A 135,442-nucleotide genomic window follows, 5' to 3' on the forward strand; every position below is an offset into this window, starting at 1 on the left:
CAGCCAGCATGCTGCTGCGGGAAGGGGAGAGCCTCCGCAGGCGCTACATCGACCGGGCCAAGCGCATCGACACCATCTCCCGAGCTGTCTTCCCCTTCACCTTCCTGGTCTTCAATATCTTCTACTGGGTCATCTACAAAGTGCTGCGCTCGGAGGACATCCACTCGGTGCCCTGAAACCCAGAAAAGCATGACTGCCTCTCAGTCTGACCCCCGCAGCGTGCCTAGGCACCGCGAGCTCAGCCAGAACCACGTTTCCCTCTGTCCTGGAGCAGCGGCACAGCTGGGCTGGGCCTCGGAGCTTGGACATGTGGCAGCCCCCAAGTCCCTTTGGATGCCGGGGCACTGAGGGGGGGATCAGCAACCCCAGGTCCCCACGGTCAACTGGAGAGAAGGACTCCTCCTGCCTCCTGCATGGTGTCACCCCCAGGTACCCAGGCATGCTGTGCTGCCAGGGCACAGGGGAGCCCCTGGTACTTTGGGGTGCTGGACAGCTGGTGGCCATGGAACACCACCTTCCAGCCAAACACCCTCCATGTCAGGCTGCTGCTTCTTCAGGCTGCATCACCGAGCTGTGGGCCATGAGCAGCCAGGTGAGAGGCTGCAGCCCTCTCTCCTCCTGTGGCCTGGAGCTCGGTTGCAGGAAACAGCAGGCAGCACCCCTGCCTGCACCTGGACTGTGTGGGGTGCTGGCTATGGCCCCATAGTCCCCAGCCCAGCAACAGACAGGGCCCCTCTGGCCCCCAGCCAGCTCCAATCCACAGCATAGCAGCAGGTTGCGGATGCTTTCCTCCCTGCAGAGCCCAGAGCTGCCTATAATGCCTGTGGCCGCAGGCAGGACTGTGGCAGGGACACTGGGCAGGAGGCTCCGTTTCCTCTGAGGAAACACCAGCCCTCAGGCAGGCAGCAGGCAAGCCCAGTCTCGCTGATGGTGAAGGGGCACAGACGGCCATTGCAGCAGCAGACGGGTGCCATGTGGCACTGCGGAGCCAGCACTGCACTACCTGCAGTGTAGGGCCCACAGCCCAACCTTCGAGGGAGATTTTTGGGGATCAAAGTAGTGGGGGCAGCTTGGCTGATCCCTTTGGAGGAGTAGAGTGAGTGGTGGCATCCCCAGACTGCTGCGTTCCCACTGCACCACAGTGCCAGCAGAGAGCTGGAGGTGAAAACCGCCCCATTCCCCAGCTTTCTCCCCACCCCAGCGCCCAGGCACGGCGTCCTCTGAGCAGGTTCACCCCTGCTGCTCCTCCACTGGAGAGGAGAGCATTCGAAACCTCAAGAGGACAAGCTCAGCAAGGCTTCTAGCCCTCCAGACCTGGATATCCTCCGTGCTTAGTAGGAAATAAAAGCAGTAGGTGATGTTTATGTAGGACCTACAGAGAGAAACGTGTTGATGCTCTCCTTTCCCCCTGCTCACAGCCTGGTGGAGTCCATCCCCCCATGGCCGCAGGTGCAGGAGAGGGCCCAGGGTCTTTCAGGCAGGGCAGGATGGAAACGGGATTCACCCCTTTCTTTGGAGGCTGTGGTGCCACCATGGCATGGCGAGGGCTCCGGTGACCTGCCTGTCACGGCAGAAGGGACCCTGTAGGGCACGGGGATGTGGGCAGGAGGCCAGCACAGCCCACTGAAGCCAGACCTGGGCAGAAACCCCCGCCATGGCCCCTGGTCCTGTTCCTTGGGCAGGAATCACCCTCTCCCTTGCACAACTTACCAAGAGCAAAGCCCCACACCGCCCTGCCCAGCCCCCTGAACCCTGCAGAGTGCTCAGCTGCATGCACCCATTTCAGACAGGACAAGTGGAGAAGAACTGGCCCCAGGCCATGCCTGGGACCCACCAGGACGGGCCAAGCCAGCTCCATCCCACCACCACCGCCGTGCATGCCTTCCCCACTGTGAGGGTCCCTGCAGAGCCCCACCGTGTGTCCAGGCCAGGCTTTCGAGACTTGTTTTTGGGGAGGCCCCATTTGGAGGCGGAGGGAAGGGCGCACCTTGTCTCCTCGGCTCGCCCGGCACCTGCCCCCCCCCAAGGCAGTGCCGGACAGGGAGGTGTCAGCGCCCAGGCAGCACCTGCAGGTGCCGGGCAGCCAAGCCACCCTCTAGCAGCGGTGGGTTTTAAAACAGCATCAATCTTCCTACGCAAATAAAGCCTTTCTGGGATTTTTCAGTGGTGTGCTGGGGGTTTGTCTCTGCCAAGGACCCTGCGGCCAGCTCCAGGTGGGGCCCCCCATATGTGGGAGGGACATGGGGATGAGGGCACGAGAGCCCTGTGGGGACAGGAGCCCTGACCTGCAATTACACCCAGATATCATTACCTACGCGGGTGATTTTTCTGACATAATTGGTGGTGACTGTCAGGTTTTATCTCCCATGTGGGAGATGCCAGCAGGGCTGGGCAGGAGACTCCACAAGCTCCCAGCCCCAAACCCCATCACTCTCCTCCCCCTGCCAGCTCTGCGGGGTGCTCCCCGTGGTCACCCCAGCTCCTATCCACCCCATCCAGGCTTGGCCAGGGGACAGGACCCAAGATGGGGCAGATGCAGGGCGGGGGGGGTGCTCCGGCTCTGCAGTGGAGCTCAGACACCCGAACATGGGTGAGCATCCCGACGGGCGAGCCTCCCTGCGTGGTCCCTTTGCGCTGGTTTGTTGGGCGGGCGCCAGCCTTACAGAGCTGCCAGCTGTCCCAGGGGGCTTACACCAGCCCTGCAGTGCCATCCGGGGCTGGCGCTTTTGTCCCCAGCTGGCGCAGGGGCAGGCAGAGCCCGCAGCTGAGGGCCGAGTGCCCAAGCAAACATCAATCTCCCTCTGTCCTCCCAGCCAAGTTTCATAGACCGGCTCTGTTGGTACCTCGCAGCCCCGTCGCCCGCCCAGCCCCATCGGGGTCTTCTGTGGCAGGGAGGAGAGAAAGCGAGGTGTACCCATGCCGTCTCGGTGCAGTGGTTGTTGTTTAGATGGGACAAACCAAACCCGCTGGAGGTCTTGCTCCTGCCCCCACCCCAAACCTAGAAAGGACACGGCCAAGGAGAGAGCAGGGAGCCATTTCATGCCAGCATGGTGGGCCCCATTTCTTCACTTGCTGCTCTCCTTTCCCTCCCTTGCAGAACGTCAGGTCTGGGCACCCAGTGTCTGTTTGGAGATAAATGCTGCGGTCAGCTCTAAGCCACCTGGCTCTGGGAACTTGTGCATCCCGGAAAAAACAAAAATGGTAAAAACCCAACACATCCTTCCTAAGCTAAAGCCCCTGGGTCCCACGCGCTGGTCGCAGCAAGGTGGGGGGGCCTTGCTGCTGGCACCGCACTAGCAAAGGCATGAGGGAAGTGCAGCCCCACAGCCCCTTGCAGTTTGGGTGTCCCCAGGAGCAGTTTTGGGGCCAGGAGCAGCACTCAGCCCCCGCCCCTGGTCCTCCCAGCAGCCAAGTTTGGACTGGGAGCCACTGGGACACCCCCACAGCTGCAGGGCTGTCACTGCCCTCCAGCACACAGCTCCAGTGGGTCCCTCACATCTTGGAGACAGCGGCAGCACAGAGGTTGGGGGTGCTGAGCCCTGTGCCCTCCCACAGATTGCAGCATGGCCAAGGGCCAGCCCAGGAGGCTCCATCCCCCAGCAAAGCCCACAGCCTTCAGACGGAGTCAGCTTTCTATTTCCTGCCCAAGGCTCTGCATTGGGAGATGCATCCTAGCCACCATGGGAAGCAGCTGTGAGCATGGGACCAAACAGCCATGGCCAAGTTAATTGCTGGTTTAAATGGAAATTAATGGAGTTACACCGGCATAACAGGACTCCCAGACAGTAAAATGAGCATCATCAGCGCTGGCAGCTTCCAGACAGCCTGCCAACAGCATGCCCAGGCCCACGTTGGGGCAGCACGGCCCCTCACCAGCCCCAAGGTCTCCCTGGGTGGGACTGAGGAAACGTGCCCTCGGCCGGGCACTGCGATGGCATGCCAGCCAGGCCGCTGCTCCACCAACAACAGAGGGCCTGATCCTGCTGGAGCTGAGATCTGCCGCTGCGCATGGTGGCATCGCGACGCCAAACCTTCCCTTTCTCCCCCCCTCCCTCACCAGGGCCTCCTACCTGCACCCACAGCCTGGAGCTGCCTTGGGGCAACAAATGCCAGAGGCTTAGCAAATACCCCTGTCTGGATGGACCAATGCTTGCAGCACAGCATGTGCTGTTTGGGACACCAGGCTTGGAGCCAGGTGAGTTCAACACAGCGAGAGCAGGCAACAGCTCTGCCGGGGCTCTGAGCACTCAGCGCCCTTCGCATGTTGCCCAGGCACGGATTTTTTTTTAAAGAAATTATCAAGCTCCAAAGTCAGCCAGCCAGTGTTGAGCAGGCCAGGGCTGCTCCTTACAGATGGGGAAACTGAGGCACGAGGAAAGCACCAGGAGCTGGACTGACAGTGTGCCCTGCTGGGATCCGGCCACGCCACAGTGCACAGGGCCCTAGCAGGACTGCAGAACCGCTGTGGCCGGCCCCGTGGGGGCAGGATCCTTCCACACAGGGAAGGTCCAGGTGCAGGGTGCTCAGGCAGCATGGCTGTGCTGGCATCCCAGCCCTCAGTACAGCTCTGCCAGCATTGCCCCCCCGGACAGAGGAGCCCCAGGAGCCAAGGGGCACTTTGGCCCCCAGCACGCCCCTGCCAACTAAGCTGCAGCATCACACCACAGCCCATCACCTCTGCCTGCTCAGAGGGGCTTTGCCGGTGCCCTGCCAAACCCCACATGCCCATGGCCACATCCACCCCCCAGCACTGCTTTGGGATCAGCCTGCACCACTCAGGAAGCCAGCCAGCACATGCACGCCACAAGGCACCCCACATGCTCCCCAGCCCAAGGGGTGTGGGTGTGCCAGGTACTCCTGGGGCAGGCAGGACACCTGGAAAGGGGCAGCGAGGGAGGGCTGGAGCCCAGACACAAGGAGGGATCAGCCTTGCAGCACTCCCAAGCCCTGGGAACATGGGATAACTGCCCGGCTCCGGGCTGTGGTTTTGCACAAGAAAAAACAAAGCGATGAGGTTTTCCAGCCCCCAAAGTGGCTTGTTTTGTCCGACTCTGAGAAGCCTCTGCGCTTCAGCCCCTCAAGGGGCAGGGGGAGGACCCCAGCACTGAAACAAGGAGCAATTATCAAACCATGGGCTCTGAAGAGCTTTTGTTCACTGGATGTGCCAGAGCAGGGATCGGAGGACACCTAGCGAGATGCCTCAATGGCCCCGTACACCAGCGGCACCCAGAACCCAATGCCTTGGTGGCCCCAGCCCTACAGCGGTCCCGCTGCGGCCCGGCATCCTGGTCACCTCCTCCTGCTGTGGTGGGGCCCATGATGAGAGCTCCAGTGGGGCTGCAGGGGCTGGTCCAGCCCTGGGGGAGATGCACAGGGAGAAGAATCAGCTCCTCCTTTCCCATTTCCCACTGTTGCCTTGGCAGTGAGAGCCTCCATGCCTCCCTGACAGGCCAGACATGCTGCCAAAGCTGATACCTCCAGCAGGGTGAGGCCCAGCAGTGCTCACAGCTGCGTGACTCCTGCAAAAACAGGGGTTAAATCTGGGGCTCATCTCAGAGACGTTGACTGGGAGGCAGGTGCCCCTTACAGCCCTCTGGGACCTGCTGACACCAGCATTGCCAGAGGTTCTCATCTCAACCCCCAATCAAGCTGATTTTACTGGTGCAAATGGGGCAATGCCCAGTGACTATGACTTATTCACATGGCTGAACTTGTCTGAAGAGAGACCACAATCTCTGAGTGCAAAGATCTGGATGGGCACAGGCACCCCAGGCAGAGACATGCTGGATCCACCCCCTCAGGGAACCCCACAAGCAGGCAGAGCGGCAGCGAACAGCCTGCCCATACCCTACACTCTGTATTGGCCTCTTGCCAGCGCTGGATCCAGCTCCAGGCTTCACTCTGATCCTTGGATCCCTGCAAGAGAGCCAGTCTCTGCAGAGACCCAGTTCCCCTTCCTTACCTCCTAACCTACAGTACCATAAAGCACCCTGTGCTCACGGTAGAGACCCTGCCAGCTCCTCAGCACAGCTGAGGCACCTGAGAGCCCTGTCCTCCAAACACCCCATGCAGCCAGGACAGGCAGGCCCCAAGATGCTGTCTGAAGAAACGCTGTAACGCCAAACTCCTCTTCCTCCATTGATGTCAGACAAGCTGTCATGGTCAAGGCGTGGTAGTGCTCAAGGTAAGCGAGGCAAAGCGAGGAAGATGAACGCAGCGGTGTGTCTCAGAGGTGTGAGGGAACCCAGGTGGGTTAAGAGGGTAGTGGTGACAGAGGAAAGAGTTCAGGGGGAAGAAGGCACTCCGAGGAGGAAGGTGCCATCAGAGGGTTCATTCAGGAGCTGCTCACGGGAGTGTCTGAGGCAGAGCTGAAGAGTGGAGCCAAAACCAAGCCCCGGGCCCGTGGGGAACAAATCCCCTTCCACAGGACCCTGTGCTCACACGGTCAGCGTTGACACTACGGAGCACGCACAAGCCCACCGCCCCTATGCTCACGGCAGCCCCAAGCCCCCCCCCCGCCCCGGGCAGCTCCGGCGCACCCGAGCCCAGGCACGGTGCCGCGCTGCGGCAGGACCGGGCCCAGCAGCAGGGAAGAGGAACGTGCGTAGGCTCCCATCCCGGGCGCAGCCCTCCTAGCACCTCACGGAGGGCCTCGGCGCAGCAGCCGGGGAAGGCCGGCCTGGCACACGCGTCCCCCGGCGGGCACGGAGCAAGCGACCTCGGAGGAGCCGCAGCCCGGCCGGGCCTCGGCCTCGCCCCCGCCACCCCCCCCCGCTCACGTGACCACCACTCCCACGTGACCGCCCGGAGAGAGGGCGGGCCGCCGTGCGCCCCGCTACTCGCGATTGGCGGAGGGGTGGAGGGCGCCGCGCGGCGATTAGCCGGTGGGACAGCCCATCGTCGCGGCGGCTCGCGTGCGGACATGGCGGCGGCGCGGGGGGCGCTGCGCTGGGTCCTGGCGGCGGCGGCGGCGCTGGCGGCGGCGCTGGCGCTGGACAACGGGCTGGCGCGGACGCCGCCGATGGGCTGGCTGCACTGGGAGCGCTTCCTCTGCGGCACCGACTGCGCCGCCGACCCGCGCCGCTGCGTCAGGTATTGCCGGCGGCGGGAGTGGGGTGGGGGGGGTACCGGCCCCGGGGCAGGCCGGCTGCCGGCACTGGGGGTGTCTGGGCCGGGGACAGCCGGCCCGGCGCGGTGCTCTGCGGCCCGGTCCCGTGGCAGTCGGTGTGCCTTCCCCATGCCAGCGCAGAGAGCCAGGCTCGCCCCCGTGCCGGGGCCGGGGCATTCCCTGCGCTCCCCTGCCGTTTTCGTGCTCACGGCCGGGCCAGCCCCGTGGCGGAAGGGCGGCACGGTTGCCGTGCCGGTGCTAGAAATCGGGCTGCCACGTTCTCCGCTTTCTTTCCTGGTCGTGCCTTCTCCCCCTGCCCAGCGAGCGGCTTTTCGTGGAGATGGCCGACGTGATGGTTGCCGAGGGCTGGAGGGACGCAGGCTATGAGTTCGTCTGCATTGACGACTGCTGGATGGCCCCGACGCGGGATGAACGCGGCAGGCTCCAGGCTGACCCAAAACGGTTCCCCAGCGGAATCCGCAGGCTGGCCGACTATGTGAGTGCCACCCGCCGTGGCGTAGGGCAGTGACGGCAGTCGGGGACCTGACCTGCAGCCATGCTGGGAGCAGGGGAGGAGAAGGAAGGCTGGGGGGGGAACAGCTGCGTAGCTGCTGAGCTAAGGCCCTGCCTGCCGGAGTGGGGTTTTGCATCCCTTGCCGGCCCAGCTCCGTTCCCTGCTGCCTCACAGCTTCCCCATGCCCAGTTCTCTTTTCTGTCTGTAAGCACAGGTCCACTCCAAGGGGCTGAAGCTGGGAATCTACAGCGATGTTGGGAACAAGACGTGTGCTGGCTTCCCTGGCAGTTACAACCACTACGACCTGGACGCCCAAACATTTGCCTCCTGGGGCGTGGACCTGCTGAAGTTCGACGGCTGCAACTCTGGCACACTGGAGCTGCTGGCAGAAGGTAGGTGTGGATTCAAGGCAGCACTGTGCCACGGGGTGGAATATTCTGCAGGCAGCAGCAATGCTAGGCCCAGGGTGGGCTCCAGGGAGTTGCTTTTCCCTGAGCATACTCATTTAAGGGATTTGCTTACAAAAGCAAGTACGGGACTCTGTGCCCAAGGGCAAGGTAGTAAGTGTTGCTGGCCCAAGTGTCTTTCACCTGTTCAGCCTCCTGGAGCTTTCACTGGTGTGCACAGCTTGAAAAAGCAGCTTTCTCACACCAGAGACCTCATCATGCCGAGCACAGAAACACCGACTGTGTACTCTGGGGGCTCTCTGTGCAGACTGCTGCCTCAGCTCTTAATGCAGCAGAGGCTTTGCCTTTCAGCAGTGCCTTTACTGGAGAGCTCAAAGCGTTTCACACACTTGACCCTTAATCCCTTTCGTGAGGCCGTGTCAACGTGCATCAGCTTGAGGCTAGAACAGCTTGTGTCAGCTGTAAAAAGGGAAGTTATCAGGGCTTTTAACAGGAAAAAAATGAAGGGAATTCTGGCATGAAAGTCCTACTGGGGTTTTCATTTTAAAGCACGCCAGTGTAAATCCCATTTCAGAAGTTATTTGTGCACAGGCTGGCAAGTCAGCAGCTGAAAGCTCAGTAGCTCGCTGTGCCGAGAGGGCTTGGCTACAGTCTGTCTGCAAGCACAAGCAAATCCCAGTGCCACAGGAGCAGATTTGTGGGAAGGAACGATGCAACTCAGAAGGTGGTTTTTCTCTTGACTGGGCTCTCACTGCTGGCACAGTCAGCACCACGGTGTTTGGCAGCAGGAGTCTTGCACACAGTCTTAGCTCTGCCTGACAGGGAGAACCTGCCCAAATGACAATCCCATCGAAGCCAGTTGGTGGGGCATATGCCTGCTGCTGCAGCCAGGAGCACAGCTGAACACCATAAGCAACAGCTGAGCTGAAAGCTCTTGTTGGATCATATGTGTAACCCAGATACAATCCAGTTGTATTGAAGCAGTTCCAGGGGAGGGAGCAAACTTTTTGTTCCTTCTCTGCTGATTAAAAGGGACTTAACCGGGCTGTCTGGGGACAAGGACAGGAAAAAACTAGTGCTTTTGCATTCCTGCCCCATCCATATGGTGCAAAGGCCTCATAAGAACATAATCCTGCAACATTACCCAGTGAAGCTGTATCCAGCAGCTTGATAGATACCAACTTGTATTTCCCAGGTGTCTAGAGGAAAAAATGCCATACAGCAAAATTGCAGCCTATTCCCATGGCTTTGTGTACAAAGAGATCAGCAGTCTTGGAGCAATAAGCCTGCCTGTGACCTGTATCAAAGCTGTGAAGAAGCTCAGCTGTCCTTGGGAGGTAGAAGACTGGCTGCAGACTATAAGCTCCCCTGTCTTCCCTGTGGTGTTTCAGCCTCAATAATGTGTTCAGCCTTGACTTCACAAGAGTTGAACCTGCGACATTGGATTAGTTCCTCTGTTTGACCAGGGAGATTGTGTAACCTCTGTCTGTCCTCTTCCTTTAGGTTACAGGCGCATGTCTCTGGCCCTGAACAAGACTGGAAGGAGCATCGTGTACTCTTGTGAGTGGCCTTTCTACTTGAGGCCCCTGCAGCAGGTAAGGAGTTTTTTTCAAGGCTTATCCTGGGGCTGAAAGTGGGAAGAACAGAGAAGCATTAAGACTGCAAAACAGCCTCCCAAGAAACTTGCCACTCTCTGGTCTGAATGAGAACAAGGCTATAAGGTGGGGGAAAACCACTTTTTCCTTTGGAGCCCTGAAGTATACCTGAGGCGAGTCATTACTCTGCTGAAAAGAATTCAGTAGGATCCTGCAGCATGACGGCACAGCCCAGCTGGAGCATGCCAAAGAATACAGCAGCATCCATCTGCTTTCTGTCTCCAAGGAACCAAGCAACAAAACATTGGCAATGCAGACACACAGCTAGTGGATAGTTCGGTGTTATTTCTCTTGGACACAGAGTGCCGCAGACTCAGCCTTACAGTCACCTCTAGGGACCAGGAGAGAGACTTTAGGACAGCCTATTTAATAGGAATTCTCCACATTGTTTACTGACAGATTTCTGCCAGCCAGGGTGCATGACTGACATGTTGCCCTCCACCCATAGCTGGCTTCCCCTGTTCCACCATGACAGGATGGTGCTGTTCCCTCCCACTGGGAGTTAAATGCATTAGTCACCGAAGGGTGTAAACCCAAGAAATGGCAGTAATTACTGGGATGTCACAGTTTAATCCCACCGGCCCCATCACACCTTCAGTAAAATAGCACGCAAAGGAATTTTCTAACAGAGCTAGGTGGCCACAACTATTCCCCCAAGGGAAGCAATAGTATTGTCTGGAGAATGGCAGACTGGAGTTACTGCGCACAAGGCATCCTAGGGAACCAACATGCACTAGATCATCCAGATAGCTGGTGATGGAAGGTGTTACCATAGTTCTCCCCCAAATTATCCCTGATCCAGTCTAGCCTTGTGTACGGTCTTGTTCTTATACAGCCAGGCTCTGTAGTTAATCACACTCATTGTTTTGGCAGCCCAATTACACGGAGATCAAACAGTACTGCAATCACTGGAGGAACTTTTTTGATGTCTATGATTCCTGGAGCAGCATCAAGAGTATCTTGGACTGGACAGCACTTCACCAGGACAGCATTGTGAAGATAGCTGGGCCAGGGGGCTGGAATGATCCTGACATGGCAAGTAGAGCAAGGCCCACCTCCCTTGCAGCACCAGCAACAAATCCTTTCCTTGGCTGTAGGCTGAGAAGGATGGGAAGGGAGAGAACTGGGGGAGAAATGTTGAGGGGAAGGGCTCTGACAGGGACCTAGGATCAGGAACTTGATGAGACGGTCCCTCACTGGAAAGGGAAAGAGAACTACAGCTACAGACAGTACCAAGGAAGCGCTGTCTCTGTGTACTGCAACCTCTACCAGCAGTGCCAGTTCCAAACACAGGTGTGGCAGCAGCAGACAGTCTCCGAAGTGCTGATCTCCCACCACAGGGAAAACCCCTGGATGCCAGGCTGGGTGCCAGCATTGCAAGGAAGGAATAGCTGCATCCAAAAGCAGATTCTTAAACGCTGCCTAGCCGGTTAAGGATCCTTCTTTACTGCCACCAGTGGTTCATCCTAAATTGCCGCACTAGGCATGCCTTGCCTTTCCCAACCAGCTGGTCCTGCTCCTGGCACTCAGGCTATCTAACCAGTCCCCACATAGGGCTCCCACCCTCAGCATCCTGTTATTTACCAGTGCTCAGGTTGGTGACCCAGTTTCTTCTCAGCAGACAGCATTACCAGGCATTTTTGTTTTCTTGTCACAGCTGGTGATTGGAAACTTTGGGCTGAGCTGGGACCAGGCGGTGACTCAGATGGCAATGTGGGCTATTATGGCAGCTCCCCTCTTCATGTCCAACGATCTGCGGCGCATTAGTCCTGAGGCTAAGTGGCTGCTCCAGAACAAAGAGACAATCGCCATCAACCAGGATCCGCTGGGCAAGCAGGGATACCAAATCACCAAGGTATGGCAGGACTGGGCTGGGGGTGCGGTGTGGGGCACAGGCAACCAGCCTCCTCAGAAAGGGGACATATGGGGTACAGAGGAGTGCTCAGGTTTGGGAACAGGAGCCCAGTGAGCCCACTTGTTCCTGAAGTCTACTTAGGCATTAAGACCATCAGTTCTACCTCCCCTAATGTAAGCCACAGGTTTATTTTCTCCTTGGCAGGACAAGAACTTTGAGCTGTGGGAGCGGCCCCTGGCTGGCCAAGCCTATGCCGTGGCAGTGCTGAACCAGCAGGAGATCGGGGGACCCCAGAACTTCACCTTCTCCCTCACCTTCCTTGGCAATGGGCTAGCCTGCAACCCAGCATGCTCCGTCCGGCAGATCCTGCCAGCCAGCAGGGACTGGGGGGTTTACAGCTGGGTCTCCTCCCTGAGTGTGGAGGTGAACCCAACAGGCACTGTGCTGCTGAAAGTAGTGGCACTATAGGAGGCACAATGACAGTCTTTTTGTAAGCCTCAGACTCTGTCTAAACATCTTGTCCCGAGAAGCCTGTCTCCTTCCTCCAAACGGGGTGCCTTTGTTCTCTCCTCAGGCATTTACTACTCGAAGTGCTTCTACGGGGACTTTGAACCTTCAGCCTAATGTGACAAATAACCATCACTCCATCACCAAGAGATAACAGAGAAAGGGGTGCTGCTTCTCTTCCATTTACCCTTTCTCTGGCATCTCAGTGAACTCCTCCAAGGAGCTAGAAGGGCCCCAGCAGGGCAGCAACTCCTGTTAACGCCCACTACCAACCAAAGAAATGCAAAGGCTACATGCAGCATCTGACAGCTCTCCTTGAGCATTTCAGGGACAACAGGGAAACATGCCTTGGCTGGCTGCCTTGCTCTTGCTTTGCCAGGCTGGGGCATACAGTCCAAGACCAAGAAAAGCTGCTCCTACCCCTGCTGAAGAAACCCAACAAATGTCCTCATAGCATGGATGTCTGCTTCCACCTTCTGAACAACTCAGGGACTGGCCTAAATCACTGCACTTCTTAGCAACTGTTTTCTTGACAGCTGCCTGCTTAGTACAAATGTGATTAAGTATCATGGCTTAGGATTCAGCTTTTGAGGGTTTCTCCTTAACCCAAGAGTCTTCCTCCCACCAGTGGCTATCACTTCCCTTTAGATGACAATTCCCTCTCCACCCTTCATGGGGCCACTGGAGTCCGCTTCCTCAGCGAGCTGCCTTCCAGAAATACCTGTGTGCTTTCCACTGCTGGCAGTAGCCTGTAGGTTGAATAACACCGGTCCCTCCAATACAGGGGATGGATACTTGTACATGATGGTTGCGTGATTATTGCATAAGTGATGAAGTATGTTCTCTTCTGACTACTACACAATCAGGATATCCTGATTTGTTCTTATTTCCATGATTGAGCACTGATTAAAACGTCCCTTAAAAAGGCTAAGCTTTTTCTTAGTTCCACTGTGCAGCAGTACAGCATAGTATCTGAAATTAAATCAGGTTTTAGAAAACAGGCCAATTTGTTCCAGTCACTAAGGTCCTGTGAAATTTGTCATGACTACTACAAACAGCGCTCAGTAAAGCTGACACAATGCAGCCATACAGTCCATCTTGCAGGCCAAGGCCAAACCACTGCTGCTAACAGCTTGAGCAGCAGGAGTTTGAAAATGCCAATCACATCAGCCAGTACTGAATAAGCAAAGATACAAATTCTGTTACTGTTCAGTAACTGAGCGCTCTCAGTCCCTATGAAGATGTGCAGAGGCATTTCTCCATCTTCCAGCTCTATTTCCACTACATGAAAGTTACTTTTGAGAGAGCAAGATCCACGTTGCATTCTCAGCACCTGCTGACAGTGGACTTCCTTCTCACAGGCAGCATACTGCTACCTCAAGTGGATGATCCTGTCAAAGCCCAGGGTAGGCTGTCCTGTAACATACCATGCTCTCAGTAGTTGTCCATCAGTCACCGCTCATTTGAAACTTCAGTGCTGTGCTTAGGCTCTTTCTTCTAAGGAAAATTCCAAGAAAGGTGCCAACAGCAGTCGGACACAGGGGGCAGGCAGCTGAGGCCTGTCACACCATCACTTTCAGTGTGACACCATGCAGCTGGAGGAACCATGGGCATGAAGCTGTCCCTCTCCCGTCTCTGAGCTACTGTAACACAGCCACTGCACACAGGTCATAGCTGAGCCGCAGCACATAACCCGCATCTAACATTGTGTGTGATGTTTTATCAGATGAGCCCCTGGTACTGCACCCACTAGCTGCTCCAGGGCCTTTGTTCATGTGCTGCCTCTTAGGGCAGTGCAACGGCTCCCTGTTTGTCAAGAGTGGCCTACAGCCACGTGCAGGGGCTGTTGGGCGGAGTTTGGATTACTCTGGTCCCTACTGTGTTGAAACTATTGCTGGGTGCAAGGAATCTTACCCGCCTCTCCTCTCAGGCAAGGGCTTGGGAGAGGGAAAAAGGCCTAATTGGACACCTCTGCTTTTTTTTTTTTTTCCAATCACTACTTCATCTACCAACAATTAAAATTCACCATAGCATTTCTGAAACGGAACCGCTCTAATGGAGTCATGAACTGTTTTAAATGAAACAAGCTCCAGAAGTTTAGAGGAGGCCCTTTTGCACACAGCCTTCTACCATGGAAGCTCATAAATAAGACTGGAGAAAAGTAGCAACGCAACACTCAGGCAGAGAAGCCACTGGTGCAAAAATCCATCAGAGCCTCAGGCTCTACATATACTAAACCACCTCTTGGTAACACAGTAAGGAGATCCCAGCCATTGGCAAGGTTTTTTCAAAAGCCTTCAGACTACAAACTGTTTACTTACTAAGCAGCTTTGCAAGCAACACCTTCCTCCTGGGTTGATGTACTTGCAAGTCCCACCCCACCAACAAAAGATACACAAAAACAAGCAACAGATCACTTCCAAATACTTTAATATGGTCCATAACAACAAGTAGGATGGAGCTTAGAACTGGATCACCTGGCCCTGTAAGAAGGAAGAGACAGAGCGAGTTTATTCACCACTGAATGTTGCCACCCTTTCTCAGCCACTCACGGTACACAAACCTACCTTTCTCTTCTTGTCTCCTCCCAGTTCAAAGTGCTTGCACCTCTTAATCGCCAGCATCCTCTTGGACCTGCAGTTGGGCTCCACACACTCCAGCCTCAGCACAATCTTCTTGGTGGTCTTAGCCTGGGAGGAACGGAGCAGAGTGTATCAATGAACAAAACATCCACAAGTGGACAAATTGTCACTCTCAGGAAAAGCTTGCTATCTGCACTCCTGAAGATTCAGCAGCTTGTTCTCAGTGTAAAGAAAAGAGTATCAACAGAGTTAGGCTCTCTCCATTAAAAACAAGAGGGCACCTTAAGGACCAGTACACGAGTATAGTGGATCTGTACCTTGACAATAAAGGATGCTGGCAAAAACATTCAGTGGGGCAGGGCTGGTCCCCTGCAAAGATCAGCTACACTGGAAGAAAGTCTGTGCCAGTGAACGCACGAAGGAAGAGGCACTTGTTCAGTGTGGGAGAACAGACTGACAGGGCTCAGAAGTTCAGCAGAAAGCCAGGCAGAAGAAACACCTGAAAGCAGCACAAGTGACAAACTTTCTCTGGAAGGAGCAGCAACATATTCAATGCACACCTGCAGCTACTGAGAAGTTAGATGAAACTCAAAAGACTACAGAGGGAAGAATCCAAAGCTGTGAGGCTACTGTAGCAGCTGGACAGAGTTGTAACCACCAGTTACAGCTTCGGACAATCATCCATATAACGCTGATTGGGAAGAAACAGAAGAGGGGATGGAAGCGTACAGGTGGAGTGCCAACCTGTGAGAGCACTATAGCGCCTTTGGGTACCCTGCTTGCAGAAGCATTTTCTGCAAGGTCTTCCCACTTCCTGGCCGAAAGTCAACTTGAGAAACTGCTGCCTCATTTTTTTCTCCTTGCTGGAAAGCTTCCTGAACATCTCCAGCAGAACACCAGCGCTTTCCAGCAACGAACCAAGCAGCTCTATAAGTGTAACTAAACAGTTCACACAAAAACTATAACAAATCAGCCCATCGAGTTTTGCTTCACTGCTGTAAATACCACAGATTTTGCTCCCTCCCACCCGACTCCTTGGCAGGAGGTACAGAGCAAAAAAATGCTGCAAGTTTGCAGTCCCAGGTACCAGGTACCCGCACTGAAGAGGAAGGATGACAGCAGCAGGTTTCTGCAGCTCATCTGTAACAGAATGCACTGCTGTCCTTCCACTACTCTCAGGAAAGGCCTAATGCAGCAGCTCTCATTTCCTGGCTCGACAATATGGATTTCCCTGGAGACAGTGGACTGCAAGGAAATGATGTCATGTTCTGCGGTACCCCCAGGAGTTGCACACGCTTCACTTCGATCATACCTTTGTCAGTGAAGGCAGCCTCACTACGCAGAGAGCCTCACAAACCCAGCAAAAAGTTTCAGTGATAAACTACTGCCACTTCAAGAACATAAGGAAAGCAAGCGGCAGGCTCCCTTTCCTTTCACCATACTCTTCGCCTTTGGCAAGCAGGGAGGAAAACACTCCTCTCATTAAAAGTATCACTGCCACTAAGACCCTGCTCCCCTACAGCATCAAGGCTCCCTGCAGAACCTGCTCTGCAAACACATCCTACGTCACTTCTCAAAAAAAAAAAGGAGCATCTACATGAGACCAGAGCACCAGGGAAGATGAGCAGATGAGGATGGGGAACTTACACTCCCCAGACAGCACTACCAGCACAGAGCTGCCGTTACACGGCTTGAGCACAGGACCACCACAAGGCTGCAGGAGACTGAAATGTCCCTCTTCAGCTGGGCATGTGGGTTGCCAAAAAAGTTCCAGGTCCTCCTTCCGGGAGCATCACTCACCTTCTTACGGAAGATAGGCTTTGTCTGGCCCCCATAGCCACTCTGCTTCCTATCGTAGCGTCTTTTTCCTATGGGAGGAAAAGGCTCCGTTTAGGCAACAGCTCAAGACATGCTACAAGCGCAAATGGCACTCTTACCAAACTCTGGCAGACTTCAGCCTGCAGCTGCACAACCGATCAGAAGCAATCCCCCCTTCTCCCACAGCCGCGTGCTTAGCCCACAGCCATCACCCTGGCGCAGAGCATGACCACCCGGGCACCATGCAACTTCCCCCGGGCCATGCCCCAGAGCCCCCGGAGGGCACCCATCCCTACCCTGGGCGTAGAGGGAGTCCTTCCCCTTCTTGTACTGGGTGACTTTGTGCGGCTGGTGCTTGCCACATTTCTTGCAGTAGGTCCGACGCGTTTTCGGGACGTTCACCTAGAGGAGCAGGGAAAAGTCAGTCAGCACGGCCAGGAGCCGCGCAGGGAACTGAACAGACGCCACGGCGCGCTCCGGGACCTCCCTCGCCCGGGCGCTGCCAAGCGCAGCCCGGCCGCCCTTCCCCTCCCCCCGGGGAGGCCCTGCCCCACCATCCCGGGCCTAGGGCCTCCCCACGCCGCCCCGACCCGGCCTAGCCAGCGGCGGAACATCCACCGCAGCGGCCGGCGCCTCGGGCGGCCGGCGCGAGCCGCTGCCGGGGCGGATGGCAGCAGATGGAACCAAACCCGCTGCCGCCAACACTCACCATCTTGTCGACCGCCTCCCGAAGAGAAGGGGCGCCCCGGAAGCGGAAGCAGGCGGGAGCGCGGGACCATAGAGAGCGGAAGGGTGCAGGGAGGGCCAGCGGCCCCGTCAGGCAGTGGGCGTGCCGCGCCCCCTCTCAGTGGGAGGAGAGCGGGGCGGCGGCCCCGGGCGGGGGGCGCGGGGCTGCGGAGGAGTGGGGGTGCGGGGGGGGTACGCGGCGGGGGAGTGCCAGGGGTGACTGGGGTAGGGGGTCTGTGGGACGAGCAGGGTGTGGGACGCGGGGAGCGGGGGCAGGCAGCCAGCGGGAACGTGGCGCTGCCCCCTGCCCGCCTCACGGCCCGGACGCCGGCCCCAGCCCCGGCCCTGCGCTGCGGTCCCCGCGTCCCGGCCCCGCACCCCTGGCCCGGTGTCCAGGCCCTCCGTCCTCTCCGTGCGGGGCAGGCCCTGGCTGCGGCCGGAGCCCCGGCGGCCCCACAGAGGTGGCCTGGCTGCCTCCAGGAGGAAACACAGCTGCTGCTTTTGAGTCAGAAACCAAAAAAAGGGGAACCGAAAGGGTGGGGTTGGCCTGCCCCGTCCTTCCGTGCCTCCCTGCCTCCCCGCCACCACAGCCACCCCGACCCGCCGGCCCGGGCCGCTCAGGCGGGCGTGGAGCAGCGGGCACGGCGGGACCCCGGCCAGCCGGCCGGAGCGGTGGCGGGAGGGCTCGGTGAGTGCGCCGGGGCGCGGAGGGCCCAGGGGAGCCCCATCCCGGTACCGCGTGGCGTGGCGTGTCGTGGGGAGAGGCACGGCAGGGAGCACGAGGGTGGCGGTGCCCTGGGCGCCAGCGCGGCCCCGTCGTCGTCGCAGCGTTGGGGGCACGGCAGTGGGAGGCAGGAGCCTCCACGCGGTGGTGCCCGCCTGTGGCCTCGCACCTCTGGTCACCTCCTCAGCAGTGCCGGGGGCTGTGGTGCCTGACGGGGGCCGGAGATCCATCCCTGGCGCAGGCCGCATGCTGCCAAGCAGCGGGTGAGCCGAGCTGGGAAGGCTCAGCCTTGTCCCGCAGCCTGGCCAGCTCTGAGCAGGCGGCATCTGACAGGGGGTGGGACAGCTGCCATGGGGCCACAGTGCTGGGGGCCATGGGGTGCAGCAGAGCAGGGCGGTGGGGTGGTGCGTGGGTGCCAGGGGCTGCAGGGGTGCACTGGGGCAGGGGGTCAGGGTGGTGTATGGGCACCAGGGACCCCAGGGCTGCAGCAGAGCACAGGAACAGGGTGGTTTGTGGGTGCCGGGGACCCCAGGGGTGCTCCAGAGCAGGGGGTTGGGGTGCTGACAGTGCCCTTGACCACTCCTTGCTCGTGCTTTTTGCAGTGGGTGCTGCTGGGGTGCAGCTCTGGGTTTGTTCCCAAGTCTCTCCCATGCAGGAGATTCCCTCCTCTGTCCTTCTTGGCCTTCATTTTTGTCACCCTCCAGGCTGCACCTGAAACACGGGGGCTGTGGAGTTTCTCATTCCCAGACATGCCATCACCCTTCCCATTTACCCTGAGCATGCTAGCCCCCTGCCAGCCCCCCATCAACCAGTGGCGGCACGCAGGCTCAGCTCCTTAGCAGGACACAGGCAGGGGTCAGGGAGCCTGCCTGCAGGGGGGTGGCCCCAGGGCTGCGGTGGGGCACAGCGTCCGGTGGCATGGGGCTAGCGGTGTGTGCAGGGCCAGGCCCGGTGGTGGTGTCAGAGCACGCTTGGCCGAGGTGTGACAGTGGCAGGAAGTCACATTAGCTGGGGGGGACGACACACAGGACATGCTTCCACCCACCCACTCGCCACCTCTGCTGTTACGGCATGGCAGCGATGGCTGGCTGCGGGGGTGAGTCCTGTGAGGCACCTACCACCCCAAAGGACAGGCAGGGACAGAAAGGGGCTGGTGGCAGTGCTGGGGAGAGGGAGGCTGTGCCATGCTGGGGACAAGGAGGCAAGTGCTGATGACAGGGAGGCTGTGCTGGGGACAGGGCTGCTGCGCCATACTGGGGCAGAACAGCCCTCTGAGATGCTCATCGTCCTTTCCTCTCTGGTGGCGCTGTCCCAGAGGACACAGTGAGGACGTGTCCCATCTGCCCGGCACTGCTGGCGGTGACGCAGCTTCTGCGACTCAAGGTAAAGCTTCTGGGGACCCAGCAGTGCAGTTGGAATGGGCTGGAGCCCAGGGCTGCTCTGCTCAGCCCCCGCGTCTGTGCCAGGGGGGGCACTGGGAGCCCTCCTGCTCTTGGGACACAGGACGAGCAGCCACATTTTATAGCTAGGGAAACTAAGGCATGAGGCTACAGGGGCATGCTGGGGTCGCTTTGGGCTCTCCCACCACCCCGCCAGCAGTCTGGGGTCAGTGGCCACCGCAGCTGCCTGCCCTGTGCCCAGCAGGGACCCCAGTTCCCTCCTCCCCAGGCCTGGATCAGGCAGCGGAGGCTGCTGTTTTTTCTAAAAGACTCTGATGGCTCATCTTTTAAGCTTTTTTTTTTTTTTTTTTTAAACCACCCAAACAAGCCAGAAAGGCCTGAGCTGTGAGGGCCACAAGGGGACAGAAGGGGGGACCCTGGGAGGGGGGAACCCTGCTTGTCCCCAGCCTCTCTGTATAGCCACTGCAGTGGGGCAGGGTCAGGATTGCAGCAGCAGGATCTGTGCTGGGAGGGTCTGGGCATTGCCAGTGGATGGGAGGATGCTCCTGTTCCAGGGCTGGGGCATGCCCTGGAGAGAGGCACAGTGGGTGGGACCAGCTCCTGGCATCTTTGGTCCCCAGCTGGCCACTGTTGCGAGTGAGCCAATGCTGCCTCTTCTGTGGGGGGAGTGGATGGGCTGCCCGGCCGGGTTGTGGGGGGCTCAACCCCTGACTCTGGCCCACCTCTGAGCCTCCCCCAGAGGAGACAGGCTGTAGGCAGCAGGGAGGGGAACACCTTCTCCCAGGTTGCTTTCCAAAGCTGTGTTTGTAGAAGAAAAAAGGGAATAAGGTGGAGGTGAAAGGGGAGCAGAGCATGTAGGTTTTCAGGGCAGGAGACGTGGAGGAGGGCTCCAGGGGATGACAGTTCAGCAGTGGCTCCACGTAGCTCATCAGCTGCCTGTTAGGTCCAGCCTGGAGTCAGGTGTTGGTTACAGCCTTCAGAGGAGAAGACCACAGCTCCAGCTGCGTGGCTCTGTGGGGTGCTGGAACTGTCTGGGTGTCACAGGGCCTGGGTGCAGCATGGAGGGGCACAGGGCGAGATGGATGGGCTGCTCCAAGAGATGGGCCAGGGCAGATTTCCAACCCCCTGAAGGCAGGGCAGCAGTGGGATGCGGGGCTCTCATCTGAGCCCTTTCCTCCCCAGACCATCCCAGGAGAGGCTCAGGAGCAGAGCTTCACTGAGGAGGGCTGGGGGAGTATTTAGCCCCTCTGGTTGCTGGCTGGAGGCAGCCCTTTGAGACTGGCCTCTGGCGAGCACTGCTCACAGGGGAGGAAAGGGGGTTGAGCATTATCCCTGCACTCCTGCAGGCTCCATGGACGCGGAGGGCAAGGATGATTTTAGGGCTACTGCTCTTGGCAGCATGGCACTGCAGCTATTGGGGGCCAGGACCTACCCACAATGTTTTAGGGACTGGCCTTCTGCGGCTGTCCCTTGCAGGCTGCCAAGTCAGCATGTCTCCGGCACAGAGTGCCTGTGTTGTGGCAGGAGGAAACAGCCCACACAAACACACACGCACGATGTTGGAGGGGAGGAGGGAGCCTGCTGGGTGTTGCTGCTCAGGCTATGCGCTCCTCCCCAGGGCTACGCTTCTCGCAGCCTCCCTGGCTCCCTCCCTCTCCAGCTGTCTGTGTCTGTCTGTCCGCCTGCAGACCCAGGGGTCCCCTCCAGCATCCAGCGGGAGCCAAAGCTGGCTGGGTGGTGGCTTGGTCTGCAGCCTGGCATTGGAGAGGGGACGTGAGAGGGAGAGGTCACATCGCAAATACCCGACTGACCGGCTGCAGACCTCTGCAGCTGATTCCCCTCGTGGGGGTCCCAGCACCCCTTGGCTGCCCCTCAGGTGTGGGGAGAGTGCACCTGAGCAAGGTCCAGCAGTGCCAGGTTTTTGGCTGAGCAAGCACTGTGTCAGTGTTGTCATGCCCACAGCAACCTGGTGAGCACAGCACGGAGGAGGCCGGCGGGGCCGACATGGCCAGCGTCATCCTGGAGAGCATCTTCTTGAAGCGCTCACAGCAGAAGAAGAAAACATCTCCCCTCAACTTCAAGAAGCGCCTGTTCCTGTTGACGGAGAGCAAGCTGTCCTACTACGAGTATGACTTTGAGCGGGGGGTGAGTCAGCGGCCCTAGGGGCTGTGCCATGGCAGTGCCCAAGGGTCACCAGTTGTCCCTCGCCAGCACCCAGCCCCGGGGGTGGTTGGATGGGAATGGTGGTTGGCTTGAGTCTCCCCGGGTCTGCCCCTTTGCAATCATTCGAACGAACCCCATCTCTTGCAGCGCCGGGGCAGTAAGAAGGGCTCAGTGGACATTGAGAAGATCACCTGTGTGGAGACGGTGGTGCCTGAAAACAACCCTCCCCCCGAGCGGCAGGTCCCGGTGAGAAAGGTCCTGGGGTCCCCATTTGTGTCCCCCTGTCCCCTCGATGGGGAATGAGGGAGAGTTACCCTGCCCTGAGGTGGTGGGAATAGGGGACAGGCCTGCTTGGCATGGGGGGCTCTGCATGCACAGCCCATACCATACCGGGGTCCGGCTTGATGCAGGGCTGGGGGAGCAGGGGGGTGCCAAAGGCTGTGGGTCCCAGGGGAGATGCCAGCAGCCAAGCAGCAGGATGCCAGCGTCCGCCTCTGCCTCTCTCTTCCAGAGAAAAGGAGACGATTACAACATGGAGCAGATCTCAATCATTGAAAGGTTCCCCTACCCCTTCCAGGTGAGTCCTCACTGCACCCCCTTTGCCAGTACGCTGTGCCTGGCTGCAGGGTGCTGGGGGGAGGACCCCAGAGGAACCTGGGGCCAAACACAACATCACTGCCCCAGTGCCAGCTGTCACTCAGCCATTTCGGGAGGCCCTGCTGCCGTCCGCAGTGTGGGGGGCAGGCAGGTGAGCCTCTGCAAGCCCCGAGGCATTGGGCAGCTCTATTTAAGGGGGCTGCTTAGATGGAAACCTGCTTCTGAGCTCTGTCCTGCCCCTTTCAGTCCCCTAGCTGATGCTGGAAGTATGCTGTCTGTTGGCTGCCTGCTCAGCCCCCAGCCCAGCTGCCTGCCCGAGCTGGCACCCAGTGTGGCCCCCTACACACCGAAAGTCAGAGAAGGAAGTGGAAAGTCTCGGGGGAGGGGGCTTATTTATAACTTCTCTGTCATGGTCCCGCGAGCACCGTGCAGGGCTAGCAAACACCAGCACGGCTTGTGCTCTGCACCGGCTGCTTGGGGTGGCCACAAGCCTCGGCTGCCCCTGTCCTCCCTGGAAGACCCCCAGCCAGGGCACTGAGGCATGTGGTCCTGCAGGTGGTATATGACGAAGGGCCCCTCTACGTCTTCTCCCCGACAGAGGAGTTGCGCAAACGCTGGATCCATCAGCTGAAGAGCGGTGAGTTTGGGGGCTCTGCGGCTCCCTCAGAAAGCAAACACAAACAATCGGCTGTGCATGCGGCACGACCTAGAGCACCGGGTTTCCGGGGGCTTGCTATCTCGTGGTTAGGTTATCCTATGTCTACGGATGAGCAAGCGCTGATCAGAAACTTCTCCCGTGATGAGCGCACTCATACGGCCATACCCCCACATGCATGCTCCCTAACATCCCTGAGCTGACACCAGCCACTCCTGCCCAGGGGAGGTGGACGCTCACCTCTGTCGCCCCCTGACTTCTGCAGCACTGCAGCCACCTTGGCTGAGGCTTCTTGCCCTCTCACAAGCCTGCTCCAAATTAGCTCAAGCAGGCTCAGAAGTTATTGAGGGCAAGAGGAAATAGCAGACATGGCCACGCAGCTGTACTGCCATGCAAGGCGAGGGTAGGGCCCCCAGTGCTTTAGGAAACATGACAAAAAGCCTGCTGGAAGTCAGCGAACATCTCTCCCAACCCATCCTGAGCCTCACTCAGTGCTGCTGAGCTAACATTCAGCTGTGTGCGTGCTACCTCCTGGAGCTGAGAGCGTGTTGCAGCAGCAGTGCACAGAGGGACTTGGGTGCTTGCTGTCGGCCACAATCTGCTGGAGCTGCCCATATGTGTCTCTTGGTGCATGTGTATCTTTCTGTGGCTTTGTGCTGGTGGGGCGAGATTAGCTGCTCAAATTGACACAGGGAAGTTTGACCGAGTAGGACGGAAGCAGAGTAGGCTGATAACGGGGAAGTCAGTTATTTCACGAGAGCCCTGCTGCTCTGCGCCGGCAGGCAGCCAGCCCTCTCTCCACTTCCCTGCTATGGGATGGGGGGTGCTGTGGCAGCTGAAGCCAGTGTAAAATCCACAGGGAAAAGGGGAGAGAAAATGCTGGCCTTTCACTGCTGGGATGCCCTCATCCTGCTCCACCAGAGAAGGGGCTCTCTGCACCCTGCAGAGCTGCTGTGGTGCGGTGGTGTTTAGGCACATCCAGTTGTCCCTCTAGGTTGGGGAGAAGTATGAGGAAGCCGGTTAGCACCTGCCTGGCAAGTGAGCGGTTTCCCAGCAAGGGAAGTCTCTGAGCAGGCAGGGGATGATGGCAGTGCCCTGCTTTCCCCATGGAAAAGCCAGGCACACCATGGGCCTCCCTCCTCATTTCTGAAGAAAAGGGTTCAAAAGAGCTGTGAACCATGGGCCTCAGCAGCCTGGGGGATGCTGGATGTTTTGGGGGGCTGGAAGGCCGGTCACAGCAGGACCTGGCCCTCCAAGCATGCTCATGTCCCTTTGCAGAGCTGCTGAAGAGCTTTGATCAGATGTGAGAGGAAAGGCCGGGCCCTCCCCAAGCTAGGGGTTTCGTGGCACAGGGTTTGCAATAGCCACAGCACCAAAACACAAGCGATGATCTGAGGGAAACCTGAGTAGCAGGGCCACATGTGACTGTGTATCAGTAGCACAGCAGAGGGTGAAATGATTTAATGGGGCTGATCATCTGCATTCAGGGAGCAGAGAGCTCTCTGCAGCAGGCTGGGGACACAGCCCTGTGTCACGCACATTTCCCCTCCTCTGCCACAGTGATCCGGTACAACAGCGACCTGGTACAGAAGTATCACCCCTGCTTCTGGATCGACGGCCAGTACCTGTGCTGCTCCCAGACAGCCAAGAATGCCATGGGCTGCCAGATCCTGGAGAGCAGGAACGGCAGTAAGACACTGGGGGCACCCTCCCCAGCCCTTGGGGACCACCGCAGCATGACGCTGGTGATCTTTTCTCACCTTAGTCCCTTTTCTGATCTGAAGGTTTAAAAGTTGGGCGGTCACATCGCAAGACAAAGAAGCCTCTTCCCCCTACTCCTGAGGAGGACCAGGTAGGGGCCAGCATCAGCATGTGGGTTTGCTCCAAGGTGTTTAAGGAAAGGTCTACCTGGGAAAAGCCGACATGTTCAATGACTAACAGGGCACTGCTGAGAGATGTACAGGCCAGGGCTCTGCTCTGGAAAGGGATGTCAAGATGGTGCCCTAAGGGAGGAGGAGCTTGAACCAGGGGATGGAGCTCAAAGGCCTGGAGGAAAGTCAAATGATCTTACCCCTGAGGTAACCCAGGGGGAGCTGGGAGGATAGAGAAGCCCTGATATAGGGTGGAGGAGTCACGGGTTAAGCCAAAAGGTAGAGAGAAAACACTTATCTTTTGTGAGGATGGGTCTCCAAGGAGGAAATGTTGCAATAAAAAGCGCTGGGGAGTGATTGGTCTCCTGGTCTAGATGCATGTGGGAGCTGAGATGAACGCTGCGCCAACCTGGCCTGAGCCCACTGCCCTACCAGGCCTGGGGAGGGTCTTGCCTGGGAAATGGTGTGTCTGCCAGCCTCACTGTGTCCCACGCTCTCCCTTGCTCTGGGGAAGATGGTGATGAAGCCCCTGCCTCCCGAGCCAGCCCCCAACACAGCAGGCGAGATGAAGAAGGTGGTGGCCCTCTACAACTACCTTCCGATGAACGCGCAGGACCTGCAACTGCAGAAGGGCGAGGAGTACTTCATCCTGGAGGAAAGCCACCTGCCCTGGTGGAAAGCCCGTGACAAGAACGGGTAAGAGCTCCTGCTGCCCACGGCACTCGACCCACAATGGTGCCTTCGCCTGATGCCAAGGCACTGGTGGGCAAACACACCTCTTCAGCATTGCAGGGGTTAGGACAGGCTGCCTGCCTGCCTGCAGACTCCTGCATGGGATGGCACATGAGGAGGGTGAGGGAGACTGAAGCAGGCTGTGGTATCAGCCCTCCCCAAGCATGAACCCAAATGGGTTTGTGCCAAGGTTTCTGAGCCCATTTCTACTCAGCCTTCTTGGGACGGGAACCTGCTTTCCCCTTGGCCTCCTCCATCAGTGTGTGACCAGCCCCTTTTCTCCTGCAGGAGGGAAGGATACATACCCAGCAACTATGTCACTGAAACCAGCAATTCCCTGGAGATCTTTGAGTGAGTAAGAGAAGATGCAGGGACATGGCAAGTTGTGCGTGGTCGGAGACTTTTTACATTCAGTTCTGTTAACCTATGCAGCCTGTGAGCCCAGCCTGGCTGGGTCGCTCTCCCTCTTGCACACCCTTTGAGAGCCTCTGGCCCTGTGACAGCCATCCCTGCCCTGCTCCCTGCACTGCCTATCCTGGCTGGGCCAGGGTCAGACCAGGCTGGGGACAGTGGCGGCTGCAGTGATCTCCCTGATGGCTGTGTCCCCGTTCCAGGTGGTACTCAAAGAATATCACTCGGAGCCAAGCGGAGCAACTGCTGAAACAGGAGGTAAGTGTTGACTCCTGAGGCTGTGTTCTTTCTACACACCAGCCCTCCATGGGCTGCTGTCACATTGTGTCCAGCATGGGACCAACCCTGGCTTGCGCTGGCAGGGGAGTGTCATGCCAACAGCCCCAGAAACCATCTCTACCCTCCTGGCAGGCACTTCAGTAGGTGGTCCGCCAGGCAGGGACTGGAAGTAGGACTCCTGACTTACCGCACCCTCTCCAGCCATGCTGTAATCTTCACTCACTTTAAGTCTTGCCTGTTACAGTCGTGCCTCCCCACAACCATCCTGTCCCCTTTTTGTTTTAGGGCAAGGAAGGGGGCTTCATTGTCCGAGACTCCACCAGCAAGACAGGGAAATACACTGTCTCCGTCTACGCCAAGTCCTCTGTGTAAGTGGATCTCAGAATAGCTTGTTCCTACCTCAGAGGGCCCCTCCAGGCACCCCTCACCCTCTGCCTGTCCTCCGCATGCCGCTGACCCCACATAATGTCTCTCCAGAGACCCCCAAGGCACGATCCGCCATTATGTTGTATGCTGCACGCCCCAGAATCAGTATTACCTGGCAGAAAAGCACCTGTTCAACACCATCCCGGAGCTCATCACATACCATCAGCACAACTCTGCCGGTCAGTGTTTGGGAGACAGAGTGAGGCCAGCAGTGTTTTTACTGACATGACAATATCCTCGCCTTCCTGCACTGAAGGCAGGATGCTTGTGTTCCCTGTGGGAATGTGGCGGGTAAGTGTGGTGCGGCAATCTACCTTTTTGTGTTTCAGGGCTCATATCCAGACTGAAGTACCCTGTGTCTCAACATCAGAAAAGTGCTCCTTCCACAGCTGGCCTCGGCTATGGTAAGCTGGCCTGGGCTACCTCACAGTTCCCTGGTTGCAGGGCCCATCTCTACTGGCAGTAACTTTCCGGGGCTGGGACCCTGGCTGTCCCATGGCAGCAGGGCTTACAGCCTTCCTAGGAATCACTTCCCAACACTCACTGGCCCTCTGGTGACAGTACTGACCAAGAGAAACCACAAGCTACTTTGCTCCCCATCCCCTGGGGGAACAAGTCTCAGATTTCGTGGATTTTTGGGGATGTTTTTTTAGGCAGCACATGCTCATGAGCTCTTCTTGGGCTTGCCAGATCAGACGACTGGGAGAATCCTGTAGGGAGGTCACCTGCACTCACATTACGCTCGCACTCTTTGTCCTAGGGTCATGGGAGATTGACCCAAAGGATCTGACCTTCCTGAAGGAACTGGGGACTGGGCAGTTTGGTGTGGTGAAGTACGGGAAATGGAGAGGCCAGTACGACGTTGCTATCAAGATGATCAGGGAGGGTTCCATGTCAGAGGATGAGTTTATCGATGAAGCCAAAGTCATGATGTAAGTGGTGAGCAGCCTGCAGGTCAGTGCTGGATATGCCTCGCCAGAATGGCTGCATTCCTGGGTGGTGTGGAGGGGCAGTCTCAGGCACCCTCACACTCTGCAAAATGCATTTGAGAACCTACTGCCTTTGTGCTGATTCCCTGGTGAGCTTTTCCACCGTCATCTGGGCCAGAAGCACCTTCCCTTCCCAAACTCTCTTTATTCACAGATGCTTTTTTTGCTGCTTGGCCTTCAAGATGCTTAGAATTGCCCTTCTTGTCCCCAACACAGGAACCTGTCTCATGAGAAGCTGGTGCAGCTATATGGGGTCTGCACCAAGCAGCGTCCCATCTTCATCATCACAGAGTACATGGCCAACGGCTGCCTCCTGAACTTCCTGAGGGAAACTCGGCAGCGGTTCCAGCCTGCTGAGCTGCTGGAGATGTGCAAGGATGTCTGTGAAGCTATGGAGTACCTGGAATCCAAGCAGTTCCTGCACCGAGACCTGGTAGGGCTGTGGCTGAAGGACACATCTCCAGCTCAGCGACAGCCACAGCATGTCCTAGACAGGGTCCAGCTAGTTCATCAGCATGAGGAGAGGCAGCTCGACAGCCTTCTCTGCAGAACATCCCTTTAAGCTTCCCTGCCCACCTGAGCATGGGTGGGATGCTCTGAAGTCACTGCTCTGCAGTAAGTTAGCAGAGATTGCAGAAAGGGCAGGACTAGGTAGTTTTCCAGGGGATGGGAAATGCATTTGTGGCTAAGGCAGGGTTTGCGTTAGGCAGCATTGCTGACTCAGACATGAAAAGGGACCTCTCAACCCCCATGAAAAGCTGAGCCTGCAGTTTGTCAGGCCTTAGGCTGCCATTGCCAGCTTGCAGTCCTGCTAGGTGCCATACCTGATCTCCTGCTGGTGCTGCTGTGTTCAGGCAAAATCCCACCAGGGAAGTTGCTCCTCTGTAGATAAACAGGATGCCTGGAGGCCTCTCTTGCTATCTTTGCTGAGGACTTTGTAGGTTGCCCCAATCCAGGTGAACCTGCAGGACAAAGTGAGGCAAAATGTTAAGTGGGTGGGGGCGAGATGAAGTTCCAGATGGTACAGGGGAATGGGAGAGGCAGGAGCAGGTAGGCGTGACTGTCTCCCTCTCTCCATTCACAGGCTGCTCGCAACTGTTTGGTGAACGACCAAGGAATTGTGAAAGTATCAGATTTTGGCCTTTCCAGGTCTGGTAGATAGTCTGTGTCACCGTCCTGCCCAATCCCCCATCTCCTCCTTCAGTCTATTCTACACTTTAGTCTTTCTCCCCACCATCCTCCAGCTCTGCTTTTCCTCCATCTTCTCCTGTCTTTCTGCTTCATCTATCTGGCTTAACCTTCTGCCTCTCCACTTTCCACCATCCCTTTCTTATTTCCCCTGTCCCCCTCTCTTTGCTGCTTCTTTCCCCCACCTCTAGTCTCCTGGCTGCAGCTTTCTCTCCACATCTGTCCAAATTTGCTGTGCTTCTGTGTCACCGTATCCCTTTCCCAATCTTGACTAACATACGCTTGTTTGCAAAGGGACATTTCTGCCTGTTGAAGCCCATGCGGAGTGCAACCTCTGGTCACTCTGAGAGCTGTCGATTTCTTTTGGGCTTGGTTGGTTGCATGGAGGAATGGAGGAATGAAAGGTGAAATCCAAGACAGGCACCCTGATCCGGTTATCTGCTGCAGGTATGTTCTAGATGATGAGTATACAAGCTCCATGGGGTCAAAGTTTCCAGTGCGATGGTCTCCCCCTGAAGTGCTTCTGTACAGCAAGTTCAGCAGCAAGTCTGATGTCTGGGCTTTTGGTAAGAACATGGCATTAATGACTCGGGGGTCAGGAAGAGAGGGTGCCCCAACAGCGAGCTCCTCTGCTGGTTAGCTTCAGGCACAGGCGCTCCCATGCCACGAACTGTACCTGCTGTTTCCTGTAACAGGCGTTCTGATGTGGGAAGTTTACTCTCTGGGAAAGATGCCTTACGAGAGGTTTAACAACAGCGAGACGACAGAGCATGTCATCCAAGGCCTGCGCCTCTACCGGCCGCAGCAGGCCTCAGAGCGGGTCTATGCCATCATGTACAGCTGCTGGCATGAGGTGAGTTGCTCTTGCCCTTCGTGATCACCCCCAGCTGCCCTGGGGGGCCTGACACGGCTCTGCAGCTCCCCCGGGGTGCGGGGAGCAGTGGGGTGGCCGGCAGGCTCCAGCAGGGCCCCCCCTCTTGCATGGCAGAAGGCCGAGGAGCGCCCCACCTTCACGGCACTGCTGGGCAGCATCCGGGACATCACGGACGAGGAGCCCTGACCCCAGGCTGGGCCGGCCCGGCCCGGCCCGGCCCGCTGACCCCTGCCTGGTGCCGGTGGCTGCTACTACCGGGCTGGTGCTGCCGCACCACCCGCCGGGACTGACCTGCGCACCGGACGGTACCTCAGCACCGCTGTCACGGACACGGCACTGGCCGCACCCCCGGGGCAAGCAGGGGCCTGAGGGGCCGCCACGCCGCAGCCCCCGTCACCGGCAGCGTCCCTCACAGCCAAGGACAGAGGCGGGGCCCCTGACGGCCGCGGCCCAGGCCGGCCCCGGTGCCGACCCAGCCCCGCCGGGCTCCGCAGGCGGCGGCGGCGGGCCGGGCCTGTGCACAATAAACGGTTCCCGACGCCGACGCCTCCCTGGCTGTCGCCGCGCCCCGGCACCGCCGCGCCCCCCGCTCCGCCCCGCCGGCAGGGGGCGCGCGGCCAGCGGGCGAGCATGCGCAGTGCGCGCGGAAGGGGCGGGCGCTGGGCGGGAGGCGCGCATGCGCGGCGGCGGCGCGGCGCGGCACGTGAAGGTCGCGGCGCGGCGGTGCCGGTAATACTGGTAGCAGCGGTAGCGGGATGGACGCGCCGTCCGCCGCCGGGCTGGGCGGCGCCGACCCCCAGCTCCAGCGCTTCATCGAGGTGGAGACGCAGAAGCAGCGCTTCCAGCAGCTGGTGCACCAGATGACCGAGCTCTGCTGGGTACGGGCGGCCCGCGAGTGGCGGGCGGGGCCGCCGGCTCCGGTGACCGGGGCGGCGGGTCGCGGTGGTGGGACAGGCGGGCTGGAACGTCGCGTTGACCCTTGCCCCTGGGGGGAGGAGGGAGATGGGGACAAAATGGAGGCGCCGTGGGAGCAGTCGCAGCCCCGGTGAGCCCGGGGGAGGCTCTCGCGGGGGGGGGGGCGGGGGGGGGGCTCCGGGGGAACGGGCCGGGAAGAGCCCTGGACGGGGCGGGGCGGGAGCTGTATGCGCCCGAGAGGATGAGGTTCCCGTGGGGGGATGACACCGGTGTGCCCGAGGGTTGGAGAAGGCCAGGAGGCAGGGCCCCGGTGTGCCAGGGGGGTCGGGCCGCGGCGCCCCCGGGGCCAACGGGTCCCCCGCTGTGTGCAGGAGAAGTGCATGGACAAGCCGGGTCCGAAGCTGGACAGCCGGGCCGAGACGTGCTTCGTGAACTGCGTGGAGCGCTTCATCGATACCAGCCAGTTCATCCTGAACCGGCTGGAGCAGACACAGAAGTCCAAGTCGGCCTTCTCAGAGAGCCTGTCTGACTGAGCGGGACCCGTGCCCCGGGGGACACCGGCCAGCCCCCCACGAGGCCAGGCCCTCTGCCATGCCAGTTCCTGGTCACTCTGACACCCAAGTGAGCCAGGATGAGCTCTGGGGTTTAGGATTTAATTAAATGCCAGTCTCGGGGAAGTTGCAGCCAGATGAGAGCCCATGACAGAGGCAGAGTCGCTCCTCCTGGGGGTGACGTGCTGCCCCTGGCCCCACAGGCCAGCAGCCATCTTTGTGCTGGGACTGGGACTTCGGGGCTGCCAATGCTACGCAGGGAGTGTTTGGAATGCACCCGCTCAGCTGAATGGAGGGGTGTCGATGCTTGCGTCGGGGTGCTCCCAGCGCTGACACAAATCTCACTCAGCTCTAGGCGAGGTCAGCCTGCGAATGCTGCCTTAAACGGTGCTGCACAAAACGAACCCTCCTGGGTGGATGTGAACAAGCCCTGCAGGTGCCATCGCTGTGCAGTCCGGTACAGGTACCCTTAGCAAGAAGAGCTTGTTGGGCACGCTGTTCATCCCAGGCAGTCTCACTACTGGAACATATTTTCAGGCTTCCACAGGTAAATCATTCACGTGGCCAAGTGACAAATTTTCAGATTGCAGCACAACTCTGTCAATACTGACTTGCTCCATTAACTGCTTTCCCCTGGTCAATGTAATAAATATTAACTGGGTCAATTTTTAACATGAGGTTCTTCTTTGTTCAGGTGGATGACCACTGAGAATTGAAAATCTGGCCTTCTCGTCACTCCCCCTCCTTCCCAGTGATCCTGTTTATTGCAAAATTAGTAGGGAGGGGGCATAATTGTCTTCTGGCTAGAAGGTCTACTCTGAAGTCTGATTTGTTGCTCAGTTTGGTCCCATAAATCAAACTTGTTTCTGGGAGAGGCTGTGGCTTTTCCTCCTCTTCCCCAAAGGGTTAACAGTTCCTGCTGCCCTGTCAAGGCGTAGTTTCTTTAGAGAGACTAAATGCAGGAAATAAGTAACCAGCTACTTTATAATGTCATGCACCTTTACCTGTGGAGATCACTGGAGGGAGGCCTATGGCTGTGTATTCTGGACCTCTGCCCCCAGGACACAGAGGAGCTTCTAACTGGAAAAACAACAAATTACTGATCCGCCCTCTGGACAGGCAGCATAGCATTTCAGCAGTGTTTATGTACAGTGTGGCTCTGGGAAGCCTGGAGTGACCCACTGACAGTGGCTTGAGCTTTACACAGGAACCTGGTAAAGCAGTTCTGCACACATCCATTTGCTGTGGGTGGCTGGACAGGACCTGTGAGTTCCTAACATGGGTGGCTTGTAGCCAGCAGCCTTCCTGGGAACAAATTCAGGATGTATTAAACAGAGCTGTGCAGATAAGTGAGGACATAAGTCCTTACTATATAAGTGAGGACACAGCTGTTACCTTTCAGAAACTTACCTCAATAGCTAAGGACTCTTAGGTCACTCCTGTTCCCAGTGTAAGCAATTCCCTCTCCTGTCCCCATCTTGAGTTTCTCTCAAGCATCTGCACGGTTCTTTCTACCCCTGTAATCCTTCACGCCTTTCAGCGCTGGCCCAGCTCTCGGTACAAACGTATCACTGGCTACTCAGTAACTGAACAAATCGGTTTTTAATAGAATACAGTAAGCAGGTCCTTCATCAATCTGCACTGCAGATGTTGTGTGAAGAGGCTGGTCCCTCTGTAAGAGCCACAGCAGCATGTGGCAGCACCACTGAAGTTTTCCAGTTTTGGCTGTATTCTGTTCTTGGATGTGAATCTGTAAATAAATTCTAGCAGAGCGAGCAAAACAAGTACTTGACAGAGGAATTTTTGAATTAATATTCTGAGTATGTCATCTTTAAAGCCAGACATCCATCTTCTCTCTGTGTAATCTTAGCACCACGTTAGATTATTTTGTGACTGTTAATCTTCTAAGTATATTTTTTTAAAATGCTGCGAGGCCTCCTCAAACGCGTGGTCTTCGCATTCAGTAAGGGTTAGCACTGTGTTAGTGCTCTGGGCCTCTGCGCAGCTGAAGCCTGTGTCCTGACAAGGGCGGATCAATTCTTCAAGTAAAAGAACAGTGAAGAGGCACCGGATCCCAGGAACTGGGTAGTTCCCAGGGCTCCTGTCAGTAACCATAGGAGGCTGCTGTCCCTGTTGGCCTCCTGGCAGTTGCAGGTCACCCATCTCATGCAGGTAGTTGGTAACTGCCAACTCCTGCTAGTGCAGCAGTAGCTAGCAGCGGCTGAGGCAGCATGTTCAACCTTGCAGTGGAACTGCTCAGCAGTGGGAGCAGAAAGCTAGCAGTTCAGAGGCTTCCTCACACACTTTCACCTTCCTCCTCCTCTTCCTCCTCTGCACTCTCAGAGCCCTTGTCCTCTGAGGGCAGAAGAGGCTGGTGCTGACATGACTGATGTCTGTCTGCACTCCTCCATGTGTGCAGGTCTGCTCTGTCTTGCTGCAGGAAGAGGGGCAGGAGGTCAGGGGTGAAGGGCATGTCCCTGAAGGCGTGCAGGAGGAAGATGCCGGACACGATGGTGAGGAAGCCGCTGATGGTGCCGATGATGTTGTCTAGCACCATGTGTTGCCACTCCTTGAAGAGGATGGCAGAGCACATCATGACTGCTGTGGTGAACAGCACGTAGTAAACAGGTGTGACCACGGATGTGTTGAAGATGTCCAAGGCTTTGTTCAGATAGTTGATCTGGACGCTGATGCAAATCACCAGGCACACCAGGAGCACCCAGCCCAGTGGTTCTTTCAGGACTGGCTTCCCAGAAAACAGTTCTTTCAGGGCAATCCCCAAGCCTTTGACGCAGGACACGGAAAGCGAGCCAATGGCGGAGCAGACCAAAACATAAACCAGGACGTTGCTCTGTCCATAACGGGGTCCAGCCACAAAGATAAGCAGAAGGGAACTCACCAGGACACACACAGCAAATATAATGAATCCTTGGGGAAAGAAGAATTAAAGAGCTCTATCAGAGAACAGTAGCACCAGTGACAGATGTAACTGAACAGCAAGTAGTGATGGAAGACAGGCAGGTAACTGCCCCATCAGTCTGTCTTTTTAGCCTCCACCTGTAGGGACCAGGGTTGGGAAGCAGAGTTGGTCTCCAGCGTGAGCAAAGTTGCAGAGACAACAGCAGCTCTTTATGGTGCTGATGACGGCACCGCCCCACAATTCAGCCTGTCAGGGGATACAGCCACCCGTGGTGGAAGGGATAGGGGCACAGCCAGGCTCTACGGCGCTAGTGGAGGTGGGGGGCTTGTTGACCAGGAAGATGGGAGGCACAGCTCTGCAGGAGGCCCAGAAGGGAGGCAGGTGGCTCAGGAAGCCCTAGCTGAACTCTGCAGGCTGTGGTGGGATAAAGAGGAAGGCGCCACATCACAGGAATGTGAGGCCCTGCCAGAGCACTCCCTCTAATGAGCAGCAGCATCTACGTGTTACTTTGCTTTGCTCTTCTCCCTGCGCTTCCTTCCTCCATCTCCTATGGCTTATTTTGCCACTCATGCTATAGCCTAAATCATATCCTTGCAACCTGATTCATCCTCTAAATATCAGGACTACTTGATCTTGGCTGTAACTTGAATTGCTCGTTCATCTTTGCCTGAAGTTCCTCCTCTGTCTTCCCTCAGCCATATCACTGCCACCCTCATATACAGGAATTCCCCCTCCTATCCAAGCACTGCTACAGGCCAACCCCTTCTGCTGCCAGCTGCAGCTAATTCCCATGCTCTTCACTTTTTGCATCTATACCTCATAGACAGTACAAAAAAAGCACACTTGGTAACTGTTAATGACCCAAGTTCTCATCCTTGCTTCGGCACAGACCCAGTGACTTTGGAGCATCGCCCGGACTCCCTCTCTGCAAAGCGGGGTTCCTGTCTGCCTCTTTCTTCTGGGGTCAAGAGAACCTGACAGTCCTAAAAAGCTATTCTGAAGCTGACTTGTCCCCCTATCTTTTGAGCTAGTTAATAAGGTGTAATTCCTCTGAGCATGTGCATTAAATGCTGTTTGACTGTCGTCATTCTTTCATGCTTAGAAGCGTGGAGACCCCAGCCTTTTCCCACCACAGAAGGCAACCCACAAGCTATCCTGGACACAGGGGAATGTTTCCTCCACTGGCACGCAGAACAAGAAACAGCTTAATTACCCTTTAGTTCAGTCCTTCCCAATCTAGCCAAGTTGTATCCTACCTTCTGCTGCCATTTCCAAGACTGAAGTTGACAGGACCCCTTTTATTTAAGTACCTGGATCTTTCAATTTCTCTGCCATTGACTCCAGGCTGGAAACCTCTTCTTCCTGCGGAGCATGGATCACCATCACCGTGGAGCCCAGGATACTCAGGATGCAGCCAATCTTCCCATGAACATTCAGCTGCTCATTCAGGAAGGTGGAGGAGAGAACTGCACTGAAAGATAGTAAAAAAAACCCAAACCAATTAGGCCAAGAGATGGAGCAGCTGAGGGAAGAGACAGAGGAAAGCAGAGCAACTGCTTTCACCACTAAGGGGTGGTAGGTGAGGTAAGGGTGTTTCTGAGGCTGCTTACCTAACAAGGACACTTAGAGCGCCCAGTGGAGTTACCAGTGTTGCAGGGGCAAAGGCATAGGCAGCAAAATTTGCTGCTTCTCCAACTCCCACTGCAAGAGAAACTGTCAGGTGAGCATCAAAGAGTGCAGTCAGAAGAGAGCCTCAGTTTCCACCTAAGCATCCCCTGTTTCTCTGAGGTATGTCATGCAACCAGGGAAGAACAGCACCAGCAAGAACAAGCAGAAGCCCAATTTAGGTTCTCTTGGGAAGAGAAGGCTCGTGGTTACGCATGGTGATCCTTGGTCACACATGGCTATGCAGCTGAGCAGTAACCACAGAAAAATATTTCCATAATGTCCTCAAAGCTGAAAGGAGTTTTGACCCATTTCGTATTTCTAAGTCATGTTCTTCTCCTGGAACAGCTTTTACAGCTTTTTAAAGGATAAATCAAGTACAATTTGTTATTAATGTTGAAAAGTGTAAAACAGAGCTGCTGAAATCGCTGTAGCACTAAACCCACAGTGCTGGATGTGCCGTTATAACTACGTCATCTGGGCAGACCATTTCAGAAGCACTTAACCCAACACAGTCAGGCCAGCTCCTCAACTCCTGTTTAGCAGGGAAACCTGGAAATGCATGAGACTTTAGAATATTTTAGAGTTATAATTAGATCAACAACATCCTCAGACACTCAGATAAAAATCAAGCAGTCAAACAGCAATCCTGATAATAAAACACAAAAGCAACTGGAAGCAATGAGAACCACACTCTTAAGCGTGTCTTGCTACAGTTTCAGAGCAGGTACTTACTGCACAGCAGCCCTGTCCACCAAAGCCATTCTTGCAGGTACGCGTGACCTCCTTGCCCTAAGTCAGGAAGAAAGGGTAAGAAGAAACCTCAGATGAAGCTACACAAAAGGCTCATTGTCCTGCCAGAACAGAGAAGCAAGTGGGAGCAGCCTGATCTCTTAAGTGCAAGGCTGCCTTGGGTCTGCCTGCTTTGTCACATATTGGCCTGACCCAGACATGGGCAAGCACCGATTCTTTTACCCTAAAAGCAAAGATTTTATCCCCTGGTTCTCCCGCATTTGAAAGACAGCAATTTCAAGAACGCGTGAGCCGTTCTGGAAACGTGACTTTGTTGGCTACGGGCGACGGCTGGAAAAAGTCTACCTTTACACCAAAAAGCCTTTTCCCTGTGGAAGAAGTCTACTTTTACACCAAAAAGCCCCACAAGCAAGGAGGGGGGCGGCCGAAGCCCGGCGCCGGCCGGACTGCCCGGCTGGAGGCTTGGCGCGGCCTGCGGAGTCCGGGGAACGCGGCTGCGGGCGAGCAGCCGCAGCGACAGCCCGGGGCCGCCTGCCCACCAGCCGGAGGCGGAGGTGACGGGCACGGGCCGCTCGCGGGGGGGGGGGGGCACCGCGGCGTTTTGCGCTCCCCCACCCCCCCACCCCGGGCCGGGGGCGGCGGTACCTGCCCTGGCGCGGCCGCGGCGGCACAGCCGGAGCAGCCCCTTCTTCTTGAGGATGAAGCTGCCGCCGATGAAGGCGCTGGAGGCCAGGGCCAGGCCCAGCCCCACGTAGAAGCCGGCCGGACCGCCCGCGCCCCCCATGGCAGCGCCGCCGCCGGCCGCCGCTTCCGGTGCGCCCCCAGCACCCTTCCCCCGGCGCCGGGCGGAGAGGAGCGGAACGGAACGGAGCGGAGCCGGTGGAGGGGGAGGCCTATGCCGGCGCACCGGGCCTGGCTTCCGCCGCGGGCCGCTGAGCGGGGGCGGGGGAGGCTGTGGCGGCTGCCCGCGGGCGCCGGACAGGCCCTGCCGGGGGTGTCGTCCCGACAGCAGCGCAGCCCCGGAGAGACCCCGGCTCCCCCCGCCGCCGCCCCTGTGCGGGACGCCGGTGGGCGGGAGCCTGGCCCTGGGGGTGTTGGGCTGGGGTTACCCGGTAGGAGCCTGATTGGCGACGAGGTAATTGTATCTCGTTTTCCACGCTGAAGAAGAAAGGATGAGTAAGAGCAAGGACGATGCTCCGCATGAGCTGGAGAGCCAGTTCGTGCTGCGACTGCCGCCGGTAAGAGGCCGTTTGGTCTGGTGTAGCTGAAGTGGCTGCCATCACGTTTTACACGCAGCTCAGTCCAGTTTGCTTGGCGAGCGCCGGGCTTGGGAGAGGTATTAGCGAGGTGGGTGAAGTCTGTGGGAAATCTGCGCACCTGGCGAGGGACATGGAAGCAGGCTGGGTGCTTTTGGCCTTGGGCAGCCCATTCCCACTCATTCGAACAGATTTTCCACGGCTGCCTCTTGAGAGGCATTTCTGTGACACAGAGCAGGAGGCTTGGAAGACAAGTTAGAGGATTAGGGAGGAAATTTCTGTAAGGGTAGAGCTTTAGCAAGTGCTGGGTCTTCAGTTGCTGTGGCTGTCAGTGCACCTGATGCTATTTGTTATGCGATTTGTCAGCATAAAGCTGAGACTGTGTCCTGCTGAGACCATGAGAGCTTGGTGAGGGGAGCCATAACTTCCCCCAGAGCTGTGGTCCTCTGGCAGGGTATCTGTCGGAGGCCTCACACCACTGTCACAGCTGTATTGTGTCAGGGGTGTGAAGGGCACTGGGAATAGCAGAGCCACAGGATTAACACTGGAAGGAGGGTGCAATTTTCATTGCGGCTCTTGCAGTTGTTTTTCTGCATTGGGATGGCAGGGGTGTTTATAGCTGGGTAGGTTGGACAGAAGCTTTCGCTGATTCTCGGAGGAAGCACACCCAGTCCTGATGTAAGTCTGTCCAACCTTCCCAGGAATATGCCTCCACTGTGCGGCGAGCGGTACAGTCTGGGAATGTCAACTTGAAGGACAGGCTCACGATTGAGCTACATGGTGAGTGAGCAGGATCAGGGCATCTTAAAACTCCTCTGACTGTCCACAAGTGAAGCTGTGCAACTTGCATGTGTTTTCCCCTGAAATTTCTGCTGCCCATGAAGGTATTGCTCAGTTTAGCTGTTTAGCAACAGCACTAACCTCTCCTGTGGCTTTCCGCAGCGGATGGACGCCACGGGATTGTCCGTGTAGACCGGGTGCCGCTGGCAGCCAAGCTGGTGGATCTGCCCTGCATCATCGAGAGCTTAAAAACCATTGACAAGAAAACCTTCTATAAGACAGCAGATATTTGCCAGGTATGGGCTGTCCTTCTTGCCTGCCCCAACAGCTTAATTCCTTCTTCCCCTCTCCAGAAAAACCCTTGTACACTTTGACAGCTGGACACCCAGTATAACACGGCCAGTTTCTGTATTCTCACAATATTAGCAGTTCAGAATTCCCCACGCTGCTTGGTGTTTAGAAATCCCATTTCTGAAGCATGAAATGTGATTGTCCTTGTAACAGTTTAACTGGTGCTGTGTTTAGATATGAACTGAGCTGTGTGTGAAACATTTTGTTTCTTGTACCCCATGCCCATGAATCCTTTTGGCTCACAACATGCAGTGGGCAGTCATTGTTCATTTTCCAGGAAAGCTTTCACATCCTTTTGTCCCTGCCTTACGATAAGCACCCTTTGTGTTTATGCGGGGATTCCAGATGCTTGTTTGCACTGTGGATGGTGATCTCTACCCGCCTTTGGAAGAGCAAACTGTGAGCACTGACCCCAAGGCAAACAAGAAGAAGGACAAGGACAGAGAGAAGAAATTCATCTGGAATCATGGCAGTGAGTAGAGGCCGTGCCAAACCCCTCCATCCCACCACTCCAGTATCCCCACAGCTGTGCACAGCACTCACCACTGCCATGTCCTGGGGGTGCTGCTGCTCTGTTTTCAGAGCACTCTCTGTTCCTGAGGGGATCTTCTCCCTTTTGGCATGCAGCTCTCCCATTAAGCCATCTGCTTGACACATGCAATCTGTTTCCTCTGTCATAGTCACTCTTCCCCTGAAAAATGTACGAAAGAGACGATTCCGGAAGACAGCTAAGAAGAAGGTGAGTTGCTTCTCACACAGATGCAGATGCAATAACCAAGGGGTAGGAAGACAGGGGCATTAGAGCTATAACTGTCTATTAGTCCAGAAAACATGTAATTTCTTAACATTGCTTCACATGTTTCCTTGCCCGATATGAGGGTGAAGAGGTGGTGGTAGATCTAAACATTTCTTTGGGTGCTTCCTCCATGTTTTCCAAAGTGCTCCTGAGGGCAAAATCCTCTGTGCAGAGAACTGCTGGACTCTGTTCCTGTGGCTGCCTTGCCATAGTGCATCTCTTCCTGCTCGTTGAGAAGAAAGGGGGACTCACATGGAAATGAGGCATCACTCATTCCTACTTTCCCAGCTGAAATCTCTCTATGCATAGCCTGTTCACTTCCCCAACAAGCAACACTACAAATAGAATAACTGTCATTTCAGCTGGGGGAGTGACAACAGATGGAGCTCAGAGACTGTCTCTGTGCATATGCACAGGCCAGGCAAGGTGTTGGGGAGGTGCAGCGCGGTGAGGCTGGGAAGACTTGTTCTTCTCTTCTTTGCGGTTTCTGAGAACAGGATGGGGTGCTATTTTGCGTGACATTTGGGAAACAAATTACTTGAGACTTTCTTCTAGCCCACAGGAGAGGTTTGATGTCACTGCATTAAGATTCCTGGCTAATTTAAAAGTGAAAAATGAAACCTTCTTTTGAGTGAGATGGGGAGGAGTCGAGTTGACCATCCATCAGGAAACAGCACCTCAAGGACTTCTGAATACATGCGGAAAGTCTTATTTCATAAGTAGTATAAGTAGAAAAGTGAGGGCATACAACCCACCAAGGACCTCTGCACAAAAAAGATGGATTGCTTTCTGGAGGTGCATAAATTACTTCTAGGGTGAGCACGAGCAAAGGCTGAGCAGAAAGCATAAGAGAAGAGAGGCTTGAAATAGGGCTCTGTCCAGAGGTGGAGGGTTGGAGTTGACCAGCACCAGCAGCGTGCATGAGGCATTTCACAGTGTCTTTGTTCTCTTTCCCCTCCCTGGCCCAGTATATTGAGTCTCCTGATGTGGAAAAAGAGGTGAAGCGTCTCCTGAGCACAGATGCTGAAGCTGTCAGTGTCCGTATCCTTTTAGGAGGAAAAAAAAAGCTCAAGTGGGGGACAGGACACTATGCATGACCTGGGGGTTGTGGAAAGGAGAGACAAGTTCAGCTTTGTGTGGGCGTGAGAGACTGGGAGATAAGCACGCAAGAGGCACTGAAGTTTTGGAGCTTCATCTTTGCTTTGTTCAAAGCTCATCGTGACCTTCCTTGCGGACTGTACTGTGGTACTGAGCAGGAACTTGTGTAACAGCAGAGGAGAAGTCATCAAAAAAAGGGGCTGGAGTGGTTCGCCCTGGGCATCCATAGCTGCAAGACCAGTCTTGTTGGAGGGGCAGTGATCTCCTGCAGTTTTTAGCATTCTTTTGTTGTACTGCATTTTTCTTTTTCCCTTGACTCATCTGTTCTGGCTGTTAGGCTGGGAAGTCATTGCTGAAGATGAAACAAAAGAAGTAGACAACCATGGTTCGCTCACCAGCCTGGACATCTCCTCCCCAGGGATGTCGGGACATAAGCAAGGCCATGGCTCCTCAGGTGCAGTGGGGAAGGCTGGTTTTTTTCTTTCTAGCCACTAAATAATCGGTTGGGCTCATTCCCTTTGGGGTAAGCCCTAATCAGAGCGAAGGGGAGAGGGCGTTGAGACAGGCACCCTGTAGTGATGTGGTCCCTGGCAGGCAAAGGGTGCTAGGGGGTCATTAGCTGTGTTTTTCCTCTTCCCTTTTGCACCCCACTAGAACATGATGAACTGCGGGAGATATTTAATGACATCAGCAGCAGCAGTGAAGATGAAGATGAGAGGGATCATCATGACGATGAAGACCTGAACATCATGGACACTGAGGAGGACTTGGAGAGGCAGCTGCAGGACAAGCTGAATGAGTCAGATGGGCAGCAACAAGAGAATGAGGGGTCCAACCAGATAGGTGAGTGGGTGGCAGAGCACAGCAGAATCACCAGGGTGCCAGGCAGGCTGCGCTGCCCAGCTCTGCTGTTGCTCTGGGTCTGAGCTCACTCTCTCTTCCAGTCATGGGCATCCAGAAACAGATTGACAACCTGAAAAGTAAACTCCAGGAGACCCAGGACAGGAGGAAGCGCCAGGAAGATCTCATCATGAAAGTGGAGAACCTAGCCCTCAAGGTGAGAGCTCTCCTGGGGTCTCTTCAAGTCTTTTGCTTAGCATGGGTTTGCCATTAGATCCAGCAGACTGATGCAGCTGCTGCCCTGGAAAAGACAGGGGCCTGTGCCTGCTGGGTTAAAAATAATTGTGGTGTGACCATACACACTCCAGCATTTCCCCATGGAGGCAAAACAATCCATGAAACTGCAGGAGATGAGGGGGCTGGTTGTCAGTGCAGCTTGAGACTTGCTGCACCATTTGACATGTGCCAGCACCCTTTCAGTTGAGAACACGTTGGTAACTGTGGTCTGGCATGTTTGTCTCTGCAGACCCGTCTCCAGGCTGTGCTGGATGAGTTCAAGCAGCAGGAAGAGCGTGAGAAGCAGCAGGTGAGGAAGCTCCCACAGTGGAGTGGGAAGCACTGGGGCACAACACCGTTCTAGGCTTGGCCTCTGACAAAGTTTCCTGAGTCTTGTACCACACCAGCTGCTTTGAACTCCAGTGTTACAGGTCAGGTGTGGTTGTATCTGTAGTTGCATGGAGCTTCCTAAGGCACAAGGAGGTGTGGGAAATGGGGTTGATTGCAGCCTTCCTTCTGGAGGAACAGTGAGCCAAAACATGTCTAGTCAGCAGTACAAGGCTGGTAGGATTGCTGCATGGGGTAAAACATGACACAGAAACCCACTAGCACTCATGTACAAGAAAGGCAGTAGGTGTAGGGTCTTGGCCGATTTCCTGCCTGGGCAGCTCTGCTGAGCTTCAGCCAGGTACCAAGGCAGGAGGTTACTACTCCCAGGTTCCTATTGTGCCGCTTCAGCTTGTGGGCAGCACTGAGTTCTGCCCCAGAGGTGCCCAGGCCTGCCTCCCTGTGATGTACAGGCAAAGCAGCCACTGGCATAGGTAGAAGATCTGCAGACACAGAAGTGCTTGGGCTGGAGCTGCCAGGAGTCCCAGCCATGCCTTACTGTAATACCTCACTCTGTTCCCAGATGACGTCCCTGCAGGAGCAGCTGGAGTCCCTCATGGAGAAGTGAGGAGTGAGCCTGGGTCTTGGTACCTGCAAGCAGAGCTGGAAGTGTTTGTCTGCCATGCCAAAGTCTGCTCTAGTAACATCCTTCTGCTGCCAGATATGCTGCTGGGCAGTGCTAGAGGCTACGTGTCCAGACTTGCTCTCACATACATTGTGCTAGGCTTGGCTGGTGCAGCTAAAGAACTGGACTATGCCTGTGAGAGCAGTCATACAGCATTTACTGTAAATGTTCAGCACCATTCTCCCAGAGGGGTTTAGTTCTCCCTGGGACAGTGCCATGCAGCTTTCTGCATCTTACTGAGTTGTGGACTTGATGGGCTGTGGCCTGGTAGGAGCTTGTTCTTGTGTTTGAGGAATGCCGTCTCTGCAAACCAGTCTTAATAAAGAAGTACCATTTCCAACCCTGGTCTGTTCCTCTGTGGTCGCTGGAGCACAGACTAGCAAGCACTGCCTCTTGCCAGCTTGTGCCTGACCACACACAGCCCCTGGCTGGCGCTTGCACCAGCATTGCTGGGCTCCTTCACTGAAATGCTCTTTGCAAGGCTGGGTCAGAGGGAGACTGCGTGCAAAGGGGACCCTGAGAGCTGTCACTCTGTGGGAGGAACAACACCCTCCTGATCAGGGAGTTTCTTTAATTCCTCACAGACTAGGCAGGCAAATCCCAGATTAACCTGGCAGGGTGGGAAGAGGATTAGAAAGGCAGTTCCAGAACACAACAGAGGGCACCGTGGGCTTCAGTGAGGGTGTGCCCCTCTCACAACCCGAAGGGCAGGGAAAGGGGAGAAAGCTTCCAAGCTCTGCCCCCAGCACACAAAGCAAAAGGCCAGCAGCAGCCCTGGGACATGACATGTGTGTCCAGATAGACAAGAAAGGGAGATGATAGCCTGAGGAAGACGCGGAGCTTAGGAAGGGCCAGAGCGTGCCTGTGTGCACGTGCCTGTGACCTGCTCAGGGGGGCTGGCAGGAGCAGCCATGGAGGAAACATACTTGCTGAATGTGGAAGGGGTCAAAAAGAAGATTCTGCATGGAGGCCAAGGGGAGCTGCCGAAGTTGCAGGATGGGAGCAAGGTAAGTTGTCTTGGTTGTTACCCCAAAGCCCTAGGAGAGGGGAGTGGGTCTGACACTGCCATTCCTGCCCATTATGGTTAGATTCCCTGCTCACAAGCCAAGCGCCGGGTACGGGAAAATCCCATCTCCAGGAGATCCCTCGCAAGTGGGGTGCAGGAGGGGCTGTTTTGGGCGCAGGCAGCCACATTGCCCACTGCCTTCGCCTTGCATTGGTGCAGTTACCCGCCTCCTCCCTCTGTCCTGGGGCTGTTGGAGCTCAGCAGCCACAATGGGTTGCTGGAAATCTGCCTTTTCTGACGTGTCAAATGAGTGAGTGGTGCCAATGGGGACCTCTTGGGGCTTTCCAAGCTCACCCAGCCCGTGGGTATGGGCAGATCAGCGTGGGTTCTGCCAGGCCCTGGTGTATGCTGTGGGAGCACAATTTGTACTGGGTTATAAAGGGGGATACAAAGAGAGCAGCAGGATATAGCACTGATGGGTGTTAAGACGCTCCACCATCTGCTTACTGTCTAGACAAGTGGGTAGGAGGAACAATCTCCTGCTGTGGATGGAGAGCTGCCAATCAAACCACCACCTCACCGGGAGCAGGCTTGGCCCTGTGTCCTGGCCCTATGGCAGAGGGCTTCGGGGCTGGGGAGGGGACAGGGGGCTCTCACTGCGGTGCCTGCCCTGGCTCAACACTGAGCTTTCTCCGGGGCAGATCACCTTCCACTTCCAGACGCTGAAGGATGACTTTGAGCGGACAGTCATCGATGACAGCCGGGAAGCTGGCATCCCCATGGAGATCATCGTGGGCAAGATGTTCAAGCTGGAGATCTGGGAGACACTGCTCAGCTCTATGAGAGCCGGGGAGGTGGCCGAGTTCTGGTGCGACGCCATCGTGAGTGAGGGGCCCGCGGGCACCCACTCCCCTCCTTTCTGCAGAGCCAGGGCATAGGACCGTGCACCCCAGAGATGCTCCAGCCTTGCCTGGTGCAAGCACAGGGTGCACAGGTGTCACTTTTAGCCATGGTACCAGGGGGGCTGCCCCAGAGGAAAGGGGTGCAGGCTGGCCCCATGCAGCTGAGCAGGGTGCTCCCCCTCCTTGCAGCACACGGGCATGTATGCCCTGGTCTCCAGGGGCATGCGGAGGATTGCAGAGGGCCGGGACCCCCTAGAAGGACAAAAGCACCGCTGTGGCATGGGCAACATGTTTGACTACCACAGCACAGGCTATGATGACCTGGATGAGCTGCAGCGGACGCCGCAGCCCCTCATCTTCATCATGGAGTTGTTCCGGGTAAGGGGGATGGTGGGGATGGCTGCCAGCGCAGGGATGGCCAGGGCAGGCAGCTCAGCTCCCACTCCCTATGCAGGTGGAGGAGCCCTCAGCGTACAAGCGTGACACCTGGGCCATGAGCAAGGAGGAGAAGCTGGCGGCGGTGCCCGTGCTGCACAGCGAGGGCAACCGCCTCGTCCTCCGCAAGGAGTTCGGGCAGGCGGCAGCGAAGTACCAGGAGGCTGTAATCTGCCTGAGGAACCTCCAGGCCAAGGTGAGCAGGATCCAGCCACCTCCTGTCATCCCTGCCTGGGTTTCCTCAGCAAAGCACTCCCCTGTGGGCCCTGGGTGCCCAGGAGGAGACAGCCACAGCTGTGAATCACCCACTGTGGCTCCCCGGGGCAGGAGAAGCCGTGGGAGGATGGCTGGCTGAAGCTGGAGAGCTTGGTCACACCACTGGTGCTCAACTACTGCCAGTGCCAGCTGGAGCTGGGCGAGTACTATGAGGTGCTGGAACACACAACAGAGCTTCTCCAGAAACACAACGGTACCTGTGCCCTGCATCCCACCCCCTTGCTGTGCCCAAGGCCCTCGGGGACTTTGTCCTCTGGATCCCCCATCTATGACAATGCTCATCCCACATCCCTCTGCCTGTGATGGTACTTATGTCATCTGGCTCCCCTGTCCACTGCAGAACCTGTGTCCCAGGTCCCCCTGCCCGTGACAGTGCCCATGTCCCTGGTTTCCCCTGCACATGATGGCACCTGCACCCTGTGTCCTCTAGGTCCCCCTGCCCATGATGTTGTCACACATCATCCAGATGCCCTTGCCCGCCATGGTTCCCCCTGCCCATGATGATCCCTGCACCCCATGTCCCCTGGTGCTCATGGTGGTACGTGCATGGCCCAGGCCCCCCCTGCCCATGATGGTACCCCTACCTACAAGTGTGTCCACCCTACGTTCCCCTGCCTATGATGGTACCTCTGCTGTGTGTCCCCTGGGTACCCAGGGTCTCCAGCTCCTGTGGCTAGTGGCCCCGAGCTGCAGGACCCCTGCCGGGGGCTCTCCTCTCCTGGCAGATAACGCCAAGGCCTATTTCAAGCGGGCGAAGGCCCACGCTGCTGTCTGGAATGAGCGGGAGGCACGGGAGGACTTCCTGCGGGTGGCTCACCTCGACCCCTCCATGGCGGCTGCCGTGAAGAAGGAGCTGAAGCAGCTGGGGGAGAGGATGAGGAAGAAGCATGTGGAGGATCAGAAACGCTACCAGGGGCTCTTCCAGCTGCCCCGGGGGCCACAGGCCAGCAAGGGGCAGGCGAGCAGGGAGGTGGGCGATGGGGCACTGCTGCGGGAAGAGGCCCCCCAGGGTAAGGTTGGGGTCCCGGAGACCCCTGGGCAGGGGGAGTGGCGTGCAGGGACCGAAGAAGCAGAACAACCAGGGGCTGACCAAGCAGAACAAGGGACCCCCGGGGCTGGGTGTGAAGGGGCAGTGCCAGGAGGAGAAGCAGCCCAGGGGCAGGCTGCAGGGGTGGAGGTGGAAGTGAGGGATAGGACAGGACTGGGGGAAGAAGGAAACCTGGGCACCTGTGGGGCAGAGCCAGAGAGCAGGATAGCAGAGAGGGGGGTAGAGGAGGAGGGGGAAGAGGTGGAGAAGGAGGAAGAAGAGGAGAAGGTGGAAGAGGAAGAAAAAGAGGAGAGGGAGGAGGAGAAAGCAGAGGAGGAGAAAGTGGAGGAGGATGACGAGGAAGAGAGCCCAGCAGCAGAGAGGGAAAAGCTGGCTGTAGCGCAATATGAGGCAGTGGGGAGGACAGAGGCAGCAGGGTTCAGGCAGGGACTGGAACAGGGAGCCAGTGGGGCAGAGAGAGCTGGCACAGGGAGCACGGCCAGGGCTGAGCCAGGCAGAGCTCCAGCACCCGGGCCATCCAGCGAGGAGCTGGGGCCAGCCGAGGGGCCCCCAGAGCTGGAGGATGAAACACCTGCAGAGGCACTGGAAGAGGGGAGTTGTGGGGAGCAGCCAGCAGGCAGTGGCCGAGGAAATGCTGGGGAAGGCAATATCCCCTTAGACAGCTTCACCCCCAGGGCAGTGCTCCAGGCTGGGCACTCGGAGGCAGAGGAGGAGCTGGGTGGAGGGGCAGAAGTACCCCCCTGCCCCATAGCAGCCAGGGAAGGGGGTGATGCACCCCCAGGGCAGTGCAGCGAGGGCAGAGAGCTCGAGGCCACGACCCTGGGGCACGGCCAGCCCTGAGGGAAAGGCTGCTGGACCGCTGACAAAGAGGTACAGCACAGGCAGCGGGGCTGCTGTACCCTGAGAGGGAGCTGCAGGGCTGGGGGCTGGCCCTGCAGTGACACTGGAACAATGCTGTCCTCACCCTGCCAGGGACCACCAGCCCTGCTGTGCAGCAGTGCCTGCTGCCTCCCTGCCCCAACTCATTGGCTCCAGCACCTTTCAGCTGGGCCCCGCTGAGCTTTGCTGGCTGAGAAATAAAAGATCTTCCCTGGCACCATGTGCTGGATTTGTTCCTGGACGTGACTGGCTTCCCTGATCACAGCCCACACCTCCTGCCTTGCCCTGGAGCCTGTGGCACAGGGATGGGGATGGGGCATTTTGCTCTACCCTAGAGAGGGGAAGAGCAAGAGGCTGCATTTCACCCCCATTTAAGCACCTGAATCTCCTGTGTGAGAGCTGTCCCTGTACTTCCCTGCAGTAGCACCATCTCAGGCCTTTGCCCAGCCCCACCAGCCCTTCCAGGCAAGGGTGGTAGCAGGTCCAGCCCTACAACTATCAGTCCTGGGCAGGCTTCACCATCAGCCAAGGCTGGGCTGCACTCTGTGTGGCAGGAAGGGACTGAGAGCCCCCAGCCTTGCCATGGGTTAGTCCTCAGCTGAGCCCCTCACTGTGCCATGGAGACATGGGAAACATGGGCAGCACTTGCAGCAGAGGCACCTGGACACCTCTGGGCACTGGAGACCTAATAGGGCTCCCGGGAGAAAGTATGGAGGGAGAGGACTGCCTGCCCAGCATCCCACTGCTGCTTATAACCTTCCTGGGGCTGAAGGGTTTCCTATAGCAGAAGTTCCTGGGCAAGGAAGAGGGACTGTCCCCACACAGACCCTGCCCCAGCCCTCAGACTGCCACATGGCCCTGAGCAGACCATGCTGCAAGAGGGCAAAGGAAGATGGTGGTCGGGGCATGCACTTGTGTCTGGGGAACCCGGGGCTCTGCTCACAGCTTCTGCTCTGCCTTGAATGGTGTGGACAGCCAGGGTGACACAGGGCACAGGGACATCTGTGTCCCAGCAGCCCTGCAGGAGTGGTGTCAGGATAGCACAGCACCAGGAGCTGCTCTGACTCAGCCAAGGTGCATGAATAGAAGAGGCCAGAGCACCAATCTGGGTCTCAGTATAAATACAAATTTATTCTCTTTCCAGAGCAGAGATGGCGTGAAGCAGCGAGGACAGCAGCACCACAGTACAAGGTTACCAGAGCATTAGCCAGCCTGCTCCCCTCCCTGCCGCATCCCAGCTCCCAAACAGCCCAAGCACCCAGCCTGGCCACCACTGCTTCCCATACTTGGCACTGGGGCCAGAAGCTCTGCCCTCATCCTGCCTTTTCCTTCCTCCAGCTCCCACCAGGCTGGGTACTCCTGACCTCATCCTCAGTCCAAGGCCTTGCTCCTCCCCACGGTCCCCCCATCTTGGCACTGGAATAACAGGGGGTTCCAGCCAGGTCTCAGGTTGGCATGTGGTCACTCACCGCAGTCAAACAAGCAGCTTGACACACAGCGTACTTACAGCCAGCCTAACACCAATGCCACTGCTCCTGCACTCCTGCCGCTCGCCTGGGCGTGAAAGGGGATGTCAAGGACAGCAACCTGCACCACTGGTAGTGGACACTGCAGCACAAGACCCCGAACACCTGGCTGTAAGGCTTGCACCACCTAATCCCTGGTGTGGGCACTGCTTCGTACCTCTGCCAGCACACTGAAGACAACCGCACTGTCCTATGCCACCCCACACTGCCTTGGTCCAAACGTCCCCAAACAGCTCACCACTGCATCCCATCCCAGCCAGTGACAACAGCCCAGTCCCTGTCCTCACAGCAAGCCCTTTTTTGGGCAGGATGCTTCACACCAGCATGCAGCCCTGCCTGCGCCCTGCCCTGCCCAGAGGGCTCCGGCATCTCATCCCTCAGCCTGTGGCCCCAGAGCACAAGGGCCATCTCAGCCTCTATTCTGGGGCACCCCACAGCACCTGACTCTACCTCTTTCTCGACATAACACAGCATGAGACAGCCAGCCTGAGGGAGCCTTTGGGACCAGGAGCCACCACCACTGAGCTACCCTGCCAGCTTGCAGAACAGCCTCCTCCACTGCCCGGCAGGACTCACCTGCTTCCAACGAGTGCCTCCTGCCCCTCAGCCCAGCTCAAACTGGGGCACAGAAGCAGGGCAGCTGCTCCTTGGGAGTGGCAACGAGGTGCCCTGCCTGTCCTGCTGCCTGCCCGCACCACTATGCTCCTGCATCACAGCCCAACATGCTGGTGGCCCCAGGGCTGGAGCTATGGCTGGGGAAACCCGTTTCTGCAGTGCCATGGGGATCAGCAGCTGCAGAAGCCAGGGCTTCTCATGGATGGAGCTGGGTCCGGGCAGGACAGGCTCTCTGTGCCATGGCAAAGGCACAGGTCCCCAGGAAACTAGGTGGGATGGAGTACCTGCTGCCAGTCTGCCAGCCCTCTGCTGAGCTCCTCTTGCAGCAGCCCTGCTCCAGGGCAAGCACCAGCAATGGCTAAGGTGCTGGTCCCCGTGAGAGCAGATGCTGGGCTGGACTGAAAGTGAAGGGCAGCTGCACTTACAGTATTAGAATTTTATGGATTGAGTCCATGAGAGTATTTAAGTACAGAATATATATATATATAATATATAGAAATATATGCAAATTAAATGATAAGGCTCTGTTATAAAGACCCTCTCAAGATAAGGCTACTAGCTGGGCTGAAGCTCTAACATGGACTCATCCCCACTCCATAAACCTCGGGGACTCTCCCCACTAGATGGTATGTACCTGGCTGGCTGCGGAGGCCTGGGTGGCAGAGAGAGTTCAATCCGTAAGGCTGGCAGCTGGATACTGTTAGAAAGAGTTTTTTTTAAAAACGGTGGCTCCAGGAGTGTTTTGGTGCCCATAAACCTGGAGACCCCTGGGCACAACTGAAGAGGAACAGGATGCTGAGCTCTGCATCCCCCAAGAGCTGTGGGCAAAGGCAGCAGCCCGTGAGCACTGGGGGAGACAGGCAGCTTTCATGGTTTCGGTTCTTTCTTCTGAACCTTTCCACCCAGGCTTGGACACTGTGGCTGAGTGACCGAGCCAGCCTCCTGTGGAGCCCACAGTCCCGCTCCTGCATGACCTATGTTCCCCTGAGATCTTCTGGAGCTAGCAAGCATCCTGCACGACCGGCTCAGAGGGAGTCTGTGCAAGGTCTGCCGCAGCACAGGGAGCATGGCAGGGAGAGGAGGGGGAGGAAAGCAGCCAGGTAGCTGGTTAGGAAAAGCCTCTGGCTCACAGGAGGTGTTAGATAAGGGAGGTCATACCTGAAAGAGAAATGAAGAGGTCAGGAAAATAGGACCCAGAGCCACCTGGTTAGAACAGGGCTGGTGCAGAGCCAGGAGGATCCTGCTCAGGGATGGCAGAAAGTGGGTGAGGGTCTGTGTGGGCAGAGAGAGAAGCTCTCCCCCCCCTCGTTTTAGTGCTGGCACCAAGCAATGTCTCCCCCCAGCACACACATGGTAGCCTGGGTGAGGGACCGAATGCAGCTCCTGGGCTGGAGCACAGAGGGACAGCAGGAAGACCAACACCAAAACCCACTGGGCGAGTGGAGCACCGTCCACACACACATCCCCCAGTCCCCATCCCTGCTGGGAAGAGCCGTCCATGAGCAGCCAGGAGAGCTTGCACCATTGCTTCCATCTCACCAGGTAACTGGGGCCTCGACCTCTCGTGGAGAGGGGTCTGGACAGGGATGAAGCAAGGAGGTGGCTCAAGGTGATCGCTGCAAACTCAATGCTGGCAGGTCTGTCCATCTTCGCAGTGGGGAGCCCCCTGAGGTGCAGGGTCCCAAGCAGGGCAGGAGGCTGCCTTGCAGCTCATCTGAGGGGATCTAGTTGGTCCATACTCTTGGCAGCTCTGATCGCCTCTCCTTGCAGGTGTGAAACCTTCTCCTCATCCTCTCTGCACCCAGGCCACACACCAGTCCCAGCAGCACCGCGGCAGCATAGCTCTTGGCTGTAGGTGCTGCAGGGGATCGGCCGTCGCAGGGAAGCTGGGATCGGGGCAGGGCTCTGTGGGGAAAACCTCATCTGAGGGAGCAGTAAGAGGCCAGAGAGGGGGATTTCACTCGAGTACCTCGAGAGCTGGGGAAGGCGTTCCGCAGCTTCTCCATGATGTCTTCCAGGCACACGCTGACTTCCTGGGTTTTGGCTTCCACATCATCTGCAGCAGGAAAGAGGGCGGAGGGGGTGGTGGTGAGCAGGCTCTCTGGGCATCCAACTCACCAGCCACCATCTCTGCAGGATGGCAAGGTGCAGGCAGCTTCCTGCAGCATTGAACCAAGGGAGCGGGGCTGAGTGCTCAGCCCAACCCCAATCCTCACCTGCAGCTTCCGTGTCAGGGGTGTTGTGCTCTTTCTCCTTTGCCTGGCTGCCTTCAGACTGATGCGGAGAGGAAGCCAAGGAAGAGGCTGCTGAACTGTTGCCATCTGACTCTGCTGGAGGCTGGAGAGAGAAGGGGGGTTGTCATCATCCTCTGTCCTTGTCCTCCCCCACTTCTGACCATCCCTTTCTGCCACTGCCCCAGCTCTGTTATGGCAAAGGCCACCCCAAGGATGGGCTTCCCTGGATCCTTGCTCTGACAGTACCTGCAGCAGCAGCTCCCTCAGCCGGTGCAGCTGGGACTCCAGCTGCTTGTTGTGGTCCTCCAGGATCTGCATGCGGGTCTCCAGGCGGCTCTTGTGCTGCCGGAGGATTCGTGCTTCTGCCAAGAGCTCATCGTTATGTGGGTCTTGCACTGATTCGGGGGAGCCTGTAGCCAAGGTTGGAGACTCCACCGCCTCATCATGCTGCCATTTTAAACGTCTCAGCTCTCCCTGGAGTATCCTGCAAGATAGCCTAGGTCAGCATCACCGCTCTCCTTTCTAAAGCCTGCTGGAAACACCCAACAGCTGCACACTGGGGATGGCCCATGACTCAGAGACAAAACAATCCTGGAGGCTTTGCCAGGTGTGAAACTTGAGGACCAGCACACTCCTGGACTTTGTCCCTGCACCACAGGGTGGCCTGCCTGCAGCTCTACCCCTCAGGCAGTTTACAAAAAGATGTGCAACTGCTTCCTAAGGGGCTGAAAACAAGGGCAGGGCAAGGATCACCTCCTCCTGAGCCAATCTGCCCTGCCTAGAGCCTCACCTCATGTGGTCCAGAGCAGCACCACAACTGTTTGCAAGGGGCTCAGGGACAAGAGAGACAGCAGTGCCCTGCACTCACTTCAACTGTTTTGGGGTTCAGGAGGGGAACAGGTTCTGGGGATGGAGGCAGGAACATTTTGGGGAACAGAGTCTTCTCCGTTCCTTGGAGAGCACACCCTCACTGAGTGCTCCCATAAATGTTTTAGGGCTCAGCCTAGACACCTTCCAAACCAGCCCACTCAGCTCCTCCGATCCCCAGCTCCAGCCCCAGCAGCTATCCCCTGGCTCCACTCTGAGCTCTGCCAGGCTTCTCCAGCCCTTTCACCTTAGGCTATAAACCCCGCTTTCAGAGTTGCCCGTGCCCCTACCTGTTTTCATCCTCTAAGTGGGCGAGGATTCGCTCCAGCTCTCCTTTGTCATCCATGCTGAGGCTTCCTGGAACCTGCTGGCTGCCCCCAGGCTCTCTGTCGGTGATGGGGCTGGAATGGCGCAGCAGGTACTGGTCCTCGTCCCTGTTGCAGCAGGTGGAGAAACACCTTAGTGAGAAACATCAGTCTTATGAGATTTGTGTGCCCTTGGGGAAGGACAGCCTGGAGGGAGATGGTTTCGTATGGGAGCTCATTCTGGCTGCTCCAGGTCTAGAGCTCAGAAGTGGCTCAGCAACACTGGATAGCTGGGGGTGCCCAAGAGCCTCAGACTCAAAGGAGCTGGGAAGGAAAGCATTTCTGTGCCCTGGCTAGACAGGGATGGAGCCACAGGAGCCCTGACTTGGCAGGAGGTGAGGAGGAGGGAAAGGAGGCAGAACTCACAGGCTATCGTCAGGGGACAGGCTGTCATTGAAGAAGGAACAGTTCTGGCTTTCCATCTCTGCAAGCCTGGAGGAAAGAGAAACAGGTTGAGATATGGTCAGAGACACCCTGAATGTCTGCTTGATGCACCCTACTTATGGCAGCCTCTGCAAGACCCTTCTCTGGCAGGGTCTCCCAGCAGGCCTGCACCAATCTGCCCCCCTTTACAGGCTCTAGAGAGTTTTGCCTTTTTAGAAAACAAAAGACACTGCTGCTCTCGGGTGACAGTCTCTGGAATAAAGGGCTGCTGCCATGCAGCTCGCTCAGCCTCCTTTCACATAAGCAAAGGGCTGAAAGCGTGCCAGCTCCAGCCTAGGGCCTGAGCTACAGGCTCCCTGTGCTCCTTGGGTCCCCACTCTGCCTGGACCCGTGGTGAGGGCACAGGCATTACAAACAACAAGGCAGCAGTCATGGGAAGTGTGCAAGCAGCACTGGTGAGCGCACAGGCAGAGCAAGACATTGAGGGATCTGCCTGGTGAGAATCCAACCAGCAGCTCATACTGAGAAGAGCAGGAGGGTACATGGAGGCTGCTTCGTCACCAAGACACCTGCTGTCAAATGCATGGCATTTGCTGCCAATTTGCATGGCATTAGCCATGTCCCAGGCAGGAGCAAAGTGGTGCAGGCCTCTTCCCAGCGGCACTGCAGCCTGAGCCACCACAGCCAGCCTCTGCCTGCCAGGCAGCATGCTGGGAAGCGTGGAGGGGGCTGCGGGCAGCAAGACCTTGCCATGCGTCTGCCCCGAAACCCCTCCACACCCATTGGAGTCATGCTCTGTGCCCTGGCATGACAGGAGTGTCCAGTGGTGATACCTGCTGGCAAAGTGCTCGATCCGGGAGTGGGTGTCAGCATGTGGTAACATCGGGGAGGAGGCTGGTCTGGAAGAGACGTACACTGGTCAGAAAGGCTTGGCAGTTCTCGCTCAAAGCTAGGGCTTGGAGAGACTGCCCTGGTCTCATGTGGGCTGAGAAGACCCAGGGACAGGCTGGAGAGGGAGACTGAAATCTCTGCTCCTCCAAGAACTAGGTGCCGTATCACCCCCAGAGCAAGTGCCCCCTCCAGCCCTCCCAGGGGAGCCCTGTCTTGCAGCTGAGATGCTGCTTCCATCCATGGAGCCCACGTATCTGGCAGGGTTGAAAGACACAGCCCAGGGCACAGACAACTCACGTCTCAGAGAAGTCAGCCTCAAGTACGGACTGGACGGGCAGGTAACCTCTCTGCGGGTGCTTGCTGAAATACTGCTTGGACCGAAATTTGTTCTTCAGCGTTGTGGCAAAGTCTCTCATGTTCTCACTGGATGTAGTCTGCAGAGACATAAACATTACCAAGATGCTGCTTAATGAAAAGGGGGGGACCACATGTCAGCATCCACAGGAAAGAAGTCCCTTCAGGCTGGGCACGAACTCCACAGAGGAAGAGGCAGACACAATTGAGGAAGCAGGAAGGGCACACAGCAGCTCTGTCAGCCTGTCACAGGGCCTTGCACAAGCCAAGCTGGGCATCGCTGGGTGCCATGCATCCCGCTCACCACGAGCCCCAGAATAGCTGGGACACAGGCAACGTCCAGCATGCAGAGGGGAACGAAAACGTACAAGGGATCCACTTCTGGGGCTGCACCAGCCTAAACATCGCAAGGCTGCTGATGGGGAACTCCTCTGAGCCAAGACCCTCCCAGCGCAGCCCAGCTCCATACCGGGGTGTAGTACTCCATGATGGGGTAGTGCAGCTTGTTGCCCTTGCTGGCCCGCCCGGTGAGGAAGCAAGTCTGGCAGATATCCACATTGAACTGCTTCAGGCTCCGATACCTGGAGAGATCAAGAGGCCACAGGGAAGCAGCGAGAGTCAGCAAAACCACATCATTTTGGAGCCCAAGAAGAGCTCAGCAGGGGACAGAGGTTGTCTGTGTTGCTCTCGCACCCCACTGAACCCACAGTGCTGATGGATAAGTCCCCAGAAAAGCATCCTGCTCCTTCCCCTCTGCTGGCACCTGGTCTGGCCTGCCTGAAACACTGCTGCTGCAGAGCTCTAGGTTCCCCCAACAGCACAGAGCAAATTCAGCTCCATCCTGCAGGACACCATGTACTTCCCTTGAGGGCCAAGGTCCCGTATCACAACCCCTACCTGAAGCCCTTGATGGGGCACTGCCGGCAGACGGAGCACTTGGTCTGGTGCTTCACCTGCTCAGCTATGGTCACCCGGTGCAGCACGGCCAGCCACACCATGGACTGTGGCTCCAGGTTGGCCCACTCCAGGAACTGGGATGCCTCGATGGCAGGCTTCCCATTGCTCTGGGGAGGGGAGAGGAAGGGGCTGCTTAGAGCTGGGACCCAGCTGTGATGGTGTGCAAGCTCCTTGCCACCTCCGAGAGACTCTCCCCAGCATGGCTGCTGCAGAGGGGGCGGCACGGGCCATGGCACCCTACTTACAAAGCGGAAGCAGCTACGGATGCTGGGCTCCACGTTGCTGCCCCCAAATGCCGCCACTTCCCCCAGCTGGCGTGGGACCTGGATGGCCTCGTGGAGCAGGACGCCAAGGTGCCGCTGGTCACACAGTCCCCCGTTGTTTGCCACTTGGCTGAAGAGATCTGCCGGCAGGACAGACACATAGCCCCATTAGACACACGGCTGATGCCCCGATACACTGGGCAGGACGCAGGCACGGGGATCAGACCAGAGGCCCCATTGCCTGTCTCCAGCAGGGAGCTCAAATCAGAAGGAAAAACTGAGCTATGATTAAATAACCTTCACCAGTATCCTTCCAGCTCCCAATAACCAGGAGTTTAGAGTCTTCTTGAGACAGAGGTTACATACATCACTTCTTTAACGGCCACACCTGGCTTGTCCTCTATGAATCTGCCCAATCCCTTTATTTAACCCCTTGATGTTTCTTATGCTAGCTTCTCCACAGTATCGCAAGGCAGAGAGTACCATGGTTAAAATGCAGTGAGGAAAGGGGCTTCCTTTAATTTGTCTGAAACCTACTTCCCATCCATGCACCCCCAGTTTTTTTTCCTTCTGGGAAGCACTGGATAACTGTTGCCTGTTTGCCTTCTCTGCACTGTTCCTTATAGTGCCATGCAAGCAAGATCATCGCAGCACCAGTCAGTCTGCAAAAATGCCTCCTAATTTAGGCAGCGTAGGCCTGGGGAGGGAGGGAGGGAGAGGCAGTGATGCAAGCAGATTAGTCACTGCAGGAAAGCTGTTTCTCTGCTCTTCCTGGGCAAAGAAAGCTAAGCCAGGAAACAAAAGCAGTTCTGCTTTTCCCAGGTTACTCCACACCAGGCCCTGGGGGATGGAGATGGGACACTCACACTGAAACTTCTCCTTGACCTCTGTCCCACACAGACATGCAATGCCCGTCTTGAAGGAGAGAGCCCTCATCTTCCCACTGCGGCCACTGCAAGGCAAGATATTGCACAGGTTTGCAAATGTTTTGGAGGGTTTTTTTATGCAGAGGGGTCAGCAAGGCAAGCCCGTGCCAGGCAGCCCCCTCGCTAGCGGCCAGGGCCTTTTTGCAGCACTGCCAGTTGGAAGAGTAACATGGAGGTTTCCTTCCAAGCATGGCAGCTCCACAGCTCAGGGGAATGCCGAGGGAGTGGTACCTGTCAAAGACATTCAGCAGCCAGTTGAGGCTCATGTCCACACAGAGTGGCACATTCACCAGGATGCCCCGCTCCTCCTCCAGCCTCTCATAGAGGGCGGTCAGGCAGTGGATGACCTCCACCACATCCATCGCCCGGTCACTGGGCTGCAGGTCATGCTCATTGAAGATTTCCAAGGCCGTGGCCAGGGTTACCATGTCCACTGCACAGAAAGCACAGGTGGAGGGATCAGAGGCACAGAGGAAAATGGGAGAGGTGAGACCCAAGAGGAGGGAGACACAGTTCTGCCCTGCCCTGGGGCAGTCTCAGCCCCACTGCGGTGGGGAAGATGCTGGCAGGATGGGCACAGCTCCCAGAATTGCTCTCCCACCCATAAACCCCTCCCAAAATAGCCACATCTCCACCTATAGTCAACTTGAACCACCATTCTGCGTGGCCTTCCTTCCCTGTTGCTGTGGCCAACCATGGCCACAAAAATGCTACCCATGAAAGGCACTGTGCAGAGCCACAGGTGCCCAGAGCCGGCCTCCCACATGCTGGGTCCCTGTGGGGCTGGTGTGGGGAGGTGAGGGGCCACAGAGCCACACAGACCCTATGAATATCTGCCCAGAGGTGGAACAGTCCTGTCTCCAGCTCTGACTGGCTGCGGGTGTCAGGGCACAAACCTAAAATGGGGCTAGGACAGTGTGAGCTACCCTGGCTACCCTGCTTTCAGATTTCTATGGCCACAGGTTGTATGTGCTATCATGTTTAGCAGCCAGCAATCTTACTTTCCTGAAAATCTTTCAATTTCTGAGACTATTTATGTTCTCAGTGCCTGGGGGATCATGTGCCATTTCCACATTGTAACTTCACTCTGTGGAAAACTCCTCCCTTCTCCTGTCAAAGCTGCTGACAGTTGCACTGGGGCACCCCAATTCACACACCAGTATCGCTCCTGCTCACTCTTGAGTCCATACTGCCCATGACTGCATATGGCTCTGGCATGTTGCACACTGCCCCTTTCCTACATGGCCACTCATTCCACCAAACCTCTCATCATGGGGAAGCTGCCTTGGCAGCCTCTTTGCCCTTCTCAATTATGTCTTGAACAAGAAGCACTTATTCATGTTCTTCCACGTCATTTCTGGGTTGGGAAGAAGGCACCAGCACAGCATGTGAGATGCAACAGATGGGCAAAGATGCACAAGCAGCACATGGAAGGGCTCTTCTTTGCTCTCTGCCCTTTTCCCCACCATGTCTGGTGTTTCTCCAGCCACTGCTGCATGGCAACTTTGCAGGGTGGCGAAAGCTAACTGCTGCTTTCCCCCATTTGCACTACATCAGCCCTGAATATCCCCAGGTATGAGGCAGCCTGGTCACCACAGCGTCATGAAACTACTCCGCCACCAGGGTTCAACTCCCTTGAGTACCAAATCTCCTCTCACCCTCACTCAACCTTCTTCCAGGCCTTTCACAAGATGTCAAGGAGCACAGGTCTGCCTGGGACCCCACTGCTGCCTGGCTGTGTCTCCTCCCCATTGGGAATGATTAATTCAGGAGGGGTTTTCCTTCATCCTGCTGCTGTTTCATTTTGACAGAGCCTTAGGCGAGAGGCCTTACCAAAAGCTCTCCAGCAGCCAAGGATGCTGCATCTATCAGATTCGCATCCACCTGCTCGCCAATTCCTTTGGAAACTCCTCAGCAGCTCCCGCGGAGCGGCTTCCTCTCAGAGACCCACACATCATGTTTAACTCCTGTCGCATCATATCCACCTTGCTATTAACCCTTGTTTCAACTGGAGTTTTACCAACAGTGCAGAAGTCAGGTTTATTGGCTCCCTTCCTCCTCTTTAAGTAGTGGAGCCCTCTCTGCCCCTGCCAGCAAGGCTGGTTTCTGCTCTTGGTTACATCCATGGCTTCTCCGGACTTCTTTGGAGGTACTGGGTGAGCCTCTGCCTGATCCCACAGCTTTGTAACTCTGAGATGGACCTCTTTGTTCTCAAATCTCATCGACTAACACCTGCCCTTGAGGCATTTACACCCTATGCCTGCAAAGAAGCTGACATAGACACCTTGCTGGTGGATTTGCTCAGCTTTCCAGCCACAACTGGTCTTCCTAGCGCTTCTCGCTTCTCGCCTCAGCTACCTGTCCCCTGGTGGGCTCCTGCCTTTGATGTGCTGATAAAAGCTTGTGTTAGTTTAATGCCTTTATCAAGGGAGACTCAGCAGGAGGGAAATACTTCCTGCACTCACATCGCAGGGCTTTTTGCACCCGTCGTAGCTTCATAGCCGTCCGATACGCTGAGAACTTGATGTTATTCAAATCCGCTGCAATAACACAGGAAAAGAAGAATAAAACCACAGCTCGACATCCTTATCTCCAGGGCAGGAAGCAGCAGTTGCAGTTCCCAGACTCCAGCCCCACCAGCAGAAGCAGAGTGCGTGCGGTAGGAGGAGGGGCAGAGCCTGCCAGGTGGTTGCACCCCATTGCTTTGGGGGGGCCCTGTGCCACAGAGGGGAGCAGGCGGGCTGGGGAGATCTTACATAGCACCCCAAACTGCGAAAAGGTGGATGCTATTCGAATGGCTTTGTGGCAGCCTCCTTACCCAGTGTCTGGTACAACTCTGTCATCTTTGGGTGGTCCCAGCATGTCGTCTGGGCCTGGTGACTGGAAGGAAAATAGAAGGAAACCAAGAGTCAAACTGGGAATTAAGCAGCTGCCATGAGAGATTAAAAAAGGACCTGGCCAGCCCTGGAAGCAAGTCCCCCAGTGCCTGCAGACACTGGGGCTGCTGCACCCCAGTGAGCACACTCCCCAGCCACAGCAGCATGGAGGATGCCCACAGAACCACTTGCTGCCAGGCCCCCCTCCTTCCAGCCAGTGTCCCCCCTCATATGGGGCATCTCAGCAGGCAGGAAAAGAGTGGCTTTGCCAGGTTGGGGGTCACATGTTTTGCTGGAGGTCAGTGCTCAGGCCAGTCTGCTCGCTGCCCCCCACTCCTAATTGGTCCCTAATTCCTATTCCCACTGGGCCAGAGAAGACCACGGGCTGCAGTTGGGAGCACACTCACTTGATGTAGTACGGCACTTTGTTGGGGGAAATGGCTCGCTCCCAGGGGACCTGGACAGAGGCTGCAAGGAGAGAGACACAGATGTTGGATCAACACCAAATGCTCCTTTACGTTGATTCTGTTTCTGATGAGAGCCCAGCGGGACTGTGCCAGCAGGTGGGTCAGACAGAGGCCAGCCGCCTCTGAAGAGGCTGTATCTTCCCAAATCACCAGCTGGGGGTGTTGGAGCGGGCAAGTTAATGCTACCTATAAGATGCAAGACTGCTGGTCTTGTCAGAGGCATCTTGCCTCTCTTGAGACGGGGGTCTGAATCTGGCTGAGCTCAGAACTCAGGAAGAGATGCTTCATGATGCTTTGATGATGCCCAAAGAAATGCTGTGGTCACCAGCGGGCAGGACTCATAGCAGCTGGGATTTGGACACACACAGAGCACTGCCTGTTATGGCCAGGCTTGGGCACCCACAGCATCTGCTGTTTCCATTACTCATGCTCTGTGTGTCAGCTGCAGCATCTAGGGAAGATGAGGATGCATCCCATACCAGTTGCCGGCCACCCTATCTAGAGGATGAAAGCCCTTTTATGATCCTCAGCTATTTTCCTTTGTCACAGGCAGCTTATCAATTCCTGCAACTGGAAAAGTTGCTCTTCCTTTCAGATAGGAGGACATGGTCTGGAGAGAAACACAGGCCAACAAACACCACTCCTGGGCTCAGCATTTCCAAGGATGGACCCCAGACTCTGGAACACAACCGGCTGCCCATCCTTTGCAGGACTGAGAGCCACCAGCCAGCAGCAGCTCAGCTTTGTCGGAACAGCATCCCTCTGCCTCACCACGTGAACAAAAGCCTCCTTAACATGCGCATTTTTGGCCTCAGAATGACTAACATGGGGTATGGGGGACTGCCTTTTTCTGCCATCTGTTGTCTTGCCCACCCAGTCTCTGAGGCTGGCAACGCTCCCAGCATCACCTGGGAGCTGCTGCTGCGAGTGTCACAGCTCTGCGCTCTGAAGGGGAACCACACTTATGTCCCACCCTTGGTCCCACAAGGTGAGGTAGCACAACACTGACTTTGGGAGATGCCTTCTACTCTGGTTTCTGTGCACCAGGCACTGGCCTGGGCCCTTTCCTGGCTGTGTGTGTGGCTCTGGGCGCAGCAACAGGACCCTGCACCCCATTCTCCTGTGCCACAGCCCATGCTAAGCCACTCTGCAGAGGCAGCCTCATGGCAGGAAGCCAGGAGGAACTGCTCACGTACAGGAGAGGAAGTGCTGGGAGCCTGGTCCGAAGTCCCGGTGGGCGTCTTGGAGCTGCTTCAGGCGTTCGTTTATGGAGGCCTGGAGAATGGGACAGAAGAATTCAATGGCAGCCCATCAGGCATTTCACATTGAAGCCCCATTCAGGAAGGCTTGTGCGTGGACTCAGACGTGCCCCAGCACGCAGGTCCTCTTCCTTCTTCACCTGCCTTGGTATTTGCATTCCCCAGTCCACTCAGCCCTCTACACCTCCTCCCACAGGCTGAGGCAGCACAGGCCACATCTCCAGCTCACCTGTATCCATATTTTCACAGACATCAACAAAACCACAGCTGGTACTGACCCCTCCATCAGATCCTGATTCTTCTCAGACAGCATCCTTTGTTCCTCCCATTGCCTTTTCCTGCTCAAGACCTCTACAGATTTACCAGCCACTTTCCTCACACTGAACTGATGCTGTCCTCCTCCAGGAACACCAGCTATACCATCCCTGCTATGCCAAGCCTTACTTTATCGTCCTTGAAGCTCAGCAGTGACAGCCCTTCCCCAGCATCCTCCTGCCTGTAGCTTACTTGCAGTGCTTGGTCCTGACTCCTTCCCACCTGCAGCTGCTTCCAGCGCGTGTTGATCTGCTCCAGGGTACGGGAGTTCTCCATGGACAGGTGGACATCTGAGATGGCAAGCTGGTGCGCAAGATCATTGACCACTTTCACCCCATCCTTCATGGGGGAGAGCTCCTCTTTGAAGAGCTGGAGTCCCATGCCCAGGGGAACGGGCACAGGGCAGGGTAAGAAAGAAAAGAAGCAGGCAAGTGGTCAGGACTTAGATCTGATTCCTCTGCTACAAGCTAGGGTGGTCTAGTGGCTGGCAACATGCTGCTGACTAACCCTTCCCACAATGTACTTTAGCAGGGGGAGAAAAAAACAAGAAAACAAACCAGCCAGACTGGAGATTACTCAGATCTCCTGAGAAGTGGGATGTAGGCAATGGCTCATCTATGCTGAGCCACTGTACCTGTGTAAGGTCTGTGCAATGACAAGGTGCTCAGCACAGCCAATTTCTCAGGACACTGTGGACCAAATCCACACTCGCAAAGCTAGGGGGCTGTCAGCGGGAGGAATGGCCCCTGAGACCCCAAGTAAGGACGCTGCATTGGACTGAGCAGTCAGGAGGAGCAGCATTGCCCTCCTGGGAAGCAGCATCTCGTCACCTCTGGGGCCAAGGCTGGAGCCTTCTCAGAGCCAGAAGTACCTTGGTCGACTGGATGTGCTCTGGCAAGGAGTCAATGAAGAGGTCCCCAATGGGTTCCCAGGTTTCACGCACGCTTTCAGCCTGGTCCAGTGTCATGCTGAGCTCCTCCATGGCCCCTTTAATCTCTAGCAGCTGCTCCAGCGTCCGTTCAATGTGGCGGTGCTGGTCCACACACCGGGCCGTGAGCTTCTCCCACAGCTCACTGGCCACATTTGCCTGCTTCCAGACAAAGCGGCTAATGTTTTGGATCCGGTGCCGGGGAGAGACATCTGTGAAGGCAAAGCAGAAAGGGAACAGAGAGCAAAAATGAGATCCCAGCCCAGAGGAGAGTGGGCAAAACAGGGAGGGAGGGCAGGAAAAAGGAAGATAAAAAAATCTAGGGAAAACTGGAAAGAGGGAGGGAAACCAAGTGATAATAGTATCCATCTCTGCACCAACCCCTCTAGGTATCCAGCCTGTCCACAGACCTCTGTCTGCTGTCTGTCCTCACAAGCAGAAGTCCTGCTGCCCTTTAAAAACCTACCCCAGAGCACATCTGATACTGTCTCATGAGATGCACCCCATCACGGGCTGTGCCAGCAGCCTCTGCCTTTACCCAGGACAGAAGCACCGCTCTGTGCCGGTCTGACCTTTGGCCAAAGGATTGGAAACAGCCTGGTGCGTGATGGTGCGAGGCAGAGCACTGATGTGCCGCTTTGTGCCACACCAACCATCTCCATTCCATCCTCTCCAGCCGAGCCCAGGAGGAGCTCTGCTGTGCTATGGGAGAACAAGGAGGGGGGAGCTCCACAGACCTTTGCTTTCTGAAGTTGGTTCTTCTAATTCCTCAAATGGATGCTGGGAAAGGAAAGCCTGTGCCGACTCCAGGACAGAGTAAATGTATGGTCCCCGAGACTTCACTTCTTCCATGAAAGCCTGGAAAGCACAGAGATGAGACAGCAGGCTGAGCTGGAGAATCGTGCCCCTGCTGCCCTCTCACCAAGGGCTGCAGTGATTTATTCATTCCAGGGCCCAAACCTCACTGGAGACACAGAGAGAAGTTAACAGAGAAATATTTTTGCAGTTCGTGGAAGGAATGACCATCTGCAAGAAGGTGGCTCCTGCAGAGGTTTGGACTGCAGCTTTGCTGGAGAGGGGAGGTGGAACAGCAAGCCCAAAAGGGTGTGTTGAGCCAGGGCTGTGCAAGAGGAACTGCTTTATTGATGATGCTTTCATAGGACTGCTTGGAGATGCTCCTCACTCATGCAGCGAGACCATGGTCATGCAAACAGTCCTTCCAGCAGCTGTTCAGCAACAGGTCCAGCTGCCAGAGGAGCAAGGAGAGGAACAGCAGGATGCCCCAAAGCAGCACATATGCCAGGGCAGACTTCGGAGGCAGGCTGGTTTAGGATGGCCTCTCCTCCTCTCCAACTGCAGCCCCCCACTGGTTCTGTCTGCTGGATTGGCTATTTGTGCGCTGGGGAAGTAGCTAGCTCCAGCGAGGATGAGGGATAGCAACAGTAAGCAACAGTTTAATTTTGTTTTCAAGGTAAAAACAACTAAAGCCCAACAGCCACTGGCAGTAAGAAGGAAATGCTCTGATCAAGGAAGCAGGAAACTGATCTGTCTGGGTTTACCCCAGTTTCAGGTATGATGATAACGTGCTACTGCAGGAATCACTCATGTCCTGACCACCAGGTTGCCTTTAGACCAACTGACCTCCTCAGGCCCTGAGATCTCAAAAGCAAAGGCCAGTAAGAGGCAATTCCCTCTGTTGCAGAGGTAGGACACAAGGAGGAAACTAGGAGAGAAGTGGTGGGGCCCACTACCAGCTGCAGCAGCTGCAGATGACTTGAGGTCATAATGCAGATTTATTGTCTAAAACCAGATGGGCTCCACCTGTTGCATGCTATGGGTATTTGCTACAGGACTGGGGCTCTGCCATTCCATAGGAAGCAGAGATGGAGGTGGGCAAGGACTGCTGCACTCACAGACTGTGGGCATGGGCAGTGACACGAGGCAGCGGTCCCAGGCAGGGCTGCCCACCTGCAGCTCATCTTAGCAGTGAACGGCTGCAGGGGAGGTGTGAGGGAACGTACCGCATGCGTCTCCTTTTCCTGCTGCACCAGGAGGACATCGCCCCTCAGGGGCAGCTGTGCAGAGAGCTCCTCATCCTTCTGCCCGAGCCAGTCTATTATCTCCTGGAGAGGCACCTGCAGCTTCCCACTGTGGTCAGAAAAGGCCTCCAGCCGAGCCCTGGCAGGAGAGTGAGGACAGCAGGATGGAGGTCAGACAGGAGAGGAGCAGGTTCCCCAGGGAGAGAAGGCACAGCACCACGGCTGGGGTGGTGACCCCAGGCACCCACAGGACCCCACCAGTGACTGGCAGCATGCCTCAGCATGGTCTATGCATGACCCTCAGCCAGCACAGATGCTGCACTGCTAGGTGGGGTGAAGCATGGAGGCATTGGGGAGAAGAAACTCTGAGACTATTCATCACCCTGGAGCCCAGAGCAGAGGACAGAGTCACTTTGCATCTGCCTGTTGGTCAGGGCTGTGCTCTGGCTAGCACAGAGGGCTTGCCTCAGCATTTACATGACTGGGCAGCTTCCAGGAGCCTTGCATTAAGGCAGGAGACAATTAACACGCCCCAGTTAAGCTCTCTGTCATGCTGGCTGTGGAGCTGCAACCTCTGACAGTCTGGAAGGCATGTTCCCCCCGCGCAGTGGAGGGGGCTCCCAGCAAAGGGACAAGCGCAGAGGAGGTGGTGGCAAGGCCATGGGACAAAAAGAGACAAGCCGCAGAGACAGCAGCGGCAGAGGATGGAGAAAGCAGCAGAAAGTGTGAAGGAGGGGTGGGGAGAGGAGGACAGGATGGGTGGAAATGGAGGGGATGCTTTTCAGCGTAGGGAGAAAGACTCAGAGGTCTGTGGACAAGAGCGGAAACCAAGCCAAGGTCACCGTGGATTCATACGGCTCATCAAGCAAACAAGTTCAAAAACCTCCTGACAAACACATGCTGCAGGCAAGGCTGGAAGACCAAGCCAGCCCTGGAGCTTGCTCCAGGCAGGGACTCTTACCGAAGGCTGTGGGATTTCTTTTTGATCTCGTTCCAGCAAAGATTCATCTCCAGAGGGGCCCGGAGCCTGACAGCACTGCTTGGAGCCCGGGAGGTTACACACAAAGGTCCTGCACCATCCTGTGAGGCTTCAACCTGGGCAGAAACAGAACCACGCTGCATCCAGAGGTAGCTGCCTAGTGCTTATGGCACTTGCCTGTGGACACCTACCCCCCCCCCCGTGTTGACGCTGCCTGGCTTTTCAACTCGCAAGGGGGCTGCCTGGCTTCCAGAGGGGTCTGTTAGCAGCTCCAGGGAAGCTCATGGTCATGCCTGGAGGAAGGATGCAGTGCCAGCTCCAGCAGCACTAAGAGCAAAGGTTGAAGGAAGGGCTTACTGCGTATCTCCTGTTCTGCAGGATCTCTGTGCTCCTCAGTTATCCAGCAATGAACTTTTCTCACTGCTAGGTATTAAATCAGAGCTGGCCCTTGTGTGTCACAGTCCCTGCAGGGCTAACGGTGATTTATTTCCACGCCATACAGGGCTGCTGTGCTTCAAGAAGAGGCGAGCACCATGGGTCCTGTTGTTCCTAGGGAACAAGGGGAACTGCCAACCTCCTTCACGCCATCCCCAGTACTGGGAGCTGCCACCTGCTCCTCTACAGAAGCACAAGGATATTCCCTGCCTGCACAGCAAATCTGAGATGCCGCTTCTCCTCCACAGATGCTGCTTCTCCTCTGCATCTCTCCAGAATGAGCAGTGGTGGGAAGGATGCTCTGAGAGGCCGTGGAGCAGATGACAGCAAATCCTAACCCAGCCACACAAAGGAAGCACACTTTGTACCATGCCACTCAGCCTGGAAAACTGGCTGCTGATCCCTGGACAACAAATCCTCGGTGGATGGGGGAAGGAATCCTCTCCTGAGCTTTTAGCACTGTGTCATGCTCCTGCTCGTGATGGCAGCAAAGACATTGTTGCGCTTGCTGGCGACAGTAACACACACCAGCAGGACTAGAAGCACCTCACATAGGACTCAGTGAGTGAGAGGGGATTTCCTCTCTGAAAAATAGATCGTTGTGCAAAACACACAGACACATTGCATTTCCACAAGTGAGACGTTGATGCGCTTTGTTGGGGAAATGGCAGCCTTTCGATTACTGCTACTTTGATATTAGAGCTCATTTGTGATAATTATCCCCAGGTGATTAATCAAGCATAATTAACTGCATTAGCACTTTCTAAACAGCACATACAACAGGCACCGCTTTGCCAGAGAAGGGCAGCCACCTCTGGGGGAAAGCAGCAGCTCTTCCAAAGGGAACGTGCAGATACTTGTTACTTGTCCTGTCCAAGGGCTCCTGGAGGTGTCCAGGGGACAGATCCAGCCAAGCCAAGGAGAACAACAGGCAGGAGGAAACCATCAGACAAGGAATTTGGCCGCACAGCTAAAACAATACCCCCTCCATGCCAGTTCTCAGAGAGAAATCAAATGATCACTGAGACTGGTGCTAAGTTTGCTTCATCTAAAAACATCTAACGCTAGACTGTTCTCTGCCTCCCCATCCTGCCACTCCAGGAGCATCAAGAAAACAAAGAAAACCATCACCCACAGAGTTCACAGAAATCTTGGGGCCATGAATAATAAACCACTCAAGCTAAAATTGCTGCTTGCCTGTAGAAAATTCAATACTCTGCATGTGCACATCCTCATGACACTCAAGTAGGTTAGCCCCACAGTGCTGCCAGGGAACACTCCAGCCCTCCCCTCTAACCCAGAGGATACCAAAGGAAGGGATCAGCTCTACCTGGGTGCAACTGCAGCACAGCTCAGCAGACAACACAGTCTTCCCAGCCTTGTTTGAAGAAGTTAAAAGCCCACCAAACCTGCGACTCACAGACCATCCCCAGCAGATGAGCCAGTGACAGTGGCCAAGCAGGGCATCTGCTCCCCTAGAACAAAACCCCTGCAAGCAAGCAGAGGGAAAAAGCAGTGCTTTCCCTCTAAGCGTCCCCTAAGCATCCCTTCCCCAGACCCCAGCAGTGGCAGCCTGGATCTGCATTCCCCCTCCACCCTTGAACAGCTTTATTTCCAGGCACAGAACACTCACACAAGCTCTGGCGAGCGCATCTACCTGTGCTTAGCCACAGATCCACTGCAGGGCTGCTCAGCTTCGCCGGAGGAGCGGGCATCGCCTCCCACCCCTCCGGGTGCCACCAGGCACCCGGCAGGGAAGCAGGCAAGTGCCCTGTGCTTACCAGAGTGGGGCTGCCCTGAGAACTGACCCCCCAGGAATCTGGAGGGGGGCGGCTGTGCCTCGCAGCCAGCCTCAATCTCAGCTTTGTCCGTTGGCATTCCAGCAGCCTCCAACCTGCCTTAACCCCGGTGGTGCTATCGTGGCTGCCCGCAAAGCACAAAGGGGACAGAGATCTGTGCACTGCAGGGCACCCTGGCGTGGGAAAGGTCTTTGCGGGAAGCTGGCTGTGCACAGAGAGATTGCTCTGGGCACTGGGAAAGATCCACCTCTGCAAGGGCATGACAAAGGTGATGGTGGGCTGGGCTGGGGTGACCAGCAGACACCTTGCCCTCAGATGCTGGAGTACATGCAGGGCAGACAGGGGTGTTTGTCAGGGAAGAGACTTACCCAGGGAATGGCCCCAGCAAGCTTTGGCTACCTGGAATGTAAATAGTCAGCTCCTCGAGACCTAACCCCCAAGAAGCCAAAGATGCCCTTGTGCCCACCATGTGCCCCAGCCCAGCACTGTGTGCCAGCACAGATGTTCCTGCCCACCTAGACTGGGTGCAAATAGTTTGTTTTTGCCAGAAGGCTCTGGGCTGGCTCCTTGTGCCCCCCACAATCCTGCTGCCCAGCATTGTTTCCGTGCTCTCCTCCACCTACAGGGAGGGAATGAAAAGCTCCCTGTATCTCTCCCTCTCTTCCCCTCCTTCCCTGCCTGCACATCTGACTGCTGCCGTCTCCCTCTAGAACCAGCACGGCCAGTCTCCTCTCCCCACCACCTCCCAGGCCCAACAGATGCAGAACCAGCTCCTAGACTGGAGGAGGGGGCTTCAGCAAGGCCAGGGCACAACTAAGGATGAGTTGTCTGCAGCCTGCAGAGAACTTTCAGGACAAGCAAGGAAAAGAGAGGAAGGCTGTTTCCTAGGTGGCAACACCTACACCTGTGAGAAGGAGGGCATGGCAGACCCTTTGAATGAGGTGGGCTGTCATTTAACATTGCAGGAGCTAGCAGCCAGCTGGTGCATGGCACCCAACACACTGATGCCCACACAGCAGAAAGCCAGGCTCAGGCAGGGAATGGGGGAAACCTGTAGTGGATATGACCTGAGCTGAGAATGTCTGCACCCTCACTGTGCGCTGTCTTGCAGCTCAGTGGTGGTGGGTCCCACAGGGTGTCCTGCCCCAGCTCCTCTCCCCTCTCCCAGCAAACCCCACAGGACTCTGACCCCCTTGTAGAGGCTTGGACTGCTCAGGCAGCTCAGGAGGGCACTTCCCTGCTCATCTCGTTCTATCCCTCTCCCTCCTTGCTTCATCTGCTGGGCTGTTCATTAACCACCCGTGCACTGGCCCGGTAGCAGCTACCCAACAGCCACCCCAGGGCCAATAAGCCCTAACTCAGCTGGCAAAAGCCTGCTCCAGCTGCAAGCCTCATTCTTGCATGCTGCAGCCATTCCAGAGACAGCTCTGCCTTCCTCCTGTAGACCGTGGCTCTCTGGGGCAGGATGGGTCCAGACAGATGGCAAGCCACAGCAGGGAGAGCCCCAGGCTCAGCCTTTGCTTTTCATGTTTGAAGCATGATGAAGAAGGAAAAGGCAGAGCCAGGGACCTCATTTGTCCTGAGAGCAACACTGCCAGTGCCCAAGGAAAACTGGCACTGTCCATCATCCCTTGTCAGGTAAGAGGTACCCTGGGGCCAACAGCTACAGGCAGCAAGGGGGAAGCCATAATCTAGCAGAGTTGAGGCAGCGTTTCCCCAGCCTTGCTGTCCTGGGTGACCCAGGACAAGGTTCTAAACAAGCTTGTGACAGCTTGGTGCAGAGCACAAGGCAGGCAGCCTTGCAGACAGTTGCCATCACACCTTTCTGTTCTCCTCCACTCTGCCCTGCCATTTACCCAGGGATCCTGGTGACCTTCACCTCTCTGCCTGGCTTTGGTGAGGACCCTGGCCTGCCAGCTCAGAGACCCTGGAGGAAGGAGGAGGGAGACCAACAGTGTGAGCATCCACTTTCCATTCCTCAAGGTAACTAGACTAGAAAGAGGTCAGGCTCCTCCTCTGCCTTACAGCATTCGCCAGGGGCTTATTTCCAAACTCTTCTCTGCAAGCAGGAAGGTTAGAAACCTACATTTTCAGCAAAAGCTGACATTCTTCCAAGTTTCCAGGAAAAAAGTAAACCCACCAAATACACAAGAGCTGTTAATGGTGGTCTCTTGCTCTTTATTTTGAAGGAAGCTTGAAATCCACCTCTGCAGGTTGCCACTCTTGCTCTACTTTCGAAAACACTTTGCAGCCAAAACGCTCAATGAGAGCTAAGATTCTCATTAAGTGCAAGCCGATGGGGGGGCTGGAGCTAACAGCTTTCCCTGCCACCAGGAACAGAGGTCCCGGTTTGCTCCACAGACATTTGCAACCACTGCAAAAAGCTGCCATGAGAAAAGCTCCCAGACCCAGCTCTTACCTGAGGCAGTGGGTGGGCAGTGCTGCTGTGCTGCGCCTGGTCTGTGATGTGCCACTCAGGACATCGTGGGAGGACATAGGGCCATTCCTGCATCACCAGGGGCTGCATCAGAACCGATGTTCATGGGGACGGAGACAACTCTGGGCACAAGCACCTGAAAAGCAGCGTGAGAGTCCCTGGGTCAGTTTGCACCTCCTCATGGAGCTGACCCCCTTCCCAGGTGCCTAGTGTGCTGCCTTCACGAAGGCTGAAGACTAAAAGGATGCATTTGTTTTAATATATTTGTACTAATGTTGCACTTTTTTCACCTAAATGTCCAACTCTTTTTTGCATCTAATTATACAATTTGCTGTAATGATATCCTGTGTTAGTGAGTCCCACAGATTATGTTGCATTTTTAAAAAGGGTTGAGTTTATTGAACTACAGGAGATGCCCAGGGTTTAAAGGAGGAGGTGAGAGAGGATCTCAGTCATGTCCACTTATGTTTAGACATAATAGACATATCCCCATAACCAACAATATTTTCAAACATTCTTTTTCCCTTTTATGTTCAGAAGGAAAATTGCTTAAAGCCTCAGTCCCCCATACATGCATCTCACACTATCAGCTACCTTTTCATGAGTTTTTACTCATTCTGAGTTATAAAATTCCCTTTTTTATTCTGTTTTTAAAACTGTACGACCCGTAAAGCCAGTTAGCAGTGGCCTCTTGTCTATTCTATAGATCTGAAATGCAGCCTCTGGTCACAATGCTGGTTTTTTTGTGGTTTGTACCCTGAATAAGCTAAAATAGTGATTTATCCCACTGCCAGAATCATCTTAGCTTTACAGAAAGACATGAGAAAATAAAGCCTAGAGAAAAAGGTGCAAGGTAATATTTCCTTGAATCTGGCAAATTTCTAGAACTGAAGCACAATCCCACAACTCTACATTTGGCCGGTGCCAGTGCCATGAAAGGAGCTGAGCACAAACATGTTCACAGCAGGATGGAGACCTAACGTACAAAAGCTGTGAACACTACACAGGGCTTTGCCCAGACCACACTCAGCACATATGAGGTCAGATGAGCAAATCAAGAGTGATGCTTGAATACTGCCTGTGATGGGTCAAGAGGCGGTGCTGAGGGACTGTGCTGTCTCCTGTCCAACCCACCACCTAACTTGGCGATTGCTTTCCTACTTTTAGAAGGAAACTATCACCTGGCTCCAGCAGCCAGACCTCCAAGTCCAAGAGGAGATGGGACTGCTTCCAAGGTACAGACGGAGCGATGCTGCTGGAAGAAGGTTGTTGACTCTTTCACATCCAGCTCACTTGGACCAGCTGAGAAACTTCCTGCTTGGTCCTGACAGGGCAGGAGCAGGCAGCACATCCTGCACAGCCAGCAATCATGCTGGACAGCCTGGTGAGGAGAAAGCCCCCAGGACCTGGTACATGCTGCCCACCCCTCATGCTTTCACATCCCTCACTCCCCTGCCTGGGCTTTCACTGCCTCTCCCCCCTCCATTACACACATTAAGAGAACAGCTTATCCTGTTATGATTTTTTTAATCCCTTAGTAATTTCTACAGCTATAATTCTCTCTCTCTCCAGCAGAACAGCCTGTGCCGAGCTCTCCAACATGCTGATAATCCAAGGTCCTGTCCTTTACCCCTCCTGCCCATTTGCACAAATGAACGTCGCAGACTGTGCATTGCAGCACCCTCACCCCGCTCCTTTCCCCATGCAGGCATGATCATCAGGACACATTAATAGTTATAAATTCCAGGGTCTTCAAAGCCCCACAGCGTCGCGGGGCAAATTCACCTCATGCAACTCCAAGGGTACAGTGGATGATTTCCATCTTTCACAGCAGGTAACACCACGTCCTATTCCTCCAGTGCTTATGCTATTTGGGGTCTGAGCTGTCCCTGATCCTCTAAATCACCTCTAGATGAGGGCCAGTCTAGCAGAGATACAGTTCTCAGGGCATGAAGTTATTTTGCCTCAAAGCCTCCATCAGAGGAATGCCATTGAGCTCTACCGCATGACTGGGAAATCCATGGCTTTTGCCAATGAGGTTCTGTGACATCTCATTGCAGCTGCCATCCTGAGGCCTCAGTTTTTCTGTGGCGCAGTGCAGTGTAATTGCAGTGATGTGTGCTGGCCAGGCAGGTTCAGCCAGCCCTTCAACACCACACACAGGGGCCCTCTGTTCCCAGTCCTCCCAGCACAGCCTGGTCATTTGTTCCTCCCACCAGCACCACTGAACAGAAGCAATACTGGGAAGGTCACTAGCTCTCATCTTACTGCATTTTGCTCAAGGATAAGTCTTCATGCACAGCACAGGTGCCGTCCTGGAGACAGAGATGGGTAAACCATGTCCTACGGGTATCCACGTGTAGGACGTGGTGGGTCTCCATGCTGTCTGCCAGCATTATGGAAGTAAGAATAGCCCTTGCCTCACCTCCTAAGGGCTGGGCTCCTGAACTCCTTCAGTGATGACAAGGTCTGTCAGGACACAGAGCCATGGCACAAGGGAACTAAAGCCTGTCTGAGGCAGCACTCAAAGAACAAGACTGAGCTGGAAAGCTAAGTGCCAGCAAAAACCACTACCTAAAGCATGTCCTGTGCAATATCTTACTGACACAGAAACTTTACTGCAGGTTTGATGGCAATGGCTCAGCTGCTCTTTGCCACTCTGCAATTGCAAAGACAAAGCCCAGATATGCAGAACCCAAGATAATATGGAAATAACTCAGCTGCACGGCAGCCAGCACAAAGGAGGACATTCAGTGGGAGAGAGAGACAACCAGACTGTGAGGCACGACTGCAAGCAAACCAACAGCTACATATGATCCCTTGCCAAATTCCCTGCTATTACAGGAACCAGGCAAGGAGAAATGCTCTTGATCTGCTCTGCTCCTCTGTCGTGGCACACAAAATAGCTCCCGACTCTTGCGCTTTTACTTCAGTGCTTCAGTACGGCACTGTGTCTGGGCACTGCAGCATGTGGAGTAGATGTTTTGTGGATGCTTCCTGGCTAAATGTCTATTGCCTGCTGCCTACACCTGTCAAGAACTGAGCCTGCGATCCACCTTGCCTCTCCTACACCAGTGTTCACCCTCTGCACACTGCTTTAGGTTGGTGCTGGAGACCCAGTATGCTATAGCCAAGGGACAACATCCATCAAAAAAGATTTAAGTGTTGGCAACTAAAACTACCATCCCTGCAGTCTACTACAAGCCTCTACTTGAAAAGGAGTTGAAAAATCCTCCTTTGGAGGACTCAAGGAGCAATGTGGTCAGGCAGTCCAACCAGATTTAAAGCGACATTGATCCTCTGGGCACATTTCTGTGCAAGAAGGAAAAACATCAAGGCCCGTGTGAGCAGGAGCAGGTGAGAATTTCCACAGGAGGACATTGCAAGAAGCAGTCTTACAGTCACCACAGAGCAGGCACTGGGGCACTGCACCCATAGATGGGAGAGCGCAAGGAGTGAAACCTTTCCCACTGGTGTGTCTCACCCGGTCTTTGCTGGAGGTCCCCACTCCACCACTCCAGGCCCAAAGGTGATCAGACCCTTCCTCAGAAAGATCAGGTACAACCTTGTTACATGATGCTGTTTTGCATCCTCCCACATGAAAAGCATCCGACACTTGCCTCTGCCCTTGGCAGACCTTAAGAAATGAAGCATTAGACGTTTCACAGTGTTACAGCTTCCAAACACTTTAGTAACCAAGTCACAACTTTTTAGCCTAGTTGGAGACCACGATGATTCTCTAGTTGAAAAGTAAGAAAGCCAAAAATCTTGATGTTACATTTCAACAGCTGAATGCTTGGGCATTAGGGTGTATTCAAAACAAAGTAGTTGCCTTTTTCCTCTTCCTGCATGAGCTGTATCTGTTACAAATTCAGCACTGGAGAGCCTGGCTCACCACACTGCTTTCCAGGCAGTCTGACAAAGGCAGCTGGAACAGTCTTTGCTCAATCAGTTCTGCTTCAGCTCTACCACACAACTTACTGCTCCGCTCAGCTATCTCTACACTCTTCCTACTTACAGACCTGTTGCAGCAGCAACAGAGAGGCAGCACATGGGTGCACAGGCTATGCCCCATCTCCTGTAGCATCTCTTCTCCGTCCCAGCCAACAGTAAGATGACAGCTTGCCACCAGCGCACATGCTGCACAGTGTATTTCTGCTGTTTTGCTGCATTTGTTTAAAATCCTCCTGATACAAACCCAGATCCAAACCCTCCTAAACATCAAGGGAATTCACACTGCAGCTGACCTGCATTGGTAAAAGTAACCCCCAGGATTAGGGACCTGCTGTGGAAGCTAGAGTCCAATGTCAGGTGTTGAATTTCCGGCTCTCTACCACATATAACACCAGCAAATACAGCATATAGGTCAAGAGGTCTCTCAATGACAAAAGCTTATGCTTTGAATTGCTAATTTCCTCCAAAATGTTCTTTCTGGGCTGAAACTTTCCACTTCAGATCTTGGCCAATAAGGAAAAAATATGGCAACATTTTGAGGCAAGGCAGCTCAGCCTTTATCCCATGAGGGGAATGGAAATATAAACACATTCCCTGCTGCTGGAAATGTTAATGACTTTGTTGTTGTATAACTTACTGTACAAGAGAAGTAATAACATTTTAGCTCAGCATGCTCAGTGTCCTTTAAGGGGAAAGGTGGGAGGCTTGTAGATATTTCAAAGTTCAGCTCCCATGTAGATGCTAACAAAGAGAGCATTCCCAAGCTGGCAGACAGCAGGACTCCCTTGACAGCGCAATAACACATCCTGTTCCAGCAAAAAATTATTTTTTGCACATGTAAGTAAATAGTTTAAGCCTAAGATCGAAGGCCAGCAGACCTACTTCCCAAGACCCCACTAGGTCAAGGTTTGGTGAGAGAAGGAAGAGGAGTCTCTGTCCCACTGGGATCAAGCGTACAAACAACACAACTCCCTCTTAGAGCATGGGCCCTTAGTCTCCATCTCTTCACAAATCAGGAATAGATACCTAAACACGCTCCTTAAAAAACCCACCCCAACAGTCTCCTGGTTCTCACTTGCTCCTGTGTACAAGGAAAGGGGAAAAGGACTATCAGCAATCTTCCACAGGATTGGGCATTTACAACCCCATCATCCAAGGGGTAAAAAACCCAGATGCCAAAGCTGCAGCTGGGCTTCACACTGCACTTCCACCTAAGTACCAGGTCCCCTTCGTTAATTAGAATGAAGGGTCCTTCAATTAAGCAGCTGTCCTTAAGAAGTAACATAAAATTTTCGCTGTATCTGGTAGTGAGCAAGTGGCACAGAAGATGCCTTATTCACTGAGGGTGGGTGAAGTGGGGCACTCTCGCATCTAATGAGCTGCATTCTTAAATGACCACTTAGACTTTGAGCTCATAACAAAAATGTAATTTTAGTTCAATGGATAAATAGCTGCCACAGGTCCTAATAAAGAAGCAGCATCTCTTCCGCTGGCTCACTTGCTCTCCATTTTCCCAAGCAAAATACACACATGCACACAAAAACTCAAGCTGAAAAATTTCAGCAGTTAGTCTTGGACCAGAGAACTGGGACGATGGTGTCCCCAGCTAACCAGGTGAGTGTGGGTGCATGCCCACAACACAGCCATGCAGAACTGACTGCTCCTCTCTCTGCTTAAAAAAAACTTATGGGAATTTATTTTGGAAGATTGAAATCTAAATTTCTTTCACATGCCATTTCAGACTCCCAGCTGGGTTTTAAGCTGCTCTCTCCAAAACTCACTTTGCCTAGGAATTCTTCCCATCTCTTCTCCTCCTCCTTCGATTAGACAAGTACTACAAATAATTACCCAAGCACCCAGCTGTAAACACACAGCCCTGCTGTGCTGGACACAGAGAAGTTGCTGTCTGGTAGACCTGACAAACAAAAGGAGCAGGGGAAGCAGCAAACATCCTCCAACCTCCCAAAAGGGACAGTGCGGGCCTGGCAGGGGGCACTTGCCTAATGACCAAAAGAAGGTTGCACCAACCATAAAAATTGAACCCAATTCTTCATAGACTTGGTCATGTCCTGTAGCCCTGAAACCGGCCTATTTAAACCCACTAAAAATCCTGAGTCTTGTCTTTGTCTTTCTCCTCTAGGAACCCGAGCTTTCCTTTCCCTGCTGTTAGAGGCAGGAAACGAGTCTTGCTGCATTGTGAAAAACACATCACCCATTTGCCATACTGTATAACTGATCAGCAATAGTGGGAAGAGCACACCCACCACACAGCGATAGCTAAGGTAATGCTGTGCTAACTTTTGGCTTCCTTGACGCTTTGTTTCCCATTCTCAGTGTCAAACTAATATCTATTTCTCTGTACTGAATATTCTGCCTTGCCCCCAACAAGCTTGTCTTTATAATAAACTCCCAGTCAATGCACGGGCTTCTCCGGCCTTCTGAAGCCGTGCATTTTATAAGCAGGCTGTGTGCCACATGAAGTCACATTTCCTCTCCTTTCTTGAGATGTATCAGAGCAACCTTATTCTTATGCTAAGGGAAACAGCAAAGGAAAATGGGATGGAGCTATTTTGGCTCAATTCTGAAAAGCTCAGTTTCATCTTTATACGCCTGTGAAAATGAAGGGTTTTTTGAAGACTGAATTCTTTCTCGTCAGTATGTCTTGTTTCACGAGACTTACAATTCCTCTTTTCTGCTTTTGTCATAGGCATCCAGCCTCAAGTGGAAGCCCTAAATATATTTCTCAAAATAGTATTAAAATCAGAAATTTACCATACGTCTCCAAAACTCAGGGCTTTCATCTGAATCCATTCATTTATTCCCTTCCCCATCTCACTTTGTTTAGTTTTGAAAAGAGTCACTCCAACCTGAGCAAACCCATTCACGGTTACAGTCCTGGCCAATTTTAGCAAGTAGGATTGATCTATATCAGGTATTAAACCAGAGAGAGATGGTCCTCATCTTAGTTTCTTCAACTAATGAAGCATCACATCACAGTGACCACTCCAACGCCTTCCCATCCCAGCACTCCAGGCACCCATGTTCCTGGCCACAGTGCTGCAAAACAAGATAGTTTGAAATTGCCCATCTATAGTCTGGTCCCTTTCCGGAGTGCCATCACACACTTCTTGTCACCAGAGCCCTGCCTGGCCAATTCCTGCAGCAGCAGAGAAAGCAGCTTTCAGCACGGGGATCTGGCAGGGGAGGATGTGAGGTGGCACCAGAGCCACAGCAGGCACACACGCTACACACGGCTGCCAGAAAAACAGAAACCCTCCCGGCACGACTGAGCCTTGTAGCTGGGACTTTGCACAGTGTGTTGCTGTAAGGTACTATGGTCGGGCAATAAAGGGCATTAAAGACAATAATCAAGCAAGAACTCTCATGGCTCCAGAGACATCAGTGAGCAGCAGGAAAGAAGGTGTGAAGGACCTCAGATTAGGGCACAGGTAAAACACAGACTGACAAAGATTTGACTAGAAATTTTTTTTTCAGTGCTGAAAACCAAAACCCAAACAAACATCGGTTTCTCCCACAGACAGCACAGCATTTAAAAGTGCAGGAGTAACTACCCGTGTACGGTGACACGGGTGTGGAGCAATCTCAGCATTGAGACCCCATGAATATGATGCTGGCAATTCCACCAGTGGAGCTCTACGTCGGTGATGCCATGCCGGAGGGAAGACTGAAGGGAACAGACTGGACTGGTGACCAGTAATAATCTGTTGTGCAAAGCAGCACTGAATCTTGGTGAATGGCTGCTCAGGCTGCCCTGTCTGGCACGGAGAGGGAGGCAGAGCCCTGGGGAGCAGCAAAAGTCCCGTGCCTCCTGCGAGCAGTTCTGCAGCCGGTCAGGGCTGCCGGCATCAAAGGTAAGGTCAGTGGTGGCAATATAAGGCCTTGAGAGAGGAGGAGAAGGAATGAGTGAAAGGGATTGGGGAGAAGCTGGGGGAGGGGAGGGCGGACACATAAAAGGAGCAAGGCACTACTGGTAAGGTAGTGAATTAAAAGGGCAGAGCTGGGACTAGAGTCTGATTCCGGCTTACTACTCAAGAAATATTTGGGTCCCTGCCTTGCTCTGCTGTCTAATCCTCCCAGGAGGATGCTAGAAGGCCACCACACACCCTGGCCGGAGCAGTCCTTCAGCTCAGGTGAAAACACTGCCAGGGTAAATAAGCCTTCAGCGTGCAAAGAATCAAACCTGGTGAAATTGGGATGCTGGCTACTATTGTTTGCCTTGGGAATCTGCATCACTTACTGGTTCCCAGCCTCTCCCTTGTGGAAACGGTCTTGGCCACCTCTCTTGCTCCCACTGTGTCCCCCCTGACACCCTTCTTTTCTTCTCTGCAAGTTTCCTCACCCACACATACATGGACAGTGTTACTGTGAAGGGATACACACACACACACACACACACGCCCAAAGAGCGTATTTCCTAGGTTAACCATCCGTCAATATTTTCCCCTTTTCCAGCCCAGCCAGGATCTGAGTGGGAAACAAATTTTGTCATAGCCTACCTTCCGAGTCCACCAGGTCTGAGACACGGGGGCAGCGGCCGCCGGGCTTCGGGAGCAGGGACTGGGGCTGCCTCTGTGAATCAGCAAAGGAGTCCCTGTGACAGGGATGCATGCTGAGGCTGAGCGCTGCTGTCTGCACGCTCCCTGCCTCTCCTCCTCCACCGCCCCGCGCTGCTGTGTTGCTATGCAATCACATCACCAGGAGTAACAGCATCCCTCCAAGCCTGCAAAGAGATACCCTTGACTCGGCAAACGCAGGAGGAACAAGGACGATCCCACAAAGTGCCCGGCCCTTTGGAGGTCTCCTCGGCCAGCGATCGATCCGGAGGAGGGGAGGGAGAACAGTGGAGATGCAAAGACAGACACACGCACAGGAGGAGGAGGAGACAAAATACACATGGAGAGGGAGAAAGAAAAGAGCGGGGGGGGGGGGGAGGGGGGAGAGAAATACAAATGCACAAAAGGCGCTGTGGTCTGACCTCCGGAGACCTGACACAGGCTGCTGGGCTCAGACACGCTTCCCGCTGCTTGCCGACATCTCCCCACCTCCTTTCAGGACTGGCGGCTCTCATTTTAGGTTAGATATGGCCATGCGTGTGCTGGAAAATACCAGACACACTCACCTCCTTTCTTAACCGCAATTTGGGTGTCTGGCATAAGATTTAATAACTTAAAAATAGCCCATTTTAAAATTAAAGTTAAGGAGCAAAAATAGGATAATCACTTAATTTCAGATATGCTTCCTATTCTTCTTACAAAAGAAAAAATAAGTAAAGGAAGAACCAATTCCCCAAGCTGGGAAGAAATACTGATCCAAGATTTTTTAAATGTCAGGGTATCTTGTCTCAGCTCATGAGAAACAGAAGGATTTGAGCTGCTAACTTGGCCGAGGACACAAGCAGATCTAGAGTTGGGATTTCAATCCATACGTAACAAATAGTTTGCAGTTCTTCAGATCATTCCACCCAAGGACTTCAAACTGCTCAACATGCCAGTGATGTTACTCCCATACTACACAAAAAGAGGGTGAGTTAAACGACTTGGTCAGAAACAGGATTCAAATCTGATCCCAGCCCCATGCTCTCGCCACTAGACTGTCTTGGCCTCTCCCTGGAAAAATTAGAACTTGGGAAACACGATCTTCCCGGTCCTTGTCAGAGCAACCTTTAATGAGCCTTAGCCCTTCCTTTCACAGAGCTGGCAGACTAAAGATGTTAATTTTCTACTCATACAGTCATGTTCTATAGAAATATCACTGCTGTTTATAAAGATTGCCATTTTCATACATTTATTCCTCACAAATGGTAGGTCAGGTATACCTCAAAATGCAGGTTCACTTGGCTCATTTAGACCCAGCCAACGGATATGTAACGACAGCTTCACAATTCCGCTAAATTTCTGAAAATAATTTCTGGCCAAGACACCTCTCTCACAGCAATGGAAAACACAACTGGCAAACTACTCACAGTGGCACGGGGCTTCCCGTGAGCTCTGCATTGAGGAATGTTGGTCAGGAAATGCTGTTGCATAGAGCAACAGTGCCCAATCCGCCTCAGTTGCCCACTGCTGTGACCAGCATGGTGGGGAGGCCAAGTCTACCTTTCAGCCAGTTTTGGGACCCTAAGAACAAAACTTTCTAATGCCACACCATTGTTGGAAGGTGGATGTGAACAGATCAAAACCTTTTCTAGGTCACCAGTTTAAACCTGGAGAAGGCAGTCAAAATATAGTTGATTTCCAGTAAAATACATTTGAGAGAGTTCTCAAGAAACCAGTGTGCTCCTCATGGTGGTACCAGCTAGAACTTCCAGCAGATGGGTGGCTGACCCCAAGGAACCTCTCCTTTCATCCTAGGTAGGTGAACCAGGAGTCAGGAGCAGAGCCCATCAGCACATAGTGAGGCAAGATGCACAGAAACATCATGTAACTACACTGAAAGGAGGAGATTTTTAAATGGCAACCTCCTTATAATTGGTTCCAAAAGGAGCAACACTGAATATTTCAAGTACCAACCCAAGAATATGTGCTCACTCCACACACCTTCTGCTTTTAAAGGCTTCTTCAATAGCTTCTGCTTCCACAACAGCTGCACTGATTCAACAAAACTCATTCTGAAATGCTGTATTTAGACCAAAAAAAGTAGATATGGTTAGGAAGACAGAAATGAGGAGAGTCTCTTCTGGGCTATTTTTGTGCATACATACACACACACAAATAGTAAGTCCTGGGTTAAGTAAGGAGAGTGAAGGGGGAAAAAACCACAGCAGAGTGCTGGAAGGGCTATCCAGGTAACTCCAAACACACCATTCCACAGAGGGACATGACCAAGTCCAACTGCAGCATGCATCTGTCACCAACAGCATCTATAAGGGACATGACAACATGGATAAACAAAGTGACTACATATCAAGCCAAGTTACACATGCATGAGACAGACATCAGCACAGAGACATTAACAGACAGCATGAACCACAAAAACAAGGTGCTTTGCACTACATGCATCCTAAATTGTTGATAGTTTAGGGACAGCAAAAAGCAGCAGGAAAAAAAAATCTCTTGTGTCAGTTTAGCTTAAATTTTGAGACAAACCAGAATCTCTGGTGAAAGAGTTGCTTCCATGGCTGGGAGCATCTTCCTAAGTCCCCCAATATCTTCTGTTTTAAGCATAAAATTAGGACAAACAGCCGAGCAATTCAGAACTCAAAGGAAATCAGGGAGACAAACTCAGATTTGTCATAAACACAGCCTTTCACATAAGCACTACAACTTTTTAAAGCATGTGAGAAGGTTTATGAGATGGGATGCTAAATTTGGTGTACTTTGAGTTCTGAAGAGAACTTAGTCCAAAAAAAATCTCCCAAGGAACTCCAAGAACCCAGCTTCCAGAAGACACAGTGGTACCTACCATATGCCTTTCCCTAACAAAACATTTCAGACATTTTATGTTTTACTAAATGGCAAATACATACCTTTTTAGCAAAACTAAGAATCTCCATCTACCCAACAGGGACATCTCAAGACGCACAACGCTAAATACAGTGTACAAACATACAATAGATAAAAATCAAGCCAGGTTTTATAAGGCACGAACATGAAATTGAAATCAGGTTCTGATTTACACCAGAATCGCTCCCTTTAAAACACTGGAGTCTAAATAAATTTAAATCATTGCAACAGATTCCAGTTTAGACTTGTGAAATCAGAATCAGCCACACTGAGTAAACATACAAAGTCACAAAATGCAGAATACCCTGAATACAAATGCATTTGCTGAACATGAATGGTGAAAACTATGCTATTTTGACATATGCTAACAGTATTTTTAGTTTGAAAATTTTAAAAAGCTAGAAGCAAGGGCTGTCTGGCCTGACCCTAAAGTCTCTATTACTTTCTCTTTATTCAAAGTCAATATTAATTTGGCCAAATCACTTGTAAGCTGGACCATCCATCACACTAAGTGTCTTGCATTACCAAACAATAAAAATATTAACTAAAATTCTAGCATTTGCATTTTCAACACTTCAGGTTGTCGACACAGTTAAAGGCTGTTACTACTTTTACTTTTTTGCTTCCCATAACCTCCCATCTATTGACTTCCTCTTCAAAAACAGTGCCTGTGTTTTTGGTTTGTTTGGTGGGGTTTTTGGTAGCGGGGGAGGGGCTGCAGGGGCAGCTCCTGTGAAAAGCTGCTAGAAGCTTCCTCGGCTCCAAGTCAGACTCGCCTCTGGCCAAAGCTGAGCCCATCAGTGACGGTGGTAGCACCTCTGGGATAACGTATTTAAGAAGGGGAACCTGCAGTGGGGGAGAAGATGGGAATGTGAGAGAAAGCCCTGTGCCCCCGCAGCCCGTGGTGAGACGGCAGACTGTCCCCCCCCCAGCCCGTGGAGGTGAGCGGGGGAGCAGATGCCCACCTGCAGCCCGGGGAGGAGCCCGCGCCAGAGCAGGGGGATGCCCCCCAAGATGGCCGGGACTCCGTCGGAGAGCCTGTGCTGGAACAGCCTGTGACTGAAGGACTGCAGCCCATGGGAAGGACCCACACTGAAGAGTTCTTGTAGGACTGTCTCCTGTGGGAGGGACTCCACGGTGGAGCAGGGGAGGAGTCCTCCCCCTGAGGAGGAAGGAGCAGCAGAGACAACGTGTGACAAACCGACCCCAACCCCCATTCCCCATCCCCCTGTGCCGCTGGGGGGGAGGAGGGAGAGAAAATCGGGAGTGGAGATGAGCTGGGAAGGAGGGAGGGGTGGGGGGAAGGTGTTCTAAGGTTTGGTTTTACTTCTCATTAGCCTCTCTGATTTGATTAGTAACAAATTAAATTGATTGGTTTTTCCCCAGGTCAAGTCTGGGTTTTACCCATGATGATAACTGGTGAGTGATCCCTCCCTGTTCTTGTCTCAACCCACAAGCTTTTCCTTATATTTTTCTCCCCGGCAAGCAAGCAGCTTCATGGTGCTTTGTTGTCAGCTGGGCTTAAACCCCAACACCTTGACACAGAGAATTGTTTCCCAAAATGCGCACTCTGTCTCCTCTTCAAACACTGCAACTTCCCTCCTTTTGAAATCTCACATCTCCTGAAAGAGGAGAATCATCTTCCCTCTTGTACAGAAGAAGTGATATTACCAACCTTTGGAAACTGCTAGATTCTTTCCCTTTCTGAGTAAAGTTCAAATTTATCAATTTATCCCAATTAAAATATCTTAGATAATGATCCTTTACCTATGAATCTAGAATGTAGATTGTGCAAGGAAGATTACAATTTACCGGTGTGGAATAAATTGTCAAAAATCCCTCACACAGAATGCAAAGCGAAGAAAGGTTTTAGGGAGCACAACACAGCAGCAGCAAGGAAGGCAGTAGGTTAGAGCATGTTCATACACCTGTACTCCACTGATCTTTCCTTGCACAAAGAGTGCTGCAGCATTTTGTCAAGCAACCTCTGATGAGGAACCCATGCGGCATTTTGAGGAGAGAAACAGCTGGTAGAGCCTGATGAGCTTAATTCCCCAACTAGTGCTGGAGAAGCAGTTGGAGGTTGTGAAGTTCCTACATGCAGAAACAAGTCTCTGATATCCTACCTAACAGTCTCCAAACCCCAAACACCTAAACCAAAGAACAGAGCTAAACATTGACTGAGAATATATATGAAAGCGCATCCTTACTAAAAGGAGAATAAAGGAAGAGACAAAAAAAAGAGCATTTTCCCTAGAGCCATACACCAACAATGTTGTTGTGGATCCAGCTGCTGAAGAAGTGTTTGGTGAAAGGCTTGTGAGGCAGGACAAGGTCCCTTATGGCTTGAAGAAATCCTATTTCTCCCCAAGAGCCTGTGAACCCCTCTTTTCCTGAGACATCGGGCTCCCTCATCTGGGTCTCCTCCTAACTGAAGTAACAGATTGTCGTTCTGATTGTCACCTGAGTTCTCACACAGCCGTCCATATCAAAACAACAGTAATTCGGTTTTGATGCAGAATCATTGATCTCAGTGGTTATACTGTGCCTACCTGCAAAGGGAAAGCCAGAAGGAACATATCTCACACAAAGGGACAGACCTGCTCATCAATTCCAGTACATTAGATGGGCAAACATGCTTGTGAGTAGAGCACAAAAAGCCTCTTTTCAAGAAGGAGCAAAACTAGAATTAGGGACCCTAAATTCAGCTTGACGAGAATCTAAGAATAGTAGCCCAGATATTGTACCATCCTGTTCCTTTTTTTGTTTAAATAACTGATGTCAAATAAATAACTGCACCTCCTTTGCTAGCATCAATAAGCACAAGAATCTTCCAAGCACAGATTCGACCCTGCCAAAAGTGTTTAGAAAAACAGCGGGATACTTTCTAACAGCACAGTACCTGGGGTGAGAGAGAAGAATGGGTAGAGAACTGATACAAGCAGACAGCTGACATGCACTCAGGAACAGAATGAATCCCCCTTTTCATTTGTTCCTGCCTAGAGATTGAAACAGTCCCCCCTGAAAGAAAAATGAAAAGGACTATAGGGGAGAGAGGAAATCTTTTCAGAGCAGCAAGCACCAAAAGAATGAGGGGTGGGTGTCAAAAGAGTGTAAAAGAATTTGGGGGAGAGATGGAGAAAGAAAAGAGAAAGGAGAAAATGGTAGTAAAGAAAAAAAACATGCAGGAGAGAAGGGGAAGGCAGACAGGCAGTTTCAGGGGCTGTTTTGTTCTTCAAAAGCTGTCAACACATTTACTATGTATTTTCCATCCCCCTCCTTATTTACTGGGCCATGCACACAAAGGAGGAGGAAAGCAATCGTACAGAAGCTGCCGAAGATTCACTTCGACATAGAACAGAGGTGCCCTAAGAGAAAGGAAACTGCTTAGTGATCCGTGTACAACAAACTGTGATGGGAATGTTACAGGCCTAGAGACTCTAGGCAGAGGTTTGGGAGAAAACCTGCAGAGAGCAACCTCTTCCTGCAGAGATCACACTCAAGACTTACAGGCAGCACAGATACTGGAGGAGAGCAAGTCAAACTGCATGGGAATACAGCTGCATATAAAAATATGCATATACACAAGAAGCTTATCACTGAATTCTTTAAAGGAAGACCCCAAATGATGTAGGCAGAGAATAAAATTTTCAAAAGTATCTGTTGCAATTTGCACCTAAACCCAATGCCTGAGGCTCAGGAGCTCAACCATATTACAGTGACTTAATATCCCACCACCTAGCTTGTACTAGAACAGTCTACTTTGTGTCACATTTCTGGCAGGTACCAAAGCTTGCCTGATGTATGTGCATTCATTAAGCTGTAGAATGGGATCACTTCTGAGCCTACAGTTTTCGAAATACAGTCAAGGTTAAAATAGTATTTAGAGCCTGTATAAGGTATCTGCAGCTTTTTTTTTTTTTGAAGACCAACTGTTTGTTTCTACGTTTGTGCAAGACCGCAGTGAGCCTGAAAATGGAAATTAGATGCCAAAATAATTAAGGCATTTTTAAAAATCTTACCCTCCGCTGTGCAGACTTTTTACTCCTACAAGACAGGAAACTGAGAAGCAGAGAAATGAAGCAGCATCACAAGATCTGCACTTTACTGAACATTATTTATGTACTTCAATACCTCCCTTGCCAACTATAATTACTTGGGAGTTACTCGGGCAGGTCTAACAGCTAGATACAGATCTCGGGAATCCTGTGCCAAAACCCATGTCACCATATGCTAAGGTCATAAAAGACCTTCTTGGTCAAAAGCAAAGTTTGGTGAAATCAAACCATCATCAGACCAGAATCATTACTTTTATTCTAAAAAGCAGAGCCATAATGAGGGAAAGGCATTGGTACAACATAAATAACCTTTCCTCAAAGAAAATACTTGGAGACATTGTTCTTTCAAGATATTAATCCTCCAGAGCAAGCTTGTTACCAATGCCTGTTGTTCTTCACCCAGACTGGATGTATCCTCTGACTAAAGAGCACGTAAAGAGCTCCCTCACTCTCTCTCAGGAGCCACAGCACTACAAATAAAAGCAGTCCAGTGTGTATTATTAATGACAAGTTATCAGAGGATCTAGGACCACAGCCAGACTGGAGTTTCACTGTGCTGTGATTCTGTAAAGATGAACCCTTAGCCAGGTCAGATCCCTCAGTTTCCCTTATTCTTTGATCCTCTGTGCAAAGATTTGTGATAAACCATTTTGTCACAGCAGCCGAGAGGCAATTGCCCTGCCCTAAAGGGCTTATAACTGAGCTTTAACTAAAAGACAAAGGGAGCCGAGTGAGGAGATGCTGGGTAGAGACACAAAAAACTTAAAACATTATATAAAAAGGCCAAAGTGAATTTTATTTTGGTACCAGTTAAATGTTATTAGAAGAGTTCAGGAGCACACATATTGGCAGTTGTTAGAGCTGCAGTACAAGCCTCAGAGGTTCAATTTTCTGAGTGGCTACAGCTGTACCACCTTCTAAATCCTTGGGTCCTGATTTATTCATGGCATTAGGAATGCAAAATGCAAGCAGAGGGAAGTAGGCCAACAAGAGAATAGAAAGCAGGGACACAGAAGAACCAGTTTCTTCATTCCAGCTGAAAACAGGTTGAAATTATTAACTCTTTCAGAGCAAGCTCTCTCTGAAAGGGCAACACAGCCTGATGCATAAAAATACACAAATGAGTCTCTCCCCACAAAAAAAGATAATGATTAACAGAAACACAAAGCAAACATGGCTTCAGAAAAAGAATTCAGCCTAACTCTAGCCTGAGGCATTTGCATTTTCAGATGCATGCTGCTCAGGCTAATGTGTCTGACAGGGTAAGGGTTAATGGCTTTGGTTCTGTGAACTGTGGACCAGATGTTCAGCTGGTGCAACTCAACATAGATCCAATTAGAAATTGGTGGAGCTATGCCTGCTTACCCCAGACAGGATTTTGGCCCTGTACTTTGAAATCCTATCTAATACCCACTCAAAGATTTTTCTAGAGGGAAAGGCCTCACTTTTTGAAAGCATCTAAATAGGCTACTAGAAAAGCTGCAGAATGTGGTTAAGCTGAAATGACCACTGCCCTGGCCTGCTTGTAGTATTACAAAACCCCTAAATCGAAAGCATGTAGAAGCCTCCCGAAAAGGGAGGCCAGACAGGAATTGGAGCAAGTCATCAACTTTTATTGACAGGTAGACAGGACACAAACCAGCATTCCCTGAGATCTGCTGACACTAGAAATTTGGACCTTGAAACAGCATCCTCTAGAAAGAAAAAACACTCAAGAGCAGACCCAAGTGACATGAAAGCATGCACTTTCTTTCTAGTGAATCATGTTGAATATAATACCCTCGGAGGGAGGTTGCAGGCCTGACCTAAACTGAAATATTCTGGGGTGCTGGTTGACAACATGTGAGCGAGCCTTAAATGAACTTTTCATCCTGCATCATTCCTATCAAATAGTACCACAAAACAGTTGTTTCTGCTAGTTTCATAGTGTATACATACAGGCAGCACCTTACAATGGGCAGAAACAGGCACTAGAAGTAAATCACTGATTTGTCACTTACCATGAAATGGATGGGTCTCAACTATCTGCATTTTAGTCCTCAGAGCAGATGCTGTGGTCAGCCAAGTCTCTGAGCACATGCCTGTAATAGAAAATGGTCTACAAAATTTACCATGGTGATTAGATGGTAAAGCGTGGGGCAGGGGAGGAAGGAAGAGGTACAGCAGCACATTCCTCCCTAAAAGGACCATTCTTCCATTCAAGTGGAATGTTAGTAAAGTCAGACATTTAGAGAAAAAAGAAAAAATATCCAGCTGTGAAAGACGACAAGAACTACCAAGGTGTACAAAGAGGCTAAAAGTCATCTCAAGTGATCAGTAATACCTAGGCACATCATTGCTGCATGGGAAGGATTTTAAACAGCCATCTTGGCCAACAAAGCTGACATTAAAGGAAAATTATCTGCCCTGTTTCTTTATTTCTGCACCTCTAAGCATCCAGCCTGTGCACCTGAATGACAAAATTGTCCATAATTTGTTTGAAGACTTTTGTAACACAGGGTATAATAAAAGACCTGTGATGCTTGTTCTGTGTTTTCTCAACCAAACACCAACCTCAAGGGAAAACTGATCTCAGGGACCAATAACTATACAACATTCATTATATCCTAAAGGATTCTGCTATAAGACTCTTTAAATACATTTACATACATCACACACTCTTACGAATCTAGGCACCTTTCACAACCGAAATGAAGACTTTGGCAGCACCTTCTAGTCTGACAGGAATGATACAGAGCTCTGCTCCTTCCACATAAACTCAAAACAGCACCCAGGTAACATGAAGACTGTCTTCCTAGCCAGAACTAAATGCTTCTTCAAAGTGTTCTGTATTTTCTCCTTTCCCCACTGAATGAGTCTGCCATACACAGATCCATAACTGGGTCCATGTCTCCATCTCATGTTTCCCTAGGGCTGTCAATCCCTCCAGCCCTATTCCTATACAGAATCCCAGTGCAGCAATATGGAAGTACAAGTCTGGTCAACATCTGAAGACAATTGTATGGCGTAAGGACAAGAGCTAAGGATTAAGTTGTCCTTATGGAATGCAGTACACAGGCTTTCCAGTGTAAGTGCTAGCATTTCCAATATCTTTCTGAAGGTAGCTTCATAGAAAAACTATAAAAACAAGTATGGAGCTAGAGGTCTACTTCTTGGGTCCTTAGCTGAAACCTTTAACGAGTCTAACAAACAACAGGCAACACTATGACAGGGATTGCCAGCCAGTGGTGTTGGGACAGTCCTCAGCCAACAAGCTGAGCAGGTCCAAAACAATAGTACCAGCCTTTAAAGGAGATAACTGGTTCTATGTTAGGACCACATCTTGAAACATAGCCACTTGGAGGAATTTGTAATTTGTGAAGTTTCCCCTGTTGAGAAAATAAAATCAGGGTTTTTGAAGATCTGTTTCTCTTGACAGAAATTATAAGCATTCCACTTATACTAGCTGGAATAACACAGCCAGATGAGAAAGAGCAATACTTTAGTCTAAGCAGATCTCTCTGCAAATCTCTTTCTTTCAAAGTCTTCAGTGAAAGATTTTCTTATTCTCTGGAGAATATATATACACATATAAATATATATACACATATTAACCAGATCATCTATTTGAGCTGAGAAGTATGGTACTCAACCTAGAGCCAGTATGATTTTGAGAGGATGAAAAAACCAAACACATCGTTAGTGGCTCTGGAGTCACTCTCAGGACTGATTCCTTTACAGGATCAAAGTACAGATTCAAAATGCAACATTCAGTATACTCTGACCCATCTTTCAAGTGGTTACAATCTCGTTTTACAGCAGTGAAATAAAGTTCACTCAGATTTTGGAGACCTGAGTTCAGCTTCTCCCAACTTCTACTCAGTGTTAAAATGAATTGACAGGAGAAGATACATTTTGTAGCAGAGTTCCTTCAAAACGGCATGTTGGAAACATTTTACAGAATATAAATTATATATATGTACACGTATAATATACAACACATACAGAGCTAAAACCACAAACGGGAAAACTACATTTGCACTTATCAATAGAAAATGGTGAGCTGGTGGCGACACTGTTCCAAGTGCTCAATCATCAATACACCATCAACAAACCATCAACTGAGCACCAAATTTTCCAGCTTCATTAGAAGAACATTAGAAGCAATGTTAGCAAAAAGTCTCTTTTGCAAGCTTCATAACGAAAATGAAGTTCAGGAAGGTCAGTTTGGTCAGCCTGTTAGAAGCCAGTATATACACGGTACAACAGGGAATTGGTAAACTCGTAGTGCTCCAATCCAGTACATATATGGTATCCCTGAAAGGCTGATTAAATTGTTTCTCATAACCTACTGTCGAGGAAGGCAAAGCAGGTCAGGGATCAACATTAGTTATAAATGAAGCAGCACTGCTCACTGCAGTTTTGAGATGGAAAATGTTTGTTTCTCAATCAAAGCAATTACTCCAACAGAGAAAAATAAGGATGAAAAATGTGGATGATACATAACATATAAGCTTAGCAGCTTCAGACCAGAGAAGTTCAACAGGTACAAGAGGGGGTTCAGTGTTAGTGAACCAAGCCAGCCTAAGCATTCCTTCTGTGTCTTCACTTTCCTAAAACAGATGTCAGTACAAAAATGCAGACAAGTGTAATTGCTCTGTTTCTTTCCTCTGAAGAAGGAAGACTTAGTAACACTGTCCATTATATTCTGCTTTCCTGTTCCATATGATAAAAAGGCTCCAGTGAGTCCCAGGGTCACACTTGCACATTCCCTGCTTTACTGTGAGAGGCCTGGGAAACACGATTGATGCTGCTTTCAATAAAGACCTTCAGGCCCTTTAAACCATGTGCATAGAGATATTCCAGATACCAGTTCCACTTCTTTCCCTATAAAAACAGAAGGCAGAGTCAGATGTACAAGACATAACTTAGTCTCTTTCTTATGCCAATCTGAAAAGGTCTGCAAATATCACCTTCCACAGTTTGACAACATCCATCCTAGTCTGTAAATACCCACAGGTATACAGGGTCATGTCCTCTTCCCAAGTGCCCAAACTTTTCACTTACTTATTACACATTCTTAGCTTGAACATGACAAATCATGACGAACTTTTAATACTGAAGATGTTTATAAATCCCAGTTCTAAAAAGAGAAAAGTCTATTGGATCAACAGTGAAGATGTCAGGAACCAAATGAACATGGATATTAAAGCCTTCCTTTCATCACTAATGGTGATTCTTCCAGATCAGGTTTGAAGTACACTGTGATACAGGAAAGGAAACAAACTGCCACTGTATTTGCTCAGTGGAGGATCCCCGTTCAAAGCTGTAACAAAGCTACACATCCATCTCAGAATTTAATATTAAGTTCCTTGATAATAGAAATGCTGCTTCAGGTACACCAAAAATATGGAGCCTGCAGAGAACAACAAACAGCCTTGTCCTGATACTGCACTGACTTATGGAGGAAATATATAAAAATCTCAGACCACTACCCACAGATGGCTAGATACATAACACCTCAGATGTTGATGCCCTCATGTTTGGCCCTATTAAGAGATTGAACCAAAGTCTACAGCTGGAATTTTCCTCTTTCAAAGTTTTTATAGAGCATTTGTGGAATTGGTGAATATTATCACCTCATCCTCTTCCACATAGCTGCTGAAAATCACTTGTTTTCACTTCACTAAAACAAGAAATCTTACCTTAATTAAACTGAAGTTGAAGGTGGTATCGTCTGGCCAAGCCTTAAGGAGAGGAATAAAAACAGTATCAAGTCAGATAAAGAGTATGTCCAAGGTTGCTGGGCCTCTGTTTAGTCCCCTCTTAAATCAGGAATTGCAGGTGTGCAAAGAAATTCGGAGTTTTTTAATCATGCCTCAGAATGGGCTTCCAGCATCATACTGTGTCCGTAAGTGGCAAGGTAATGTGGAGAGACCCTCTTGCCCTGTGCTGCAGCATTACTGGATAGCAACAGAGAATATTGATAAGTATCTTTAACAATTGTCTCTCTACAGTGTAAAAGCTACCCCTTCAAAACATTAAATACATAATTCCCAACAATGAGAAAGAGCAAGAGGAGAGAACCTACTGACATTTAGATTATTACTTGTGTTCTTTGAGTGTGCTGCAAAGCAGTGCCCTCTGGTGCTCAGCACTGAAGTGTTTAAGACAAGACGGCACTGCAACTAAGTATTTACTATGATAGCTGCTAAGCAAAATCTTTCTTGGTTCTGCAGTAGGAAGAATGCAAAAATTCTCCACCAGAAGGTTTTGGGTTGTTTTTTCGGTTGTTTGGTGTTGGTTTGTTTGTTTAGGTTTTTTGGGTTGCTTTTTTTACTTGCAAGAGCTACAAAGAAGAATCAGGAAGCCTCAGAACAGAAAGGATCTAGACAAAAGATATGAAAAACTAATCCTGCTACAACAGGAGAAAGACCAAGGAAAAGAACAACAAAAATAAAATAGCTGCCTCTGGCAAAGACAAAACTTGGGTTTAAACAGCAGTAAGAGACAAACTACCTAGATTCAGGACACTGAGTATATAAAGGAAGTAAAATTTATGAAGTCTTCCTAACCAGCATTCTTTGCTTCAAGTTTAACCTCAAGTTTCCCTTGCTTCATTCCAGGAGCCACACCTACACACACCTTCAGTCTGCCAGTGTTAATCGCAACAAAACGGCATCTTTGTGCACCCCCTACAAAACCTCGTTTTTTAGAGCAGCGTGCACATCTCAGAACAATAGCAATTCTGGCAAGCTGCTCCCTTCACCATTCAGTAGCTGCATTGAATATATGATGGCACCCAGAATTCAAGATGACTTCTAGCAGAACTTGGATCAGACAATACAAGAAAGCACCATATTATCTTACTTCTGTACTTGAAGTAGCTACTTGTATTTCTTTTTTAATAAGCGATTCTCAAAAGCTACTGCAAGAGCCAGAAAGCACTGTTATCGTGCGCACCTGTATACAATTTAACTACATATTTCTGGACTTGCTGGAGTTTAAAAGTTTAGGTCACGCTCCATATTTTGTGGGGCAGGATGCACTATTGCAAAGCTTTTACTGAATTAGTAATTTATTTCATTATTTTGCTATTTTAGTTCTATCCTCAAAATGATCATAAGCACAAATTCACATCTAAAACTGTTACATTCATGCTTTCATACCATGCCAACAAAGACTATTCAAATTATGCCACTGATTTGACACAAACACAGAATGCCATACCAACTTCTGAAGGATCAGTTGATTCAACAAATCAGCCAGTACACCGAGAGACACTTCTCTACAGAAACTGTCAAGCCAGAACATCTGGTGATGCCAAAGGCCTAAATGTTGGCCTATACCATTACCTGCTGCAGGAAGAGGACAGCATAGCCCATCATGGCTGGGTGGTAGACAATGTTAAAGCTGTTTTTGAATTCCTGCACTGCAGTTTTCTTCAGCAGTTCATCATCCATACGAAGACCTTGAGGGTGAATATCCTTCTGGAATACACTGGATGTCCACAGACAACCCACCATAGCTGTTATGTACTGATTGTACTCTTGGTATGTCTGGTTACTGAACCTGAATTGCACTGTTCCCTGAGGGGCAAGAAAACAAATCAATAAATAGAATCCTCAAAGCAGTTGTGTGCTCCCTCCAGTCCTTAAAAGAATGCCATCAGAGCACCTTCCCTCCATTCAAACCAACCCCTTGCTAAGGTCCATTCTAGCACATAGCAGATTTGTCCACAATACCTTTTTACTCAGCTCATTTTCTTTTGCAGCCACCAAGTTGGTTCGATACCTGAAAAAAACCAAACAAAAGAGAAAGTTGAGGGCCTGTAAATTTTTACTACCTACCAGTGCTGCAAAAAGCTGGAGGAATGTATGAAGAAAGCTTATTTCCTCCATGAGAGAGATCATCAAACTTTACTAGTAAAAAAGAAACATGAAAAAGAATTCAAAGGGAATTTGTCAATCGGCATAGAACTCCCTTTCCAGGCAGAGTAGGGAGACACCTGGTAATATTCATCTCTTAAATGACTAAAACATGACTGGTTTGCCTGGGACGGTCACCTTCATAAACGCAATACACAAGAATTGACACAGAGCCTTAAAATCAGCAGAAAAATGCAGCGTGTTTTTAAGAAGGGAGACTTTCATTCACTAAGCAGAGAAACAGAAGCCACTGAAAGTAACACAACTTGACAGTTGTTCTATATAATAAGCACTAGCTCCTCTTATTTCCCAGAGACCATCCTGTCATGTTAATTACCCTGCAAACTCCTTAGAGAAAAAGCCACATGGAGAACCCTGTGCCAGCTGTCAGCAATTGACTACTCTTCTTCTCAGATGCAACCACTGGAACTAACAAGGCCAAGCACAGCAGCCATGTTGGTGGATCCTGCAGAGCAATAAACAGTGCTGTCTTTGGACCTGCAGGCAGCACAAGGCAGTTCCAAATTCCCACAGAGTTTGTAGGTGGCAGAAGTGCTTCCTACTCAGCACATTACAGAATTTGTAATGAAAAGCTCAAGTTTAGTGGTCAAAGGACAGGAGTGAGAAGTTGTATAGTTATACTAGTGATTCCAGCTGGCTGACTTAAGTTCTTGCAAAACAATATGAGAACTCCTTCCTTCACATACCAAAGACATGGAAATAATACTAGGAAAGAGATCAGAATCCTGCTATTTTGGATAACAGACTGAAGAGTAGGAACTACAGCTATAAAATCCTGTATCATGAAAGCTGGACACAACCGGAACTTTCACCTTTGCCTTGCATGGTAAGAAAAAGTAGATTTCAGATTTTACACCAAAGTAATTTCATTTCCAAAAGATAGACAGAGAAGACAAGGAGTCCCTACAGCCCACACCATTTGTAGTACCTGTACATAATGTAGCAGAGCTGATTCAAGCTGACAGAATCCATGCTGAGAAGTGCTGGGTAGAAAACTCCAGCAGGAGGCATTATCAACAAAGGCAGATTGTACCTCAGATACATGTCACTCGCCTGCAGGAATGAAAGCAAATCCAGGCAGACTATTACTACCATTAACAAACCCTGAAGCAAAAGAGAGCATGACACTGCAATTCCAGCTAGCTCCATCAACTTCACCTAGGAGGTAAGGCCAGGGTGAAGCAATTCCATTTGTTTCCTTCTTGGTATGAGACATATTCATCAGTTCATATCTTGGTCTCTGTTTCAACCATTTAGGTATACCATATGTTTTGACATGGTTACTTGCTGAGTCAAATCTACCCAGATCCCTGTAAAAAAGCAGCAGCCATTTTTTTCTGATCTTTTATATCATTCCGACATATGTAGCTGGGATTGCACTAGACCTGACCTTGTTCCTAGCCTGGTTTGCTGATAGCAGCAAGCCAAACAGACCATACACCTCTTCCAACTAGGAAATTAAATCTTTCTATTTGACCTTGCTGGAATTGCATGAACACACAATAAAGCTTTGCTCTAAGAGAAGATGATATGGTCATAAAAAGTGGGTTTATTATCAGACTCATGTTTAGAATTTAAGGTTGAGTTTAAGTAAAAAGGACATTTTAAAATTTCTGCAGATTTAACAAGATCTTCAGCTATGACGACAGTCTTAAATTATGGATAAATAATTGAAAGCAATATTGCTGTAACTTAACACATTGCTTCCTCTGTAGCTTAGCCACAGTAACTATTCCCAAAGGTATGCTCCTTCAGGAAGGTACACATCATTCTCAGAAGAGTAGTGGTCTAAGAATATACAAATCTAGTTACTACAGCTCAGACCATAAACAATTAAGCTGTGACAGCCCACCATCCCGAACATGGATACTTTTTACATTTTGTTAAATTAGGTACAACAATTGTTTTAGGACTCCTTCTCCTAATCTCATAACAGACTTTTCACTAAAGATTGTTTGCCAGACCTTCACCTTTCCTCTTGCCTTTGGTACAGCTATATCATGTAATGTATAGGCAGATATTTGCTTGTAACTGAATTTCTGGTATTTCCAGAAATCTAGACTCTTTACTTAATATGTCCACTGCATGATTTTAGAAGTCTCTAGAGTTCTGAATACATAAGCAAAACATCAAGAAAAAATTCAAACCCTAGTTGTCTGCTAGAGCACCAATAATCATACATCAAAGGGTGCATGATTCTCTGTATATTCCCATAAAATGAGCATTTATTTTAAACACACTGCCTTATGCAAATGTCATTGTCCATTAGTTTCGTGCATTTTTAATGGACATTTTAGTTACAAGTAGATTCCAGAACTATCATTGTTTTTTCAACTCTTCACAATTTTATCCAAATCGTAGGAGCAACAACAGCATGGCTGGAGTTCACATGGCAGTAAGCACATCTACAGAGAGGATGTGAGGAAAATAGAGAACAGGCTTAAGCTTATTTGGTGCTGCTTAGTTTGTCTACAGGACAAACTGGGGAAAAAATTTCATTTTTTAAGGGAACATTTAAGGAAAAAAATCAGGATATGTTGTTTAAAATTGAACTGAACATTGTTCTTTTCTATAAATTAGCATTAAAAAAGCATGTTATGCCATATTGTTACTTCCCCTTCCACAGTACACCTCTGACTTAAGAGCAACCACTTTCTAGCAGCATATTTAGTTCTGCCTGTGGATGCAACAGCAGCAATCACCTGTAGATCTACCAAGTATTTGGAACATTCTTGCATTTATTCACAGAATTCTGTAAGCTATAATAAGGAAGGTGTTTTCATGCCCTAGCTTAAAAACGCAAACAGCATTAGAGTATTGGGATTTTGAAAGCCAAAATTAATGGGATACATACTGTCTCATAGAAATCCAGGATGAAGTATAGCAAGAAAGTAGGATTGTTTTCCAAACGCAACGCAACAGTAGAGATCCATCCAACAAAGTGGATTAGTTCAGCCACCACGTTCAGTAGTTCAGAATGGGTGGTATTCCTGCAGCAATGACATGACACAATATTGCAAACAGTAAAAAGGAAAAGTGGTTAAAAAGAAGTTGAAGTTTATCCTTCTGCCCCACTAAGTGTTCAGCAACATGCATTTGTTCTTCAATATATCTAGTAACATATTGTAACCAACATTATTACAAACATGACCCAGCTGTCAGTGTTACAAGGATGTTGACTTCTGGACATTTCAATTTTCACTGTCAATAGAAATACTTTTAAAGAAAGAACAGGATTCACAAGGTAGCTTACAATACACAGCAGAAACATTACAGCATTATTAACCTTCTAGTCGGTCTTTATGCTAGGTAATAGGGCTAGAATATGTATCTAAATACACCAGTGAACCATGCACAGAACACTGTATTGCATTCATTTCAGACAAACTTACGAAGAATGGACTTGAGAGTCAGACTCTGAATCCAGATGAATCACATGCCAGTTTAACCAATTCTGCAACAGCTCTTTCAGGCACTCAAGAATACTGCACTGCAAGAGGCAAAAAGAAAACAGGTTGACGACAATTTACATAAGTGAATAATACTAAACAAAAAGTGCCATGAGAATTGACATATATATAAGGAAAGGTATCAAGAGTTTCTCAGGACCTCACAAATAGCTGTGAGATAATTGCATGTCCCCTTGAACTGAACGTATGCATTACATAGTTTTTCCTGGAGAATGTGAGCTTCAAATACTGAGTTAAAATTGCAGTAAAACAAATCAACTATTGTCCTGTGTACTATCAGTTCTTTTTTTCCAGTGCCCTAGTTTAATTCCAGTCAAAAAAGAAAATATCTTAAAGGCACTCAAATTCCCCAAAAAGTTATGTTGTAAGTATATATTTTACCCTAATTTGGACACAGACTTCCGCAAAAGAAGTCCCCTATACAATCTCTCAGACTGCTACAACTGACACAAGTGCAGATAGCAACTGTACTCACTTAAATTACCTTAAAGTAAAGGGACGATGTGAAAAAGAACTGTGCCAGGGGATCATAGAGATGTGACTTTATTTCTGAAAGAAATGAGAAAGCATTATGCTATCTGTGCACAAATTCTGTCCCCCAAGATCAGACACTGTCCAGCCTCACCCAAAGGATCTGCAACGCATACCAGAGAAGCTGCCGAGGGGAATCCAACTCACAAGTCTGAGGATTTGTGATCGGCAGCAGAAGCCATCCCAGAGAGGAAGGCTCTTATACAGGAACTCTTCACATGAAGAAAATCCCTCCTACAAAACAGAAAATGAACACTCAAAAACTCATCTCGTATGCCTGCACCTTGCCATGCTCACTGCACCCTGGAGAAACAGGCTTACACCTCCTTCCTGCCATACAATTCACCAGGACATTCAAATTATCATTCTCAATGTCATTCTCAAATTGTTTCCTGCAGAAAACAAGGCCATCCCCAGAATATTGACTCACTATAGGAATATGTATTTTTATTACTTAGGACACTGTCACTTCTCAGAGATACTACAGGAAACAGGTAAGTCCCAAAAGTATTTTAAGGGAAGACTTCATGAAACCCTCGGCTTCCACAAAACAGGCACTTACCTGCAAGAAACACTCGGTCTTGTAGACAGTTTCCAGGAAGTCCTTGAATTCTTCTTCATCTTGGTTATTGTCAACGGCACACCAGGTGCATTCTAAACAGGAGAGAATACTGTATTTGAATATGAGCACAGCAAGAATAAGCACAATCAGAAACAAAACTCAGTTCTCCTCCAGTAGCTGTTTTAACACTATGTGATTATCACTATAAATCTGAATAGCAAAGTACCATTGTTGAAAGGTGTAAAGCTTCAGACATCCTTTACCTCCCTATCATGCAAGGTAATACTAAGTTCCTACCTTCCTGAAGAGTCTGGCCCATCCAATAGTAGAGCCTCAGGTAAATAGATTCATCTTTGATGCAATTCATGTAGTGAAGCAATAAAGGGTTTGTTAGCACTGAACCCATCTGGGAAGGAAACTGCAAGAGAAATCAAGAAAAAAAAGAGTTATTTAGTATTTACATCAGCAAATTGCCAGAGAATCTCATTCTGTCAGAGTTGTCCAATCCTTTCACCAGCAACAAGACCATCTCCAGGACTCATTCATCACCCTCAGGTAGGACTAGATACTCTGTTAGAACTAGGTAGCCCACACACTATTCACATATAAACAGGGCATAGAGGAATATCCTTTGATCTCTCAAAACATTCAGTGAGCTTACCAAGACCTTCCTGAAACTCACTTCTAGATGGTGGATATTTTGTAGGAGCTGAGAAAAGGTCTGCAGCTGCTCCACTCGAAAAGACTCACTCATACTGTACAAATCAACACAGCTCTTTTTCTCGTCCTCTTCTAAATTATTTGTGTTTGTACTGCTCGCAGGTATAATCAACTGGGTATTCCATTTCTGTAGAAAAGAAATGCAAATGAATAACAATGACTTGGTTTCCAATGCAATCAAGTGCACTTGTGACCAGTGTTCCCATAAAGACCCTGTTTTGCAAAAATGGTATCCAGGCTTTCATTATAATGGGAATGCTGCATTTCTATATAGCTACTCCACCCTCCCCAGTGCTGCAATAAAGCCTGACTCCCATTATTTGGCAATATTCATTATGAAAACAGCTGCCTTGCACCTTTTTAGGGTCTACCTCAGGCCCATAACCTACCCTTTTTCGTGACTGAGGTTGGGCTGTGCCTAAAAACAGTGGTTGGAACACTGGAGAGTTTTCCTGGTTTCTTCGCCTTACTGTGTTGATTCCTGCTTTCCATGGGCCCTCTGAATTCTTGAAGTAAGTCTGAAAACATAAATCAGACATCTATGCAAGAAGCCAAACTAAGACAAAATGACAGAAAGATCAGTTTCTATTCCGATAAACATCACCACAGCGATGTATATACACTCAACTCTGTTTGACAGACCAAGAGGCTAGGTTTTCACAGCACAGAACTCTCGTTGTTCCTCAGTTTCATTACCTTTTGACTGTAGTTCAACAGTTACACTTTTATTTCCTCCTGAAATAATGTTCCCTTTTTCAGAAGATATGTCCAGCACTTCTGATTTATAATCCTCATTCAGATCAATCAATTCATAGTGTAAATCTCAAGCATACATTAAAATAAAGCATAACCAAGGTATGCTTATGCAAGTTACTAGGAAAGCTTCCCAAATTCAGCATCGGTGATATCCACCGAACAGAATAATTCAATGAGTAATTGAATTCTCAAATTAATGTGGATACTACAGCTAAAAAGAAAACTGGAAAAATGAACCCAACACCTTTTCTGCACAAAACTTATTTTTTGCCACTTCAGTTGCAATCAGTCTTTAAATCCTAATCAAATGCCAAATCATCACAAAAGTATCAGACTGGTTTGGGCCTAGGTAATCAAGCTTTTATTATACAAGTTAACACAGCATGTTCATAAAAACAGCTGAAGATGTATTTGGGTTTTAGTTGCTAGTTATTTACTTCACTTCTGTGCATGCCAAAAAAAATAAATTCTCCAACACATGACTGTGCAACACAATGCAAAGTATAAATTTAGAGAGCAATGTAAGTACACAAGCAGATTGAAATAAAACAAATTCTTTTATACAAACAGAACTTGTCTACTTATAAATTAAATGTCTCTTCTAAAAAAAAAAAAAAAACCCCCAAAAACCCAAACCCTAAGTCTATCCCATTGAAGTACCAAAAGAAAATTTGTTGCAGAATTTAGGTCTCACCTGCTGCTATTTTCTGTTATATATTCAGTTTCTGCTACATATATTCTACTTGGTCAAGGGGCTAATCATACACATAGGCCTTTCTAAAACGAGAGTCGTATTTTTTGCTGTTACCTTGAGGCTCTGACAAATCAGCTTACCACATTTTTTTCCCCACTTTTTTTTCTCTTTCCTGTGACATAGACTTTCCAAGTAGGAAGTTACTTACTGTTCTCCATTGTTATTTGTACTTAAGAAAGTCAGCAATTTGGACAGTGCCTTGTACAATTAAGACAGTTTGTTTCCTGAAGAACTTAACACTGTGTGAAACAAGTCAAAACCAGCAAGAACACCAAAAGGAGGATTAAAGTAATCCTCATAAGGAAAAAGGTACATGCCATTCCATTTCAAAGCATCTCCTTGTGCTGAAAAGGGAACAAAACGCAAGGCTAGGAATCCTCATCTAAACCTGATATTACTCAGTGAAAAGAGGAAATAGAATTAATCTTCACCACTAAATTATATTATAGCTTAAGTGGAAAGCTGAGTACAAATACTGTCATAAGTACTGGTTCCAAGTAGATTAAATCTAATTCTTACCTTCATTTTCCCAGGAAGGGTTATGGTCACCAGCTCAGGACAGTAGAGTTTGTAAAGTGATAGTAGAGCCTGCAGATGAGACTGCATTCCCTGCCAAATAGCAGAACAAGAGGTAAAACATGTGGGGTATGTTTTTATATAGAAACTGAATACTGTATTCTAGAAACTGAATACTGTATTCTAGAAGCAAAAAAACCCCAGTGACTACTAAAAGCTTTCTAAAGCTACGTGCCAGTAAGTAACCATAGATGAACAACTGAAAATGAAAGGCAGAACAGAAACCATGTAAATAAAATACCATAGGAAGGGGATTGAAGAAAGAACTTTCTGTAATCATAACTCTAATAAAAAGTTTAACAATCAAAACTATGAAAAATAGTCTTCTGCAGTCTAAATGCTCCAAAAACATGTTGTTATAATACAGTTTTTTCTTACAAAAAGGGAAGCAAGATCCTCTACAATCTTGTATTTCTCAGTCATTTTTTTATACCACTTGGAAGATGAATAGAAAATTAAAGATGGTAATAGATAAATGAAGCTGCCCCTTGCTTCAGAGATTTTACCACACCTAGTCATAAAACGTATAGCTTTGTGCATGTCATTTCCGTGTGCTCATAAAACACAAATGAAAATTAACGATGCATATGCAAGATGGACAAGCCCTGCTGCTACAACAACTACAACCTACAATTCCAAGTCTAACCCTGTCCTGAGACACTAACCACTCTTCTCCATCCTGTAAGGGCATTAGTCTTACAAACTGCATTATTAACCACAGTTCAAACTCTACAAGATTTGAAATAAACTCACCATTTTTGCTTGGAGGTCAAGCAGTCTCCTAATCCGAAAAGGCTTGACTAGAAACACAATCAAGAACATAATGGATTTAAAAAGCACTGGATCAGATATTTAAGCAAAAATGCAACATCACTTTTATTATAAAAAGTCATGGCAAAGAGCAGAACCAATCAGTCTTATTTCTAGGCTAGCAGACGGGTTTCCAATTCAGAAAGTGTTACACAAATCAGGCTGAACTACCACTCATGCTCCCTTACCTTAAAAGCAATATATTTGCTAGTCATTGCATTAGCTCCTTTGGAAGAAAAGGCAGTGCCAGCAAACAGAATAAGAAATAAAATGGTATTCCATCTCATACAATTGGATATACTCACCAGTTTCTTTCCTGGTCAGCAGGTAGAGCAAGTGGCAGACATAGGGGCACTGCAAAGAAAAGGCAGCAATGAACTATCCTGCTGGTGCAAACTGCTAACCAGGATACACTAAAAGCAACATGCAGGCTTCACAAGCTACCATAGTTTCATTCAGTTGGCTGCCCCAAGTCATCACTGTGTCCCCACTGGGGCAGAGCACACCTTGCTTCCCTTAGAAAGTAGCATGTTTTTTTACATGTCACATGTCAATTTTATTTAAAAACATTATCTACACTATAAGCAGTCCCCATAGTAAATCAAGCTACTCAGTGAGCTTGGATCTTGTTTTTTGGAACATGGTCTAGATATTTCAGGAGTCAGCAGTGAAAGTACAATTACATTTTCAAAAAGAAAGGCACCTTTGAATCAAAATAATTTATTAGAGCTTCTAACTACAGTTGAGGCTGTAAGGGTCTTAGATTAGTTTCACAGCAACTCTGGTGCAATTTCCAATTGGCCCATCATGCCTGAAAATGCTATTTTAAACAGTAAGAACTTAAATCCAGTTTTATGAAAAGATTATAACTAATGTTAACCTAAAACCATTAAAAACTTTGCAAGAAGTATAACTCAGAACTTCAGGAACTTTAAACATTAACCACAAAATATCCTAAGCTGAAAGAATGTTAACAATTTCAAATCTAACACGACTGGCAAGATCTTCTTCATCTTCTTCATCATCTTAATATGAACTGAATCCAAACACTTCAATATTCCAGCACCTGGATTTTATAGTTGCCATAGCAGAAATCTCCTGATTGCTTGTTCTCATTTAAGCCACATTTCAAATCAATTAAGTAGAACACCATTTAGAGTTCCTCACCTTTAAATAAACATTGCTCTAAAAGTTTTTTTTTTCTTTTTGCCCAAGGTATGCAAGTCAGTTTCTCCCCAGGAATGGGAGACTTCACCTGCTGATGTCTGACATCAAAGGCAATCCCAGAGACTGCAGCATCATAGTCACTCTTTGGAATTTAGACAGAATATACTGTCACTCTGTTTGTGATGCAGAATAGCAATCCTTGGAAACATGCTTAAACAACCAGACCACAGCACTGAAACTAAAACAATCCTACAGTACTTCCCTGTTTCTGAATCTAAATTACCCAGCAATCTTAGCATGAAAAAAAAAAAAAAATCCAGCCATTAGAAAATGGTCTCTAACCAACAGCTACTCCAGACTAACTCTAGCATTAATATGCATACTACTTATGAACATTTAGGTTTATTTTGTCAATTCCATATATTCTTCAGCTCTCCTTACCATCTTCTCATCTTGCAGGAAGGAAAAGAAGAAACCATAGAGGGCATGAAGTTGTTCCTTGTGATCAATGAAGTCAAACACCGCGATCAGCCATCTTAAAAAAAGCAGCTGCAGGAAGGAAGGAAGCCATATTACATTAAGTGGTGGGCAAAAGCAAGACAGACTAGTCACTAGACAGTTTAAGAGACACAATCATGAAGGATACATGCCACTCTCAAGGACAACCAGATAGCTACAGATGAACAGTACAGGGATAATTCAGCTGTGGAAGAAAGCCTGCCAAGAGCACCAACTGCCGTATCAGAATGGAAAAAGCAGCTCAGTTCTGAACACGTGCTAACCGTTAGATATGATCTGAGGGCCCCTCACTACAAGAAAGACAGTGAGGTACTGGAGCATGTCCAAAGAAGAGCAACGAAGCTGGTGAAGGGTTTAGAGCACAAGTCTTATGAGGAGTGGCTGAGGGAACAGTGGTTTAGTCTGGAGAAAAGGAGGCTCACAGGAGACCTTGTCGCTCTCTACAACTGCCTGAAAGGAGGTTGTAGCAAGGTTGGCGTTGGTCTCTTCTCCCAAGTAGCAAGTGATAGGACAAGAGGAAATGGCCTCAAGTTGCACCAGGGTAGGTTTAGATGGAACACCAGGAAAAATTTCTTCACTGTAAGGGTTAAAGCGTTGGAACAGGCTGCCCAGGGAAGTGGTTGAGTCGCCATCCCTGGAGGTATTTAAAAGATGTGTAGATGTGGCACTTTGGGACATGGTTTAGTGGTGGACTTGGCAGCGTTAGGTTTACGGTTAGACTCAATCTTAAAAGCCTTTTCCAACCTAAATGATGCTATGATGTAAACCTTTGAGCAGACTACGTGAAGACAAAAAAGACTGTTTTGCTAACATTGTCATGTCGTCATGTATGCTATGGCCAAGGTACACAGAACCTAAGGAATACCTTGCTGAAGTTGGTGAGGAATGCCTGACATAGCTGAAGTATTTCACAGAAATGTTGGGGGGGAAACCATTCCTAAGGAATTCAGAGATACAAGACAAGGAGGAACTGTGCAAATTTCCACTCACACTTAAAAAGTGTTCCTCAGTTCCCACTGCGTTCCAGCAATGGGCGTCTCTGCCAATTTTTTTAAATGACAGTATCTTATGTAAGAACCTCGTACATTAAAACCTAAGGATTTTTTCTTCCTGAAAATAATGTGTCCTCATCATTCCTGTGCAGAAGCAATAACTACTATAAACATTTACTAAGTTACCTGGATGTTGCCTGAGCATTTGCTGACACAGAGCCAAGATACAGATGAAACCACTGAAGTTTCTGGTATTACTGAGGCTGGAAGCAGGCTCTTCAGTAAGCGAGCATTCACCGTATCAGCTGGAAAACAAACAATTCAAAATAAGACGGTGCCCATGTATCAGGTTCTTTGACATGGTTTTGTAGCTTAGGTCAAAATTCCCTCTGGACAAGATTATTCAGAGGTTCATTGCTTGAAGTAACAGCGCACAAGAATCTAGTAGGGACTTACCTATACCTCAAAAAATGATGACAAATATTTCTTTCCAGCTTAAAGAAAGAAAATGGAATATTGAGTATTTTAGTATTGAAATAGCCTTTACACTCTTGGCAAGACAACCAAAAGTAACACAAATTCTGGTAATAAACAATCAACTCCTTCAGCAAATGAGTATATGACTGTCAGCCAAACATCAGCAGATTAGTGTTCTGGAGATAAGCTAGTAATTTTAAGTCAAGAAAAGCACTAAACCACTTGCATAATGGGGAAAGAATCTTGTGTGCTCCTCTTGGGTTGGAGGGAGGGGAAAGTTTAGGGTTTTTTTTCATTGAGTATTTCATTATTTAGAAGTATAAACAGTGGCCACCATTTCTAAGAAAGCAGCATGAGAGCTGCACTGACATTGCTCAATTGATTGTTAGGATGACATTTTACTTTTAGCAAGTTTCACTAATACAACTATGTCAGTTTGTTCAATTATTTTGATCTTGGGGAAAAGAAACCTACACAGTTACAACAAGGCAAAGACACAATGGTTGCTAAGGACGTACTTTAAGCCTTTCAGAGTCCTGCAATTACAAACAAAGGAAATAAGCTTTTCAAAAAATATTTGTAACAAACCATAATATTTTTCCAGATATCACTCCCTTGTAGCAAAACCTGAGGTTATTTTAGCATGAACTCAGAAATTACACCAAAGCATGCCAGAAAGATTAATTTTACACTAAAGTACCTAAAAATACAGTCACCATAAACACATTATCTCAAACAGGTTTGATTAGAGGGGAAAGACATTCACAGAAGACAAACTAGCAGTATATAAATATTTTACCAAGTTTGCCACTGAGTGCCACGTTTAGCAATACATCAAATGCTTCAGGGGGTAACCCACTTTGCAGGGCAATGCTTTCCACAGTAGTCAAGTGTTTCTGCAGAACACTGTTCTTTTTCAGTGAAACTCGGTCTTGAACTAGGGGGGGGAAAAAAAAAAAAGACAACACAAGGATGAAACAACTTCTGAACTGAAAACGAACTATTTTAAACTCCTCTGAACTGTCCCTACATATATTCCTTTTTGTTGGGTTCTTTACATAGTAACAGAAAGGGGAAAACCTTTTAAGACATTAAAGAAATATTACAAACCTCAGGCACTGAAGAGGGAAAACAGCAGGTAAAATTAGATTTTTTTATTATTGTTGTTATTAAGAATTCAGTTATTTTTTCAGTACTTGGTAGCTAACCTTAAAACTGCTCTTACCTTTCTCAAAGTAGCTCAAAGCTTGCTCAAGGGAGCCTTGCTTGCTGTCATTTTTCTGATTGTTAGGAGATTGATGATTCTGGACATTTTTTTCAGGGTCAATTCTCCCTCCTTTTCGCCATGCAGAGAGATCAGTTTGATTTTTATGGTGAACTTGCAGAGGCTGCTTTTGGGTCTTAAAACTCTGTCTTCGCTGCATCTTTTCAGACTCTCAGCTGAGACTGGAGAATTTTACTCATTTGTCATGTGGGTTCCAATCCTTCAGTTACGAAGAGGCAAGAAAATAGATCAACATCCAACAGTTGAAGAACATCAGAGAGCCGGTTCCCTGCAAGAAAAGAAAAATTTATTTTCCTGACAAACAGATTTTAGAGGGATCCTGCATAATGTAACAGAGTAACTTCAGAGGAAATCATTTAGAGCTGCCTGCCACCAAAAAGATCAGACAATATACTCAGAAGATGCACGGACAACAGTGTATCAAAACTCCAGTCTTTCTTTCAGTAAAAAGGGAAGAAAAAATGTACAAGTAAAAATTAACACAAACTCCTTTCAATTTAAAAATTGTCTGATAAAATTTTATATAGTATTTTAATCAAAAAATTAACATAAGCAGAAAGTTAGCAAAACACAATCAACAATTTTCTTCTGAGTTTAGTTTGTGCATTATCAGTTTCACTAATTGTATTGTGTATGCCAGTGTAATCAGTCATCAGGTCATGACTTTCTGCAAGGTAATGTACAGATTTTAGAAGATCATAAAAAAACTTATCTTCCTATTTTACAAAAAATTAGATTCTTCTGCAGCCGTTCTACCCAGCTGCTAGGATTGAAAGAAATATGACATTTTGGTAAACTTCCAAGTGAAGCACAAGAGCTACCAACACTACAAAACTGCCTAGCTCTGGGCGAAATACAACCACGATAAGTGTCATTTTCTCCTCGATATGCTAGAGACATCAACCTCTTATCCACAAAATGTGAAATTTTGCTACAATTTCCTGGATTTGGTAGAGTATGCATGCATATCCCTGGATTGCTAGAGCCTATCTTTTGCTTCCCAGCTTTCCTGACACAATAAAACAGAATGATTTTCAACTCCTACTCCCTCTTCAGCTCTCACTTCCTTAAGATGTTAGAATCATCCCTATTTTCCTACAGGTTTATTTGTCACTAACTTCCCTGTGCAGCATACTAAGAACAAATCTCTGGCTAGCTGTGTTGAGACCTGCTCTGAAGAGCACACAGGGCATTCACATTTACAAATGAAACCTACTGACTTCAGGTGAAATGTACCCCCTCAGTATTAAAGGACAACACCAAACACATCAGAACTCCCACAAAGATGCTTTGCATGATGGTGGCTAAGAATAACTGAGATGCTTCAAAACAGTGAAACTTCCTGATGGTGACTATACCGTGGTTAGATTGACATGAGCTGGACTGACATGTAAGAGTTGCAGAAAACCCCAAATGCACTGGAATCTTGCTTGCTGCACCTTGAATCACCTGAGCACACTGTAAGTGGTTCAGGAAGCAGATCGAGCTAACAGTCCTCGGCTACCACACTCTGGAGTACAACAGCAGCTTTCTCACAGACTCCTTAGCACCTGCTCTGCCTAGTTTTTTTTCTTTTGTCCTGCAGGATTTCTACCAGAAAGGTCTGGCAGATCTTAAAGCAGAACTAACAGACAGGCTGGAACGCCACTTCTTACTAACAGCGAGCCCGCCATTGCACAGCTCTTTCAGTACTAGACATTCCACACAGGTATTTGGCACGAACATCCCTTCCCCTCCTCGCCAGCCGACGCACACACACTCTTCCCCCTCCAACTCCACACAGCGGCTCCCCCTGGACGCCGCCGCAGGCCCCTCTGTGATGCTCCGCGGAGGAGCGGCCCTGAGGGAGCGGAAGGACCCGAGGCTCTCCCGACCCAGCCCCACCGCCGCGCTCAGGCACTCCGGCTCCGGGGCCCGAGAGCGGCGGCAAGGAGCCCCCCCGCCCCGGCGGAGAAGCCGCCCCGGGGAGGCCCCCGGGCACGGGGCCCGCTGCCATGGCCGCAGCCCCCGCCGCAGTTACCTCCCGTCAGCGCCGGCTCCAACCGCCCCGCAGTTCAAACCTCCGCGCCACACCCCGCGCATGCGCACTGCCCGCCAGGCACGGCCGCGGCGGCCAATGGGAGGGCCCGCGCCCGCGCCCGCGCCCCCTCCTCCTCCTCCTCCTCCTCCGCCGCCGCCACTGCCTCCCCCTCTCGCGCATGCGCAGGGTGGGAAGGGCGGTGCTTCTGTCCCGGGCGGTGTTGAGCATGCGCGGTCTCGCGGCGCCGTGGCGCGTGCGCAGCGGTCTCGGCGTGCCTGCGGGAGGAGGCCGGGCCGTGGGGCGGGGGGGGAGGCGCAGCTGGGAAGGCCTGTCGGGGATGGGGCCTAAAAGGCTGGAACTCGAGGAGGCTCAGAGACAGCTGGCCGGCCGTTTCACCCTTCTTTGGACGGGCAGGTCCTGCGGTGCCGCGGGCGGCTGGGCGGGTCTGGTGAGCCTTCCCTCGGGCAGGCCGCGGCTCCGCCCGGCACGCTCTGCGGGCGCCTCTCCTCTCACCACCCCCTACCTCTGCGGCTGCGAAAACCCTGGCGCTACAAGGTGCCTGCCGTGGCAGCAGCCGGATGAGACCGACGGGAATGAAATTACGGGCTTGGGGATAAAAAGAAGAAAGAAAAGCGCAGGGGGGAAAAAAAAAAAAAGGAGGAGTAAATTGGCATCGTGGCCTTAAAAAGGACTAAATCAGTTCTTGGCACATTATCACCTCTAGCAAGCGAAGATGACTGGTAGCTTCCAAAAATAGTTTGCTAATGCTGGGGGGCAATGATGGAGGTCAACCTAATATAGATAAATACAGAATTCTTGTTACTGGACTCCAAGAAGAGTCTTCTCTTTCTCTGTAATAACGAATACGTAGCCACCACTGCAGATCAGTAATTTGTACTGTTGGAAATGTGACAAGGGGGGGACATTTTCCAGAATTCACTTACAGTCTGAAATTTTTGCAGGGATAAGCTTTGCTATGCGGAATATTTTACATTTACTATTATGGCTTCTATACAGGTTTTGGTGAAGAACATTACAAAAGACAAACACTCTTTTCCAAAAGTTTACTGAGTTAGCTGCACGTGTGAGGGCCAGCTGGCCAAAAGGTTGCAGCAATTCAGTTGTCAGTACTTTGTGTAGGAATACACATCATGGTGTGGTTTTGAGTTGGTGGTATTTTTATTTCGTTTTGAATTTAAAAGTGAATAATAACTCCAGTTAGGGCATGGTAGATGAAGTGTGTTTTGGGAAGTAAAGCAAATTCTATGTGCATTTGGGATGACCTTAAGGTAGTCTGTAAAGACAAGAGATTGTCTAACATAGGCGGCCTGTTGGTACAGGGTGCACGTCTGATAAGAGATAATTGGTCACTCTTTGGGGTTCTAGGAGGAGGATTTTTCAGCATATATATATTTAGGACTACATTTGTTTCAGCAGAAAACATAAGAAAACTGGATATAGTGCATATGAACATCCATTATCAATTTTTATAGAGATATTATACTGACATTTTACTGCAGTTTTAATGTCTTTTCTCACTGCCACATTGTACTGAAGCAGAAATTTATCTGAGACTGTTTCATGAAAATGTTCAATTAAAATGCCTGTGGTTATTAATATATAGCACAGTAGTGTTCAGGTGGCTTCTGTCCTGCATCACCTTGTCTTTCTCTGAAATTCCCCTGACATGATTCTGCCCATTTTAGGTGCAGTGTTTGAGCACAGGAAAAATATTTTCAGATGTGTCTCTCAAAAAAGAAAATTTGTTTCTGTCAAGACATTTTTCTCCAAATTTCAAAAAGTTTATTTTCATGAATAATTAAGAAAATAAGGAAGAACTGAAAACAGACAAACATCAAGAAAAACAAACTCACTCAGAGATTACACATGCTTCCTACGACACGTTGCAAGATTTCAGATACAACACATGGGGATTCAGGCTCTGGTGACAGGACTTCCCACAGCTCACCGAAGCTGTATATGGGATGAACAATGAGGTACCAGGACACATTCAGTCCCTCATCTATCAGCAATAACTGACAATTTTATAAAGTTGCAGTAGTTGTGGAAAAAGGAATTTTTTTCTTGCAAGGAAATAGGGAGCCTGATGCTATTTGCCAACAGCAGACAGATATTCTGGAGTTTTTTGGACAGTTCTGCTCCCCATTCCCTCACCAGGGATCCTTACCCTCTGCCAAGAGGGGTAAAGAGATGCCATTGCCTTGTGTGAAGCAGGCAGAAAATTACTGTTATCAGGCCATTGTCCCAGTTTTAGAGCCTGTGCAAAGTGTGGAAATCAAGGAGGATGCAAATAGTGCATCCCATGTTTTCTGTGGATAACCAGTCCAAAGAAAGGACTGGGCACAGAGCCAGCAAAGGCTAGGGGATCCCTTTCATGCACAACAAACAGCACTTTTATGCTCAGTAGGGTCCTTTCCCCCCCCTTGACCATGGAAGAGGAAACGTAGATTTGTGGATGGGGCTGCACAAGCCAGCACAGGGACACTCTGGTTATGTTCTACCCAGCCACTGTTGCCGAGACTGCCGCGTAGCAGAAGTGCATCCAGGCTAGGTTTCAACTGCCATGGGGCTTGGGGCAGATGCTCGGGGACTAATCTCCCCACTGCCAAGTTAGTGTGACTACCTGGCCAAGTCTTTGCCCATGCTCTCAGGCTGGTTTTGCAGCTCCTGCTGAGGCCAGTGCTATTCCAGCCAGGCTGCTAACTGCCTCCAAGCTGTCCTGGTGAAAACTAGCTTGTATTTTTCTACCTTACAGGGCAGCAGCAAAAGCAAGACTACAGTGTAGACATAACGTGTCTCTCAGACCCCAAGTGCAACTTTATTTATACAGACAAAAAATATGAATAGGTAAATAAAAAACAAATTTTCTGGGTGATTTTGGAGAGAGCTGCCTCGAGGGTCCGTATTTCTCACACGCACTCCACTAGGATACTTTCATTTTGCCTTTCTCAGGAGCTGCTTCATGGATGAGTGGCTGCTCATCCCCATTCACTGACAGGATCCTCTTTTCTGGCAGCTGCTCCTCAGGCTGGCGGGCAATCAGCAGACGACAGGTAAGCAGGATCCCAAAGACTAGTGCATGGGCGTAACGCTTGAGTGGATCCCCCACTAGCTGGTGGAAAAAGAGCACAGCCAGCACGAGGAGGAGGAGGAGAAAGTTGGCCACGTCTTTGGGGCGACCAGGCACCAGTGTCATGACAATGCCACACACCACTTCTAGGGCACCAATGCTCTTGCGGAGAAGGATGGAGCTGACTCCCATCTTCTTTAGCATGGGGAGGGCCCGCACGTAGCTTTTGTATGCTCGTTTCTGAAATCAAGCAGTAATAGCGTAGAACACCATGATGTGAGAAAGTAAAGGTGACTTCCATTGAAATAGACTGATCTGCAATATGACCTAAAGATCACTTCAATCATCACAGGCCCCTCTAGCACAATATCCAATCTATACCCCTAAAGCTTCTGTTGGAGGGATATTAACACCATCAACCTGCAATTCCCCCTTCATAAGCTGTTGTCTCCTCACTGGAAAAAGTTCAGCAACCTAGCACCCATCTGTGGAGCTAGGACCTGGCCAGGTGTACCCTCTCCTGAAATCTGAAGTTCCGATTGCTAGAATTAGCAATGCAGAACTATGTTGTTAAAAAAAAGTACCTCTCTCTAAGAGTAGCTCGTCCTTTATAATTAATAACACACCTAGTTCCTGCAAAGCCAAGGCACAGCAAATAAAAGCAGAAGTCTCTACCTCAAAGCAACTTACAGTATCCCAGTGTTTATGGGCACTACAATCTTAGCATGGGACTATACATCAAAGCTGAGATTCACCAACCCTATCCTTTGCTTGCAGATGTTTACGATCCTTTCTTTCCTCAGATGAACGCAAGCTGACGTGACATCCTTTGCTCCCTGGTTTATGCTGGATTTCGAAGCAGTGTAAGCTGCAAGACAGCCTCCTTACACGGCTGCCTCATTGTTTCAGGGAAGAAACAGCCTCCGTCCTTATACACGTTCAAGTTCTTGCACTTGAACATTAGGTGCTTGTGGGCTTATTGTTTTTGGTTTTTTTTTTTCAATCAAGTATTTCCTCTTTTTTATATATTTTCATAAAGCTCCTAGTTATTGGAGACACTGAAATTATTTCCACTTACACTTGAGTGTACTATCCCTGTAGATATTCTTGCCATTGTGTTTTCTGCTTTCTAATCAGGGAGAGGGAAATGGAAGCTGAATCTCAGGTTGTCCAGCTCTCATGGGCACTGATCAGATTGTAGATTTACTGCCATGTGATTTTGGAAACCTGCACTACAGGCACACAGAACTTCCCCACTTCTAAATTTTGCTGCTTCCTTCTAAGAGGAGCTTACACTTCACATGTGGTTAAAAAATACACAGCATTGTCATTTTTGCTACTAAATAATTGAAGATCTCATGACACATTTACTCTAAGTGTATGCATTGTAAGGATGCATTTTAAACATTCAGTGAATAAAACCTCAGAGCAGAGTATTTTTAAACAGTTGTGAAAAATACAGCTTTTTAAAGAAATGTACTATCAGCATGTCCTAGAGTACTCTGGTGTTTTAACTATTTTGATAGACAAACTAGCTTGTCTGTTTTTTGCTGAATAAAAACCTGCAAGTTTGGTGTTGTAGGTAGGTAACAGAGGTTCTCTTTTTGCTGGGGCAAGAAGCCATGCTTACTGATTGGCAAGATCAGGTTTTCACTAACTGTCTCCATTATATGACAGACCACCCTGGTACACAGCACAGCAAAAGCATGAAAGCCTAACGAGCCATGAACACATGAACACAATATGGGCTATTAAGAATGATGGTGCTGTGTAATATCCAAGTACCTCTGCTTTCTCTTTGTAGAAACAGAGATCATTCCTACCTGTAGGCCTGACTTGGTAAAGCAGAAAGGGACAGAGAAGCAAAATACTTTACAGAGCAAGCATTTTGTAATGCTTCTAAAGTCTCAGTGTTTTTTTCTGTCCCTTATGTAGCAGAAGCTTAAGAGCTTTGTTTTCTGGGCATTTTATGTCAGTCTTTTGCTCCTGAGTTACTTCTTGGTGATTCTCCTCTGTGAGATCCCTGTGCTGCTGGGCTGCAGACAAGGCACTGCAATTCAGATGTTATTTGAGAGCTAAGGAAAAGCAGCTGGGCAGGTGGAGCAAAGGGAGAGAACAGAATGTGCTGGAAACTTCCAGCACTATTTTTTTATGGGCACAAAAATTATACCAACACTTTTCAGCCACTGCAATAAATATAATGGGGGGTGGGAGTGGGGAGCAGGAGAATAAATAAATATAGACAAGGAAGCAAAACGTGGCAGCCAGTCCCTCGCCTGCCTGCAGCTCACAGCTGGCAAAGCTCTGCAGCAGGGTTGGCCCTGGGCAGAGGGGAGCACAAACTAGGTCACCAGCTGAGAAATGCACACAGTGACTTCCCTTCCTCTCCTCACCCCTTTCCCATTAGGCAAGAGGAGGAGAGGCTCATTTCCCAGGCTAAAGAGAATAATAAGGTGACTATTAATAATATCTTCTTCTGCCAGCTAAGAATCTCAAAGCATTTCACAGTCATGAATTAGCCCCTGCACAAGTCCGGTGAGGCAGGGACAGTCAGTGTCAGTATCCTTGCTTTAAAGCACAGAATTTTGAGGATGATCATCTGGCTGCCAAAGCAGGCATCTGCTTTTCGTACCCCCAGTCTAGGGGGTAGGTATTCTCCCAGGGATCAGCTGTACATGCCTGCTACATGTCTGGCACTTCTTCAAACCTTTCGGTGTGCTGTGCTACCCCCTCCTCCTTGCCTCCCCTCCCTGTCCTTATCCACAAGAGGTTTCTCCATGGATGGGCTCAGATGGAGCCCAGGCGAGGGCTGCCAGGATATCCTCAGCACTGTGTATTATTTGTTTCTCTCCGTGTCCATCAAATAAGGAGACAGATAAGCTTCTTCCCTCTCCCGCCCATGGCTCAGGGCTCCAGAGCGGTCACCCTCCGTGTACGCCACTGCAAACACTGCTGCTGCCGCAGGGTTGAGGGGAGAGAGCACTAATGCGTCTCCCTCCATGCTGCCACCGCCGTACTCACCATCTCATTGTAGGCATCTCTGCTGAGCCGAGGGGTCAGTTTGATGGTCCCCATAAAGACGAAAAAGAGCCCCAGGGCCACCGAGAGGGCGACGATGGTGATAGTCCTGGGAGATGCCATGGAGCTGCTGGGAACCGGTCCGGGGAACCGGTCCGGGGAACTGGTCCTAGCGAGGCCTTCTAGCTCTGGCTGCCAGCCCGGGCGGGAGGTAGTCAGTCACCATTGAAGGAGATGAGGAATAAAGCTGCAGAGGCAGCGAGGATGACAGCGGGAGGGGGATTCAGCCTCCTCCACTTGGCAGCCTCTGGGTCCTAATGCCCCGCAACCGTGCGGCCAGAGCCAGGCAGCTCTAGCACCTGCCCAGGGATGAACATTGCCACCGCTCCTACCTCCAAGTCACCCTCTGTTTCCTTACACGTTCCATAAATTACCCACAGAAAGCTGAAACTGAGCCAGTTCTGGGGATGTGGATGGCAGCCAAACGCATAGCACTTGCTGAACAGTGGGAAAACGGGGACATGTTAGCAGAGGGCACAGGAGTAACCTGCTATGGAGGAAAAGTGGTTGGAGGTCTCTTCTACATAGGCAGCTTTCAGTTTCAGATGCTCAGACACTAATACACAGCAAACAACATATTGCTTAATATATTTGCCCCAGAAAAGCAAAAAAGATGTCTTGCCCCTATGGCTCTCCTGGAACCTGATGCCCAAAAGGGACGGTGAGGCCACTGTGCCACCCTCCCCCATTGCAGATAAAACCTGTCCTGTACGTTCAGCTCTCCAGAGACTAGTGGAAAGGTTTCCTGATCCTCTGTTACTTTCTGATTTAAAGTCATTATCTCTCCCCCTCTAATTTGCAACAAATTTCCTTTTGACAAAGCATAGCCAGGCTAAGCAGAAAACCATTCAGATCTTGCAGCGAGAAGCCTAGGTATAATTATACAAAACAGAACTGCTGGAAAACTGCATCCTTTGCTATAAACTGAAAGTAAGAGGCAGTAACAGTGTGCAAAAATCTTACACTCATGGGATAGTACAAGAGTGACACTTCCTATGCCTGTCAAGATTCTCACCATCACCTCCCTTTCTGGCATAGTAATGTATTTTAAGCCCTCGTGGCTTGAGAACTGGTGGTTGTTGTTATTATTCCAAGCTCAGGGTTTCTTAAGACTCGAGTTACAAGTCTGAAAAATACAGGCAGCTCCCCTGTTTCCTTGGGAGTTTATCAGCCTTGATTCACCCAAATCAGATAGGGAACTGCTCTTTTGGATGAAAGAGTCAAATTTAACAGCCTGACTGTAGAAATGTGTTCTGCTACTGGTCTGGCTTAGATGACCAGGATAAACCAAAAGGTAACTTCAGTACAACATAAAAGTAAAAATTTAAAAATAAAAGGAACCCTCAAAACAACGTGAAGTTCACAAAACACAAGGGAACTCCGCTCACTCAGACCTACCTCCAGGTTGTAGCAGCTGCATCTTTTGAAGAGCTGGACAGAACTTAATGTAACATTGAGGTTCACAGCTTGCCAGTCAGTGAGCATGGCAGGACAGATACAAAACACACTAAATTTTTGAATTAGCTATTGCAGAGCAACCTGGTGAGGAAATAACTTCTTGCTGCTGACATTTTCACAGGGCACTTCATATTTAGGTACCAGCAAGCATTAGTGGGGAAGGGGGAGGCAGGTGGGGAAGGAGAGACACTGAAATCTGTTCTCTCTTGATTTTGTTTTATAGAAGAAACTTTCTCATTGCCTCCAACTTATCCACGTGACTGATAGCGATTCAATATTGATTTTGGAAGTTTATACAGGAAATACTTCCCTGACCCCAAAAGTCAACATTTTCCCAGTCAAGCATGAGGATTTCTAGTTCCTACGGTTTCTTCATAGCAAGTTCGTTATCAACTTGAAAAACACCTGAAATATCCTTGAAGCAAGCAGAGAACTAATGGCATGGCAGCATTAGAAAATACAGTAGATGTTAGTACTTCATATTCACATGTTGATGGTGAAAAACCACAACACCAAAGAGAGGGTATTTTCCAGACTACTTTAACCAGCAGCCCAAGAAAAGGTTTGCAGGAGAGGGAAGGGTGATGAAATGCTGCAGAGGACCTTTTCACCCCAGAAATCCAAGTGTTTCCTTACAGAACAGTGTAGTTAGGCAACCCAAAGTAAGAGCAAAAGCAAAATTATTTATTTTTATACAACTTTCAAGAAAACAAGTTAAAATCCTAACTACATCGACTCCAGTCTTCAGGACAGTAGGAGGTTGCTTCCCAAGCTCTCAGAGCTGGCATACCTGCCTCCTTGTTAGCGGGTGAACAGCAGCACCAGCTCACAATGAACAGTATGAGGAAACATGTCAAAAGGTATAGCCAATGTGGGGGCAAATGGCTCTCCTGCCAGCTTCTTCCCTGGGTCAGGTGGGCAGCACAGCCTGTGGAAAGCAAAGAGAGCATCCTTTAGACCAGCAGCAGAAGCCTTCCCACCGTTATTGGTAGCACAATAGCACAGAGGATGCACTAAGGAGGTATCATGTGTTTGGCTAACATCCCTCAGAGTCTGCAGCTGACACTGGCTGAGGTCTGGAACCATCAATACTGAATCCCAAACCAGCTCTGAAAACCTCATGGACAAGCTAAAGAGTCAGTGGCAGCTTTAAAGCTCCCTTTCTCACAAGCAATCCCAGCTGAAAGGTACTTAATACCCTTAGGAAATAATCCTCAGTTTTGCACTACCTGCATTGGTTACCTGCAGACAGAGTTATCACCTGCAAACGGGCCTGCCCCAGATAAAGACTTAGCTATATGATTAACCCTAAGCAGGTGACTAATTCCCTTCGCTTCACTTCGTTGGCTAGGGGCCAACCTTCCCGCAGTGAACCCAGTGGACTCCATATCCCACATCCAGATGTGCTACTTTGTTGGGGAAGGATGCACAATACCATTAGAGCATATTTGCATTATTTTCTATTCCTTACTGATGCACTAAAGCATCCTGCTGGAACATAAAACCCAAAGAATACCTGCTACCTTAAACCAGTGAGTGCAGCTTGCAGGTAAACCCAAAGTAACACAGAAGCATAAACCACTTCTTACCATGCACTGACTAGTCCTGTATCACACCTGCAGAACTCACGCAGTGAAATTCAGTCGCAACAAAAACCCTCCTAAGCCAAGGTCAGATATTTATGTCCTTGTCTGGACATAATAGGGTCTGTCACTAAGGTCAGTGGAAAGGAAGAGAGGAAGGTGCTCACTCAAGAAAGTTCCTCATGGCTTCACCTTCTGGCTTGCAGGAGATGTAGAGCAGCCTTCGGATAGACTTGCAGTTTCGGATGGCTCGCACAACCCTGTAATCTATGAAAAAAGATAACATGCTTTCCCAGTGACCCACCACCACCGTGAGCTCTCCAGAAGGAACGATCGCACAGCAAGCATCATGGAACTGCGCTGAACTGTCAAAAATACAGGGAAAAAAGAATATACATATTTTTCCATGTCGTGTCACAGATGCAGGCTTTTAGAAGGCCAGGGATGCAACCCATGCTGCTAACAGCTCAGCTGTTTTGGCAGGGTAGAGCAGCGGGAGAAATCCCTCTGGGAAGCAGAGGGATGAAGGATGAGAGAAAAATTGGACAGAGGCACATAAAACCTTCCACACACACTTGTGAGACTGCATCTGGGCACCAGGACTGGTTTGGGACTTCCCAGTACACACTGGAGCAAGTCCAGCAGAGACCACTAAGACAGTTAGAGGGCTGGGGCACAGCATGCACAAGGAGAGTGTGAGGGCTGTGGTTATTCAGCCTGGGGAAGAGAAGGTGAGCAGGGATCCATTTGTTATCTTCACGGGCCTCATGGGGGGATTACAGAGAAGATGGAGCCACAATCTCCTCAGAGGGGTACAAGAAGAGGATGAGAGGCAACAGATGCGCTGCAGCAAGGGGAAATTCTGATTAAATATACTAGGGAAAACATTTTCAGGAAAGGGTATCCACCCTTGGACACATTCAAACCTCAACTGGGCTTTATAGCCCTGTGCAACCCTATACAACTCTGAAGTTGGCCTTGCTTTATTTGGGAGATTGCACCACAGACCTCCAGAGGCTCCTTCTCTCCTAAATAATTCTGTGAGCCTATGAAAGATGGAAAAAAGATTAGAGTTGTCTGCTTTAAAGAGAAAGCATGATAAAGACACTGAAAACAACAGCTCTGTGGGATTTTAGCTGCTGTCAGCAACAAGGCAAGAAACTAGAAACTAAGCAAGCAGAGGGTTTGGAGCCAGTATAACAGGTCTCCCAGAAGTTGTTCAAAATACTCTGTTTTCAAGATGAAAATAAACAGCATATTCTCTCACGGAGCCCAGCCCGAGATGGGTTCACCACAGCAACAAGGGGTCGGGCATCCTCCCACGATGACAGGAGTTGTGGTAACACGGCCTCTGCCTTTCCACTGTGAAACTCACAGTTCAAAATTCCTGTGAAGCAAAAAGCAGCCACATGAACTCAGCAGTCAGTCTCACCAGATGTTAGGTATAACATGAAGTACTGCCCTGGAGGGGCTGTATGGAGGTAACTTGTTAAAATCCCTCTGCTCCCTTCTGCTTCCAATTTTTTCAGCAGTTAGTTTGAGACTTTCTGCCATGGCTAGTTTGAACTCACCATTGAATGCTGCATTCCATCTGGCATCCTCTATTGCCTTCTCCACCACCTCAATACCAATAATCTTGGACACTTGGTGAGCCAGAGAGAGACCAATTGTGCCTGGAAACAAGGGAAACAAAAATACTCCGTACATCCATGCTGAAGAAACAAGCCTTTAGATAGTGGGGATCATTTTTGGCACGCAAAGCACCAGCCCTGGGAGCCAGGGCTGCTCACCTGTTCCACAGCAGATGTCGAGGAGGATGGTATCCCCACCAGCCTGACTCAGCTCTCCGACCACCTGGTACAGAACTTCTGCTGCACCCGTGTTTACTTGGAAAAAGGCATCCGGAGAGATGCGAAACTTCAGGCCTAGCACTTCTTCAAAGATGTGTGGCTCTCCGTGAAGGAGCTGGAAAGGGGACTGCTCATGAGAGCAGCGTGTCATGGTGCTAGCAGAGCACAACAAACCTAGCTGTTAGAAGGCAGCAGAGAGGCAGCTGATTTCCATTTCCATTTCCATTCCTGGGGTGCTTATGTGCAAGGGAGGATGGTTCTCCCCCCACCAACTTTTATTTCATGTAAGCCTTTCAACAGGATCAAAGAATTTTGATTGTTTATAAGGGATCTGTAACTTGCACAGCCTAGTATTCATTAAAAGGATCAAAATTACTTTGCAGAAGGCAGCAGTCCTAGGGTCTATTCCCCAGTTTTGCTGCTAATGTGATTTACTATCTTGGGGAAGTCACTGTAGGTTTTTTAATTTAGTTTCCCAGGCTCATAATTCCCATGAGGTAGAGCCATAGTGTATTCAAGTATTTCAGGTCTGGGAAAACAAAAGATGTGGCCATCTCAAAACCACATTTGCAAGAAGCATCCAAACATCTGTCATTCTCTTCAAGCACTCCCTGAACTGGTAAGAATTTGACTTTGATCAGAGAAGGGGGGAGAAAAAGGAGGTGGTTTTGTTTCCACTCTTTCCCTGTGTCAAGACATATACCTCTCTTGGAAATATAGTGAAGTCAAGGCACAGACTGTTCCAGGTCCACACATGAAGAACTCCTTAAGCAATGCTTTCTGAGTAGCCAGTGCCTCCTGTCAAGAGCAAGAAAGGAAAACCTAGCTGTTTGGGTTATCTGATTAAACACCTCTCCCCAGCGATACACCTAGCAAGCTCAGGTCAGCCAGATACCTGATGTGCCTCTTGCCAGGTGCTCTGTGCTCCATGTACTCACCTGGCCCAGCTCCTGGGGGTGGAAGGTGATGATAGCCATGATGTCACCACGGCTGGTGGTGCGTACCACGAGCTCCCGCCAGTGCCCACCTTCATGGAAGAGGATGCAGGGGTCCAGGGAGGAGCGACGGATGAACTCCTCATAGCACTGAGCAGAGGGGAAATGGCACTTGTGGTACAGCGAAGACAACTGCCCTGGTCTTAGCATAACTCTGTGCACCCCAAACAGGTGGCCCTTCCACCAGTATAATCTTTTTTTTTCCGTTTGATTTCAATACACTGAGTGAATTCTTGGAAGACAAGACATTTTAATAATTTCAATTCTTATGTATTTTAACAGATTGGCAGGACTTTATTGTCACTTGATTAACTTCATTCTTTGGGACAGTTTAGAGGCTGCAACATTAACATGCAACTTTAAAAAAAATATTTATCCATCAACCACAGTCAGGCCTGAAACTGTTCACAACATGAAAATGGACTTGAAAAAACAGCCTAACTAAAATTACAATGTTCTCCCAAATAACAGTTATGGCAGTGCCTCTACTCCACAGTCTAGGGACAGACATGACTTACTCATTTACCTCAGCTACTTGTTTGTGTTCTGGGGGTATGTTCTCCATGTGGTTGGCTTTCACACAGACAATATTTCTTGCTGGAGAGAGACAGACAGGTATTTAATTGTTTTGTTTCAGGGCACATAAACCACTGTAGCATCTGACATGATAAACTGTGAAAGGCCTTTCCCCTGAATTCTCCCACTGTACAAAAATAAGGAAGAAAAAAAAAAAACACCTGGTATCTAAGTGCCCCACTAAATCCTGGGATGTTCTGGGTACTTGCAGTCTGCAGGACCTGCCAGAATTCCCTTTGCCAGTGATAACTATCACTCACTTCCATGAAGAGGTTGGAGCTCCGGGAGCTTTTTAAATGTCCTCTAGCAACTCCCAAATGACCCACTGCACTGTTCTTAAAGTAAGGGAGCCAGAGCAGAGCAAGCTGGTTTTCTAACTGGAGAATAATGGGGTGGGCTTACAGCAGCAAAACAGTTTAGGTTGCCTGGAAAACAGCATTCCCACTTCAGTTTAAATGCTATCAGAGGTAAAATGCATCCATGTATTTTTTCAATGAGAAAAGTACACAGCAACCACCCCAGCACCTCTTGCTATGGGTGCTGGCAAGCAAAACCCAGTACAGACGGTATGAACAAGCTCACCACTGAGCAGCCTGCAAGGAGCACACAGCTCACATCTTCGTTGCACAAACCAAACTGCCTCATGCATCCCAAACGCTCCAATGTTGCTCTGCTGCTTATGGACATGCACCCCCCCCCCCCCATGCTCTCCCTGCTTAGTACAGGCTCTCGGAACACGCCAAAAACACAGGAACAGCATAATTAAGAATAACAAAGCTAAATCCTGGAGGGGCTGCTACCACAGCTGTCATCCTTACTGCTGTATTTAGCAGATTAGAAGCTGGTGTTTCTTCAGAGGCTAATGAAGTGAGGTTTTAAAATTGCTGCCCCAGACTTGGTGGTGTTTCTGTCGGCATCCCCCAGGATTCAGGCTTCTAACTTGGGTGGAGGCTGTCACAGCAGAGCCTTGCCCCAACCCAGCCCATGCCAGCAGTTTTCTACCCAGCTCCTTGTCCTGCGCTGACCTCTGCCAGTTCCCACATACAACCCCACGGTTTTGGGGTTCCCATCCGGTCCTCGGTTCACAGAGAAAGTAGATTTGTTTCGGTAGCCATTAACGATGGGCTGAAGGAGAAAAGAAGGAAAAGTAAAGCCTTGGATTAAAAGAAAAAGTAATGGAGGAAAGCCAAAACCCAGCCTGGTTGTTCTGTCAGCAACACGGGAAGATACACATGAATGTGCAAAACGCAGAAACGGAGCTTGCACAAGACCCCCAGTACTTCCACTTGGGAAGAAGAAATGGCTCTCTGTGACGTAACAGTGACAGGTTTATCAGGGAAGGCTTGGGCACAAAAAAGGGCTCCTAATCACTGGGCTTGTTTCACTCTCTGGCAGTCACAGGCGGCAAAGCAGAAGCTAGCAAAGACTGCCACAGACACATTCTCTGCAACCAAGTAACCCCTGCCATGAGACTCTTTGGGAGTCGAGTGGGAGACTGTTAGTGGCTCAGTGGGGACAGCGTTCCCACAGGATACTCACTGAAGGGACTACAGGCTGGAGAGGACAGCAGAGTCCACCAGGTTTCTGTGCATCTATGCCCAGCTTCTCAAGACGAGATGCCAGTGTCTGCAAAATCTTCCTCTGGCTTTGATACTTCACCTGCAGAGGAGTCCTAAGCCAGAAACACTCTTACAGGACCACACAACAGGGGGCAGCTCTTCATCACCCACCTCTGGGAAGGGCAACAGGAGGGAATACTGCAAGTGGGATATAGCCCCAGAGGAACTCTGCCTTTCTCATCACCACAGCTGCTTGGAGCAACGGGGAGAGAGAGAAATCCTGTGTCCATGGTCCCCAAGTGCTGGCCTGGAGCACTTGGTCCAAATTGAAGCCCCAGTGAACCAGCTGTCCCGCACTGGACAGGATCACTGTGCGAGTGCCCATCCTCTGTGCTGTTGGTGATCACACACACCATCCACAGGGAGCCTCCCAGTTCTATCCTTCACAATAACTGAAGAATTAAAGCAGCAGTAAATGGGGTCTGAAGAGTTTACAGCATTAAGTGACTAAGATGCTAAGGGTTGTTGCTCAAGGGGGATAGGAGGGACAGCTGGGGCAACACGACAGAGAAAAGTCCATGTAAGCGCATCTTACCTGCAGCTGCTCTTGATAGGGAAGTCTCCACAGTGGAGTCACCGCGTTCGCTAACCTGAAAAGTACAACATCGCAGTAGTGCCCAGAGCTACTTGCCTCCTGATACTTATGGCATAACATCCCCACCACCTCCTTCATGGGCAGGACCATTCTGGTATGGGCTCTGCACCAGAGCTGGCTGTGACCATCCAAACTCCCTTTTCATGGCACCTTCCTGGTGCAGAATACTTGTGGCTGGAAGACGGACCCAGGAACCACAATGACCAGCTCTCTAGAGGACAGGCTGAGCCTTTGGCAGAAGACTGACCAGCGATGCCTCGGTGTCCTGGGTAACCCAGGTATCTTTCTGATCCCTGTTTAGAAGACAGGGCCAGGAACAGTGTTTCCCCCCACACAGAGACCCAGAGATGCCCTGCCAAGCCCTGGGTGAGATCTGACTCCAGGCTGGCAAAGCCAGGGGAATGAGTATTCAGATGTTACTGGGGTCAGAGGGGAAAAAAAACCCAAAGTGCAGAGAAGGGAAAAAAAAAGAGATCATGTAGCTTCAGATGGGGTCTGTTGCTTTGTCCCACTGAATCAGAGGCTTTGGCCATCCCTTGCTGCTCTGAAGACAGCCCAAATCCCATCTCCCTGGAGTTTTCCCCTAAAAGAGCAAGATGCTTCCTTTCATCACTCTGCATCCATCCTGCATCATCTACCTGCTCACATTTCCAGCCACTACTACATCTTTTTTGCTAATGCTAATTAAATCCACCACAGTGAAGTGCACAGTTTGTGTGTAGCAGGCAGGGAATTACAGGCTGCCCACTCTCACTGGCTCAGCCACCCACACAGCAGCAGTTTAGAGATAAACCTCAGAACCTGCCACTACTTGCATCTGAAGCAGGGCGAGCAAGAACAAAACACATAAAAGCTGATTTAAAAAAAAAAAAAAAAGAGTAAGGGGTGAGGTGGATATGATCCAAACTATCATACCTATCCATCAACTACTGGCTCACTGAGCCCATGGAGAACCTCACCCCACAGCTGGATAAGCTGCTGTTATTGCTTCCTGGGATTTTTGGAGCTGCTTCCAAAGCACCCAGCGCCAGCTGCTTTCAGGCACAGAACTGCAAATCAAATGGACTATTACTTTTTGCTTGCCAGTACGGCAACTGCTCTGCTCCTGATCCTTTCCTCTTAGACCTTTTTGTTTCTTTTCCATTATTCCTATCCCCAGGCGAAGCTCCAGGGAAGCCAGCTGAGCCCTGGCTCTTCTATTCCTACTGGGGAGAGGTGGGCGTCTGTGAAACCCCCAACTGACTGCTCTAACTGCTTCAGGTGCTTGGTGCTTTGGAAGAATGCTTGGTCATTTTGGAACTGCGGTACCTCTCCTCCCAGGAGGAACCTGGCAGGCTGCAACCCTGCCGGGCCTTTTTCTTCTCCTTCCAGTTTGCTGCTGTCTTCTTCTCTGTCAGCAGGCTGTGGTCCTGACCGGGCAGGCTGCTCAAGTGAGCACCCGAAGAGCAAAGGCGCCGGTGCGGTAGCCTCAACGCGCAGGACAGAGCCATGGTGGGAAGGAAAAGAGCTGCACCCCTGCAAGCAGCACAGCGGGCCCACAGTCAGCCTCCCAGGAAGGCGCACGTCAGCTACGGACCTGGAGGTGGGTGGAGAAAAACACCACGCTCGGGGCCAGGTCCGCTCCAGAAAGTAAACCACTGAAGTTTAAAAATACCCACGGCCGGTCTGACCAGCGGGTGCATTCTCCCTGGGCTCGGAGCTGCCGGGCGGTGCTGGCAGCGCAGCGAGCGGCCCTGCCCAGGGCCGAGCGGGAGGCGCGGAGACAACGGGCAGGAAAAAGCGGCGTTTCCTTCCCCGGCCGCAGGCGACCGGACTCCGGCGGCCAGCGCGCTGGGGCTCGGCTAGCAGCGCCCGCTGCCAGTCCCCGCCGGCCCGGCCCTGCCACTCTTCCCGGAGCTCGGCCCCCCACCTCGCCCGGCGAAAAGCTCGCTCCTTCCGCTGGCGGCCGGCCGCCTCCCCGCGCGCCCGGGTCTCGCCGAGCTGCGGTTCCGCCGCCCTGCGCAGCGTCCACGGCTGAGAAGCCTCCCCGGCCCGGGGAGCTGCCCGCCGCGCCGCGCCGCGCCGCGAGCCGGCCGAGCCCCGCGCCAGGGCCAGCTTCCCCCCCCCACGCCCCGCGGCGGGACGGGGCCCTCTGCTCGGCGGCCAGTCCCGCCGCGCTCCCGGGGCCCGCGCCTTACCTCCCGGCGCAGCGCCCCGGCCCCGCCGCGGGCTCCGGCCCGGCGCCCGGCGCTCTCCGGGCCCGTCCGCGGCAACGGGGCGGGGGGCGGTGCCCGAGCCGCTCCCCGAGCCGCCCCGGGGCGGCGAGCCGTGCCCCGCAGGCGCCCGCCTCCTGTTCGCGGCGCGGAGCCCCGGCACGCCCCGGGGCCGCCGCGCTGCACGCCCCGGCCCTCTGCGCAGGCAGGAGCGCAGGGCGGCCGGGCAGCCCCCCCCCCTCCCCCCCGGCGGCCGGGAGCGCCCTGCGCGGGGAAGGCTGCGGAGGAGGGCGGCAGCCGCGCGGGGCCTGAGAGCAGCCCGCCGAGCAGGGCGAGGGGGCGGCACCGGCCGATGTCACCGCAGCTCGCCCCGAACGGGCGCCTGAGGCAGCGAGCGCCGCAGCGGGAGCGAGCGGGCTGCCGTCCGTTCTGCCCCCCGGGGTGTTGGCGTCCCGGAGAATTCTGCGAAGGAGCGGCCCTGGAGCTCCCGGGACTGCGGGAGAGGGAAGCTGCCCCGGAGCAGCGCCCGCACAGAGCCCAGAGCCTCTGCCGGGCTCCTGCGGGCAGACAAGGCTGGCTGCTCCGTTTTGCCGGCACAAATGGCGATGACTGCAGCTGCCGTCGCTCCCAGGCCTGGTGCCTCCAGGAGGGCTCTCCACAGCGGCCCAGAATTACCTGTGCACAGTTTTTAAGTATGCTGATTTCAGACAATCTAGGCATCTTAGAGAGGTCTCTTGTCTGGGAGTTCACACAGCCAGCTGCCGCTCGAGCCCCTAAAAAGCGAGGGTAGAACGGTCACGGTCTTTGGATAACCACCACATCATAGTCTAGTAACGGGTTTGTCTGTTTTAATTGAAAAGGAGAGGCTCGTAAGTACTTTCGATGCACAGATTTTTGGTTTTTGCTTCACGGCATGGCACGTCCATAGCTAACTTCACTATAAAATAACATCAAATTCTGAATTAAGCATCTCTCAACTGTAATTTTATCTAGGCAAAAAAAAGCTTTGTGCTAATTGGCTCTTCTTAGATACTGTAGGGATGAATGGCTGCCCTTCGGCTAGGAACACCGCAAGTTCCTAGTTATTTAAGTGCGGAACCTGAAAAACATTTGAAGAACAAACCCTGGAAAAGCATTTGAAAAAAACTGCTGTCTCTCGACCCAAATATTAAAATCAGAAGTGCACGTAATACCACCGTTATACCAGAATTACCTCTTGCCTCTGTCTTCTCCCCTAGCTGTGCAAACGGGACTGCTCTCTCTCCCAAAGCCTCAGCCTCCTGCGGGGACTCTGGGGAGCGTTTGCTGCAAGCGTTCGTTTCATTTACCGTTAGCCGGGTGTACTAGAATTGCTCTTTATTTGTGCGACACACACAATTATTCGGGGACCGCCAGGGCGTCTCTGGCTTCCAGAATAAAGCATCCCCTTCTTGAGATTGCATCTTAACGCTGCAGAAATTTGGCTAGGCCTGTAGGCAAGAGCTGGGTGCAGCAAAGACAGCGGGTGCCTTTCTTTTCTGATCTGAAGACAGGCCGCCTTCACCTAGGTACTGGAAAAGGTCCCAATAAGCGGAAGGCAAGAGGCAGAAGTGCCCAACAGCAGTCAGGAATAGCAGCTGAAGGGAACTGAGCAAACAGTCCATTCAAATAACTCATCCTTCTCCACCTCCACCATTAATTTTTGTTCCTAATTACCCTCAGTAATGTAGTGGATTTGCCATCTTGCAATCTCAGTTCTCCAGGTTGCCAGCTGTTCTACAGAAAACGTAGTCAGGCCACAGTTATGGATTTATGCACGCCGGCCGCCCTAACAGGGTCCAGCCCTAGGATCCTGCTGAAAATGCAATGTCCGAGTGAAGGTTTCCGATTCCTCTTTTATTAGTTCTCAGGTCACAGCTCGAGCTGCGTGCCTCCGGAGAGGGACCCCGACCCCAGATCGCACCCCTCAATTATACCCCTACCACCCAGCACCCAGTCCCCAAGTCTAATCACTTAATTCTGGTCAGCGGTCTCTTGATTTCTTACTGGTTTTCACTGTCGCCGGGCCAGCCTTCTTCTGAAGTTACTTCATTCTCTTGGAATTGTTTCCTTGGTCCTCATCTCCTTCATTCTGCTCGTATCTGCCGGATTCAGCTAGTTCTGTGTTAGCAGCATTAGTTTTATCAAAAAGTTTACTCTCAGTCAGCTCTCGCGGCCTAAGGCTTCAACTGCTTTAGCTTCTACTGCCAAGCTACTAACGCTAAACGAGACTGTTCAGAGAGAAGAATACAGTTAATTGCATTTCTTCTGTAACAGTCCTCCCTTTGTTTCTTTCAGGCATCCCTGCCCGTCTATGGTTGGTCTTGTATGAGGACTCTTCGATACCCTTGTACAGATTTCATAAGCATATTCTGTAAACAATTCCAAATGCAAGTAAAAACACAGCAGGCTACCGGAAGCATAGTAACCACAGCTAAAAGACTCTTTAGCAATGAACTAAATAAACCACTAAACCATGAGGATAATCGCCATCCAGAGAACAAGTTTTGTAACCAGGGATTCAATGGCTGTTCCTCGATCATTGATAGAGTCTTCAAGTTCTAAAGCAACCTCTTCTAAGGCCCTTTGTAGTCTGATGGTATATCGGCATGGTGGGGCCGGTCACTTACGGAATCATTCTTGAAATGGAACATCCTATTAGTTTTCCCTCTGCTGGTGGACTTTTCCGTGTGCTATCTAGTGCTTCTTCTAGTCTTTGGAGAGTTTGTTCTCAAGTTTCAATGAGGGAAGTTTCTGTGACGTTTCTAATTGTTCCCTGAGGTAACTTAGAAGTAATGTGTAAATAGGGCACCCCGCGGGCGACGTAACAACTGCCTGTCCAATTGGCTGGTAGTATTTTATAAGCTTTTCGGCCACAGGCAAAATAATGGCCTTGTAGGGCCCACAGTGGGGAGTGATGTCTACTTGTCAGTGCACTGGTGTGTAAGATTAAAATCCCATATCTTCCCAACGGAAGGTCAAAACCGTCTTTGTCTTCCGATATGTGAGTTCCACTTAGACTACGTTGTCCTTTACCTTTCCACCACTTGTAGCTCGTTCTGGTGTCATACGTTGGGATGCTACTGCAGTTGTTCCTCCGTGGCCTGAAGCTTATAGTTTCAAAAAATGGGGTTTGACCTTTACAGAAAGTGCGGGTGTTCTTAAACCGGTAACCATCTCTCCACTGGGTTATGAGGCATGAGCTGTTTCCTGCCGGGTAGGCACATTGGTCAGACTGGTTACGAGTGAAACAGAAAGTTCCTTCTGTGAGCATGGCGGTGGTATATTCCCAATCCTGCCATTTGGTCCGAGTTAAGAGAGTCTTATTCCAGAAAGGTGAATTGGAGGGGTTGTTTATAAGTATAGTTCTCTGTCGCTTTCAATTCAACTAAGGTCAAAGGATAATAACGGAATATTGGCGAGGAGGATTGTAAACACCCTCGAGTGACCTGCAGCTGGAGTGTAGAAAAATAAATAGATCATACTGATAGTCATTTATCCTTCTCTGCTGGACAAGTAGAACATCTGTGTTTAGCTAACACAGGCAGATGGCAGACTTAGAGGCACCCTATTGGACACGCTTGAAATTCCTGCCCTGCTACGCAGAAGGTCAAAGCACAGTGGTAAACTACACCTGCGCGAATCCCTGATAAACACGCAAAACCAGCAGGGTCGGCGATCCTCCGGCATGGACCGAGCTCAGCGGTGCCTGCGTCCCTGCTCGTGTGCCTCTGCCTGAGTGCTGCTTCGGGGATGCCCCGGCTGGCGAGGTAACAAAAATAAATTCACTCTTTGCATTTCATCCATGGGTTTGTGGTTGTTCCTCTGTTCTGCCTGCGCTGACTCACACAGCTGCTTTATCTGCCCGTTCATTATTTCTTTCAATTTCGCTGGATCCTTTGGTATGAGCTGGACAGTGGACTACAGCGATTTCCCTTGGAAGCTTAACAGCTTCCAACAGCATTTGGATTTCAGTTCCATGAGAAATATTTTTGCCCACCCAGGTACGGAACCCTTGTTCTTTCCATAGCATACCCGTTGCATGACACACTCCAAAGGCATATTTAAAGTCAGTATAAATAGCTACCTGCTGATTATGCCCCACCCAGGCTGCTCTTGCTCATGCAGTTAATTCAGCCCCTTGGGCGCCCACCGAGAGTTGGAGAGGTTCTGCTTCAAGTACCTCTAAGTTTCTCACCACTGCATAGCCGCGTGTCGTTTTCCATCCACACAGTATGACGATCCATTGGTGGAAAGGGTTAGATCCAAGTTCTCTAGAGGTTGATGCCGCAGATCTTCCTGTAGGCGGCTGGAGTGGAACACGACCTTAGCACAGTCATGATGCGGCTCACCGTCGGAGGGAGCGGGCAGTAAAGTTGCTGGATTCAAAACATTACGTCTTTTCAAAGTAACATTACCTGCATTTAAAATCGTTAATTCACAACGATGTGCTCTTTGTGGGGACAATGCTCGTGTAGCATGTTGCTTAAGAATCAGTTCCACTTCATGCGGGACATACACGGTTGTTGGGTGACCCAGGACTAACGGTCTGCTGCTTTCTATGGTAGTCACTGTTGCTGCTATCCCTCTAACACAGGAATTACTCCCTGCCGCTACAGGATCCAGTTGAGTCGAGTGGTAAGCCACAGGGCGGCGGTGCGGACCTAGCTTTTGAGTAAGGACTCTGCTGGCACAAATAGTTTAAAGGGCTTGGAGTAATCTAGCGATCCTAATGACGGAGCAGAAGCTAAAGCTCCTTTTATAGCTCGGAAAGCCTTTTCTCTCTTTGGACCCCACCGTCCAGGCTCCACTTCCTCTGCCTTGGTAGCTTCTGCCCATGGCTTACTTAACTCCCCTAGCCCTCATAGCCATAGTATCCTACTGCACCTAAAAATCCTCTCAATTACATCTTTGTTACCGGTCGAGGTATTTCTACAATAGCCTGGACCCGTTCTGGGTCTACTAACCTTTGTCCTTCTTTTAATACGAATCCTAAATATTTCACTTCCTGCTGACACAGCTGAAGCTTAGAAAGAGATGCACAGTGACATTTTTCTGCTAAAGCAGTACATAGACAAATAGTATCTTTCAAGCAATCTTCGTACGTCTTGCTGGCAACTAACGAATCATCTACATATTGTACAAGTATAGAACCTCCAGGTAATACAGCATCTTTCAAATTTTCTCCTTGCCACCCCAGCATGTGATCCTTAAAATAGCTGCAGATGTCAGAGGTGGCTTGCTCCACAAACACACTTGCTGCCAGTTCATTATTGAAATTCTGAAGAGTCATTCCCCCATACGTCAACAAAGCCTGTCGCAATCTTCCCCAGTAGTCGCTGGGGTGTTCCTCTGGCCTCTGTCTACATTCCTGTACTTTAGTTTGCTTTACTCTCATCTCCTCCAAAGCTCTAATCACGTTTATCAGATTTCTAACCACTGTTTGGCAATTATCTCTGTCTGTTTGATTATTCTAATGCCAACCGGGGTCAACCTGAGGCCAGGCAGTCCGATTTCCCCCTGCCTGTACTGTTAATTCCACATTCTTTTCAATTACCCTGTCCTTCTGTCTGGGTGGAACAATTCACTCAAAAATGACTTGGGGGATGGGAAATTAATTCTGGTGGAATCTTCTCTAAGATAATCACTGAAAGGATTTTTCACGCCATCCCTGGGATCCTGCAGGTTTTGAGGTTTCCTTGCACCGGACTCCCACGCTGCTGCTCGACGAGTTCCCCAGGTTGCCTCGGTCTAAAGTTACCCTAAGAAATACAAGAAAAAAGACGACCATAAATCCCTAGAGAAAGGAAACAAGAAAGCAGGGGAGTAAGAGGAGGAGAAAAAGAAAAGACAGAAAATCCATCTTGCTCTGACAGCAATTTTCTCCTGCCCTGTGGGAATAAAACTGCTCCTGACTGACTGGGCTATCAGAAAGCCCGGAGTGCTGCGAGACGTGGGGAAGAGGAGGTGTGGGAGCTGCAGGCGTTGATGCGACCGGCTCCGACAGCTGCTGCAATGCTGCCGGGAGGAAAGAGCCCCAGCAGCATAGCCTGGGCAGGGAGCGAGGGGAGAGCTCTGCTGCGGCAAGGCAGCCCAGCCCTGCCCCTCACAAGGCGGGTGCTCAGAGGCGGGAAAGGTGCTGGGGGCCTGCCCGTAACACATCCCACAGGGGAATTCAGACCGTGTCACCGGGAATGCATCACCTTTGTACGCAAATGGAGCCAGAAAGCTTACTTCTTGAGCAGACGCCCTGATCTGGAAACTTGGGGAAAGTTCTGATATGAGCTTTGTGCTCTGGGGCCCTGTCTGCTTTTTTTTAAACTTACTTTTAACTGTGGCCTCGCAGACTGGGGACTAGCTTTTGGTTAGCATCCTCCCTTGGAAATCTTCTCCTGCTGCATCTTCCAGAGGTGGCCAGAGGTGCACCTCCTCGCTGCCATGTCTTGCTCATGACAGTGGGGATTTCGGAGCTATGACCCAGAGAGCAGGACCCAGAGGAGCAAACCCGCCCCAGAGAAAGGGACCACCACACACGTACGTGAGGCAGCAGAGGAGCAGCAGAAGCAGCAGGGTGCCAGGGAGGATGTACGGGAGTGCCTGTGGGAAGTTCTCGTACAGGTGAGAACACACGTCGCTCAGATAGTCCGCCAGCCAGGACCAGCGGACGCCTGCGGAAGAGACGTGTCCTAGTGACTGCGAGGAAGTGATGGGAGAGGGATGTGAGCCAGGGCCCACCCTCCCAGGAGATCTTTGTGGGACAGGCAGTGGTCAGGGCTGCTCGCCTCGGGGGGTTTGCTGGTAGCAGACCCAGGGATGTTCAATCCCGGCTCCAACTTCACGCACCCGATGCTGCCAAAAAGAACCCCTCTGATCCCAGCAGCTCTTTTGAGTCTTGCAGTAAAACTCCCTACTGGGAAGAGCGGAGGGACACCAGAAACCCTCCTTTTTCTTAGATCCGAGTGTATTTTGAGGCAGGGCCAGGCCTTCTTCCCTGTGCTGGCGTGCAGCATCCAGCCCCTCTCACTACACACACACGCAGACGCACGCCTGCGCGCGCGCCACTTCCCTCGCTCTGGAGCCACCATAAGGAACTTCAGCCCCGGGACAAAGCCAGCGCCCTCTGTGCAAACCGGTTTTACTTGCGTGCACAGCAAGCGGAGGAGCGAGCCTGGTCGTGCAGCCACGTACACGGAGGACGAGAGGGTCATTTGGGGCAGCACAAAGAGCGTTCCCTGGTTGGGGCTGCTGGGTGCCTTGTCTGCTGCAGGCTGAGGCCAACAGGGTGGACAGGGAGCCCCCAAATCACGAGGGACAGTGTGCCCACCCCTCCGGCGCTGGAAAACGTCATCCTTCCCAAGGAACTGCCTGGAAAACTCCAGCCCCCTGGGCTGAAGTTCCTGCAGTGCTCTCCAGCCCAGGACTGCCCCGTAGGGCTAGCTGCCCACCCCTTTCTCCTCCACAGCAGGTAAGTCAAGTGGATGGGGATGAAGAGGCAGAAACCCATGGCTCTGCCGCTCAGAGGTGGCTGGGGTGGGCAGTCAGTGCTGCTCGGGGCAGGCTCCTCCCGGCAGTCCCTCTCCTGTGGCAGCTGTTGCGCACTTATGTGGGATCACCTGGCTGGAGTCTTCTGCATCATCCACATGGAGCTCCAGATCCACTTCCTCAGCCTCACACTGCCCAGCTGGGAGGTGGCCCTGGGCTTTGTTGAGGGAATTATGCCACTCTCAACAGGGCTTAGCCCTCGGTTCCTGCTCAGAGAAGACAAGTCGCCAATCAATCCACCGAGTAAATAAGTGGCATATTTATCTGACGTGCAGAGCAGCTCCAGCTGGGTGCCTCCAAAGAGGGACGCCCAACAAAGACGCCCCTGGGCAATTATACCCTTACAGTCCAAGTTCCTCGCTCCTCACGCAACAGTTCTGACCAGTAGTAGTATTAGGGTCTGGGGTCTTCCCGTTCTTCACTGGGTCCCTTCGTTGTCTCTAGGCGGGCTGTTTCTTCTCTTCTCTCTAAGGTTGCTGCGTCAGCTGACGACGGTACCGGCCTTCCTTGCTTCCTGATCTTCCAGCTCGAACCAGCGCTGGGGCCTTCTTTTACTTAACTAGGTAAAAGTTCAGTGTATCTGGATGCAAGTTCACAGCTTGCAGCCTAAGGCTTCAGCAAATTTAGCTACTAATGCTAAGCAAGTTATACGAAGCAAGTTCTGTGTAAGTAGTACACCAAATCGCGCGACAGGCTTGCAGTGACGGTAGAAGATCAGGGCAGTCAGCACCAGGAGCAGAAGACAGACAGCTATGAGGGCCATGTTTTGCAGCTGGGCATGGTGGGACCTGTGGCCCAGGCTTCGTCTGCAGGGTTCCCTGGAAAGCCTGTAAAATCAGATTAGGATGAGAAAATACTGGAGTAGGTCGGGGGCCTAGAAAAGTCCCGGGGTGCCCGACTGCATTCAGCACCAACAGACGTGCCCAGTAGGCTGGAGGATGCTGCTTGGACCGTCATCTCCCCTAGCCCTGCCCGGCTGACCAAGAAGGATCTGCAGAGCACTTTGGAGCATCCTTACCCAGCGGCTGAGGCAGCCTGGGAGGAGGAGTACCCATCGAGAGCAAGCCTCACGTCTTCTGGAGAGAGCGGGCTGGCGGGAGAGTACAGGCATACAGCGGGATGGGGGGCATGGCTTTGAAACGTGCTGCCCTGAGCACGTCCGGGAAGCAGGACGCCTTGGCTCCAGGCTCCTCTTGCACTCACGGGCTAGAAACAGGCTGGTAACAGTGGTGGGTAGGAGGCAAGGGGTACAGAGAGCAGAGAGAAGGCCTGCAATTAATCGTGGAACACATAGTAGGAGGGAGAAATGTGACAAGAGACACCTGACAGACAGAAAAGGGAAGTCTAGGTCTGTTCATTCCCTCTTGGTTACGTAGGGGGAAACCGAGGTGCAGGAGGTGGTGAGCCGCTTGGCCCTAGCTCCATGGCTGAGCTGGGAGTTAAGCTGTGCTTTCCCGAGTCCGCTTCGCTCCCCGTCGGCCACGGTCCCTGCTCAGGTGCTCTCTTCAGCATGCTGCTGCCCGTTTCTGTTATGTGCTGGCAGCTTTTTCCGAAAATGGTGCCCGTCTGCCCAGCTGCAACACCTGCATACATCTCCCACGTCTGGCTCAGGTGGGGGCTGCATACGGGGGGCTCTCCATCCAGCACAGGAGAAGCCAGATTCAGAAGCGGCCCTGGCCCGTGGCTCATCTGGCTGGGGCTCAGCATTGAAACACTTTGCACACTTTGGACTGCAAAATAATCTCAGCTTGGGCTATGCTGGAAAGGGAGGGCAGGGATGTGTTTTGTCTTCCTGGAGACACCAGATAGCTTCGTGATCACTGGATCCCCCAGCCCAGGCAATCCTAGCAGCCGAGCCACGAGAAAGAGTAAGATCCCCAGCGCCCGGGAGGATTCGGCCAGGCAGGCCCTGCCGCAGCAGGGCTCTTTGCGGGGTGGTGACCAGGCAGGGCATCCCCTGGCCGAGAGGCAGAGGGCTTTGTGCTGGTCCAGCCCTTCCCCTGCACAGAAACGTCTGCAGCTTGGGGGAGGCTGTGATGCATCTCAGGTCTGCATCGCGCTAGGAGGAAACGGCGCCTGGTCTCCATTCCCCACAAGATAAATGTCAAGAGGCGCTTCCAGTAACGGACACCAGAGCTTGGCAGGCTCTGACACGTCTGCCGGCCTGCCCACAGCCCCTTCCCAGTGCTTTCGCTCAGCACAGCCGCCCCTTCACTGCTTCCCGGGCGGCTGAAGAACATCCTGGAGCTGCTCAGGGCTGGTTGGTGGACGCTGCTCGGTCACCTGCAGAAGATTTGAGCCCCGTTTCCTCTTTGAAAATGATCCAGAGGGGACTCTGGTGCACACAGCTTTCTCTCTGACCTAAGCCTGTGTCACCGGACAAATGTGCCGCAACACGGCAGCCTGTTTCTGGAGGCAGGATGAGCCCGAGCATCCACTGGTACGGGCAGGGACCGTGTCCCTGCTTCACCAAGCAGAGCTGGGTACCAGCCCTGAGAGACAAGGCAGCCAGGACCATACGGAGCAGCCAGTCCTGTGTGGCTGGCTACACCTGCATCTGAGCCAGCTCCTGGGTGGGCCTGTGGTCCTCACCAACTTTGTGTTGCCAAAACCCCCTGCTCTTGACCAGTCCCTGTCAGCCCCTCAC

General features: G+C 51.3%; 12 protein-coding genes across 25 annotated transcripts in view; 6 read left to right on the forward strand and 6 right to left on the reverse strand.

Annotated features, from left to right (window-relative positions):
* Positions 1-1,371, forward strand: part of LOC128153933 (glycine receptor subunit alpha-4) — an 11,252-nt gene extending 9,881 nt beyond the window's left edge. For both annotated transcript variants that reach the window (XM_052813907.1, XM_052813908.1), the window contains one exon: positions 1-1,371. This exon is cut by the window's left edge and continues 112 nt beyond it. In XM_052813907.1, coding sequence (XP_052669867.1) covers positions 1-176 — 176 coding nt within the window. In that variant the 3' untranslated portion in view covers positions 177-1,371.
* A 5,521-nt stretch (positions 1,372-6,892) lies between these two features.
* GLA (galactosidase alpha) lies at positions 6,893-12,977 on the forward strand. Of its 3 annotated transcripts, none has more exons than XM_052813693.1 (7): positions 6,893-7,092; positions 7,430-7,604; positions 7,837-8,014; positions 9,533-9,624; positions 10,558-10,719; positions 11,342-11,539; positions 12,114-12,977. In XM_052813693.1, the coding sequence occupies exons 1-7, from the start codon at positions 6,923-6,925 to the stop codon at positions 12,198-12,200; spliced, it is 1,062 nt and encodes a 353-aa protein (XP_052669653.1). In that variant the 5' UTR covers positions 6,893-6,922; the 3' UTR covers positions 12,201-12,977. The 3 variants fall into 3 exon arrangements, with proteins under 3 accessions (XP_052669653.1, XP_052669654.1, XP_052669652.1); XM_052813694.1 differs by having other exon boundaries at positions 6,894-7,092; positions 12,426-12,977; XM_052813692.1 differs by having other exon boundaries at positions 6,895-7,092; positions 11,744-12,977.
* Positions 12,978-14,459: 1,482 nt separating this feature from the next.
* On the reverse strand, positions 14,460-17,309 carry RPL36A (ribosomal protein L36a). The gene is made up of 5 exons (XM_052813698.1): positions 17,156-17,309; positions 16,743-16,848; positions 16,429-16,496; positions 14,614-14,736; positions 14,460-14,529 (listed from the first exon to the last, which is right to left on the reverse strand). Exons 1-5 carry the CDS (start codon positions 17,156-17,158, stop codon positions 14,509-14,511), a joined length of 321 nt encoding a protein of 106 aa, XP_052669658.1. The 5' UTR covers positions 17,159-17,309; the 3' UTR covers positions 14,460-14,508.
* Positions 17,310-17,841: 532 nt separating this feature from the next.
* Positions 17,842-30,214, forward strand: BTK (Bruton tyrosine kinase). 3 transcript variants are annotated; one of them, XM_052813687.1, is made up of 20 exons: positions 17,842-17,860; positions 19,212-19,279; positions 21,259-21,441; positions 21,607-21,705; positions 21,971-22,036; positions 22,612-22,693; positions 24,272-24,400; positions 24,496-24,563; positions 25,097-25,278; positions 25,603-25,665; positions 25,929-25,983; positions 26,290-26,372; positions 26,482-26,609; positions 26,760-26,834; positions 27,191-27,362; positions 27,636-27,852; positions 28,504-28,568; positions 29,055-29,173; positions 29,303-29,460; positions 29,564-30,214. In XM_052813687.1, the coding sequence occupies exons 3-20, from the start codon at positions 21,301-21,303 to the stop codon at positions 30,212-30,214; spliced, it is 2,553 nt and encodes an 850-aa protein (XP_052669647.1). In that variant the 5' UTR covers positions 17,842-17,860; positions 19,212-19,279; positions 21,259-21,300. The 3 variants fall into 3 exon arrangements, with proteins under 3 accessions (XP_052669647.1, XP_052669648.1, XP_052669646.1); XM_052813688.1 differs by lacking the exon at positions 17,842-17,860 and having other exon boundaries at positions 19,199-19,279; positions 29,596-29,792; XM_052813686.1 differs by lacking the exons at positions 17,842-17,860; positions 19,212-19,279 and adding an exon at positions 19,311-21,172.
* On the forward strand, positions 30,215-31,619 carry TIMM8A (translocase of inner mitochondrial membrane 8A). Its single transcript, XM_052813699.1, has 2 exons — positions 30,215-30,359; positions 30,768-31,619. Exons 1-2 carry the CDS (start codon positions 30,237-30,239, stop codon positions 30,927-30,929), a joined length of 285 nt encoding a protein of 94 aa, XP_052669659.1. The 5' UTR covers positions 30,215-30,236; the 3' UTR covers positions 30,930-31,619.
* A 911-nt stretch (positions 31,620-32,530) lies between these two features.
* Positions 32,531-37,091, reverse strand: LOC128153854 (magnesium transporter NIPA2-like). Of its 2 annotated transcripts, XM_052813695.1 has the most exons (5): positions 36,931-37,091; positions 36,268-36,324; positions 35,478-35,568; positions 35,178-35,338; positions 32,531-33,875 (listed from the first exon to the last, which is right to left on the reverse strand). In XM_052813695.1, the coding sequence occupies exons 1-5, from the start codon at positions 37,067-37,069 to the stop codon at positions 33,244-33,246; spliced, it is 1,080 nt and encodes a 359-aa protein (XP_052669655.1). In that variant the 5' UTR covers positions 37,070-37,091; the 3' UTR covers positions 32,531-33,243. The 2 variants fall into 2 exon arrangements, with proteins under 2 accessions (XP_052669655.1, XP_052669656.1); XM_052813696.1 differs by lacking the exon at positions 36,268-36,324.
* A 124-nt stretch (positions 37,092-37,215) lies between these two features.
* TAF7L (TATA-box binding protein associated factor 7 like) lies at positions 37,216-43,039 on the forward strand. The gene is made up of 11 exons (XM_052813697.1): positions 37,216-37,523; positions 38,243-38,321; positions 38,484-38,617; positions 39,018-39,144; positions 39,353-39,411; positions 40,437-40,509; positions 40,904-41,020; positions 41,221-41,409; positions 41,511-41,623; positions 41,933-41,992; positions 42,593-43,039. The coding sequence occupies exons 1-11, from the start codon at positions 37,458-37,460 to the stop codon at positions 42,635-42,637; spliced, it is 1,062 nt and encodes a 353-aa protein (XP_052669657.1). The 5' UTR covers positions 37,216-37,457; the 3' UTR covers positions 42,638-43,039.
* Positions 43,040-43,202: 163 nt separating this feature from the next.
* Positions 43,203-47,201, forward strand: LOC128153852 (aryl-hydrocarbon-interacting protein-like 1). 2 transcript variants are annotated; one of them, XM_052813689.1, is made up of 6 exons: positions 43,203-43,701; positions 44,402-44,581; positions 44,792-44,980; positions 45,057-45,233; positions 45,365-45,506; positions 46,039-47,201. In XM_052813689.1, exons 1-6 carry the CDS (start codon positions 43,606-43,608, stop codon positions 47,199-47,201), a joined length of 1,947 nt encoding a protein of 648 aa, XP_052669649.1. In that variant the 5' UTR covers positions 43,203-43,605. The 2 variants fall into 2 exon arrangements, with proteins under 2 accessions (XP_052669649.1, XP_052669650.1); XM_052813690.1 differs by lacking the exon at positions 44,402-44,581.
* A 1,149-nt stretch (positions 47,202-48,350) lies between these two features.
* On the reverse strand, positions 48,351-79,123 carry DRP2 (dystrophin related protein 2). Of its 6 annotated transcripts, none has more exons than XM_052813679.1 (24): positions 79,107-79,123; positions 78,628-78,851; positions 70,139-70,292; positions 65,468-65,601; positions 64,489-64,645; positions 63,205-63,325; positions 62,411-62,679; positions 61,762-61,908; positions 61,162-61,240; positions 59,906-59,966; positions 59,441-59,502; positions 59,088-59,162; positions 56,854-57,055; positions 56,563-56,648; positions 55,679-55,836; positions 55,374-55,540; positions 54,946-55,057; positions 54,420-54,556; positions 54,065-54,130; positions 53,214-53,279; positions 52,773-52,916; positions 51,862-52,099; positions 51,598-51,718; positions 48,351-51,437 (listed from the first exon to the last, which is right to left on the reverse strand). In XM_052813679.1, the coding sequence occupies exons 3-24, from the start codon at positions 70,244-70,246 to the stop codon at positions 51,301-51,303; spliced, it is 2,847 nt and encodes a 948-aa protein (XP_052669639.1). In that variant the 5' UTR covers positions 70,247-70,292; positions 78,628-78,851; positions 79,107-79,123; the 3' UTR covers positions 48,351-51,300. The 6 variants fall into 6 exon arrangements, with proteins under 6 accessions (XP_052669639.1, XP_052669642.1, XP_052669640.1 ...); XM_052813682.1 differs by lacking the exon at positions 79,107-79,123 and having other exon boundaries at positions 48,351-50,539; positions 51,351-51,437; positions 78,628-79,006; XM_052813680.1 differs by lacking the exons at positions 78,628-78,851; positions 79,107-79,123 and adding an exon at positions 78,369-78,474.
* Positions 79,124-87,223: 8,100 nt separating this feature from the next.
* On the reverse strand, positions 87,224-108,300 carry CENPI (centromere protein I). Its single transcript, XM_052813969.1, has 21 exons — positions 108,199-108,300; positions 106,119-106,446; positions 105,693-105,830; positions 104,603-104,721; positions 103,347-103,454; positions 102,044-102,092; positions 101,682-101,728; positions 100,872-100,961; positions 99,232-99,360; positions 98,805-98,969; positions 98,420-98,540; positions 98,123-98,214; positions 97,677-97,794; positions 97,514-97,578; positions 96,952-97,049; positions 96,414-96,549; positions 94,488-94,612; positions 93,356-93,404; positions 92,966-93,199; positions 91,316-91,357; positions 87,224-90,497 (listed from the first exon to the last, which is right to left on the reverse strand). The coding sequence occupies exons 2-21, from the start codon at positions 106,315-106,317 to the stop codon at positions 90,366-90,368; spliced, it is 2,256 nt and encodes a 751-aa protein (XP_052669929.1). The 5' UTR covers positions 106,318-106,446; positions 108,199-108,300; the 3' UTR covers positions 87,224-90,365.
* Positions 108,301-111,012: 2,712 nt separating this feature from the next.
* Positions 111,013-114,767, reverse strand: TMEM35A (transmembrane protein 35A). Its single transcript, XM_052813267.1, has 2 exons — positions 114,311-114,767; positions 111,013-111,529 (listed from the first exon to the last, which is right to left on the reverse strand). The coding sequence occupies exons 1-2, from the start codon at positions 114,428-114,430 to the stop codon at positions 111,143-111,145; spliced, it is 507 nt and encodes a 168-aa protein (XP_052669227.1). The 5' UTR covers positions 114,431-114,767; the 3' UTR covers positions 111,013-111,142.
* Positions 114,768-116,488: 1,721 nt separating this feature from the next.
* Positions 116,489-125,391, reverse strand: TRMT2B (tRNA methyltransferase 2 homolog B). Of its 2 annotated transcripts, none has more exons than XM_052813265.1 (13): positions 125,221-125,391; positions 124,352-124,558; positions 122,984-123,038; positions 122,369-122,488; positions 121,855-121,954; positions 120,780-120,850; positions 120,197-120,343; positions 119,962-120,056; positions 119,199-119,413; positions 118,980-119,081; positions 118,676-118,795; positions 117,576-117,675; positions 116,489-116,753 (listed from the first exon to the last, which is right to left on the reverse strand). In XM_052813265.1, the coding sequence occupies exons 2-13, from the start codon at positions 124,531-124,533 to the stop codon at positions 116,627-116,629; spliced, it is 1,434 nt and encodes a 477-aa protein (XP_052669225.1). In that variant the 5' UTR covers positions 124,534-124,558; positions 125,221-125,391; the 3' UTR covers positions 116,489-116,626. The 2 variants fall into 2 exon arrangements, with proteins under 2 accessions (XP_052669225.1, XP_052669226.1); XM_052813266.1 differs by having other exon boundaries at positions 124,352-124,619.
* Positions 125,392-135,442: the final 10,051 nt, after the last annotated feature.

This window comes from Harpia harpyja, chromosome 18, assembly GCF_026419915.1.
Source record: "Harpia harpyja isolate bHarHar1 chromosome 18, bHarHar1 primary haplotype, whole genome shotgun sequence".
Classification (NCBI taxonomy): Eukaryota; Metazoa; Chordata; class Aves; order Accipitriformes; family Accipitridae; genus Harpia; species Harpia harpyja.

Coding starts and splice junctions, on each gene's coding strand:
- BTK (XM_052813687.1), top strand. CDS start 21,301: ATGGCCAGCGTCATCCTGGAGAGCATCTTCTTGAAGCGCTCACAGCAG. Junction 22,037..22,611: donor GGTTCCCCTACCCCTTCCAG/GTGAGTCCTCAC, acceptor GTGGTCCTGCAG/GTGGTATATGACGAAGGGCC. Junction 25,666..25,928: donor AATTCCCTGGAGATCTTTGA/GTGAGTAAGAGA, acceptor TCCCCGTTCCAG/GTGGTACTCAAAGAATATCA.
- TRMT2B (XM_052813265.1), bottom strand. CDS start 124,533: ATGGCTCTGTCCTGCGCGTTGAGGCTACCGCACCGGCGCCTTTGCTCT. Junction 121,955..122,368: donor TCCAGCCTGTAGTCCCTTCA/GTGAGTATCCTG, acceptor TTTCTCCTTCAG/CCCATCGTTAATGGCTACCG. Junction 120,057..120,196: donor ACCCCCAGGAGCTGGGCCAG/GTGAGTACATGG, acceptor TGCTCTTGACAG/GAGGCACTGGCTACTCAGAA.
- TMEM35A (XM_052813267.1), bottom strand. CDS start 114,430: ATGGCATCTCCCAGGACTATCACCATCGTCGCCCTCTCGGTGGCCCTG. Junction 111,530..114,310: donor GAGATGCCTACAATGAGATG/GTGAGTACGGCG, acceptor GCTTGATTTCAG/AAACGAGCATACAAAAGCTA.
- LOC128153852 (XM_052813689.1), top strand. CDS start 43,606: ATGGAGGAAACATACTTGCTGAATGTGGAAGGGGTCAAAAAGAAGATT. Junction 43,702..44,401: donor AGTTGCAGGATGGGAGCAAG/GTAAGTTGTCTT, acceptor TCTCCGGGGCAG/ATCACCTTCCACTTCCAGAC. Junction 44,981..45,056: donor TCATCATGGAGTTGTTCCGG/GTAAGGGGGATG, acceptor CTCCCTATGCAG/GTGGAGGAGCCCTCAGCGTA.
- CENPI (XM_052813969.1), bottom strand. CDS start 106,317: ATGCAGCGAAGACAGAGTTTTAAGACCCAAAAGCAGCCTCTGCAAGTT. Junction 101,729..102,043: donor GCTGACCAGGAAAGAAACTG/GTGAGTATATCC, acceptor TTGTGTTTCTAG/TCAAGCCTTTTCGGATTAGG. Junction 94,613..96,413: donor TCCTGGATTTCTATGAGACA/GTATGTATCCCA, acceptor TCATTCCTGCAG/GCGAGTGACATGTATCTGAG.
- GLA (XM_052813692.1), top strand. CDS start 6,923: ATGGCGGCGGCGCGGGGGGCGCTGCGCTGGGTCCTGGCGGCGGCGGCG. Junction 7,093..7,429: donor GACCCGCGCCGCTGCGTCAG/GTATTGCCGGCG, acceptor CCCCCTGCCCAG/CGAGCGGCTTTTCGTGGAGA. Junction 10,720..11,341: donor GCTGGAATGATCCTGACATG/GCAAGTAGAGCA, acceptor TTCTTGTCACAG/CTGGTGATTGGAAACTTTGG.
- RPL36A (XM_052813698.1), bottom strand. Junction 16,497..16,742: donor GGACTCCCTCTACGCCCAGG/GTAGGGATGGGT, acceptor TTCCTCCCATAG/GAAAAAGACGCTACGATAGG. Junction 14,530..14,613: donor GAGGAGACAAGAAGAGAAAG/GTAGGTTTGTGT, acceptor TCCTTCTTACAG/GGCCAGGTGATCCAGTTCTA.
- TAF7L (XM_052813697.1), top strand. CDS start 37,458: ATGAGTAAGAGCAAGGACGATGCTCCGCATGAGCTGGAGAGCCAGTTC. Junction 41,624..41,932: donor TGGAGAACCTAGCCCTCAAG/GTGAGAGCTCTC, acceptor TTGTCTCTGCAG/ACCCGTCTCCAGGCTGTGCT. Junction 41,993..42,592: donor AAGAGCGTGAGAAGCAGCAG/GTGAGGAAGCTC, acceptor CTCTGTTCCCAG/ATGACGTCCCTGCAGGAGCA.
- DRP2 (XM_052813679.1), bottom strand. CDS start 70,246: ATGCAGCCCCTGGTGATGCAGGAATGGCCCTATGTCCTCCCACGATGT. Junction 57,056..59,087: donor GGTGCAAAAAGCCCTGCGAT/GTGAGTGCAGGA, acceptor CTTTCTGTGCAG/TGGACATGGTAACCCTGGCC. Junction 52,917..53,213: donor CTGTCCCCTGACGATAGCCT/GTGAGTTCTGCC, acceptor CTGCTGCAACAG/GGACGAGGACCAGTACCTGC.
- LOC128153854 (XM_052813695.1), bottom strand. CDS start 37,069: ATGGGGGGCGCGGGCGGTCCGGCCGGCTTCTACGTGGGGCTGGGCCTG. Junction 36,325..36,930: donor CCGCGGCCGCGCCAGGGCAG/GTACCGCCGCCC, acceptor TTCCTGACTTAG/GGCAAGGAGGTCACGCGTAC. Junction 33,876..35,177: donor AGAGAAATTGAAAGATCCAG/GTACTTAAATAA, acceptor TCTTTCCCCAAG/GATTCATTATATTTGCTGTG.
- TIMM8A (XM_052813699.1), top strand. CDS start 30,237: ATGGACGCGCCGTCCGCCGCCGGGCTGGGCGGCGCCGACCCCCAGCTC. Junction 30,360..30,767: donor AGATGACCGAGCTCTGCTGG/GTACGGGCGGCC, acceptor CGCTGTGTGCAG/GAGAAGTGCATGGACAAGCC.